The following is a 121,896-nucleotide window of genomic DNA, read 5'->3' on the forward strand; positions in this document are numbered from 1 at the left end:
ATAAGATAATTACTTCTCTCCTAAGCAAGGGATACTCTTTAGCTAACCAAGTGGCCAACACGCAGTCAGTCCTTATAAATACTTGCTGAAATGTATTAAAGAGCATGGTCTACAATTCTTCTCATCAGTTTTTCTCTTCATAATTATTAAAAAGCATCAAATAAAGTTGCGTGGCACATTTTCTCTTCCTGAAACCATTTCTCATGAACACAAAATTTGAATTAGGTAGAAATAACAAATTTTAGGCATATTCACGGAACATTTCTCAAAATCATTTGCAAGTCACAACATCATTATGTCTTTATACCATGCAATCACTCAGATGTAGTAACACAATATTACCATTAATAGTAGTATTCTTATCCTAAAACATAGGTAAAATAATATCTACAAAAAAGCTCCAAATCTTAGGTTGAAAATAAAACATGTAGAGAAATATATATTTTGTGCCTGCTTTTAACATTTGATTCCCACCATATGGAATGAAATAGTAAAGAATTCATGACTCCATCACTAAGGTGTAACTTTGGGCAGTTGATTTTTTTTTACCCTGGCTCTCTTTCTATAAAAAATGGTCATCATTCTAAAATGGCCCTCATAGTTTGGTGTGCAAAGGGTGGAAAAAGCATACAACTCCCACTTAACAACTCAACTGTTGGTGCTGATGACACAACAAGCTTGGTTCATTTGTTCCAGTTAGCTTGATGGCTCTGAGAAAGAGCTTAGGAATGGCATTCAACCACCGAAATTCATTTTGTTGTAATGGTGGTGGAGGTGGTTGTGGTTTCGGTAGTTGAGCTTGCAGAAAGTGAGCAGAGAGCTCCAAATTCACTGCAATTTATCTGACCAAGATCTGCTATAAGGTGAAAGTATGTAGATTCTCAAGTTGCAAAAGTGAAACAATTTACAGCTACCACATAGTTGGGTCAGGTCTATGCTTATAACAGTGGATCTTTCTGTTGTTTACAGAAACGTATGCCCAAAATGAGTTCACCTTCTTTGGCTGCCAGGATTAATGCTCCTGTGGAGCAGGTCTGAGCTGTTTTTAGGAGCATGGCTCCGGCAAGCTGTTGAGAAACATGGCCTAGTGCGCATTAGGTTTCCCGACATAGGTAATTAGAGCTGATGGTCCAGTTTCCAGAACTATCCAAAATTACAGAGGAGGCTCATGTGGGGTCTGGGCTTGCCCGGCTCTGTCATCATTGTTTCCTGTCTCTCCAGTAAGGGCCTGAGGAGACATTTGCCAAGAAGCTCACATGGAGAGGCCAATTTACCCTGGTAGTTGGTGGATCAGAAACAGAAACTCAGTTGCCTGAGTTTTAATCTAGTGTATTTCCCAACCACACTGGGAGAGAGTAAATAAACCATTACTATTTTAATCATTTTGCTATGAAAATAACATTTCAGCTTTCCTCCTGGATAGAGTAATGCATCGAAACAGCACCCTTTGCCATATATTCTGGTTTGTGCACAGACTGGCCATATACTTCCTTTGGAGGCTACCAATTTATCTTATTTTGATTTATAAGACACCTACATAAAGGTTCCTGAGGAAAAGTGTCAAAATATTTGAAATATACTAGACTCCTCTTCCTAATATTTAATTTGCCATCTTCAACAGAATTGATTTATATTTTTCAAAATGAAAATATAAGAACTCAATGTGGTTGTGAGTTCTGGAAACCATCTTTCCTGAAAGCACTTACTTTTTTTTTTTCTCAAGTTTTCATTTAAATTGCATTCAGTTATCACACAGTGAAATACTAGTTTGAGTGGAGAATTTAGTGATTCGTCACTTACATACAATACCCTGTGTTCATCACAAGTATTCTCATTATTCCCCGTCATCCATTTAAGCCATCCTCCACCCACCTCCCCTCCAGCAACCCTAAATTTATTCTCTATAGTTAAGAGTCTGTTTTACAGTTGCCCTTCTCCCCTTTTTTTCTCCCATGTGTTCATCTGTTTTATTTCTTAAATTCCATGTATGAGTGAAATCATATGATTATTGTCTTTCTCTGAGCTATTTTGCTTAGTGTAAACCCTCTAGTTCCATCCACGTCATTGCAAATGGCAAGAGTTCATTCTTTTTGATGGCTGGTAATATTCCATTGAACATATATACCACACCTTCTTTATCTATTCATCAGTCGATGGACATTTGGGCTCTTTCCATAACTTGGCTATTGCTGATAATGCTGCTATAAACATTGGGGTGCATATCTCCCTTCAAATCAGTGTTTTTGTATCCTTTGGGTAAACATCTAACTGCTGGATCATAAAGTAATTCTATTTTTAACTTTTTGAGGAACCTCCATACTGTTTTCCAGAGTGGCTGCTCCAGTTTGCATTCCCACCAAGAGCGTAAGAGGGTTCCCCTTCTCCACATCCTCAACCACTTTCTTACACCATACATAAAAATAAGTTCAAAATGGATGAAAGACTTAAATGTGAGACAGGAATCCATCAAAATCCTAGAGGAGAATATCGGCAGCAATCTCTTTGACCTCAGCTGTAGCAACTTCTTACTAGCCACATCTTCAGAGGCAAGGGGAACAAAAGCAAAAATAAATGATTGAGACTTCTCCAAGATAAAAAGCTTCTACACAGCAAAGCAAACAATCAATAAAACTAAAAGGCAACCTTCAGAAGGGGAGACGATATTTACAAATGACATATTTGATAAAAGGTTAGTATCCAAAATATATAAAGAATTTACAAAGCTCAACACCCCAAAAAATAATCCAGTTAAAAAATGGGCAGAAGAAATGAAAAGACATTTTTCCAAAGAAGGCTTACTGATGGCTAACAGACATATGAAAAGATGCTTAACATCACTCATCATTAGGGAAATACAAATCAAAACTATAATGAGATACCACCTTGCACCTGTCAGAATGGCTAACACTACCCTTTTTTTGAGTACCTAAAATATTCAAAAATAACAAGAAGTCATAAAATCAGCTAACAAGTAATGAGATACTGCCCTTGTTCTTCCCACAACTTATGCATTTCTCACTATTTCATACGATTTCTAATTGATTGAGGGAGGGATCCATTGATGTTCTAGTTTTTTTTATTAATAAAGCACGAAAGAATTATTGCCATTAATGATGCACCCAAATCCTTAAAGAGATGGTAATTATGGGCAGAGACATCAGAAAAATGGGAAGAAATGATACCCTCCCACCCTGTCAAGGTCACAACGACACATATGGAATGGAAACACATCATGTTAGAATAAGAAAAGACTTAGAAAATATCTACAACCTCGTCACACACACTCCTCATTTTATAGATGAGGACACAAAGGGAAGCCCTTTGTGACTGATGCAGAACCAGAAGATAGATTTCCTGGCTCTTTCCATTAAACCAGACCTCCATCGCCTCAGTCGAGGTAAATTAATGGTGTTCTAGAAGAAAATCTGCATTCCCTTTCACCTTTTTTTTTCTGAGCATCCAATCTTTGCTTCTGTTTCACAAGGTAGGAAGAATAAAGGGGAGGTCAAACAAGAGATACGCATGAAGCATCAGGAAGGGGCTCCTTCCTTACTGCGGTGGGTAGAAAAGTAAAACACAAAGTATCCCACAGTCAGGAAACAGGGTAAACTCATCTTCACCAATGTTATCATTTATATTGTCAAGTATACTCAGTCTGTATTTCTTCAACTTTCAGACCCTTTTAAAAGTATAATGATTATGCTATGTTTCCTGCACTTCCAGAATTTTTGGTCAGTAGTGTTTTACTAAGCTGTTCTTTCTCCCCCCAGATTAGCAGTTAGGCCTGTTGCTTTAAACAGCACATCCACCTCACATGATAAGCATTTTGAGCCTATTATTTGAAAATTTACCTAACATATTGTTTTAATTGAAATATATCCTGTGCTTTCTGATTTTGCAAATACATTATAGAATGGAGACTGAAAAACAGCAAGGAATTATTTGTCAAGAAATGCAGTAGATGGGGGTGCCTGGGTGGCTTAGTGGACTATATGTCTTCCTTCAGCTCAGGTTCTGCTCCCAGCTCAGAGGGAAGCCCGCTTCCCCTCTCCCTCTGCCTCCCCCTCCTCCTCTCCTTGTCAGGTTCATGCTTGCTTTACAGCTCTCTCTCAAATAAATAAAGTCTTTTTAAAAAAAAAGAAAAGAAAAGAAATGCAGTCAATGAATAATGGAAGCTGACTCAGACAAGTGCCTAAAAAGGTGCTTAATATTAGAAATCTATATTCTGATCCTTTTAAACTATTTAACCTTAACAGTTACCAAGCATATTTTTCAGAATGTGTTGTTTTAACATCTAATGCTAGAGTGTAATCTTGCCAAGAGCAGGGGTACACATCAGTTTCATTCTCTGGGAGTCCCCAACACTTGGAAATGTGTCTAGCAGTTAAAAATCATTCAATAAATATTTTTTAAAAAATAAATGCTGCCCTATATGGATAGAGGATTAACTTGATTTGGCTAGCTAAGCAATCAACAACTCATCTGAACATTGAGCAGTTGAGCAAAATCCCTAGTGTCTCTTGCTCAAGGTTGGGTTGCATAATGAGAATCTCTCTGACCATGTAAGTTATCTGGGAATGATATCAAATACGTCAGCCTAACAAAGACACCTCAGTGAGTTATCTTGGGAATTCATCATCTTCTGCACGTCTGAGGAAATACAGCACATTTTGACAGAGAGCCACAATTCATGATTCCATGATATAATTGACATAATTGCAGCACTTAAAATAAATTTTCCTTGCTTTTGGATAGATCTTGCCAACCTCTAATACACAGTGTCTTTTTTTTTTCCCCAAAAGAGAACATAGTTATGTAAAGTGTGCTAGCATAATTCTTTTTAGAGGAAAACTTCCTCATTATGTCATTATCAATATATTTGTTTTGTATAGCCCTAATTCTAAGAGACTACTCCTTTGATTGGTAAGGTGGAAGAAAGGCACTAAGGGACAGGATGATTCATGGAGAAACTGAGAAAATGGAAAATGTTGGGAATTCAGAGGAGACAGACCAATAAAGCTGCAGGTGTCAACACTATCCATAACCACTGCTCTGTACTTAGAGATGGAAACTCCACCTGCCTATCATACTTTCTGGAAAAGCTTAGGTTGAGGAGGGATGGGAAAGATATGGGCAGCATCACCATGGAAAAAAATTACAAGTATAAGGGAAAGGAGGGGAACTGAGTGGGAAAAATTAGAGAGGGAGACAAATCATGAGAGACTCCTAACTCTGGAAAACAAAGGGTTGCAGAAAGGGAGGTGGGTGGGGGGATGGGGTGAATGGGTGACAGGCATTAAGAAGGGCACTTGATGGGAAGAGCCCTGGGTGTTATACTATATGTTGACAAATTGAATTTAAATTCAAAAATATGATTGATAGATAGATAGATAGATAGATAGATAGATAGATAGAAACAATATAAGGGAAAAAATTACAAGTAAAAGAGTTGTGCTCATTTTGAAACAAAACAATGTGTAGATGGTGGAAGAGCTACAGCTAGAGGCAAATGCACAAAACCTAGGCGACCAGACTCTAACAATGCCAACCCAGCAAGTGTCAGCAAGGCAACTCACAGACTCATAAGAAAGGGAAATTTATGGTAAATCAATCTCTTTGGTTAACAATATCTTCTTTACAAACAGAAGCTGCACAATCAGAGAACCATTGGTTTCTGAGTTTCACCACTGGCCAACTGTGAGGCATTGGACAAGTAGTAACTCCCTCTAGGCCTCAACTCGACATCTCTTACGTGAAGAGCATAGTCCCATTTCTCATGTCTGCAGAGGCCTTGGCACAGGGCCTGGTGTACAGGAAAATATCAGTAAGAGGTAGCTATTATTTTTTATATTTTGTATGCAGGGATGTGAAAATTGTTTTTCATTTTCCTCTTTCTTTCTTTCTTTCTTTCTTTCTTTCTTTCTTTCTTTCTTTCTTTCAGTGGGCTTCATGCTAGGCATGGAGCCCAACATGGGACCCAATGCAGCCTCCAACCACAACCTTGAGACCAAGACTCAAGCTGAGATTAAGAGTTGGACACTTAACCAACTGAGCCATGCAGGTGCCCCTTCCCTTGGTAATTTAATAATTAACCAACCAACCAATCAATTAGTTAAAATAGAGAAATTGATGCATTTGTTTCTATGTCTCCATCTTCTGTCATCTCCTACTTCATGAACCCGCGTCAGAGCTAGGACACCCTGGTCTCTGCCTATGCTGATTCCTGCATCTTCTGGCCCAGCTCCCAGTCACAGTGATTTTGCAGCTGCAAGAGCACTGTTTCAGAGTCAGCCCAAAGAAGAGCAAAGCAGACTTTTATCAACACCAAAGTGGCCAAATGAAATCAAAAGATGAAGTCAAAGCCATGGAAGCAACTCATAGGAGAGGAGATACAGTCTAAAGTAGGAATCAGTGAACCTCAAGGGAGTGAGATCAAAGCCAGACTTCATTTCACAAAAGGAACATTGGTAAAAGGCTTCCCAAGTGTGAAAATCAAAGAGCTCTTCTCTGTCTTCTTCACATGACAGCATTCTAGGGTAGGAAAGGTAGATTTATGGGTCTGAGACTTCAGTTGAAAGCCTTGCCTTTCTCATGAAGTTACATGCCTGGCATTGTCAGCCCAATATGATGGATTATGTTATTGTTCCCCAGATTGGCTTTCTTTCCTATAAGGTGATTGTACATCCCCACCCATTTCCGGGTGACTTGTAGTATCTCTCTTTAGGTGGAGTACACTGCTCTGCCACATGATTGGGTTTGGCTGTATGACTTGCCTGAGCAAATGAAATGCAAGCAGAGGTGTAGTGTCCCAGTTCCAGCACACACTTAGAAGAATCACGTTTTTTTAGCCAATTCTCTGTTTTCTCTCTGCCACAAAAATAGCTTATCTCAACTAAGTGCTGCTTTTTTGCTGATTCCTGAAAAGAGGAGACATTTGGAGCAGAAATATAGCAAGCGATTCACAGCTACTGCCACACAATGCAAGTGGAAAATGAAAACTTGTTGGCATGAGCACCTGAGATTTGGAGACTGTGTGTAACTACAACTAAGCTGATTAATACATCTGATACCACAAAGTGGTAACACAGCTGCATTGGGATAAGTTTCCGGTCTCTAAGGCCATCCCATCGCTTAAGGGGTTTGAATTTTAATCTAAAGAGGAGCCAGAGATTACCTAGGATTGGTTCCAGATCTATGTTATCTGTGGTCAGATGTACCAGGGATAAAAGAGTAATTGTGCCATCCTAGAAGAGCTGGGCTGCTGCAAGGTAAGCCATCATTATCCTAGGGAGTCATATTGTAAAATCATTTTACAATTCTGGGAGTGCCCATAACACAGATCAGCCTTGAAGGAGTCAGGTAAACATACATTTATTATACCTGTCCCACTGCAACCCATTTCTGGGAACCCAAAGCAAGTTAGTTCATCCTCCCTCCTTGGAGTCTGTGGAATTAATACACGCAGTCGGGACTTTTAGAAACTGCTTCTTGGGCTCCCAGTTCTGCAACTGCCTTCATGGCTCTACCTCTCCCTTTTAAGTTGTTTATTTATGGGCTGTTTGACAACTCGACTGCTAAGCCATTGGCCTTGGGGTACAATTACAAATACTTTAAAACTGAAAGTTAGCATGTTTTTCAGATCAGTTAGAAGCATTTAAAAATATTTCGGGAAGAAGCCAAGAGCAACCAAAGCCCTAACCACCTGGACAGGCCCACAGGGACTTTCAGGACCTGACAAACTCAGTCTTGCCAGGACTGGCAGAGAGGAAAGAATGGTGAGATTCAGAAAATGAGTAGGATGGCAGGAAAGCAGGCTGAGCAGAGGGCATGTGTTCCTAGAATGCTGCCTCCTAATCCAGCAAGGACAGACAGGGCTGGGAAGCAGACCTCAAGCGTAGCTGTGGGAGCTACGCCCCAATTCTTGGCAAGCTTAGCTTGGTGGTGGGGCCCAGGCCTCCTGAAGACGGCCAGCAGCAAGCTGACTGGTGCAATCACAGATGATGTCTGCTGTCCCTGGAATGAATTATCCTTCAGAAGATTAGCAGCAAAGAAGATTCACTCTTTGGCAAGACCAATTTGAGGGAATGAGTCACCCTCTAGGACTTTGGAGTCTGGGAAAAAGGATGAACAGAAGGAACTCATGAAAGGCAAAGCTCAATGGGACCTGTACAATGATCATCCAAGGATGTGTTAACACAGAGCAGCCACAGCTGGAAAGGATGTCAGAGCCAGGTTCCCCTATCAGGCCAGTGTTCTTCTTTTATAGATAAGGAAACTCAGTCCAGAGAAGCTAAATGATCTACCTGAGGCCACACAACCAGTGAGCATATGGCAGAGGCAGGGCAGGGCTGGGGGCTCAATTTTCCATCTGCTGGTGAGAGCTCTTCCTCAGTCTCCACACTTGTCTGTTCCAAAATAAATATAAGGGCCTGGGAGGAACCCTTAACATCCTGTCCAGGTCAGCAGACAGAAGGTGTGACTACAACAGCAAGGCCTTCTGAAGCCTGATGCATTTAGCAAGTGATCAGCCCAGGATATTGAACTTTCTGCTCAAGATTTCCAAACAGAATAGAGGTATAAGGTACTGTTGTATAGATATTATCTGCATGTGAGGGGCTGGGGGGGGATCAAACCATGTGATCTCCCCTAACCATTGAAACTTCATCTTTGAAAATTCTACAAGTTGGTCTTATTGTCGGTGGTAAGGATCCTCCCTAACGAGAATTGCGTAAAGCATAAGTAAAATGCATCACTCTCCCTTTGGACCTGGGGATAGGAAAGGCAGGTGGGTGGAGTGGAAGGCACTCAGAAGAGGAAGGAAGATGAGGAAAGTGCTTAACAAAAATACTTACTGACAAATAATGAAAACAAAGAACTTGGCCGAGTGGGTGCAGCTAAATTAGGTTTTCATATGAGAAACAGACTAAAGGACTCATTTAAAATGCTTGTAGGTAGACTGGACATTGTTTCAAAACACTAGATTGACATGAAGATCATAGAAATATACAGAAAAGGCAAATTTCTATAGATTTCCTTCCCCCTTGCCAGTTGTCATACTTTCATTTCCTCCCAAAGCAGATCCTAAACACCCACTCAGCAAAATAGAATACATGACATCGTCAACAGACATCTTCAACTATCAGAAGAGCAACTTTCATTCTGCAAATATTATCAGGCTTCAGCGGCAGATATTCTTTCCATTATCACTCTGTTGTGCTTGGGCTTCACAAAATGGTGAACTTCTCGGGAGGAAATGTTTCTCCAGCACTTGGTAGATTTATTTCGTCTCTTCTGACAGTACCCATTTTTGCTACTTGGAGCAGACGATGGCCAGAGTTTCTCTTTGCATAAACCACACAAAACCATGATCTTGCCAGAATAGCTTTCAGGGCTGAGTGAGCTGTGACACAACTCAAACAACAGTGTGAGTTAAAGATTTCAAAGAATCATCGAGCTGAACCGAATCCTACTGAAAATGATCCTATCACCAGGTTTTCAAATCAGGATTAAAACCTGTCTGAATATCAAGAGAGAAAGAAATTAGATGGGCAATGGGATTCCATGTAACTTGGGCTCTTCCTCTGCAAAATAAGCTAAAGCAGACACAAGAGGGCACTTGAGCCCATATTCATGTTAGAAGCAAACTGTGATTCCCTCCAGACTCCTACTCCCCCACTTTGGGTCCCCACCCAAGACTATGAACCTGATCCATAAAGGAGCTAAACTCCACCCACAAAAGGGAAAAATATTAAGTGGTTTGATTTTAAACTTGATATATCAGAGCGATATTGGTATTAGGATTGATATCAGAATAGAAATTTGGTCTTTGCCTGGAGCAGTAAACTTTACAGCCAACTCGTGATCACCAAGCATGGTAAGGGTCACAGAATGAGCATGACTCACACAATCCAAAAGCCTTTCTAGTCTGTAGTTTCAAAATCACCCTCCCCCAAGAAGGGTGAGTAAAGCTGGTGTCAGAGAAACCAAATAGGCCAGTCTAAGTTTCATTTCCCTCCACTCAGAAATAACAACGAAACATCACAAAAGTAACTGCTTTAAAAACCACCTAGATTCCCCAGGTTATTTTAGATTACCTCATGGGAAATAGCAGAGAAGACAAATTTAAAACTACTCATTTTTTTCACCTGTTAAGGCCTCAGGTAGGTATATGCTGTGGGCAGAATTGTGCCCCCCGCCCCCATTCCCCAAATTCATATGCTAAGGCCCTCACTCCCAGTATGTCAGAATGTGATTGGGAGAGATAAGGCTTTTAAAAAGGTGATTAAGATAAAAAGAGATCATTAGAGTAGGCCCTAATCCAATATGACTGGTATTCTTATAAGAAGAGGAGATTAGGATACAGATATACTCAGAGGGAAAACAATGTGAAGACACAGGGAGAAGATGGCCATACATGAGCCAAAGAGAGAGACCTGAAAAAAACAACCCAACCCTTCCCATCGACACTCTAATCTTGATATCTGGTCCCCAGAACTGTGAGGACACAAATTTCTTTTCTTTTGTTTTAAGATTTTATTTATTTATTTTATTTATTTATTTATTTACAAGCAGAGGGAATAGTAGAGGGAGAGAGAGAAGCAGACTACCTGCTGAGCAGGGAGCCCAATGGGGGGCTTGATCCCAGGACCCTGTGGTCATGACCTGAGCTGAAAGCAGATGCTCAACCGTCCGAGCCACACAGGCACTCTATAAATTTCTATTATTTAAACCACCCAGTCTTTTGTACTTTTGTTATAGCAGCCATGGTAAACTAATATAATATATTAATTTTTCCATACTTTTATATAGTTATATATCCTAGTGAATATATTAGTGTATTAAAAATTTACCACCACGGGGATCCCTGGGTGGCGCAGAGGTTTGGCGCCTGCCTTTGGCCCAGGGCGCGATCCTGGAGACCCGGGATCGAATCCCACGTCGGGCTCCTGGTGCATGGAGCCTGCTTCTCCCTCTGCCTGTGTCTCTGCCTCTCTCTCTCTCTCTCTGTGACTATCATAAAATAAAATAAAATAAAAAAAATCTTTAAAAATAAAAAAAAATAAAAAAAAAAGGAAAAAAAATAAAAATTTACCACCACTAGAGAATCACTTAAAAACTAAATATAGTTTTGTTGACTGTATCCTTTGCTGTGCAAAAGCTTCTTATCTTGATGAAGTCCCAATAGTTCATTTTTGCTTTTGTTTCTTTTGCCTTCGTGGATGTATCTTGCAAGAAGTTACTGTGGCCAAGTTCAAAAAGGGTGTTGCCTGTGTTCTCCTCTAGGATTTTGATGGAATCTTGTCTCACATTTAGATCTCTCATCCATTTTGAGTTTATCTTTGTGTATGGTGAAAGAGAGTGGTCCAGTTTCATTCTTCTGCATGTGGATGTCCAATTTTCCCAGCACCATTTATTGAAGAGACTGTCTTTCTTCCAATGGATAGTCTTTCCTCCTTTATCGAATATTAGATGGCCGTACATTTCAGGGTCCACTTCTGGGTTCTCTATTCTGTTCCATTGATCTATGTGTCTGTTTTTGTGCCAGTACCACACTGTCTTGATGACCACAGCTTTGTAATACAACCTGAAATCTGGCATTGTGATGCCCCCAGCTAAGGTTTTCTTTTTTAAAATTCCCCTGGCTATTCGGGGTCTTTTCTGATTCCACACAAATCTTAAAATAATTTGTTCTAACTCTCTGAAGAAAGTCCATGGTATTTTGATAGGGATTGCATTAAACGTATAAATTGCCCTGGGTAACATTGACATTTTTACAATATTAATTCTGCCAATACTCGGGGAAACGAACTAGGGGTGGTGGAAGGGGAGGAGGGCGGGTGTTGGAGGGGAATGGGTGACGGGCACTGAGGTGGACACTTGACGGGATGAGCACTGGGTGTTTTTCTGTATGTTGGTAAATTAAACACCAATAAAAGTTAATTAAAAAAATAAAAAAATAAAAAAATAAATAAATAAATAAAAAAAAAAGAAAAAAGATGAAAACAAAACAAAAAAAAATTAATTAGTTTCTAAAAAAAAAAAAAAAACAACTAAATATAATCTGTCTCCTATGTTTATTGTTTTGTTGATATCTACATTTCCTCAGAGACATGTCTGAATAACCAAAATAATGACTTGGTAGCCTGGCAGTTTGGGCCCTTAAATCCATAATACCTGTTCCAACTATGTGGACATTAACATCCACAATTTATTCCTATCATTTCCATTTGACAAATGTGAAAAAATGAGGACTCAAAAGGTTCAACAATCAGTTCAGGTTGTGCAACTGGAAGAGGGAAGGACTTGGGTTTGAGCCTAGTTAGTCTGAATCAGAAATTGTGCTCTTCACAATCCTAGGGCACTACCTCTGCAAGCAGGGAGCGGTGAGCGTGATAAATTCTGAGGTTTAATGGCTGAGAGAAAGGTTCTGTCACTGACAGAAACAGAGAAGATCCCAAAGTATTGTTTTGAGGGAGAAACAAAAGTTATTTCAGTTGGATCTTAGATCTGTAATCCAACAGAGAGCCTAAGTAGAAGCTGGAGAGCCAGGCATGGCTGGTGGTAGGAAAAATGGGGCTCCACCGTATAAGGCATGGAAGGTGAGCCCTCAAAGTAGAAAATCCTAAAGAAACAAGACAGTGATAAGGACTTCCTTTAAGTAGAGCCATAATTAAGATGAGAATGGGGGTGAGGCCGCTGTTGAAGAAGCCAGAGAGGCAGAACAGAACCAGAAAACACAGTGCGCCAGGGATCCAAGGTAAAATAATGTTGAGAATGTGGCGGTAAATCCACTGAATAGCTGAATAGTATGCTGCTGACTTGCGTTGTTAGCAAATTGAAATTAGTGTTACACTTAACTATTTTAAGGGCAGGCAATTGGTTTGACTCAACGTTTCATTATTGGGGCATTTGGGGTCACTGTGTAATAAAAATTAGCATTTAAAAATTTTTAATGTTCATTGTTTATTTAACTATGGGAAAAAATGTAAAATACGTGAAACTGGAAACATTATTGGCTTTGCAAATAATTACAATGACCTGACTATGGAAAAAATGCTGTAAAATTACTTCTTAAATTCAGAAAAATTTAGGACTTAAAAAACCAACAGATAGCTACATTTTGACAAAATAATGGATATGAGTAATAAAATTGTCTAGTGATACCTCACCTGCAACAAATTGAAAAAATAAAACTATTGTCTAATAAAAAAGAAGTTGAAACCCTATTTCATGGCTAAATCATCAAAAAGGAAAGATCTTTGGGGCATCTGGGGGGCTCAGTCATGTGTTTGACTCTCAATTTCAGCTCAAATCATGATCTCAGGATTATGGGAGTGGGCCCTGAGTCAGGCTCTACATCAGCAGGGAGTCTGCTTGAGATACTCTCCCTCTGCCCCCTCATTCGCTCTCTCTCTCTTTCTCTCTCTAAAATAATAAATAAATCTTTAAAAATAAAAAATAAAAGGAAAGGTCTTTTAATGAAGTACTGTCACAAATAGAAAAAATGCATGTATCACACATATTTATTATCATTTTTCAAAAAATTAGACTATATTTTACTACTATTTAACTACATAAAATTTTTGAGTTAGAAAGGCCATTCAAGCTAAATCACCACACCATATACATATGTAAGAATTCCCTCTGCAATATTTCTAACAAATGCTCATCCAATAGTCCACACCACTGTCTCCATTAATTATAGAAAATTCTTCTTAATATTGAGTTTACAGTTATCTCCCCACAGGACCAATCAAATTCTTCCCTTGGGATAGGATAAAATGAGTCTGTACCAAAATAATTAGCCTGTCTCTCATTAATCATCTCTTCTGTACATTCCTAATTTTCCATTGGCTCTCCTAGAAGGTAGTTTTCAGACCCTCTCTGTTGAACCATCATTACTTATGTGCACTCCAGTTTAGCGACTGACCCTTAAAATGTGACAGTCAAATTTCAGTATAGTACAAGCTACATCTGCACTATTGTAGCTGTTATTAAATAATCATTGAGGATCTATTAAGTGCAAGACACTAGGGATATAGAAAGGCATAAAACATGGTGTTTAGAACTCATATTTTATGGATAATATCTGAGTATAAGACTCTGTTGTTTTTGGCAGCCATCTAGTATTTTGTCTCACTGCAAATTCATAATTAATTGATTTTTTTCATGTTTTATTTTTATTCTCATAAAAACTGTTGTCAAAAAGTTTGTTTATTATATCTTATCATTGTAAAATTGACCTTTTGAAGTTGACAATAGGGACTCACAAATTTCATGTCATTTCATAGCCAGTGATCCAGCCTGGTGAGATGTTCCATCTTTTACCTCCAGCTTTATAAACTATAAGTTTGTCAGTGTGATAAACATGGCTTTTATGTTTATGTCCAAGTCACTGATAAAAACTTTCACCAGGAGGGCCACCTGGGGGGCTCAGTGGGTTGAGTGTCCGACTCTTGGTCTTAGCTCAAATCTGGATCTCAGAATCATTAGTTTGAGCAAGCTAAAAAAAAAAAAAAAATCGTAGGAAAACAAGAACAAAGAATTGTGGCATGCTTGGATGCCTGGAGAAATTTCCTTCCAGGTTGACCTCCCTTAAATATACCCTGTCATGTGATTGTCCAACTACTTGAAAAGTCATCTGTTTGTAGTATTAACCATCCTGCATGCCTCTATCTTGTCCCTAAGATTCCTTAGATAGGCTTTATCCAAGGCAAGAAAATAATGAAGATTGAAGGGGGGTGGTTATTTGCGCTATTTATAGTTACTTCTATAGAAAAAAAGAAAAAGAGGAACTGCACAGATAACAAAAAAAAAAAAAAAAAAAAAAAGCCAAAGGAGGAATCAATCACAAAAACAATAGCTGAACCTGTCTGTAAAGAAACCACAGGGCTCAGATGAGGGGCACAATTGCCAAATCATGTTCCAGTGGTCATGAAAATGCAGAAATCCCTATTCCCTTAGAAAACTCACATATTTCTAGGAAATGTGGTTCTTCACTCCTCTAGGAATATTGTGGAATAATCTAGGATGTGTGAAAAGAACACACTGTATAAGTTTATTATAGGATTCAATAGACACAATGATCACAGACAGAGAGGACACCTACCTGGGTCATGGATGAAGTCTTTGCAGATTTTGACTTGAGATTTGGTAATTCTTCCACTAGGTAATATTAAGCTAGTCCTGTCTTTTTAAGATTTTATTTATTCAAAAAAAAAAAAATTCAAAAAAAAAAAAAAAAAGATTTTATTTATTCATTCATGAGAGACACAGAGAGAGGCAGAGACGTAGACAGAGGGAGAAGCAGGCTCCTCGCAGGGAGCCCAGTGTGGGACTTGGTCCCCGAACCAGGATCATGCCCTGAGCCAAAGCCATACACTCAACCGCTGAACCACCCAAGCATCCCAGGCTAGTCTTTATCAGTTATATAAGTTAGTTTTATTTTGGAGTTGTTTCTTACTTTATCTTCTCCCATGAGTATTTTCATCCAATGATGACAACTGGGGGTCCCAGAGCCAATAAGATATATGCTTTGTCTGCTATCCTATGGAGATTATACAATCTAGGAAATCTATGGCAAAAGAAAATGAGAGCTTATTTTGACCTTATCTTACTAAGTGTGTCAGTTCCCATTGATTACCATCTTCTGTTCCAAGTGTTCATCAGCCATCTATATAATAAATGACTCTAGAATTTCTTAAATCTAGTTTTTAAATATTTGTACATTGTCAGGGTTCTTTTGCTTCTCCAATTCTCTAATGTCTCTGACAACAAATCCAGAAGATATTTACGCTCTGAGAAGTAATTTATCCAATATTGAAGGCATGACCACATTCAGATCTCTTGAGGCTCTCTTACTCTCCTTTTCCAAATCCCAGGCCTGATGATACAGTGGAAAGAGAATAACTTTGGAATCAGAAATCCATTTATCAAACCTATTCACTATGTAACCGGGCAAAATACCAACACACTCAGTCCTCATTATGTTTCTCTATAAATTGGAGATACCTCTTAATTCACAGGGTTACTATAAGAATTAAATGAAAATATACAAGTAAACCAAATAAATAACAAAATATTAGCAAATATTTAGCAAAATATTAGCAAATCCAGCAATATAGAAAATAATTATACAAAATGACCAAGCAGGGTTTATCCTGGAAGTGCAAATCTGGGCCAATCAATGTAATCTGTCATATTGAGCTCCTTCAGAAGAAAAACCACATGATCATATCAACCAATGCAGAAAAGCTTTTGACAAAATTCAACAGCCATTCCTGATTGAAAACAAAAATAAAACTCTCTGAAAACTAAGAAGGGAATCAAACTTCCTAAACCCAATAAAGAGAATCAGAAAAAAATTTTCAGATATCTTCATACTTAATGGCAAAAGACTTAGTACTTTCCCCCTAAGATTAGGATCAATCCAAGAATATCCACTTGCACCATTCCCATTAAACATCATATCAGAAGTTTTAGCCAGTACAATAAGGCAAGAAACAAATAAAAGGCACACAGATTAGAAACAAATAAATGAAACTGTCCCTATTTACAGTATGATTATCTACATAGAAAGTCCCAAGGTTTCTACAAAACGAAAACAAAAAACCTCCCTATATCATAGTCACATGATACAAGGTGGCCAAACAAAAATTGATTGTATGTCCACCTGCTAGCAATAAACACTTAAAAACCAAAATTAAAGGGCACCTGGATGACTCAGTCAGTTGAGAGTATGACTTTTGATTTTGGCTCAAGTTACGATCTCAGGTTCATGGGATAGAGCCCTATGTCAGGGTCCATGCTGGGCATGGAGCCTACCTAAGATTCTCTTTCTTCTCCTTCTCTCTCACTCCCCACTCACACTCTCTCTTTCTCTCATGAAAAAAAATAAATTAAAATCATAATACCACTTGTAATAGTTCTAAAAATATAAAACACATATAGACCTAACAAAATACGTCCAGGATCTATATGCTGAAAACTATAAAATATTGATGAATGTAATCAAAGACCTAAATAAACAGGATGACATACTACATGTATTCATTGAGAGACTTAATACTGTGAGGAAGTAAATTCTTTCTAGTTGATCAATAGTTCTAATAAAGTCTCAAAGTCCAGCAAGACTTTTGAAAATATACACAAATTTTAAAATTGCTATGGAATACCAAAGGAACTAGAAGAGCCAAACAATTTTGAAAAAGAAGAATAAAGTTGGAGGAGTCACACTGTCTTTTTCAAGTATTTACTATAAAGTTGCAGTGATCAAGACAATGTGCGACTAGCGAAAGTTTAGACATAATTATAGGTGGATGTGAATAGAGTCCAAAATCAGACCTACATAAATATGTCCAATTAATTTTGACAAATTTCCATGGAAAATTAAAGGAAAAAGGTAATCTTCTCAACAAATGGTACTGGAATAATTGGACATTCACATGAAAAACAATGAATGTCAACCTAAACTTCATACCTTACACAAAAATTAACTCAAAATGAATTATAGATATAAATGTAAAACATACAGCTATGAAACTTTTATATAAAAACACAAAAAAAATCTTCAGTATCAAGAATAGACAAAGTTTCTTAGACAGGCAACAAAAGCACATCCACGAGAGAAAAAAAAATTAGACTACATCAGAATTAAAACCTTTTACTCTGTGGAAGATACCATTAAAATAATGAAAAGATAAGCTATTAACTGAGAGAAAATACTTGAAAATCATATATTAGACATAATACTTGAATCCAGAATGTGTAAGAATCTCTCAAATTCAACAGTAGAAAATCAAACAACCCAGTTCAAAAAAAGGCAAAAGCCTTACATATCTCATCAGAGGGGATAAGAGGTTGTCAAATAAATACACGAAAAGATGTTCAAAATCAATTGCCATTAGAGAAATGAAGTATTAAAACACATCAAATAGAATGGCTAAAATAAAAAAATGCTGGCGATACCAAGTCCTGGCTTAGATGTGGAACAACTGGAACTTTAACGTATCTGGTGGAATGCAAAATAAAGACACTGTGGAAAAACAGTTTTACAGGTTTTTTCTAAAATAAAATATGCATTTGCCATATGGCCTGGCAATCCTATTCCTAGGGATTAGGAATGAAAACCACAGAAATGAAAACTTATGTTCACTCAAAAATCCTTCATGGATGTTTAGAGCTGCTGTATCCATATTTACCCCAAACCAGAAAGAACCCAAATGTTCTTCAATGGGTGGATGGTTAAACAAGCTATGGTTAAACAAATACAAAAAGACTAAGCACTGAGCGATCAATATATGCAACAAATTGGATGAGTATCAAAGGCAGTATAGAGTAAAAGAAGCCAGTCCCGAAAGGTTATATAGTAGAAGATTCCATTTATCAAAAAGATTACACTATCACCCAGAGAAGGGATCATGGTTGTCAGAGATTCAGAGTGGGGGCAGGTTATGGCTACAAAAGCATAGCTCTATGAAATATTAGGGGTAAGAGAACTATTCTTTATCCTTCCTTTAGTATTGGTTACCTGAATCTAGACATGTATGAAAACTCATAGAACTGTACACCAAAAGATAAAGGTCAATTTTACCATAATCCTAATTAAAAATTTCTTGGTGCTGAAATAAAAAGACATACTTAAAGATATTTCACTTCTGCTTCTTTACCTGTAAAATAGAAACTTTAAACATACTTTATAGGATGCAGGAAAATAACTGACAGAAATGTTTAGCAATATGGTGTATGCATTGAGCAGCCCAGCGTTCTCACACATAAATTATGAGAAACAGAGATAAGGGCATGTATTTATTTTACAAATTTCATTAAAGACACAGACCTGCATGAGAACTGGCTTTGATTGAACCCCATTCTTTAAAAGGAGTCACTTTCCTGGGCTGACTACCAGAATCTTATTCCTAAATGTCTGTTGGGTCTACGCTAGGTCATTTTCTTCTGTTTATATCTAGGTTTTATGTTACCCTTTTATCCCTTCAGTATCATATACTAGGTCACAATGGTCAACCATGCACTGATTTAAAAATTTTAGAAGGTTTTTTTCCCCAATAAAATATTAGTCAATTTGCTCCCTATTGTAAATTTTACCTGAATTTCAGAGTTGTTTTTTTTTTTAATCTCTATTTGAGGGGCACGTGGGTGTCTCAGTGGTTGAGCACCTGCCTTTGGCTCAGGTCATGACCCCGGGGTCCTTGGATCGAATCCTGCATCAGGCTCCCTGCAGGGAGCTGTTTCTTCTTCTGCCTCTGCCTGTGCCTCTGCCTCTCTCTGTGTGTCTCTCATTAATAAATAAATAAAATCTTTTTTTAAAAATCCCTGTTTGAAAATAGCCCACAGTTAAGCTCTTAAAATAGAATGTGTAATATCCTCTGTCTATAGTGGCAGCAACTACACAAATATGTACCAGTGCTTGAACTTTAGAAATTACAAATCTGGCAAAGGCCATAAAAATTTGCTTTTCTCCTTTTCCCATCGCCTTTTGTGAATACAGTCTTGGAGACATCCCTGACTTTTGGAAAGAAGAGAATAACTTCTGAATTGGAAACTCTCAAAAATACTCCAGAGTATTCTTGTGTTCCTCTTCTCTCTCTCTCCTTCTCTCTCTCTCCCCCCCACACACAGATAAGCATGTTTTGTTTTGTTTTGTTTCAGAAAAAGAAATTACTGCTTAAGGGGAGAAATGAAGCTGCTTTACAATAACTTTCACCTAATAGCTAGTAAGAAATATTAACTCTTTCTGAAGCTACAAAGAAAAAGCTTACCAGCAGATTCCAAAGAAGTTAAGGGATTCAACCCAGTGTCATTAACTTTAATAAATAGAATTTTAAAAAGCAGATGTGTCTCATGGAGAAGAGTATGATGACACAGCTCCCAATTTGTTTCCTACCCTTCTCTTGGAAGCCACATTGATCCATTAACAAAATTCTGAGAATTCTCACTAACATATCGTCACTCACATTTGGAAAGAAGTATAGTATACCGCCTATCTTCTTCCAGTAAAGAAAAGCAAAAGATGGGATCCCTGGGTGGCGCAGCTGTTTAGCGCCTGCCTTTGGCCCAGGGCGCGATTCTGGAGACCTGGGATCAAGTCCCACGTCAAGCTCCCTGTGCATGGAGCCTGCTTCTCCCTCTGCCTGTGTCTCTGCCTCTCTCTCTTTCTCTCTCTCTCTCTCTGTGACTATGATAAAAAAAAAAATTTTTAAAAAAATTTAAAAAAAAAGGAAAAGCAAAAGGTGCAAACAACATAGCTCTGTGAAGGAGATAAAGTCGCTGAGATGTTGTAAATTGAGGACCACTGTGAATCCAAGGTCTACACATGGAATATATCCTGACCAGGTAGAGACAATTCAAGTGCCTAAATTAGAGAAAGCCTCAAAGTGAAAGCAGAGTCAAACCCCTCCCCCCCACACACACACACACATACGCACGCACACGCACACACACACACACACATCATACCCTTCGGCTAGTCTATACTTCTGGCAAGCTCACTTATGGTAGTGATCAATGGGGTAACATTTGTAGCTAGGCTACACACAAAGTCTTATCCAGATTTAGGTCGTGTAAATTACTAAATTACATTACTATTCAAACTTTATGTAAATTACTGCCTCTTGTTTCACAATCAAGTCAGCAAGTACAATACATCAAGGTTTCCAGTAGGTGGGAATATATCCTAATGCTCCTCAAGTCAGCTAATATTCAATGGTATCAGTATCTTAAAGAAAGAAAAGAATCTGCTGGTTAGAGGGGTAAAGAACCATGGCCAACCATAAAAGTGAATGCGATTTTTAAAAATAATAAATGGCATGAGAGCAGTGAAAAGAAACCATGGACAAATTGGAGAAGAAAATATAATATGTAATTAATAAAGAAACTAACACAGAAGAAAAAGCAAACAAGAAACAGAATGAAACTTTTCAAAAGAGCTTTGAGTAATAGGACAAGAGTCAACAACCACCATTTGATTTTGATAAAATAAGAGCACAATGATTAGAACATAAAAAACACTATAAGATGAAAAGGGAAAATACTGTTCTCAGAAAATAAAATGAGAACCAAAACAATGTCATTAAAAATAAGCAAGTTATAAACACTAAGAAACAAATAAGATTGAAAGAGCAAAAAACAAAATTGACCTATTTACATTTAGAACAAAGATTATGAACATCATAGTAATGTAAATAAATGTGACTGCTTAAAGAATCGTAGAGAAACTACTGCCAAAATAGGCCCCCAACAAATGCATAATTGAAGAAAAATAATACATGAAATAAGAAAAGCATTACAAGATATATTACAAGAAAATATCCTGAAATCGAAAAATTAAACTAAAAACTCAAATCTGCACAATGAATGAACATGAAAATTAGGTATGGAACTCTTTACATTAGTGTATGTCCATGTTAGGTTAATGAATTTCAAGAAATAAGGAAGAAACAATCATTCAAGCATCAGGACAAGTTAATCATCTCCAAGGAGAAAAACAATTATCAGATAAATCTCAGATTTCTGCATAGCAATATTCTATACTCAACTATAAATGAGAATAGTGGACAGTGTGCTGCCCAATATGACAATACTAGTTACATATGGCCTTTGGATGCTTGAAATATGGCTAATTCAAACTGAGTTGTGTTGTAAGTATAAAATGCATCCTGGGTTTTGATGACTTACTATAAAAGAAATAATTTAGGGGCACCCGGGTGGCTTAATGGTTGAGCCTCTGCCTTTGGCTCAGGTCGTGATCCCAGGATCCTGGGATCAAGTCCAGCATCAGGCTCCTGGTGGGGAGCCTGCTTCTCCCTCTGCCTATGTCTCTGCCTGTGTGTCTCAGGAATGAATGAATGAATGAATGAATGAATGAATAAATAAATAAATAAAATAGAGGCATCTGGGTGGTTCAGTCAGTTGTGTCCAACTCTTGATTTCAGCTCAGGTCATGATCTCAGTGTCAAGAGATCAAGCCCCACATTAGGTTCTACTCTGGGTATGGAGCCTGCTTAAGATTCTCTCTTCCTCTGCACCTCCCCACTTGCACTCTCTCTCTCTCTCTCTCCCTCTAAAAAATAATAATAATTTTAAAATCTAATTAATAACTTTTTTTGCTATATGTTTTTTAAAGATTTTATTTCTTTATTTGAGAGAGAGAAAGTGTGCACAAGTGGAGCGAGGAGCAGAGAGAGAGAATCTCAAGCTTACCCACACTGCAGAATCTGGTGTGTTACTGGATCACTGGACCCTGAGATCATGACCTGAGCAAACCAAGTCAGACACTCAATGGACTGAACCACCCAGGTTTCCCCCAAAAATCTCATTAATAAAGTTTTATGTTGACTACAAGTTAAAATGATATTTCAACATATTGGATTAAATAAAATATACTGTCAAAATTAATTTTAATAAATAAAATTAATTTTATCCCTCCTACACAATATTTTTAATGTGGCTACCAGAATTACAATTCTATCAGACCATTTTGATCTACATAGCTTTTTAGGAAAGAATATTATAGCTACCTTAGGTGTTTTAAACACGTATACACTTTTTTCATGTAAGAAGGGGAATTCAGCTCTTATAACCTTTAATTGAAGAAACTGCTTGATGAAATTCAGAAAAGAATCAAAATAAAAAACTCAAAATTGGAGAAGTCACGGCAAAGTGGACTACAAATGAGCACTGTATCCATTTAAATATACCAAAAAGTGGAACTATGGTTGCAAAGGAGATCATATTATATATCTTGATACTATAAAAAGTAACAGTATAACAGAGGTCAACAAACTTTTCCTAAACAGAGCAAGAGAGGAAATAGTTTAGACTTGCAGGCCCCATGGTCTCTGTCAAGATGATTTAATTTCGCTGCTATAGTTCAAGTGCAGGAATGGCCCATACATAAGCAAAAGGATGTGGTGTGGCTGTGTTAATACTAACATCATATTTACCAAAACTGAACCATATTGTTCCCATCAGGACTACTCCTTTCACTGCTGTAACTCAAATGCAATATATAAACAAATGAACATTGGCAATTGAGCAAGCTACCATAAAACTTTATTTATAAAAACAAGCACCAAGCCAGATTTGATTGTAGTTTCTTAACCCTATAAGAGAGGGGAAGGAAAAGAAATGTAATATGATAAAATCCTCATCTTCTTAGTGGGTGTTTTTTTTTAAGGTTTTATTTATTTATTCATGAGAGACACCAAGAGAGGCAGAGACATATGCAGGGGGAAAAGCAGGGGAAAAGCTCCTGTAGGGAGCCTGATACAGGACTCATCCAAGGACCCTGGGATCACAGCCTGAGCCAAAGGTAGATGCTCAACCACTGAGCCACCTAGGTGCCCTTTACTGAGTGTTTTAAAACTACTATCTAAAATTGAAATACACTGTTTTTAAAACATTTAAAAATCCCCTCTTTAAATTTGTTTAATACATTGTCCTTTAAAGAGGAGTTTTTACAGAACATAATATCTTTGGGGATTAAGAAATCAATCTAGGAATATTACTCAGTCATAAAAAAGAATGGAATCTTGCCATTCGCAACAACATGGATGGAGCTAAATAATATTATGCTAAGTGAACTAAGCCAGTCAGAGAAGGAAAAATACCATATGATTTCACTCATATGTGGAATTTAAGAAACAAATGAGCAAAAGGGGAAACAAAGAGAGAGGGAGGCAAACCAACAGACTCTTCACTATAGAGAACAAACTGATGGTCACCAGAGGGGAGGTGGAGCGGGTCAGGGAAATAAGTGATGGGGATTAAGGAGGGCACCTGCCATGATGAGTGCCAGGTGTTGTTTGGAGGTGTTGAATCACTGTATTGCACACCTGAAACTGATAGTACACTATTTGTTAACTAACTGGAATTTAAATTTAAAAATGCAATTAAAAAAATTTAAAAATCCGTCTAAAATTCAGGGATTTTTTTAAAGATTTTTATTCACTTATTGATTCATGAGAGACACACACAGAGAGAGGCAGAGACATAGGCAGAGGGAGAAGCAGACTCCAGGCAGGGAGCCTGATGCAGAACTCGATATCAGGACCCCGGGATCACGACCTGAGCCAAAAGCAGATACTCAACCACTGAACCACCAGGCATCCCTAAAATTCAGTTATTTTGTTTTATCTGTTTATTTTCAATTCAAATTACATTGAAAAAAGGTTTTGACTTTACTTTTTTTGAATTTTTTTTTTTACTTTAACTAATTACTCAATTATTTTCTATGCTACGGGATTAATATATTCCTTCCCTGTTGCTTTTTAACTCTTTTATAACCACATACCAAAAAAATGGGTATGAGTGCATTTCTTTAAAATGGCCACTGGAAAATATTTTTGTTCATCGATGTCACTTGGAACTGAAAACTTCAGAGTACAAACTAAGCAATTACTTTATCATTACGATCTGTCACGTTCAGTTCAATAGTCTCTAGATTCGACCTATCGGGCCTCTCTGCTTTTTCCCTGAGTTACCCACTATTTTTCGGTATAGTGTCAGCTACACTTTAAAATAGGCCACTGTTTTTGTTTCTTCAGCTTACTCTCTTTGGTCAACTCAGGTCAACTGTCCTGATACTGCGTGATCCCCTCTCATATCATCTGACCCTAAAAATACATCCTTGCAAAATCAAAGAATGTGTTTTTCTTTCTGAGCCATCTTGACAGGTATCCAGTTCCCAAACTAAATAATTATAACAAATTTCAGGCATGGAGAGCACTGGGGTGGGAAAATCCTTTCATCGAGGCCCCTGTGTCCAATCATCATATATGCTCCAGTTTTTGTCCTTTCCTGAGAAACGAGATCATCAGTCTCTGTGGATGGAGGGCTGTCTACCAAACACAACTAAAGTCAAAAGGGACTTCCCAGTTCTCCGAGAAAAGCAACAACTGGAGCTTTATAAGAAAGTGCCAGTAACTCATAAACAACTCAGATATCTTTTACAGGGAGATTATTTCTAAAACAATAAATCTTTTGCCTGATACTTGTTCAAACATGAACTCAAGCCGCCTGAACCCTTTATCAGATATTGTCTTTCAGTATGAATTTCTTTCTTAATTCTTGAAAAATCTTACTACAATTCTACATGCGGCCAGAACACCTTAAATGCAGTTGCCGATCATTAATTAAATGCCAGTCATTTACATTTTAATACTTGTGATCACTTCTACCACCTATTTGAACATTAATCTAAATATGATAGTTCAGGCCTAAAAAGAAGACAAGAGAAACCTTGCCCCTGGTTAATCCACATTACCCCTCATGAGAAATCTCTCAATAATCATCCATTTTCTGAAAATCACTGTTACTGTAATAGAGCCAGTGTTTTGAAGAAAAAGAGAAATGAAGTTCTTTGTACTGTACTGATTAGACCTATTTTTCTGATCTCGTCATGGCTCTTAGGCTGTGTCATCTTGGTGGCAATGTAACTTGTTGGATAATTTTTATGATAGGTATATTTTACTCAGGGGCCATTCAAATATTTAAAAATAAATTTCTCTTGAAGAGAAAAATCTATTCTGGACTTCAGATAGGATAATTCTCCCGCACTCCTTAAATAGTAAGGTGCGTCATCAGAAGCAAAGCGCCAAACAGTCAGGGTCCCTACAGAAATAGTCATTTTGTTTGTTCAGCTGCACATAACCTCACATATCTCAGCCCCATGCATGCTGGGTATATTTAGTAACCGCTCAAGTTGCTTATCTCTCTTTAGCTTATTCTTTCATAACCCGAAGAAACTTCTGCCCTCTAAAAATTTATTCCCGTTTTGCTTATAGCAAGAGAGGAAGTCATCGCTTCTCCACAGATTTCTATTAAAGGAGTTTAGATAAGAGGATGAGATCATATTAGCAATGCAAGAATCACTGCTGTCTGCATGCACAAGGGTAAGCGTGGTGGTAACTACGCAAAGCCAACATGGGAGTCGGAAAGGCTGGGCCAGTGGGGCATGTTGCTCTTCTGCAGAATGTCTTGATTCTTACGTTGTGATCAGTGATAAGGACAAGAGTGAGTAAGGGTCATGGTGAATTTGTATCAGCATATCCAAAATATTTAGGTGCTTTCTGGATTCAAAAAAAAATGGTTGTACTACTAAATAAATTTTCATCAAGCCTTCACGTTCATTCCGGGGATACAAGAAGAAGGTTGCTACATTTATTCTTTTTTTTTTTTCCTCTCTCACCTATGAATAAGGAAGGCAGGTGTTTAAACAGCAGCATCTGATCTAAATTCAATTCTGGAAGGATTTTTAGACTGATCGGTTAAATATAGAGATAGTTTACTGGATGAGGTTGTTAACTTCCCACAGAGCATGGTTTTCCTAAGCAGCTATTAGAAAACAACTATTTACTTTGGACTTAAAAGTAATTGATTCAAAAAAATTGGGGGCACAGAAACTTCGAAACGTCTTCTTCATTGGTATTAAAAGTCTGTCTAATGTTACAGTTACAAGCGTGGTCTCTGGAGCCAGAGCACCTGAGTGGAAATCCTAAGCCTGCCATTTATGAGCTTGGTCAAGTTATTTATGAGCTTGGCCAAGTTATTTATGAGCTTGGTCAAGTTAACCTTTTTGGTGACTCAGTTTCCTTATCTGTAAAAGTATCTTCTTCAAAAAATTGCTGTAAAAATTAGATGTGTTAACTTAGTGCACCTGGCACATGGTGAACACTACCTGTCATTGCTGCTATTGGTCTCATTGCACATCTGACATTTTGCTTCTTATCAGGATAAAATGCTGCGTTTAAATTTGACTTTCTTAATGTCTTTATAGAAATAACCTACTATGGAAACCTGGCACAAAAGCAAAGACAGACACATTAGTAAGTGTTATTATTCCTTACCCACTCACATTATGTATCCATTCATTTATTCATCCATTCATCTGTCACGTACTGAACACATTTTATGGACTCTATAAAGTGCAAGACCCTGAGGACAATCTTCAGGGAAGAAGAGAGAGTCATAGATGCTAGTAGGCTCATTATTGTCTCATATCTATGGTAGAAGAATGAAGTGCACAATGGTGGTATCAGTGAGGGAAAGACAAACTTCCCCTTGGAGAAGGGTTAGGAAAATCTCCACGGAGGAAAGGGTCCCTGAGCTGGGTACTGAAAGATGAGCAAAGTTCACCTGGGGTCTGAGTTAATTTGAGGGCAGAACATTACACGTAAAGAAGGACATGATGACAGCTTCATTGAGTAAAGCAGAACCCCTCCAGCAACCTCCTGTACAAAATTGACACAAATTCTTCCACATGCTGGATAAAACAGCATAAGAAAAAATAGACAAGTTTGAAAGAAGGAAACAGAAAACAACCCATAGTTTCAAGAAATAAAGGGGATGATCAAATGCAGAGTAGTAAATCAAACTGATGTAGCAACCTCCCAGGGGTTGTCAGCCCTCCTTAGAGAGAAGGCTGAGTGTTAATATTCAGGCAGGAAAAAACAAAAGAACACAGCCCATTTGAGGTAGAGAGCTGGAACTGAGATCTCTGCACTTAGCAAGGCCCATCTAGGAAAAGGGAACTAGAAATACTCCTCCCACCACCCAGAGAAGTTGCAAGGAAACTTGCCATCTGCCTGGAACTTAGGATAGGGAAAAATTGAAAACCCCACACCGAAGACATTTGCATATGAGGGTCCAACTTATATTTTCCCCATCAAAATCCCAACCTAAGACATTAACATAAAGCTGGTCTGAGATCCATGAAACCACTACAAAACTAGTGACACTGGTATTTCCACTACTGAGGGCACTACTCTCATGGGGAAAAATCAACCCCTACTGAAGATGATCTCACAATGAAATAAATTTAAAAATCACACACACACAGAGGCTCTTGGAAATAATCCACCATCATGACACAGAGTCAGTATTACAAATGGAAAATTCACTTTACAAAAAATGGATTTAATAGATCTGAAAAAGACTATAAAATAAATAAAATTTAAATAATCAAGGAGATAAAAGTGGAGCTAGAGACAACAATGAAAGAACAGGATGATGATGAATAAAGACAAAAAGCAGAAAGTATGCAGCATCCTCCACTTAGATAATTACTTACAGCTCAGCGTCTCCACAGTGGCAGGTGGGGTGGGGGGGTGGAGGGATGGGGGAAATGTGGGGAGAGAATGGAGAAGATGCATCAAGAGATAAGTGCTAGGGCACCTGGTGGTACAGTCAGTTAAGCATCAGACAATTTTCAGCTCTGTTCATGATCTCAGGATTGTGAGACACAGTCCCATGTTGGGCTCTGCCCTCAGTGCAGAGACTGCTTAAAACTCCCTCTGTCTCTGCTCCTCCACCCCGCTATCTCTCTTTCTCCTTCTCTCTCTCAAACAAATAAATAAATCTTTTGAAAAAGAGAGATAAGTCCTGAGAGGTAGACAGGATCAAGTTATGTAGAGTCCTGTGCCACCCTAAAGAGTTTAACTTTATCCCCCAGCAAGGAAAAGACTTTAAAGACTTTTAATCAAGAAAATGATGAAGAGATTTGTTTTAAGATGTTCTCTTTGGCAGTACTTGGAAAATGAGTGGAAGGAGACAAGAATGGAAAATGGAGACCACTCAAGATTTTTTACAGTAGACCAGATGTCTTTAGTTCCAAGCTGCATTTATAGGCTAACAAACATTCAACGGGGTTTGTTTGTTTTTTTAAGATGTTATTTATTTATTCATGAGAGACACGCATAGAGAGGCAGAGACATAGGCAGAGGGAGAACTAGATTCCCCATAAGGAACCTGATACAAGACTTAATCCCAAGACCCTGGGATCACAACCTGAGCCAAAGGCAGACGCTCAACCACTGAGCCACCCAGGGATCCCAACATTCAACTGGTCTTATCAGAGTTTCTAACTTTGGTTGTCCTACAAACATCAGCAGAGATCCAGAAGCTGCAGGACTGCATGGAGCATGTACGCTATCAGACAATGCAAATGTTCAGGATACAGAGATGAACAAAACAGGGGCTCTTTTTTTTCTCTCCTCCAAGTGCTCAAAAACTAGCAGAAGAATCAGACATGTAAATAAATAATTACACAATGTATTGTATATAAGAGAGGAATGAATAGAGCGGAGGAGGCTGGGGCAGAGGAGTGTTGACAAAGGGATTACAGAGAAAGGGACATTTGAGTTGAAGTGTAAAGGAAGAGTGAGAACATTCAATGCTGGAGGAATTTTGTAACCTCAATGACTCATGAATATAAGACCAAAATGATGAAAATTCAGGAACCACTTTCCATAAACTTCATATCTTGATGAAATCCTCACATATGAGTCATCATGTGGTATAAGAAAAGAATAAAACTTGATCTTCAGAGAGCTTTTAATGTAATACTAATTCTTTATTTTGGTATAGCAGATTAATTTCACAAGCCTTAAACACATTCTTTTATCCTTACAATAACTGGTTGGTCTTATTCTACCCATTTTGAGATGGAGAAATTTATTAATAGGAAAGTAATTAGGGGCACCTGGGTGGGTCAGTCCAGTAAGCATCTGCCCTCAGCTCAGGTCGTGATCTCAGGGTCCTGGGATGGAGCCCCACATTGGGCTCTCTGCTCAGTGGGGAGCCTGCCTCTCCCTTCCCCTCTACAGCTCCCCCTGTTTGTGCCTACTTGCTGGTTCGCTCTCTCTCTCTCTGTGTGTCAAATGAATAAATAAATAAAATATTTTTAAAAAAACTTTTTTTAAAAGAAAAGTAATTAAAGACAAGACTAACTCACAAGAAATAAATGTTAGCAGCCGAGCAGAGTGTGTAATGATAAGAATGGGTCACATTTGTTCCATTTCACAGGGAAATTCCCAACTGTTCTGATCCATCTAGGCCAGGACACCATGGTTTTCTTTCCCACCTCCTACTTTGACAAGGCGACTATATGGTAGCACAATATGCCACCCCCAAATATGTCACCTTGGCATAATAAGTATTTTGAGTTAAAAGCACATGAGAGGAAGCAAATGTTAAGAAAAGCCCTCTGCCCTCTCCTATTTGCCTAAAAGCATGAGATAAACTTACAAAGGACCCCCTCCTCCAAGAAGTAGAACTAATCACCAAGATGACTTTAGATCCTTGTCAGCCTGGAGATGGCACCAGAGGAAACTACATCACAAACCTTGCTTGAACAAGCATTATCTACCAATAGTTTCCTATTTATCTGTGTTCCTGCAATTTCCTGCCACAAAAACTCAAGAGTCCTTTTTCTTTTCCTTGTCACTTTTCTAAAAATATATTGTTCCTTTGCTAAGATGCTATATAAGCCCAAGTTCTAACCAACCCTATGAGTTACTCACCTCTGAATGCTACAATGCATATGTTAATAAATTTCTGGTGTTTTTCTTGTGTGTTTTTTTTTTTTTTACATATATCAGGCATGTTTTAATCAGACAGGTAAAAGAAAGTCTTCTCTTTTGAATTAAATAAACTATTAATTTATTAATAATAAATTAATTTAATAAATTAAATAAATGATTTAATAGCTAATTAAATAAACTATTCAACTGCTAGATGACTTTAACAGGCTTAAATTTTAAAACAAAAACAAACAAAAAAACAGGCTAAATTTTACATATTTTGAGTTTTGCTCATTCAAAAAACAAGGATTTATAGGGGTACCTCAGTGGCTTAGTTTGTTAAGCAGCAGACTCTTGATTTTGGCTCAGGTCTTGATCTCTGGGTGGGCTTAGAGCCCCACCTCTGACTTTGTGCTGGGCTTGGAGCCTGCTTAAGATTTTCTCTCCCCAGAACATAAAGACTCCTAACTCGGGGAAACGAACTAGGGGTGGTGGAAGGGGAGGAGGGCGGGTGTTGGAGGGGAATGGGTGACGGGCACTGAGGTGGACACTTGACGGGATGAGCACTGGGTGTTTTTCTGTATGTTGGTAAATTGAACACCAATAAAAGTTAATTAAAAAAAAAAAAAAAAAAAAAAAAAAAAAAAAAGATTTTCTCTCCCTCTGCGCCTCCCCCCTTGTGATCTCTCATTCTCTAAAAAGCAAAACAAAATAAAACAACCTAGGATTTATTTAAAGTTTTAAAATGCACTAGTAATATGAGGCTGTTATATTATGTGCAAATATTCTAATATACAACTATAGTATTTTCTTGAAATGCTTTGCATACATACTCAATAGCAACCCAGCCCACCATAACCAGTTTTTAAGGTATGAATGGCCACCTTGACCTGCTCTCATGGATCCTTTCCTGGAAAGGCACAAAAGACCCTTTTTTTCCCTCCAAAATGAAAATCCCTTTAATGAAAATACTGGAGCTTACAGCCAATCCCAGACCAATGAAAAAGTCATATTTTCCACACCCCTAGATCATTTCATTTGTTACTGACGAAGTTCTTGTGAATTGTGAAACAGAGAAACCACTGGTGCTGGAGGCAGGATTATACAGTCTTTGTTTAACATGGTCTCTCTTATTTTAAAAAGGCTAGGAGAGGTTAGAGATGACTTATTCACTCTCATTTCCTCATAAGTAACACTCAGTATTCTGATTTAAAGTTTTAAACCTTGGCAGAGTAGCTCAGGCCCCAGTTGGAGGCCAGCCATGTGGCTGTCCCTCCACTATCCGGCCCTGGTCACCTCCACTCACAGGCTCTCGCAGCCTACATGCGCTGCCCCCTCTTGGGCTCATATGGCCATCGCCTTCATCACTGGGCAGTAAGAGGTAAGAGCAATCTAGGGCTGCTCCGTGCTCTCTCCCTCCTCCATGGGGGAGCACCCCAGAGTTAACCTAACCCAGAAGACCTGAGACTCCCACCATCACCACAATAAGGCTGCCCCCAAGCTACTTTTCTCTTACTAATGTGTCTTTCATCTACCCAATTTATAGGGCCTCAGCCAGAGAACCTAGGAAAGTAGTAGGAAAAAATATTTTCTCTTCCCTGCAAATATTCTACATCTGTCCAGAGCACAAATAAGGACCCAGTACTTTTAGACTGTGGGCTGTCCATGAGCATAACCATTAGTTCCTGAGGGCAAGTGGTTCCTGAGGGCAAGTGGATCTCAAGCACAGTGTGGTGCTGACCCCCTCTGCATCCCGGTCCTTCCTTTCCCTCCCTGGCTCCATTCAGCTGGGCCCATCCCTCCACATCTTCTTCTCATAGTCCCATTGCCCTTCTGCCACCCTTCTCACAGTCTTGGCCCCAAACGTATGAAGTGTTCATAAGTAAGCAACTGAAAATGCTTGCGATGGTGTTTGATTAAAGTCTGGGGATTCCCCAGGGTTCAAGTGAAGGTAAGACAGAAGGAAGGGGAAAGACACAGAAATCAGAGTAATATTCAAGCTAACTCACCTAAAGAGGCAATTGGAGTTCAGAGAAGGAACAGATTGTTTAAATGTAGGATATGTGCCAAGGCCAGAGCTGGGAGGGGATGGAAAAGAGGCATTTAGAGAAGAGAAAGAAATTTATAAATTTGGGGACTGAATGGGATCCTAGAGATCTTGGAGTCTGTCCGCCTGCCACTCCCACAGCTTAGTCCTGGCGGAGAGCCATAGAAGCTAAGATCTAGCTTGGACCACGTGGAGCCCTGTGAGAGACAGGCCTACCAGAGAACATCATTAATGTCAAGAAACGGTGGGAGGACAGGAGGAGGCAGAGAAACATAATTTGTGAATAATGAGCTTCCTCTGACAGGCAGAGCCAGTATTACAATTTTATTAAGTACATAATTCCTGCCCATTAAAGAGCCCATTGTCTTGATGACCTGGGAGACACTAGGGGAACAGATCATTCTTTAAAATGTACTATTTATTTGAACAGCTGATATTGTTTCTTCCCACTCACACGTACATTAGACCTAGTGGGACTTAAATTGCTTTCTCTTAGCGAGGAAGCTACCTCTTGGTTGTAAATTATATGTCTTTGCTCGGACATTAAATCTTTAGGCCACTAGCAAACTACTGAGATTACTATTCCCCCATAATACACTCTCATTCAAATATGTAAAAATACTTTGAGTTCTGGGGAAGAACAGTCCTGTACAAATAAACTCTAAGTGTAGTCAGTCAGAACCCACTCTTGGGTTTAGTGGGAGAGCTGGCATTCTAGATTCCTGAGGCCAAATCTATGTGCCACCTGTCTTGGCAAATAAAATTGCTTTAGTGCACAGCCACACCCAATCATTTAGGTATTATCTATGACTATTTTCCTGCTATAATGGCAGACTTGAGGAGTTGTGAAAGAGACTGGATGGTGTGCAAAGCATAAAATATTTACTATCTGGCCTTCTACCAAGAGTTTGCCAACTCCTGGTTAGTCTCAGTCCTGTTACTACAAAATGTGATTAAGAATACATTCCAGTCCTACCTCATTCCCTCTAATAAACATTTATTGAGCACCTACTGTGTGGTAGTCACGGAAGTAGACACTGAGGGGGCGGGGTGGTGGGGGAGGAGAGTTCAGAGATAAATAAGGCTTCTGCCAAGAAAGAGGTAACATGAGTAATTTCAAGGTGTGTTAAATACTGAGATTAAAGTGGGCTCTGACACTAGGAAGCCAAAATAGGAGAACTTACCAGAAAGGGATAACGCCTTTTGGAGACATCAGACTGCAGCCAAGTGACAAAGACCAAGTAGCAGCTAGCCAATGGGAAGGGCTGAAGGGAAATAGGAGGACTCAAGAGCCCGGGCTGGTAGTCAAAAGCCAACATTTGGCTCCTTCTCTTTGCACGTCCGCCATAACAATCTTTGTGGAGATAATGCACACAGCAGGCAGGGAGACAGGAGTGTCTGGAACTGTTACAGAGTTCCCATAGTTCACTGCACAACAACTTGCTACTTAAAGACTAATGAAGGAAAAAATGAAAACCTTTCTTTTTTTTTTTTTGAAATCTTTCATATCAAACCTGTGCCAAATGAAGCTTCTGTCTCCATGAAATTCTAATAATAATTTTTAAAGCCACCTAGAACTTACTGATAAATAATTCTACTAAAAAAAAAAAAACCATAAACATTTTTTTAATGTACAAAAATCAGGGGATACCCACTATGCAACAGGTGATGACATAAAGCTTTTCCTGTCTCATTTTTGGGCTGCACCCCCAAAACCAAATCAATGAGTGACAAATAGACCCCTAGAAGAACTTCTTTGTAAACCTGTCTAGATGGTGTGAGTTGAAGAGAACAGAAAAGGTCCTACACTCCAGCAGTATCTCTCTCTTCCACCAGCCCCCGTCATGCCTTAAATTGCAGCCCTTTGAGGCACTCCTGAGGGTTAGCACAGTTAATTTTCAAAGGCCATGCACTCTTCAGGAGTATATATTTGGTACCTGAAAGGCATCACATATTAATGTCTTTCCTTTTACCCAGAACACCAGCAGGAATTATTTTTTCTGACTGCTTACTAAAATGTAAAGCCTAAGGGTTTTACTAGGACAAAAAGACCGCAAATCCTGTCAGGGTTTAGGAGGTTAGGAAAGAGCCTGAGCATGAGACATTGCACTGGAAGACTTAAGTGGATATGTTCTAAAAAGAGGGCCAGAGGGAGGCATGAGTGGCTTAGTCCATTAAGCATTGGACTCTTGATTTTGGCTCAGGTCATGATCTCAGGGTTGTGCGATGGAGCCCTGCATCAGGCTCTGCACTCAGCAGGGAGTCTGCTTGAAAGATTCTCTCCCCTTGTCCCTCCTCTCCACTCTGGTCAAGTGCATGCACACACCCTTTCTCTCTGTCAAACAAATAAAACTTAAAAAAAAAAAAAAAAGGCCAGCAAACAGATAAGAAGCATAAAGATTGAGGATTTGTTTTTCCATATGTAGGATCTGTGAATGTGTGTTGGTGTATTTGTGTCTCTATGTTTGACAGGGCCAGGGTTTTCAGAGGGAAGAGAGGTGGGATAGAACCAAAAAGAGGGAGGAACAGGTGGGCAGAGTTTATCAGAGATAAACTTGCCCACATTCCAAATTTTGCTTAGCCATTTTAAAAAAATCATCTTAATTCTGTAGTTAAAGTGTAAATATATGCTAAGCCTGGTGGAGGTATTTCCACGTATTAGCATATACAATGTGAACTATTTGGAGGTGATTTGTGGTCAACAGGAGATGAATATTGGTATTTTTCCATTTTAAGCATCATCCCCTTAGGGTTAGAAAAGGTCTTTTTTTAATGTATTTATATTCCTTGCTTTTTATAAATCTCGTGCCTCCTACCTGATATTGCTTCCACTAGATGCCAATTAATTCTCAGCTCAGTGAGGTTATCACAGTACACTATATCTCAAGTCCTGAAGGGAAGCAATAGAATACCTGTGCATGATCCTCTAAGGGGGACTAAAAACTTCTCTACACCAACTCCCTACAGCTTTTATACAATTGGAGTAAGATTATTAAGGATTCCTTTGTATGTTCATCCTGCCTCCCCAGGGGAGAGTGGGAGGAGGGATCCTCTCCCTTTCTCAAGCTGTCTTAGCTTAGTCTGCTATAACAAAAATATCATAGACTGGGTGGTTTAAACAACAGACATTGACTTCTCACAGCTTTGGAGGCTGTGAAGTCCAAGATCAAGTTGCCAGCCAATTCAGCTCCTGATGAGAGCCCTCTTCCTGGGTTTGTTATCACAGGCGAGTTCTCGCCTATCTCTTCTTCTTCTTTTTTTTTTTTTTTAAGATTTTATTTATTTATTCATGAGAGAGAGAGAGAGAGGCAGAGACACAGGCAGAGGGAGAAGCAGGCTCCATGCAGAGAGCCCGATGCGGGACTCGATCCCAGGACTCCAGGATCATGCCCTGGACCAAAGGCAGGGGCTAAACTGCTGAGCCACCCAGGGATCCCCTCGCCTATCTATTCTTATAAAGACACTAGTCCCACCATGAGGGCTCCATCCTCATGATGTAGTCACCACCCAAAGGCCCTGCCTCCTAATACCATCACACTGGGGATTGGGGCTTCATATAATTTGGGGGAAGACACATTTAGCACATATCACTTTCCAAATGGTTCTTCAAAAGAACCACTGTAGGGACTGGGGTGTCTGGCAGGAGGGGGTATGACATCTCTCCACCCTTACTCCCTCCCCACCAACCCTCATCCCTAGACAGCTGGATGCCAGCTAAGTCAGACCAATACCATTGCCCCACAATGGCATGGGCCCTGAGTGGTGGTTCTTGGGAAAATCAGGCTGGAGTTTCTTGGATTTGTCAGGAGGGACATGGGCAAGGTACCTGACTCTCTGATCTAGCTAAGTCTGATGAGAGCCTGGCTAGAGTTCCTCCTAAGCAAAGTGAAGAGAGGCCCACATCTTCAGACTGTCTGGAGCCCGGTGCTGGGTGTTCTACGGGTTAAATGAGAACTATGCAAGGTAACCATCTTTAGAAGTCTTGAAAGGACCCTATGGATGGGGTCTACTTGACAGGGCAAGAGCATCCTTGGAGAAGAAGCTGTGCGAGGTGTTCCATCAGAGGAAGTTGCTAAGCAGGGCTCATACTCAGTCATCTAGGCACATGGCTTACTTCATAACTAGAAGGACTTTGATAGTCAAAGTCAGGGAATGAGGCAGCATGAGGGCCTTTCGGGTATTCTCACAATCACTCCATGAGAGAAAGTATTGAGTGTACCTTGGGCATCTCTCCTCAGAGGGCCCAAAACACAAAATTGCAACAGTTCCAGCCAACTAAGACTATGCCACTCCTCTCACACTTCCCACCCTCCTACATCCTACCCTGGAGGCATGAGAAACATGCTGATGGAAGAGAAAGGAGTGCAGGAAAGAGCAAAGAAGCTGACCAGATACCCCTTCCCCACTGTGGACTTCCAGGCCCCCCCAGACCCCACAGACCCAAGCTATGGCAGATGGGAGAAGGTTTCTGTTGACCAAAGTACTCTGATAGTACTCCAGGCTGAACTTTCTAGTACTGGAAAACAAAATCTATGTGACAGATATTATCTAGAGGCAAGAAAGGAGAGCTGACAGAGGGCTTGAAAGAGGATTGTCTTCTACTTTGCTCCCTAATATGCCTGGCCTATTCAAAAAATGATTTTTTTATCTAAAGCATACTTTTTCAGCAATGAAATTGGTTTGTCTATTAATCCAACCCTGAAGGAAAGACCCAACAAAAAGATGATGTTTCAAGAAACACCATTAGCATTATATTTAAAATAAGGAAAGAGCTCACAGGGGGCTTCTTTGTGGGCCACCACTCATGCTAGTTTATCACCTGTAGTCTTTCCTGGTGGTGGTGGCAGGTAAGCAGTATGCACATCTAAAAACTGAGTCCTTCATTTAGACTAGCCTCAAGTTTCAAATGCCATTCAGAAAAGGATAAAATAAATCAAATGACTTGATAAATTCACTCAGAATTAGTAGAAATAGGGATGCCTGGTGGCTCAGTTGGTTATGCTAACTCTTGGTTTTGGCTCAGATCATCATCTCATGGGTCCTGAGATCAAGTCCAGCTTGGGCTCAGCACTCAGGGGGAGTCTACTTGAAGATTCTCTCCCTCTGCCCCTCCCCTGACTTGTACACGCAAACACACACACTCTCTCTCAGTCTCTCACTTTCAAATAAATAAATAATTCTTTTTTAAAAAATATTAGAAATAAAAAGAGAAAATGACAGACCCACAGAATGACAGACAGTGTGGGCAGTAATTTCTCTTCACTGTGCTCAGGTTTTCCTGGGTCCTTTTTCTATAAACCAGTCAAGCCTTCCCCATAGACTACAGATGTGAGGGATTCTTGGACTTTACGTCAAGCACTTCTATCACTTATACCACATTGTCTAGGGGACATTTGCATCATTATTTCCAAGAAAATATCTATAAGAAATAGCACTACAAATATTATAAAACTTGTTTCCATCTGAGGCACAAAACATTTTTCCCTAAATCTATAAACTAGAAAATAACATTAAGAAATAAAATTATTTAAAAAAAAAAAAAGAAATAAAATTATTCATATAAATTTTAAATTCACAAGGGAAAGAAAACATTCCTAAAGCTGAATTGTCTAACACAGTGGTCACTGACCACTGTAGCTATTTGGGTTTTTTTTTTTTTTTTAAGATTTATTTATTTATTTTAGAGAGAGAGAGAGAGCAAGAGCGTCTGCATTGGTGGGGGGGGCAGGCAGGGAGCAGTGGCAGAAGAAGAGGAAGAGAGAATCTCAAGTAGACTCCCCACTGAGTGTAGAGCCCGATGGAAGGCTCAATCTCAAGACCCGGAGACCTGAGCCAAATTCAAGACTAAAGCTTAATTGACTGAGCCACCCAGGAGCTCACCCACCTCACTGTAGCTATTGACATTTAAATCAAAGTAAAAATAAATAAATATCCAGTTTCTCCATCACATTAGCCATGTTTCAAGTGTTCAACAGCTACATGTGGCTAGTGGCTACCATATTGGACCTGTAATACGGAACACTGTCATCATTACAGAAAGCAATATTGGACAACGCTGTTCTAGAGTTTCAGAGCCAATCATTTTGACACTGGGAAAACAACTCCTGTTTTCTCTGCATGACTAGATTCTTAATATTTTAATCCTCAGTGAATTTGAGCTTTTGTAAAGTATGAAGGTATATCAGAGGCTTGTAAAAACAGAGTATTATTCTCCATATTAGAGACAGATCAAGTTCCCTTGATAACTTTATTTTTTAAACAGCCTTACAAGGGTCAAAGACGGGCAAAAATCCAGAGTTGCAACACTTTTTCCTAGAAGCTTAATGCCTTTCAGATTGCTTGCAAACCATAAAAATTCAGCACTGGGGAATTTAAAATGTTAAGTTAGTGACCTCATACAATTAGCTGGTTCTCCGAAGCTTTCATGGTTTTTCTGCTAAACACAGAATGCACTTCTTTGTATCACATTCTTTTCCCATATTTGTAATTCTCACTTCCTTTTTACATGATACATGAATTTTAAAATATTAAGGCTACATTACTTACTGACATGAATAGATATATGAGTGCAAGGGTTGAAGAAAAGAGAACTTTCAAGGAAAATTTTTGGAATTCTGTGATCTTACAGACTAATAAACCTAGAGACCTAGTATTTACTTGGAACAAGAACAATTATGAGTTTCAAATGTTTTATATTTTGCTATACAGCTCTTCTTCCCCACAAAAATCAAACTGAATAAATCTTTGTCAGAATTTAAATTTTCCTCTCATTGCTTTCTCTGGAAATACTTGGTAGACTGGGTCATCAAGACCTTACATTCATTGTCTAATGAAAACATGATCAAATCTCAGACATTTTAGCTAATGTCTAGTCCAAATATGTTAATTTGCCTACAGTGGAAAAAAATAGATATTTAACCTGTAGATTCCCATTGTAGTTTTTTAATTTTTTTTTTTTTGAAGGAGAGAAAGAGAACGTGCATGCAGGGCAGGAGGGGCTGAGGAGAGGGAGAGAGAAACTCAAGCAGACTCTGTGCTGACTGGGGATCCCTACATGGGGCTCATCCCAGGATCCCAAGAACATGACTTGAGCTGAAATCAAGAGTCCACCACTTAACTGACTGAGCCACCCAAGCACCCCTTGTATAATGTTTATTGTGGCTACCATTGCATGGTTGTGACAGTCAAACATCTGAAAATAAATTATTATGATAAAGAATGTTATTTTTAAATATATGCAAAATTTATATTTTTAACAAGGCACTTTTTTAAATGGAAGGAGATCATTAATATATTCCTCTATCCTTTCCTACAATTAAAGAAAGACTTAGAGAGACCAACTCTAGAAAATGAATCAATAGTGTTCAACAATTTAGGCAATGCTATTAATTTTCAAAAGTTTACTATGATCCTCATAGGATATTCCAAGACCTAGTCATAATATTGGTATAAAACAAACCACATAGGATATTAGAATTCAGAGAAGGGAAAGAGAAACAAAAGTTTGGGTAAAAATGATGGTAATGGTAAAGACTTTGAATTTCCAGGATAGGAAGCATCCCAAGAAATTCCAGATGAAGTAGGCAGTGAGAAAAGGAAATAACAGGGAAAATGCTGTAATCAGGACTTTTCAGACTTTAAAGTGCAGGGGAGTTACATCTCACCCAAATGAAGCTTTTGACAAAATAAATCTAGATTAGGAACTGAGACTTTGCATTTCTAACAAGCTCCCAGGTTTTGAGTAACAAAGTCAAGGTAGACTCAACTATTATCATCAGTACATAACCCACATTTACACTGATGCTTTGTTATTGAAGACTGACCCTCAGATAGTTTCCCTCATTTGATCATAAATGAATGAAATAGGATTCTGTGAAATATCTTGTCTTATACATCAACTCAAATCTACACCTGTCTCTCCCAAGCTGGATGGCATTAGATATGCCAGTAGTACAAACATTCCATGCTCAAAGAAGTTCGGAAAATGTTAAGTCAAACACAGATAAGTTTCTTTACTATAAGACTCTCAGAGTCTTTAACACAGTGTATATTATGAATCTTCAAGAGGGAGAATTGACCACACATAATGCTTTCTTCCTGGTTAACCTATGAATACTTCCTGGAGAAACTTCCCTACGTGGTGAAGAGCGATGTAATGACAAGTTCTGACGTCTCAGTGGTTCTTAGATTCATAGATACTACTTTGGTCAGTGTAATTAGTGACACATTTTTAAGAGTAAGTCACTGATAAAGGAGTTTTCAAAGATGGTCAAGACACCAGGTTAGAAATAATGATGGTCTTTGTACCAATCAGATGGAGCTCAGCAGAGAATGCTAGTGTAGAAAACCCCAGAAAGAACATGATGCTGACAAAGTACAGAAGGCATGTTATAGAATTAGGATGTGGAAAACCACCTTTTCACATGGCACAGTGTAGCCGTATCCTCTAAGGAAATGATAGTAGCAAACAGGATAGACTAGTCCTCTGCGTACCAAACAGAAAGAGAATGGCTCATCACAAGTAAGAGCAGAAGTGCCCCACCCAGGGACATGGTTTAAATAGAAGATTTTCAGTCGTGCCATACAGTGCCTTGTGATCATTGCCTTTCCATGTGAGGAGCAAGAGGAAATGTTTTCCAGCACAATATGTGGGAAGATTGATCTCATCTCTGCCCAATATGACAACCAGGAGAGATCTTCTAACTATACAAAACACATGAAACCTAACGCTTCAAGAAATACTTCTTGACCTCTCTTTAAACTGGTTTTGTTGAAATAAATAGTAGATTGAAGTTTTGCCTAGGGCAAAGAAGCCTCAACCAAACTGACTTTCCCTTTTACACAAGTGTAGAATTATACGTTTTCCAATTTCACAAGGAAGTAGCAAATATACGCTTATGATAACTGAGTCTACCTGACATCAAAGAACCATCTCATCAAACTGGGATGTAATGGTTCCCAAAATGTAACTGTAACTGAATCACCTGGAGAGCTTGTTAAAACACAGATTCTTGGGACCCACCATGGAGTTCCTGATCCAGTTAGACTAGGATGGAACCTTAGGATTCTCATTTCTAACAAGTTTTCCGTTGATGCTGCCACTGCTGGTTCAAGATCCTTACTTTAAAGAACTCTGCTGGAATGAAAGGAGCCTTAGTGATCACTTGGGCCATCCCCTTTCCCTCACAGATGAAGAGTCTGGGGTATATAAAAGATATTATCCCCTAAGATGGGACCACAAACAGCTCCCCTGACCACAAGTCTGTGTTCCATCTCCACTCCTGTATCGAGAAAAATTGTGAAAGACTTTGATGTGGGCAAAAGATGACCATGTGTCCTGTCCATCTACTCTTCTAATGTATCTTTGCTTCCACTGCCTTTCAGCTGTTTTACAACCCTGAAAGTTGTAGAGAACTGATCGTAATGCAAATGATTATTTTGTGAAGAAACGCAAGTGACTTGAGATCTGTGAAATACAATTGGCTGTTGGGCTGTCAGTACTCACCAACCATGCATCATATGTAATACGAGACAGCATTCTCAATCACCTGTGTGTGTGCGTGTGTGTGCGTGTGTGGAGGTACTTTCAACACCCTCTTGAATTTGTAACAGTTTAGTGCTTTTTGAATGGCAAAATAAGGATCTCCAAAAATCTGCAATAAAATCTCTGGCAAAAGTCAAAACCAACTTTTTCCATATTCTGGAAATTAACCAAAGAATTACAAAATTCCAAGTCATGTTTATCAAGAAAAAATGGCTGAATCTTGGTAAGAACCCTCTTTCCCTCCCCAGCTACATGGTAGCCTAGTGGGCCAAATATTTCATACCTGTGAGAGCTGGGCAAACCAGCAACCTAACTGAAGAGGACAGAATGGGTTTGGAACTTCCCAAAAGCCCCATAATTGCCAACATTTGACCAGCTTATGGCAAGCTTATTGAAAATCCCCATTCTGAGGATGTGTCTTTATTTCACCTGACTCAGATCAGGCTCTGTACCAACATCCCTGATTCTAGGGAATTTGAAAGAAAAAAAAAAAAAATCGGTAGCAATTGTTTAACATTGCAGCTGTCTGAGATGATGTTACTGAATGAAGCTAGTCAAAACACCTGAAAAGAACAACAGGGGAATTTGAGGTCCATAAGGGACTTTGAAAAGCTCACATGCTTTCTTGGAAGTCTAGAACACCATGTGCAGGGGTGTGCATACACAGAAAAGACCTTAAAAGGTCCTAATCTCTCATCTCTACCTTGCCTTGAGGCTCTGCACAAGCTGAGGCAGAGTTGTGAACTGCCAGCAAGATAACTGAAGATCTAGCCCAACACACACAGGCTGGGAGAGTTATTAGTTCAAAGTGTTTATGGAAATCTCTGTCTAATCATTAGCTGACCACCAAGCTAACCAGGCAGAGACTTCAATGGCCACATACGACAAAGAACACAGGCTTTACAGAAAGAGTGCAGGAAAGTCACTAAGCACATGAATAAGCAAACAGCAACCACATAACAAAAACAAAAAACATCAATGACAACAAACCCTGGGGAAAGCATCTGATTTCCAGAGCTGCGACAATATATTGCTTAAAACGGAAAAATATGAGACACACAAAGAAATAGGAATGTATAGCCCACACAAAAGAAAACAACCAGTCAATTCTCCCTAACATAGTCCAGACTTTGGACTTCTTAAACAAAGACTTTAAATCACCTAATGAACCAAAGGAAACTATGTTTAAAGCACTAAAGGAAAGTATGGGAACAATTCAAAAATACAATCAAGACATCAATTCCATTTACAAAAGAAAAAAATAGAAATAAATTTTTTGAAGCACAAAATTTGTATACTGAAACTCTACAAAATGTCAGTGAAAGAAAGAATATCTCAATAAATGAGAAAACATCCCATATTTATGAATCAGAAGGCACTGTTGTTGTTAAGATGGCAATATTCCACAAATTGATCTATGCATTCAACTCAATCCCTCTCAAAGTACCAGCTGCTATTTTTTTGCGGAATTTGGCATGCTGATCTTAAAATTTATATGGAAAAAGAATATTCAAAGCAATTAAAAAGATTAAGAAACAAACAAACAAAAAAAAAAGATTAAGAAACATGTAGGATTTTTTTTTTTTTTGAGAGAGAGAGAGAGTGTGTAAGCATAAGCACACCAGCAGAGGTGGGGAGGTGCAAGGGAGGGGCAGAGGGAGAGAGAAAATCTTAAGCAGGCTGGACACCCAGTGTGGAGTCCAACACACCACTCCATCTCATGACCTGAGCCAAAATCAAGAATCAGATGCTTAACCAACTGAGCCACCCGGGCATCCAAAAACTTGTAGGATTTAGACTTCTCAGTTTCAAAAGTATTTACTACAAAGCTACAATAATAAAGTAGTAAAGACAATTTGGTACTGGCATAATTCAATGGATAAACAATAATCTTTCACTCTCTTGGATCCTTGCTTCCAAGATAACGAAGAAAAGAAGGAATAATGGTCATGCCAGAAAGGGCTCTGGCCAAGTGCAGCCTGTTTGTTGCACCAACTGCACCCATTGTATGCCCAAGGCAAGGCCATTAAGAAGTTTATTTGGGCAGCCCAGGTGGCTCAGTGGTTTAGCGCCACCTTCAGCCCAGGGCCTGATCCTGGAGACCGAGGATCGAGTCCCACGTTGGGCTCCCTGCATGGAGCCTGCTTCTCCCTCTGCCTTTGTCTCTGCTTCTCTCTCTGTGTCTCTCATGAATAAATAAATAAAATCTTAAAAAAAAAAAAAAGAGTTTGTTATTCAAAACATAGCAGAGGCTGCTGCCATCAGGGACATTTCCAAAGCAAGTGTCTTTGATGTTATATGCTTCCCAATGTGAAACTACTTCCCTGTATGAGCTGCGCCGTTCACAGCAAGGTAGTCAGGAATTGCTCTCCTGAAACATGGAAGGACCAAACACTCCTACGCCGATTGAGACCCAAGGGTGCTACCCCAAGACTTCCAACAAAGCCCATGTGAGGAGCTAAGTCCTTAAGGACTGAGGAAACACTGTTCTCTGGGGGAAAAAAACATAAAATGGAGAGTATACTTTAAATACATACACACATAACAACAACAACAACAATCTTTTCAACAAAAAGTATTGGAACAACTGATGCAAAGGAATAACAATTGAACCCCCTACCTCACACTCTATATAAAATTAGCTATATATTTACAAATATTGTCTCCCATTCTACAGGCTGTCTTTTCATTTTGCCGAACATGTCCCTGGTAATTAAACTGCAAGGCCAAATGTGTCTTCTCCACAAAAGCAACACTATTTGTATATCAGCCACTTGGGGGTAGAATTCACTTGGGTAAGCTAATCTAGGAGCAATTTTGGAAGATATGTAAGAAATGGCAACTGCATTCCTACTTCCAAAGGACGAGTTTATACACAAACTTAGATCAGACCCATTCTTCTGTTCTTCAAAGATTGTTTTACGTGTGTCCTTCTTTCCACTGCGGTGTTTAATCAGATCTATGCTGCTTTCCTACAGAAAACTCCTGAACATATGTTCTGCAAATTTACCTCCTATCACCCAGGGTAGAGAGGAAGATGGAGCAGGGGTTTTCCTGAATGTGTAGCAATTGTAATGACTCATACTACTTCCTTATTCTAACCCTTTCTATCAGTGAGGTGGAGAAAGCTCACAGGCCTGGGGGAAACCATCTTTACTTAGAGGGTCCTCTTGGTGTAGTGATTGCTTTTTGTTTTCCTTTTGCCACAAGACAAAGCAAGGAAATAAAAAATGCAGACCAAAGTAGAGAGAGCTTAAAACTATAGGACAACAAGAGTCATCTGTAAAATAAATGTAACATATATTGAAATGAATTCCTTAGTATATACCATTGAGAAAGTCAAACTCAGCATATTTCTTTTTTTGTGTGGTCAGGTACTAAATGGTTCTTTCATTATACAAGGCCAATAAAGAGAACAGCGGTGAAGAAAAGAGGAGGGAGGAGTGCAAAGAAGGGTAAGTGTGAACATAGTTTTCCAGCATGGGTAGTCCAGATAGTATCTCAGTTCCCCAAACACTGTTTGCTTTGTAATTTCTTTGCATTACTCTTTCAGATGTTTTCTCTCTGAATGGCTAGAAGTCAACAGCTCCAGACTGTAAATCTGTCTGTTAAAGCAAAGCACTCAAGTCCTTTCCTATTCTCACTACTCATAAAAAAGAGAAATAATTGAGGGTTTTATACCTTAAGAGATTTCTCGAAGCTTTGCACAGAGATTAAACATCAGCAATTATGTAAAGCTATTCATAACTTAAAACTTAGGGGAAAGAAGCCAAGCCGTTGAGGAAACCAGAGCCAAAAAAGGATTGCTGTTTAGTTCACTGAACCATGCTGTTTTGAAATACTATAATTCAGATCAGTCAATGAAATTTGTTTGCTTAAAATTTCCTTTTCTTTATTAAAAAAGGACCTAGGGTAGGGAAGGCATGAGCTGCCATCCCATAAAATAGGCGTAATTATACCACACTGTATGTGGTGTTATGATAATTAAACTTAAAAATTTATAGGTAAAAGACCTAACACAGTGTCTGGCACATGTTAAGGGATTGGTAAGACTTGGCTGCCATAGTTTTTATTATTGCTGGTATTATCATTACTATTATTATGGAGGTAGATCTGTGAGTGACAGTTGCTGGTAGTTAGAGAACTGATCCAAATCATTCAGAATGCTTATGTTGGATTTCACGGACATGTACAGAAAATAGAATATTTCAGATTTTGTGTCATAATATAATTAGTGCCAGATTCTCAAAAGAATTCTTAATTTTTACATTATTATCCAAAATGAATTTCAGTGCCAAATTCCTGTATGTGAGTCTCTGACCCCAACAACTAATTTATTACCAGTTAATTTCTAAATCCTGAGTTATTTATCATTATAAATATGTCATATGCCCCAAAAGCACCTTTAAAAAAAAAAAAGGTTTTATTTATTTATTTGAAAGAGAGCACAACACAGGGGGAGGGGCAGAGGGAGAGAGAGAAGTAGACTCTGATGAGCAGGGAGCCCTACAGGGGGCTCCATCCCAGGACCCAGGGATCATGACCAGAGCCTAAGGCAGATGCTTAACTAACATCTGGGTGCTACCCAGACACCCCCCAAAATCACCCTTTAAAGAAAGACTACATGAGAAAAAAATGGGACAGACTTTGATTTACTAAGCATCCTCTAGCTCAACCATCTGGGTTATCTATGCCTTTGTTTGCCTCCAATGAGATCATTTCACAACCTAGATACAGAAGTTAACTTGTGGAAAATTTATTGTAACGCAAACAATTCCCGTCCATAAAAAATGCAAATTGTTTTCCTGTGACTATAGACCAGTCTTATCAGTTGTGCATGTATTTGAGAATTCATGTCACATTCTTTTTCTGACTATAAACATGTGATTCTCTTTTCAACTGGCTGCAACATCTATTGGCCCCTCATTAATTCCTGAGTTAAATAATATCTGATACATGTTTATTTTATATTGTATGGAAGTCATCATTTTATCTTCATTGAAAATTTCTCCTTCAATAAGTATAAGCATCACGTTTATATGACTCCCTGAGGAACACATCTGAAATTCAAACAAAGAACTTTGCCCACACATATGCTAGTCAAGGCCAGAATTATGCCCTTCTTCCTGCTGCATCTGGACAGTCATTGTAGAAAGTCAGTCAAAGATGTCTGTCGAAGCTTACCAAGTGAAGAACAGTGTCCTGGGCATTTTTAAATAGCATTTTCCATACAAGAAAAGACTGCAAAGTTTCTAGGGCAATGTACAATGAGTTGCTGAGGGAACATAAGTATTAACCCCAGGAAGTAAGATCCCTCTAGAGGGCTTCTTGGAAAAAAAAATATGGAAGCTAGATTTGGGTTCAAAGAGGATTCAGCTCACAAGAATGTAAAACTAACACTCTTTGAGGTTTTAAACTAAAATTTGGTTAATGTCTTTCAGGAAAGCAAAGTATTGAAAAGTATTTTGTTTTCATATTTTATCATTATAGTTGTTCAAAATACAGGAACAGAGGGACACTGGCTGGCTCAGTCAGAAGGGCATGGTCTTGACGTCACTAGTTCAAGTCCCACATTGGCTGTAGAGATTACTTAAATAAACTTTAAAAAATGAAATATAGGAATAGAACCATTCAGATTTTCTCTAGGAAGTATGTTGCTAAAATTTCAGGGCTTTCTTCTTACTTTAATCTTACATAATTACAGAATTGAATATTTTACAACTATAATACCATTCCATTACGTAAGTAACTTTTTATATAATTGAAATAATTATGTGGGAGGATTTTAGTCAACCCAACTGTGTTACCATTCACATAAGGTTATAGAATTACTAAGACATTTAAAACATATTTCTATGTGAATGTGTATGTTCTAACAAAAGTGGTATCAAACTATAATCATATAAGTATCTAGAGATTACAAATAATGACCATCTAATGAATATGACTAATTATTACAAAAAATTAAGAATCTCAAGATGCCAATGATAGAGCACTTAAAGTCAGTGCAGGGCCTTTCTGAGTGTGGATCTTGGGCAACTGCCCACGTGGTGCATCTATGAAGCCAACCCTTCTTAGCATTGTATGATTAAACACTTTGATGTCCTTGAAGTCTCCACAAGGCTCTCACTTTATGCCCTTCCTCCATGCCCTCAAATCTTCTCTTTTTATATATATTTTTAAAAGATTTTATTTATTTATTCATGAGAGACACGGAAACAGAGGCAGAGACATAGGCAGAGGGAAAAGCAGGCTCCCTGTGGGGAGCCCGATGCAGAACTCGATCCCAGGACCCCAGGATCACAACCTGAGCTGAAGACAGATGCTAAACGACTGAGCCACCTAGGTACCCCTGAATCTTCTCTTTCTTTCAAAATCTTTAGTTTGTATAACAATATAGGAAATGAGAGAGCCTAAAGAGAAAACATTAGTTGGTTTTAGATATTTTCCCCCTTTCCTGAATATCAGGGTTCACAGACATTTCCCTGACTTTTGACTGCCTCTAATATGAAGCAGTATCCGGAGTTGCTTCCTTGCCATGTATATACACATGGAAAACACTCATGGGGCTGTTTGTATGTAGGGAATTGATTCCTATCAAATAAACTAGGAATATTTGTCAAAGGCCCTTGACATTTAATATGGAAAAATGACCTGTAAGAATCACATCATCCACATATAGTATAGAGTGAACTAATTTCTCAGGAAGATGGGATATATCTGGATCATGAAAGATTTATAAGGCAAATTAAAGGCACATAGTCTAATCAAAATAGCTTCTGATTGTTTTATTTCCTGTGCTACTGCATTTTTCAGGGCTCTCCAGAGAAACAAAACCAGTACAAGGAACTGGCTCATGCAATAATGAAGGCAGGCAAGTTCCCAAATCTCTAGGGTGAATCAGTAAGTTGGAGACTCAGGAGAGCGGACAGTGTATTTCCAGTTGGAGTCTGAAAGCCTGAGGACCAGGAGAGCCAGCGGTGTGGTTCCTGTCTGAAGGCAGGCCCACTGGAGACCTAGGAGGAGCTGGCTTTCAGGCAGGAAGAAATTCTCTTTTGTTTGGAAGAGGGTCAGCCTTTTTGTCCCATTCAGGCCTTCGGTGCAGTGTAAGGCCCACCCACGCTGGAAAGAGCGATCTGGGTCATTCAGTCTATCACTTTAAAAGTTACTCTCATCTCCAAACACCCCGATGGAAGCACCTAAGCTAATGTTTGACCGAATAGCTGGGCATCCTGGGGCCCAGGCAAGTTGACACATAAAGTGAACCATCACGGACACCCTGTTGTCACAAACCCTATAAAGCCCTTAAAATTCCTGGCTTCCCACTCAGGACAGAAAACTAGCTACTGTTCATCATATCTGCTCAATTCTACCATCTGGCCATAACTGAAGAGTTAATTAGAACAAAAGGTAAATTCTTACAGCAACAGTTTGCTGAGTGCGAGCCATAAGCCCAGGAGGAGAAAAATCACCCAAAATAGCTGATTAATACAAAGAATATTGGGGAAGAAGCAGCTTTATTTAAGTGGGTTTTACCTAGGAACTTCCTTCTTTCACTTTTTAGCCCTCTTGCTAGGGATGTGATTTTATTTTCTCTCGTGGTCGTCCATCTAGGGTTGGAACTGTGCGAGGATCATCACTGCTGCCGAATGGAACAGGTTGGGTTGGGTAGGATACAGAATGAGGGTGAACCATTGCAAGTGGATGGGAAAGCAGCTGTGGGCACAGGCATCCGCGGCCTTGGGGCAACAGGAGTGGAGGAGAAAACCAAGGGGAAGGTAGAAAAGAACATTGGAAGGAGAAGCGAGGGAGAGACTGGAGGGGCAAAATTGGGGTGAGCCAGGTGGGCTGGTTATGGTAAGCTCTACATTCCTGAAGAAGATGCTCCGATTCCACCAAGGCGAGAGAAGCCAACCTGGAGCTTGGAGAAGGCTCAGGTGATAAGAGAGGGAAAAAAAAAAACTGTCATCACTGAATTCCTTGAGAAAAAAACTATTAAGAAGAAGCTTAGGGCTTAAAAGACAGTGGCATTGATGGGTCAAACAAGCTGGAACTAAAAGGCAGATTTGATTAAATAGTTAACCACGACGAATGCCAGGGTCTCTCTTACCTTAGGGTTTTGTTCCCGCTCCTCTCTCTGTCTGGAATGCCTTCACTGTCTGCCGTCACCTGGCTCACACCTGTTAATTATTAGGTCTCCACCTGGCTGCTTTTCCTCCCAGAAGACACCTCTGACCCCAGGAGACAGGGTTTGGTGCCTTCCCCCATGTTCTCAACTCACCCTATCTTAGAACTTATTGTACTGATTGGGATTGCTTTCTGCTGTGCCTGTTTTCCAGCAGGGGCTGGGAGCTCTTTTATGGCAAGGGTTGTGCTTTGTGTAAAGTTGTATCTCCAGAATATCCTTCAGTGCCTGGCACCATATGCCACTTTACCAGTTATTTGCTAATTGAAAGAATAGAAGAATGTGCAAGGACCCTACTCAGGCTCTCTCAATAGCACTTAAGGTGCTGTGCTGGGCCTTTGGTGGTGGAGCATTGGGAAGAGTGGGGTAGAAGTAGGGGTGAGTCAAAGCAAATGGACACTCGGCCTGGCCTCAGAGAGCCTGGTAACAGCTGTGACTCAGGGTATGACACAAGGCAGGTGAAATAATACCATACTGTAGCACAAGACGGGAGAGCTGGAGTGACAGATTTAGTCAATAAAAATATAGGGTCCCCAGTTAAATTTGAATCTCAGATAAGCAACTAATAGTACATATACGTCTCGTGGACTATTGGGGGCATACTAAGGCTGATAGTTACGCATCGTCTATTAAAATAAAGGTTTGACTTGGCCTCTTGTAATTTATCGGCCCTGAGGGAGAGGAACATGGTTTATAAGAGATGATATTCCCTCTGTCTGTTAGGGGGTGATACGGGGACATAAGAGATGATTCAGAAAAGATTTTCTAGGCAAAATGGGAATCGAATTGGGTTGCAAAGGATGCAAGCCGAAACGTGAAGCAATACAGTTGAGGCAGGAGATATCTTGGGTGGAAAGTCAGTGCAGAGTCAGAGACTGGCTGCAATCTGGCTTGGCCAGTGTGAGGAGGTGTGACATGGGTGGTGAAAAACCCAGCTAGATGGTTGGGCTGAGTCTGGTGACTCTGCATGTGTCAGAGCCTCAGCAACCCCCGTGCCCCCACCCCTTGCCTTGGCTGGACTTTGTGTACAGGCTGGGCAGGATCTTGCTACCCGGGCCAATGCTTCATCTTTGCCCAGCTGAGCAGTGCTGGACATTAGTCTCTCCCTGTCAATAATGAAGAAGAAGCACCAGGGACATTTTGCAAAGGTTGTACATTGCTCAATTGTTTGCATTTTTTCCAATGCTGGTGTCAAAACAGCATCTTTAGCCAAGTCAAGGAGAAAGTGAATATTAACAATGACTTATGAAAACAAGATGGGGAATACTAGCAACTTCAAAGATATTTATAATTTAGTCTTTTCTGCTTTGCTCTTACAACTTTATTTAGCATTATGTGGTAAATATATAATGAAATTGGTAAAAAAAAAAAAAAAAAAAAAAAAAAAAAAAAGCTTATTTAGCGTCTAGGTAAGAGTTGGAAATGTTTATATAACCTTTATTGAGCACCTACTATGTTCCAGGTGGCAGTATATACAATTTCCCATAGTCTTTTTTTTTTTTTTTAAGATTTTATTTTTTTAAGTAATCTCTACACCCAGTGTGGGGCTTGAACTTACAACCCCGAGATCAAGAGTTGCCTGCTCCACTGCCCAAGCCAGCCAGATGCCCCGACAATTTCCCTTACTCTTAAATACAACACTACTATAATGTTATTACATCTATAAACATATACAATAATATTATGACACTATTGTGTATGCATAATAATTGTTATGTGTATCTTGCTGAGGTTCATGTTTATTTGCTCATCTGTGGTCACTCAACCAGCAATTTAGTTATTTTGGAATTCAAATCTGATTCGACTCTAACATCTGTATTGTTTCCGTTATATCACACCTATAGATACAGACCCATGGGTAAATAACAACTCTTGAGCCTTAAGGCATACCCCCTGTAGGAGCAGAAAGGAAAGAACATCTAATTCTGTGTTATGGGCATCGGGAATGGCTTTGTAGGGGATGCTTGAGTAGTGATTGACAATATTATCTCATCTCCTAATCAGATTAATAATGAGCAACGTATGGAGAATACTCACAATAACAGAAGTATCAGTAGTTTTAAAAACATATTGTATTAATTCTAAAATGCTCTCATTAGGTTTTTGTAATCTTTTATTAACCCTTACTTGCATTTCAGGCATTAAAACACACCTAATACCCTATTTCCATGTTTTATACACACATTTTCATATCAATACAGACGTGCATCGCTGCACAAGGTGACAGAGCTTTCTATTTGTAGAGATATTTGTATTTAATAATTAACATACTCTGGATAGATATTTAAAATGAAAGAATTTGGATATGATTAACATTTTCCAAGAACTTTCAACTGCTAGGACAGAGGAAAGCGCTGCTGCCCAAACTGATTAATGGAGAGCCTGACCTGCTGATGTGGGCATGTTCTGGGTCAGCTCCCCAAATAAAAGATTGCACCCCCATCACTGCTGACTCACACGTCCCCTGGAGGGTTGGCATTTCCTTCCTGTGGCAGGATCTTCTGCTTTCACCCCCGCACATTTCACTCCATATACTTGCTCTTTTTCTTCCATACTAAGTTCCAGACAATAGGATTTTATTAGAGTTCCCAGAGAAAGTGAACCAACAAGAGCTAGAAAGGGGGGGTGGGGGGTATTATGAGGAATTGGCTCATGTGCTTATGGAAGCTGACACATCCAAGTTTTGGCATCTGTAAGCTAGAGTCCCAGGAAACCCAATGGCGCAATTCTCCTCTGAAGGCCAGCAGGCTTAAGAGTCAGAAAGAGCCAATGTTTCTGTCTGGTCTGAAAGCAGGAAAGAGCCAACATCCTGACTCAAGGCAGGCAGGCAGGCAGGCAGGAGAAGGAATTCCCTCTTATTCATAGCCTTCTTGTTCTATTCAACTGACCGGATGAGGTCCACCCACATTAGGGAGGACAATCTGCTTTACTCAGTTTATTAATTTAAAAGGAAATCTCATGCAAAAACACTCTCATAGACACACCCAGAATAATGTTTGACCAAATACCTGGGCACCCCATGGCCCAGAAGCATCTTGTGGCAACCTCCAGGATAGCCAGCCCATCCTGGTGGCCCCTCCTCTTCTGTGTCCCTTCCTCACTGTAACCATCTTGAACCATAACAATGAGCTGCTGTCGTCTTGGACCATAATAATAAGGGACATCCCTCCGTCACAGCAGAGAAATTGGAGGCTCTGAAGATTTTATGGAGCAGGATCTCTAAATCAACCCAGGACTCTACATCCCCAGTTTTTCACATCATAGAAGAAAAAAATCTCCCCGTTGTTATTTGGTGGTGGTGGCTGGGAGTGGGGGACAAACATGAAATCTGCCCTTGGCAGCTGATTTTTTTTAATCAGTTAATGAACATATAGTGTATTATTAGTTTCAGAGGTAGAGTTTAGTGATTCATCGGTTGCATATAACACCCAGTGCTCATTCCATCACATTCCCTCCTTAATGCCCACCACCCAGTTACCACATCCCCCCACCCACCTCTCCTCCAGGAACCCTGTTTATTTCCTAGAGTTAAGAGTCTCTGGTGGTTTGCTTCCCTCTCAATTTTCACCTTATTTTGTTTTTCCTTCCCTTCCCCTCTGTTCATCTGTTTTGTTCTTAAATTCCATATATGAGCGACATCATATGGTATTTGTCTTTTGCTGCCTGACTTACATCACAGCTGATTCTAATCCTAAATGATGCGCCTCCCTTTTTTCTCCTGTTGCACATTACAGAATAGGATTACAGATTGGACAAAAAATTAGCTAAAATACAGCTAGAAAGAAAGAAAACCATAAGAGCTGTGTAGCTCACCACCTGTACAGTGAGGATACTCATAAAACTTCATTCAGCACAGTAATCTTTTGTGTGCCTTTCACATTTCATTTCTTTCCAAAAATAACCTTGTGAAGCAGAGAAAGCTGATGTTTTTATCCTCATTTTTCTCTCTGAAAAATCCAGGATTGCCCCTGCTTGGATGATAATTTGGTTTTAATTGATTCCTCATTTCAAACTAGGCAAAACCATGCAGTATCAAGTGGACCATCGAATATCTTGTTAAACAGAATGCTATCACTCTGCAAACATTTACAAGGAGCTTTAACACCTCTTATAAATGCAAATTAAGCCTTAAAGCAAGATTCTGAAATACCAGTAAAATTCTGTTTTAACATGATGGGCGTCCAAATGTTAAATTTAAACTGCATTTCAGTGAAAACTTCTGGTCACTGTGGAAAAAAAGGATTTGGGCCTGTCATTTGTTTGTGGTACTGGGTTTTCAATAAAGCTAGGAAACACTACAATTGGTGTCACAATGCATGTTAGCATTAAAGGTCACGAGAGGGGTGGCCGGCTGGCTCAGTCAACAGGACACGCGACTCTTGATGTTGGGGTCGTTGGTTCGAGGCCCATGTTGGGTGTAGAGATTACTTAAAAATAAAATCTATAAACAAATAAAGGCCAGAAGAAAACCTAAAGCTGCAAGAACTTAACTTTATCCCAGCCCACTGTTACTCTAACTTACTCGACCAATAAACAGTGTTTTCTTCTCCTTTTTTTTTTTTTTTAATGCTTAACATTTCAAACAGTGATGTTGCAAGAGCGTGGTTTCAGAAATCCTATACCACATTCTACTTCCAGAACACTTTCTTCTAAACACACAGCAGTTAAGGATGCGGTTGGGAGGGGCAGGGTAGGCTTGCTGAGCCATCTCCACACCACCTTCCCTAATTAGGATTGCCAGATTTATCCAATAAAAATACAGAGTTCTGAGTTAAAATTGAACTTCAGATAAACAGCTTTTTTTTTAAAATTTTTATTTATTTATGATAGTCACAGAGAGATAGAGAGAGAGGCAGAGACACAGGCAGAGGGAGAAGCAGGCTCCATGCACTGGGAGCCCGACGTGGGATTCGATCTGGAGTCTCCAGGATCATGCCCCGGGCCAAAGGCAGGCGCTAAACCGCTGCGCCACCCAGGGATCCCTAAACAGCTTTTTTAATGCAATGTTTGTAACATACTTATGCTACATATATATTTATATACACAGTCATTGTTTATCTGATTTTTTGAAATTCAGTTTTAACTGGGCATCTCGTATTTTGTCTGGCAAACCTGTCCCTGATCCACCCTCAGGGTGGAGGAGCTGATAGCCCTCCATGTTCACATTTCTAGACATTTAATGGGGCTTTACAAACTAGAAAGGACGTGGGGTTAAAATCACAAGCTTGACCATCCTGCTTTGTTTATGAGCTTCTGAGGTTTTTCTACCTTTTTAGCTTGTTGGTCGTCTGTGCTAATGACCCTCCATGTGGCCCTGCAGACCCCCTGTCCCTGCTTTTCCACCCTGCTATGTTCCCCCAGGAGCCTGGCTGTATATGGACCACAGCACAAAGCTCCCTTTGCCCTCTGACTTGTGATTGGGTTTGCCCAGTGGGAGCCACCAGCAGAAGAGGAAAGTACAAGAATTTATCCTCCAGGCCTCTCCCTGCTGAGCCCTGAGTAGGCTGTGGCCTCACATCCCCACCCAAGCACAAGGGCTTTCAGAGGTGATGGGGAGAAGACTCTCCTCCAGGCAGTTTCTACAGATCCTGGTCCTTCTCCCCTTCATCTTCAAGGAGAGACTTTCCCAAGGTTGCCAGGCCCCAGGGCTTCATCAGCTTTCCCGATTTCCCGTAACTGCCCTAACTTTGTAAATATTCCCTTCATTAGGTCTCTCTCTCTCTCTTTTTTTAAGATTTTATTTATTTATTCATGAGACACACAGAGAGAGACACACATGCAGGCAGAGAGAGAAACAGGCTCCCTGCAGGGAGCCTGATGCAGGACTGGATCCCGGGACCCTGGGATCACGACCTGAGCCAAAGGCAGATGCTCAACCACTGAGCCACCCAGGAACCACCCCCCCCCCCCATTAGGTCTCTTTAATTGGCCCCTTCTGAACACGCTCTTGTTCCCTACCAGGACACTGATTATAAAAGGCAAAACTGAAATCTGGGGGATACAGAAATTCTTCACTTGTACCTTAATCCTAAATCTCAGGCTAAAACTAGGTTTGCAGAAAGTTTTGCTTTGGGGGTTTTAACAGCAATAATTAAGAGGTTCCTTGCTTCCCTTTTCTGGATCAGCTAGCTAAAAATCAGTGAATGCCACTCAGTAGGCTCTTACAGTCACCTCTTATTATATATAATTAGCACCCTAAATATCTGTATTTATAATATTGCAATGGTTGTGTAACAGTTTGGGGGTGGGGGTCAGTGTATTCAGATGCCACCTACACTCCTCTCCCTCTGTGAAGAGAAGAACATGTACCCAACAGAGATTCGCATGTAGACCGCAGTGACACGTGGTAAATCTTGAGTCTTTGTTTCTCACCTGGGACCTGAGATCTGACCCCCGTGCTCGCCGTGTTAGTTCCCAGAAATCAGAACACCCTAAAATTTGGTTGGGAAATCAGATGTTGTCAGAATACTCAGGATTCGCCACGATTACAAGTTAAATGAAAAACAAAAACGAAAAAAAGAGTGGGAAAAAAAAAAAAAAAAGAAAAAAACCATCCCAACTTACCCGTGGCTGATTTCTTGCTTTTTCCCAGCTATTTTTAAATTATCAAATCACCATAGTATCTATGGCATTCTGCAGATTGCAGGGCTTGTGAGTCATATCCTTATTTACAGGAATGATGGGGAAAGTCAGCATGTTCAGTATTTACTCCATTTTTGAGAAGTGAGCAGACAATTAAGAAGCTGGGGGAGGGGGGCAGGTGGTGGCAGGGACAACCTATTTCACACATACTTTTACCGTGTCCTGCTCTCTCTTTATCTTTCCCTTTCCAAGACTCAGATCTGAGAGAACAGCCACTGCCCAGACATGTTCACTGACAGACAGAATTGGTTGAGAGCAGCTGATTGTAAATGCAAATTCTTCCTCTCATTCAGCAGTTGAAAAACTTGGTTCCTCCTTTATTCACACTGGCTTGGTCCTTCTGCTCAGGATTCTTGTCCTGAACACCTCAGTCCAAAAGCCACCAATAAAAAGTTTTTAAAAGCTAAACTCCGTAGGGAACAACTCTTGTTTCCTGGCTTGTGTGACTCAGGCCATCACCTCGCCGTCATTATCATGTTATCTACACTCGCAAAAGCCACCCACACACAAGGACTGAATAGGAAGGAACATTTTAAGGTTTCAGAGAGCAAAACCAAACAGAGATGCTTTTAACACTGCAACTTAAAACCCTTTTTATGAGGCATTTCTCTTTTAGGGAACATTTGCTGATAACCATGAGAAATAGCATATTCCCGGTTAATTGAACATAGACAGTTAGAACTGGAAAGGTATTCAAAGAATCCAAAGGTCCATGCTATCAGCTTCATGGTTATTTAATCTTGGCCCATGAGCATTTCGAGACTCCGTGTTCACATGTGATACGACTTCCCGCTCAGCTCTGATTATTCTCGTTCTTTAAAATAACAAGATGGGTGAAAACTACTGTCTTAGAAATTCTACTTGCTTAAGAATATTCTCTTGCCAATTCTAGGTTTGGCAACTTTGAAACATGAGATAAACATATTAAAACAGGTGGATGAAATATTCATCAAAAAAGAAATATTCATTAAAAAGCAGGATTATTAGTGTCACCCAGTTAAATTTATTAGTGGTGACTGTGGAGGTCGACTCAGTTTGTCTTTTCTTTTGCCAGGCCACATGATCCTACTAAAGGTTTGTTATTCTCGAAGGAGAAAAATATTCGTTAAAATGACCCATCAAAAAAAAAAAAAGATAAAAATAAAATAATTCATCAAGTAAAATGTGTGTAATAATCCCATATAACTAACCCTATCATCAGTCTATTGAGCCAGTTAGCTAAATATATACAATATAAATAACCCTATAAGGCACTCTCAGCAACTTAAAGTGAGGTGACATAAAAAAGAAAACACTTAAAACGTGTCACACTAGAAGATAATGTGTTCATGCGGTACCTCCTTTGCTTAAAATTCAATGGTTCCCTGTTGCTTTTGGGATTAAGGCCAAAATGCTTCATGTGATCTTCAAGTTTCTGCCTTATTCTACAGCCTCATCTCATATCACACTCTTTGTACATCTTCATGCTTAGCCACATTGGTCTTCCTTCAAGTCTTTGAACATGCCACAGGGCCTTTGCACATGTTTTCATTCTGTCTAGATGCCTTCCTCCACCTGCCTTCTTTGCCTCTTTAGCTCTTACCCATCCTCCAGATCTAAGCTCAATAGTCACCCCCTTAAGGAAACCATCTCAGACTCCCTATCTCTTGGATTCTCTTTCTTATGTATATTCATAAACTATGTTTCTTTTCTGCTTGGCACTTACCTCATTTATATGGTATTTGTTATCTATTGCTGCATAACAAATCACCTTGAGATTTAGTGGCTTAAAACAACAAACCTTTATTATCTCTTGATTCCTGCTAATTAGGAAACAGGAACAACATGGTTGGGTGGTTCTGGCTCAGTTTCATGATGTTGCATCAAGATGTTGGCCAGGGGGCGCCTGAGTGGCTCAGTCGGTTAAGCATCCAGCATCCGATTCTTGATTGCGGCCCAGATCATGATCTCAGGGTTGTGAGACGGAGCCCCTCATCAGGGTCCACATTGAGAGGCTGCTTAAGATTCTCTCTCTCCCTCTGTCTCTGCCCCTCCCCACCTCCCTCTCTTAAAAAAAAAAAAAAAAAGAAAAAAGAAAAAAAGATGATGTCAGCCAGGCTGCTGCCATTTAAGGTCTTGCCTGGTGCTGGAGGGTCTGCTTCCAAGTTCACTGGTGTGGCCTCAGTTCCTTACCATGCGGGGCTCTCCATGGCCTGCTTGGGTCTCCAGACATGGCAGGCAGCTCACCCCCAGCAGGTGATCCAAGAGAACGGATGAAACGGAAGCTCCTATGTCTTTTATGACCTAATCTTAGAAGTCACATACTGCCACTCCTCTATTCTATTTGTTAGAAACGAGTCTTTAAGTGTAGCCCACCCTAAAGGGCAGAGAAATTAGACTCTCCCTTTGGAAGGGATTTTTGGATGTGTTTTAAGACTTAACCCAACACTACATTTGTGTAAATGTTTACCTGCCTTCCTGGACTAACAGTGCCTTGAGAATAAGACCCATGTTTCTATTGTTTGCTGCCATGTCCCTGGCATCTTCCGGAATGCCTAGCAAAGAACAAGCATGCAGGAAATAGCAAAAAGGATGAATGAAGTGATAAATGAACAAAATTTGTATTTCCATCCCAGTGCTAGAGAACTTGGGACAAACCATGTAACATTAGCCACTGGTTTTGGAGAAGGGGAATGATTCTTTACCTCTCAGGTTGTTATAAGAATTAAACAATACAGCCTATGTAAAGCACCTAACATCACCCGGCACAAAAGGGGGCTCATTAAATGTTACCTCTCATTTTCTTTGCCTCCACTACAAATGCAATCCCTCCCAAGCGACATGGGGTCTACTTCTCATGCCCCTCCATCCCTCCTAGCCTGTCACTCCGGTTCAATTGCTACCTCTCTCCTTCTGGCTCACTCCTTTCTACTGCCCTCCTGACAATCCCTCGTGCCTCTGGTCCCTGTCTCGTGTGATCCATTCCATGCACGGCAACCATACGAATTATCTTCAAGCCCTGCCCTGATCATTCCCTCCTCATTTCAAAACATTTTTGTCCAAACTCCCCCAACAACCAGAGCCCAGTGGAACTTGCCAACTTAATTTTTCACTCTCCCCCCGTATATGTTGTACAGGAAGACTATTTACTGCCCCCACATGTGTGGCCCTCAGGCTGTGTTTCCCAACCACTGTCCTTCTGCTCATGCCATTCTTTCTTTCTCTGAGCTCCTACTGTAAACTCCATTTATCTTATTGCATTTATGTTTATCCATGTCTTCCAAGAACTAGAATGTGTAGGCTATTTCTGTTACTAAATTGGAAGCATCTCGAAGGCTGGGACTATGTCACTCATTCTTATAGCCTCTACTATTGTTCCTCTGGCCTGCACTAAGAAAGTATATGATAAACTCTGTTGAATTGAATTTGAATTCTAGATGGCTTTTATTTCCTTATTTGTGCTGACTTAATGATACATCCAAGCCCAGGTACCAGAACAAGATAGAGCAACATGCTCTGCCCATACCAATGATTAGAAATTTGACTTCTGGGATCCCTGGGTGGCGCAGCGGTTTGGCACCTGCCTTTGGCCCAGGGCGCGATCCTGGAGACCCGGGATCGAGTCCCACGTTGGGCTCCCGGTGCATGGAGCCTGCTTCTCCCTCTGCCTGTGTCTCTGCCTTTCTCTCTCTCTCTCTCTCTCTCTCTCTCTGTGTGACTATCATAAATAAAAATTTAAAAAAAAAAGAAATTTGACTTCTAGCCACATATAATCACATTCTTTTCATGTCTACATAAACTAAATGACCCACAAATAGCAAATCTTTAGTAGAGCAATTGCAGGATATAATATGGGTTACATTTTCCTTTAATTTTGGCTTTAATGCAAGTATCTTCACCTTAATATTAGTAGGACCTCTGTGCTCATTTTTAATGCTCTGTAACATTTTCATTATTGCTAATAGCAAGAATACCATAAATATATTTGAAGGTAGAAAATTTTTAAATGATTCTGTGTTATCTAAGTAATATGCAGCGGTAAGTAAGATTGGGGAAAATTTGTCAAATGAATGAAAAGAAGAGACTGGCAAGGTAAGACATTTTGCCTTTAGATTTCCGTGATAATGCTTCAAAAGTAGATGATGTTTTCATATTTTCAATGAATAAAGAGCCTACTTAAACCACACACACCTAGGGAAATTCTTGCTCTTGAGTCATGAAGAGATACCTTTTGGAAACACATAGTAAAATTGCAGGCTGAGACTGGCATAGACATGAAAACTATTCAGTGTCTCCTCAATATATTACCAATGGTGTTCAAACATTTTGACCCGGCAAAATGATTTTCATTCTGGTAGAGCAAAGATATTTTGGAACTATATTTCCCTGCCCACCCCCCTCTATATCTAAGGGGCCATGACTGCTTGAGCTCTGTAAACACATGTAACCCTCTTCAGACGAGCGATGATCAAAAACTAATTCTTGTATATAAACATTGGTCATGTACTCTTCATCCTCCCCATCCATTAACCCTGGGTTGATAGAAATTTAGTGGACAATCTCTCCTTTATATTAGTATTTATAAGCCTTCAATTACTAAAGAAGAAGGTTCCACCAGAATAATAGGGACTTTCATCTTTGGTCAAATGTTAAAAGCAGCTTCAGGGCGAAGAGGCACATGTAACATTAAAACTTTGAGATCTATCAAAAAGCTTTATTTTACAAATGAGGAAACTGAGGGCCAGGAGATTTAAGGACCTCATGGACTCTGCACCACATGGCAAGAAACTTGTGACCCTGCAACATGCTTCCACTTGGCATTTTCCCACCTGCCCAGTGACTAGTCTAGTCCTGGGTGTACCAAACTTGTCACCATTGGCACATTGGGCCAGACAATTCTTTGTAGTTGGGTGTGTTCTGTGCATTGCAGGATGTCTAGCAGACCTCTAGTCTCTAACGACTGGTCTATCCAAAGCCATCTTACTGTTTTAATCAACTCTTCTATGTTTCCTGGGAAAATACCTTAAGCCACTAATGCATCATATTGAGCATTAGAACTCTAGATAATTTACGTGAGAAACCACAGTCTTTCAAGAAAAGGGACTTCACTGCTTATTTCACACTCACAGATCAATACAATAAGAACACAGATACAATACAATAAGAACACAGTCTGACTCAGGTTAGCCAATCCCAATTAATTTTAGCATAAGAGAAGTTCAAAAAGGGACAAAACACACACTGACAGTTTTGATTCATGTTTAATGAAAAAGAAGTTACATGAATAGAAATGGACATAAAACAAAGAGATCAATTTGGGGAAATATGGTGATAGGTAGAACAAGGGAAAAAATCATCTCATTCCTGAATTTATTCATATATTCCTATTAATTATTACCTATCCAAAATATCTCCTTAAGTCCAAAACAGAGTCATAGTTAATAGTCTTACTGATGTTTTCACGGGAACTCACCAAAGTAATGTCCAAACAATACTTTTGCATTCCCCCCATGCCCCCAGAACACACACAAGCAAAGGCAGAGATGTTTACTGGCTGGTAACGTGGCGTGAAAAAAAAAAATGCAGCCTTATCAGCTTTTTATTACAACAGCAAGTCAGCACTGGCAGATGTGCTTTTGGCACAAACATGCTTTCTGCTAATATTTTCATGAGAAAGCTTTTATGATATGCAACCATTTATTCTTAGTACAATCCATCGTTGAGGGATTAAACCTAACTCTGGTGAACATAAATATGTGCTCAGACATTTCTGACTTCAGGTTCGGGCACAGTTGAAATATTCAAGATGTGAAATTTAAAAATACACAGATAGGAAACTGCAGTGAGCATCTTACTAGTTTGTTTCATGGCTCAATTCTGTTCGTGATTCTCAGCCGAGTCAGCCAGGACTCTATTTTTATCATTTTCTACCCTGATGTACAGTCTGAGCGCATCTTCCTAAAGAAGAAAAAAATATCTTTGGAAATGAATCATGATCTCTGAAAACATATATTGGCAATAGGTTTGCTTTCATCATCTTATTTAGAATAAAATATGCCCTCTCTCAAACTCGATCTGGCAAGCGTCAAATTCATGATAGACATTTGTCACGTGGGTAATTTTTATTACAATAAAGAAACAATAAAGTTTTACACACTATCCCTTTCAAATAAAAATCTTTGGCCAGCACACAGCAGTCACCGACCTTTGATGCTCACATTGAATCGTTTAAAGTTAGGACGAGCCCTGTCTCTTCTGATACTGTATTCTAAGTTTTTCCAGCTGTTCTACACATTGGGACTGAGCCAACTTCAACGTCCGGTTCTCCTCCATCAGAGCCTCGAATTCCCGGGCCAGCTGAGCAGCATCCACCTTCTCCCTTTCTGCTTGATCCAGCTTGGCAATGAGCTCCTTTCTGAAGATCCAGGGGGCAGGTGAGGGGGAAAAGCACACAATTTAAACAAATAAAAGGATGCAGTAACAGCATAGTGAAAACAGAAGGTTTCATTCTGCTTTTCTGAATTTCACTATCTCTACTTGCTTCCAATGACTTACTTTTAGCTTTTCCAAGCTTCACAGGTTTTAGCCACTAGGATTTATTCTAATATCTCAACCAGACACGTCCAAAATACTAACTATAGACCGAAAGAGTTCAGTGAGTCCTCCGCAAAAAAAAAAAAAAAAAAAAAAAAAAAAAGTAATTTTTTTGGTATATTTTTTTGTTGGAGTTTGATTTGCCAACCTATAGTATGATACCCAGTGCTCATCCCATCAAGTGCCCCACTCAGTGCCCATCACCCAGTCACCCCATCCCCCTGTCCACCTCCCCTTCCACTATCCCTTGTTCGTTTCCCAGAGTTAGGAGTCTCTCATGCTTTGTCACCCTCTCTGATTTTTCCCACTCATTTTCTCTCCTTTCCCCTATTGCCCATGGTGGCCAAACAGTGGGAGGAGCTTCAGTGTCCATCGAAAGATGAATGAATAAAGAAGATGTGGTCTATGTATACAATGGAATATTCCTCAGCCATTAGAAATGACGAATACCCATTTGCTTTGACATGGATGGAACTGGAGGGTATTATGCTGAGTGAAGTAAGTCAATCGGAAAAGGACAATCATTATATGGCTTCACTCATATGGGGAATATTAAAAAGGTGATTTTTTTAAGAGCATAACAAATTGTAAAAGTTACAATTAGTTCAGGGACAATAAAACCCAGAAAGTCAGCTTATAATTTAAGGTGTGATCTATTACCCTATGTGTAGGACTATAGTTTGTCCCTTACCTTGGCTTTGCCTTCCAAATTCAGTTCCTATCTTCCTTTATTTTCTACTCAGAGCTTAATAAATCTTTATTAGGCTTCTTTGAACTAAAGAATCCAACTCCTTCCTGCAAATATTACTTTCCATGGGCCTTCTCTGCTGTTTATATATATCTTGCAGCCCTATTTAACAAAAGCAATATATCTACATTTTATGCTAGCCTGACTCTAGAATTTAGGAAGTAGGCTAAGGTTATTGGAGGGAACTTGTAGTAATACGGTCTCAAACAAATTCAGGTCTCAGTAACTACATATAAATAATTCATTGAAATAAATACATATAACAAGGAGGTCAAGATTCCCAGCCCATATTTAGATTTACTAAACATGACCACCCAAAGCAGGTCCACTCCCTTCACATGGAGCAGTTAATCCTAAACTAGATCTAACCAAATTCTCTGTATATATGCATGTATCACATTTCATTCTCTGTAGGCAAAAGCACAAGGAACTTGGAAGAATGCTTTAACCAAGTGATCAACCTTGACATCACCAGTAAGGAGATAAATAGATATCGCCAGCACCAAGGACACATCCTTTTTCTGGTATTCCTGCCAAAAATGCATACACTAGACAACCTCAAATTGAGGGAAATTCTACAAAATTGCTAGCCTGTACTTTTCAAATTGCTAGCCTGAACTGTTCCATATTTAACGAAACTAAAGAAAAATGACAACTAAGTGCAATGTGCAATTCTGGACCGGAAAAAATTTGCTGTGAAGGACATTGTTTAGAAATTGATGCTATTTAAACGTGGATTGTGAAACAATAGTACTGCATCAATGCTAAAATTCTTAATTTGTAATTACTGTATTGTGGTTAAATGAGAGAATGTCCTTCTTGGAAAATACTGAAGTACTAAGGTATTTAGAGCAATGGGGCATGATTAGAGGATAGAGAGATAGAGAAAGAGAGGTAGAAAGACAATAAATAGAGAGATACCTCATCTCACTGAGGGAGGGAGAGAGAACCCCAGTACCATGCAGTGATGAAGGAGGGATGAAAAAGCACAAGTAGGAAAGCTTTCAATAATTACTGAATCCAGGAAAGAATATATGGGAGTTCTTTATACCATTTTTGCAACTTTTCTGTAAGTTTGAAACTATAAAAATCAAAAGTTACCACAGGAAAAGGACAAAACACAAATGAGAATTCAAGTTCTAGCATATTCTTCCTTCACCCAACGGACTGCCTTGTGCACCTACTTTGATGACCACTGAGCAAAACCAGTCATTGGAAAGAAAGTGCCCAAAAGGGACAAAGGGAAGATAAGCTGGAACACCAATATACATAAACACAAGGTACTTTGGGGATCTTATTGATCTTTGAATCTTCCATGGTACTTGGAATATAAAGGCTCCCATTAAATACTTGCTGAATGAATAATTAAAGAGTAAGATACCTCAGAGACAAATCACATGTATTTTAAAGATGAGGAACTAGGAATGCAAAATGCCTAATTGAGAAAGTCACCCACTAATAACCTATTCTTCTGATTAAATGTTTATGGCTCTTTGCCTCTAAGCATAGTTTAAGCAATAAATGTCAATAATTAAGTATTAGTAAAGTTCCTTATGTGACTGTCTTAAAGAAATTGATTAGTAAAACTTAATAGAAATGAAAAAGAGATGTCTCTAAATCCCCCACCCATCAGATCATCTATTCTTATTCTTTTTTTTTTTTTCCTTTCAAGTGAACTGTGTCACACAAATAATTCACATGGAATTAGAGTTTTGCTTTCAAATCATGGTCTGGGAATTGGCAGTACTGGATATAACAATAGCTATTGTCCTGGTTCCATATCTGACCTCATTTTAAACTCCTAGGGAAATCTGTTATCAGTTTTGACTGGTAGAAAAGATAAACCACAGAATCATAGATTTTACAACTAAAAGTAATGGTCATGACTGTCTAGTCCAGTTTTCTTGTGTTGGAGAAAATCAAGAATAATTTCTTCCTTACTGGAATCACAAGTACTTAACTCAATAAGTTTCTTAATTAGTCTGATGATTCTGATAAGCAATTATACATATATTCAATGAATACTGTCAAAATGCATGTTGTCTCCTGTCCAAGACCTACTTATATAAATGCATTTATGTCCACCCATTAGCAATTCATAATTAAACCTGCCAAATCAAGCTTTGGAGACAATCTTATAAATAGATGATCTGAGGAAAAATCAATATCTATAATTGGCTAAAATGTGGTCCTGCCTTTGGTTTCGTGTTTATCATTTCTATCATGGCCTTCAGTGTAATGTGATAAGGGGTAGAAGACCATCATTATAGGAATCCTATTTCTAAAATCAAGAGCCTACAATGTAGTTTCCAACATGATCTACTTCAACAGTGAAAAGGCCATAACCTTGGGTCCATCGCAGACCACCTGCCATCCCCATCCTAAGCCATATGCCTTGAAAAGTTTTTATTCACCACAACAAATTGGGGAAGGGAAAGTCTAAGTTAAAGAGAACTTTGAAACTCTGTGGAAACTAATTCCAAGATTAAGGAGGTTGGGACATGAATTCATCATTAGGACAAATATTTCTGTTTCTGGAAAAACCACTACCATGGTTCTTGGGACTTTCAAAGTTGACTAAGACTTTTATTTGGAAAAGATAAAATCCTAGATGGTTTGGCCATAATGAGCTAGCGAATTTGGAATAATAATGTAATAAAATATTATCTTCATCATGGGGATAGTTTTATTTAAATTGTGATTCAGACTGCACTATCAGTGGTTCTTAAAAGATGTGTGTTCTAGTACAAGCATTGATACACAGGAGAGAAGAAGCAGATGTCTCAGGATGGCAAAAAGGATGTGAAAGTCTACCTTCATTTCACGTGGGTGGGGGAACAATCAATGGTATTGAAATGCAATTGCAAAGCAGTCTAGACTGTGGCAATTGAAGCCCTACAAATGAATAATGAATAAGGAATAAATGTATTATATCATTTGGGAGCCAAAGGGCAACACTTCTTGCAGGAAGAAGTGAGAAGTGAGAAGAAGTGAGAAGAAGCTCTAGAGTTTCTCTTGGCACAATTGATCTTTTGAGCCAGATGACTCTGCTATTGGAGGCTGCCCTATGCACTGGCATTGTAGGTTTAGCAACATCCTTGACCTTGATTCACTAAACGCCAGTAGCATCTTCCCCTACTCCATCATTACAACCAAAAATGTCTCCAGATATTGCCAGTAACTGGGGGTTAGGGACTGAGGAATTGGCCCAGTTAAGAACCGCTACTCCAAAGGAAATGGAGATTTTCATATAGATTACCCCACAAAGGGTTAATCCTGTAATAGAAATAGATGAAAGGCAAAATGTTTCCTCTTTCTGTTTCCCTAAAGTTTGTAGTCTCTTTCCTCAGTAAGGGAGACTTACTTAAAGGACTCTCATTGAGGAGTGGAAAATATGGTTTTTAATATGTCCCTTTTAATATGGTTCCAGGCAGAGGTTAGATGGAGAGATATTGAGGAATGAGATTCCAGTTAGAAGGCTGAACAGCAGGTAATTAGGTGACATAAAAGGCCCAAATCATTATGACTGGGGCATGAATGGAAAGTATAATCTCAAAGCCTGAAGAAGTTTGGAACGTTGGGATTTCACACAAAGCTAAATCCTAAAATGGAAATATTTCCTCAGCTATATCTCTGGAGCAAAGTAAAGAGCCAAGACAGTTCTTTGGTTCTTCCATTCATCCACTCAAGTCTTTCTTGAAATCCAATTGCAAACCAGGCACTTTCCTTGATTCCTGCTAGCTAAGTTGGTCTCAGGAAGCATATCTCTACTGTTGGAAAATGAATGCAAGTCCTATACCCTACACAGAGGCATCTTACCCATATCAGGATGTCTTAGGGAGGAGGATAGGCCTCCCTCCCCATATTACTGCCTATGCTGCAAACACTTAAGGAGATGTATCTCCTCCATTTGTTATTGCTTTATGTCAAATTTGCTAATTTCTGGGGGCTGTGTAAATTTTTTTTAAATGCTTGGAATATAAAAGTGCAGTTTGGTTTTCAGTGTTTTCTAGCTGTGATACCATTTTTCAAGGAAAATCTCACCCTGATGTGAAGCAAATAAAACCAACCAATTAGGACTTTTTCTGATTGGCCTTCAGTCCCCTGCCTGACATCCCCTCCATCCCCAATCTTTGAAAGGTTCCCCAGAACACAGCTTAAAAATCTCTGCCATCAGGATTGTCCTAAAGAAATAAATATTTTTGGTTAAACCTACAAAGCTATTGTTATTGGAAAATCCAGAACAAATTAAATGCCACGATTGAAACAAATCAGAATAGGGCTATTTTTAGACTATGCTGTTACAAATTAATATGCTCCCTTTCCCCCATCCTAATATTTCCCCTCAATGAGTTATTGCTCCTTCAATCATCATTTTATGTATTTTTAAAAGATCCGAAGATAAGGGTGCCTGGGTGGCTCAGTCAGTTAAGCGTCAGACTCTTGGTTTCAGCTCAGGTCATGATCTCAGGGTCCTAGGATCAAGCCCTTCATTGGGCTCCCCACTAAGCAGGTAGTCTGCTTGTTTCCCTCTCCCTCTGCATCACTCTCCCCCTCTCCTCAGGTGTTCTTTCTCTCTGAAATAGATAAATAAATATTTTGAAAAAAAACAAAAAAGATCTGAAGATATAGGTCTGACACTTTTGTGTTATCCCCATATGAAAATCCTTTTCGAATGTTTTGCCTGAACCTACAAAAATTATATAACATCTTCTCAATTCCATAATCAAAAGAGAAATAACCCAACTAAAAAATGGGCAAAGAATCCGAATGTCTCTGAGAAGACATAAAAATGCCAAATGCCAATGTGAGAAGATGTTCAACATTTTCAGCTGTCAGGGAAGTATCAATCAAAACCACAGTAAGACATTTGCATGACTATAACCAAAAAAACATAATAAGAGCTGGCAAAGACATGGAGAAATCAGAACATTTATACATTTCTAGTGGAACTATAAAATGGTGCAGCCATTTCAGAAACAGTCTGGCAGTTCCTCCAAAGGTTACACATTGAGTTATCACCTGATCCAGCAGTTCTGCTCTCAGGTACATACCCAAGAGAATGGAAAATATACGTCCACGCCAAAACTTGCATTCAAATGTTCATAACAGCCCAAAGGGCAAACAACCCAAATGTCCATCAACTGATGAATGGATAAATAAAATATAGACTATCCATACAATGGGATATTATTCAGCCATGAAAAAGGAATGAAGTATTGACACACACTACAATGTGGATGAACCTTAAAAACATCGTGCCAAGTGACAGAAGCCAGTCACAGAAGGCCACATACTCTATGATTCCATTTATACGACATATCCAGAATAGGTAAATCCATAAACAGAGGGTACATGAGTGGGGGCCAGTGGCTGGTGCGGAGAGGGGGGAAGGGGCTCTACGTTTGGTTCCTGGGTGATAAAAATGCTCTAAAACTGTGATGATGTTGGCACAACTCTGTGAACATGCCAAAAACCAGAGTTATTTTTTTCATTATGTAACATTTTTCATCCTGCCTTTTCTAAGAGTTTATCTTTCTTCCTGACATTCTAAGTCAATCTTCTAAACACCAGAGCATCTGGCACAATGTTTCACATATGCAGAAGATAAATGGTTCCCCCTTTGAACAAGATAAAATACCCAATCTGGAGCAAAGCAACTTTTACTAATTGTAAATCTAATTGTAGATCTAATTATAGCTTAATCGTATATTTTAACTTGCTGTCAAAATATTGGCGATAAATTTCAGAAGTCATAAAATATCTGCCTCTCACTTTTTCCCATTACATCTATAAAATACTGTTATATTTTGAAAGGTTACAGTATTTATTGAGAAAAGTATGTACACATTTCATTTTATTATATATGCAATTCTATAAAAATATTGGTTCACATTCAAAAGGCCTAGAAAGAGGCAGAAATAATGGTAGGAATTTTGGAAGGATGTCAGAATTCTTGGTAAGTTTTTAAAGCTTTCAATAAAATTGTCATTTTTTTCAACTGAGAAGAAAAAAAAAATCCAATAAAAGTAAGAACAAGCTTTTCATACATCAAATAAGCCAGAAGTGATTCTTTAAATTAAATTCACTGCATGCTGAGTTTATAGTCCCAGAAAATGTCTGACTCTCTTTATCTATCTAATAGACATGATTTAAAATAATAGTTATAATCAACTCTTCTCTCTCCTCTGCAAAGTCTCCCAAACTTGATCCAGGGTGACCCCCTCTGGAGATGAGAGAGAAGTTCAGCTTAACTTGTGCCCACATGACTCTACTAAAGAACTCTTTTAAAACGTCTGAGTTAGCATCTCTCTTTGGGTCTAGCTTACACTAGCCAATCAGAGATAAAGTAATTGCCCATACTTTATGAAATGATGGGAAAGAAATTCTTTTCCAATTAATCAAAAAACAGAAAACTAATGACTTGGGTCAGATCCATTTGACCTAATTTATCTTGCTTGAACACAAAGAATGTTCAGGAAAATATCTGTTATGTAATGAATTCCCACTTCAGGAAAATGTTAATGAAAACGATGATCATCAATCACCCCTGGAGGACTAGTATCACTTATTTGTAAATATAAGATATACCATACTTCCTATTTTTGCAATTTATATTAGCAATTCCTTATTGCTGATATACACTCTATTTTAAATATGGACCTACAAATTACAAATGACACATCTGTTACATTGTATACACAGAGGGTATTACCATGTTTTGTAAACCAGTCATTCGAAATCACCCTCACTTATGTTTGACCCTATGCACATGTCCCTATTCAGTGATAGGGACACAAAGAGATGTTAAAAGGTGTCCACATTTGTAGGGAATTATGCATAGTCAGAAAGTCAGGACATAAACAGATAACTATTGATAACAGCAGCCAACAAATGTGCCAAAAGAATCATTCCAGGAGCCCCTGGGTGGCTCAGTCAGTTAAGCTTCTGGCTTTTGATTTTGGCTCAGGTCATGATCTCAGGATCATGAGATCCAGCCCCACTGAGGGTTCTGTGCTCAGCTCAGAGTCGACCAGAGATTCTCTCCCTCCTGCTCCCTCTGCCCCATCCTTGATCACTCACTCATGCTCTCTCTCTCTCTCTCTCAAATATATAAATAAATCTTAAAAAAAAAAAAAAAAGAATCATTCTGGTAAAATTTCTTTTACCCAGGAAGAGAGATGAACCCCGTGGAGTGGTTGGGCAGGGCTATTGGCTAAGCTCTCCTTGAGGGTAGCATTTGGTAGGCAGAGAAGAAGGAACCAGCGCTCTAGACCTAGAGCTCGGTATAAGTAAGTAAGGGCACAGAGCAGGAAGGGTGAATAGGCCAATGTAGATAAAGACGATAGATGAGGAAGAATTTTCTGCAGGGGTTCTAAGGCCATGGTGAGCTAGAGCTTGCAATCCAGGCCAAGAACTTGGTGTCGTTTTCCAGCGATGTGAAGCCATAAGCAGGGACACCAGTTATAATATTAACATTGATCAAGATTCGAAGCAGTAAGTCCTGATCCCAAATAGTAGAAGCAGGAATGGAGGAAAAAAAAGAATTTGAGAGACTTTATAAAAAAGAAAGGAAAAAAGATAACAAAAGAATTTGGTCTTTGCCCTGCATCTAGCCAATTATTTAAGAAGAAAGTGGGGGGAGGGGCAGGAGATAACATCAAGAAAAGTCCAAAGTTCAAACAGGCCTAGGGAAAAAATAAGATTAGTTATGCAGAAGCAGCAAGGATGTGTTTCAATAAAAGTCCAGAGGAGTCACTGTTACATCGTCATTCTATTTCTTAATGAAACATACAAAAATATAAACTTACAAAACATACAGTTTAGTGGATGAGATTCATAATTGCCAAAAAAAAAAAAAAAAAGGCCACCCATGGGTTAATTGAAATAAGCAAAGTCCTCTAATACTTTCCATCTGAAGAATTTACAAATAAATACATAATTACTTGTTTTTTTCTGTCTCAACAGCACAGTTCACACACACACACACACACACACACACACACACACACACACATGGAAATACGTTTATAGGTTACTGACTATACAAGACCTCCTTTAACTTCCCCATGGATCACATTATTAATAAGTTTTTTCAGCTCCTTTAAGAAACTTTTTTAGGACTCAGATTATGTGCAAATGTTCTGAAAACTCTCAGACCAAAAAGGAAGTCTCAAATGTATGAGGAGGAAGTTGTGTTTTTCTGATCTCCTCATAATCATCTTTTAATCTCCTTTAGTCATAAGTCTAGGTGTGATTTTATGTTTGAAACACAACACAGCAAGGAAGTAAGAAAAGGTTTGTTAACCAAGGTCTTGCAGTAAGTACAAAGTCTGACCCTACAACCCATACCAATCCCACCATGTTCTCCATCAATGATGTCCAACCATCATTTGGGGTGCAGAGGGTTGGGGGGGTGCAGTCTTCAAAGAGTCCTAAGGACTTTATAAATTTCTCAAAACATATTTCACTTGCTTTGGTTTGAAAACTAAGTAATAAATATCCATGTATCACTTCAGGAAGAGGGGAAAAAAAAGCAGAAAGTTAAAGAATCAAAACATGTTTTGATTATGTGTCACTCAACCTGATTCAGTATCTACATCCTGTGTACCGTGCTCAGCTTCAGAAATACGATGGTGAGCAACACCTGACTCTACTTGCTCTTGGGGATTAAAAGCACTTAGTAGTTACCACATAGTAGGCGATGCAAATATGAATCAAAAGATCTCACTAATAAATATGTGAGCACAGACTAACCAATGCGAGGGTGGAAAGGTGCCTGAGGCTTTGAAAGTATGAAAAGGTGGGGATCGCTGGGGCAGACACTAGTAGAACTGAGTGCAGTGAAAAAGGAGGAGAATTCTGAAAGAAAAAGCTAGATGTGAGTAAAATTAGAATGCTTTAATTAATTAATTGAATTAATAGAACTCTATAATTCCCTACAGCAGAACTCGAATGGTAATGAAGCTTTCAAGACAAAAAATTTCCTCAGGCTCTTAGACGATAAAATGCAGTTAGTCAACTGATACATTTACATTATTCCAGAGATTTGTCCCAGCAGCTTCTTTACAGGACACAGGAACTCCCCCACGTAAGCCTTAATCAAAATTCACCCCAAGCCAAAGTGCTCTTGGGTTTTTGGGTGCATCCACAGACACTCTGAGTGGCTCCGGGTGCTATTTTGGCATTTTTAATTTCCTGAGCTAAAAAATGTTTATTAAAAAATTAAGTTTCAGGTAGGAAGTACTCCTCCTGCTCATCTTCTCAGTACCCCATAAAGGAAAGCATTTTGTCTTCAGCAGTTGGGTTTGGATCTTTTCTAGAATCCAACATAGTATACACAAAAGTGGCCTAGTAACCTCTGAACTACAGAATGTCACTCGCCCCCATCCCTCCCTCTCCCCCTCACATTCGGCCCATTCCTTCCCTGCCTTCCCCAGTCCAGGACCAGTAGACAGTACTCAGAGGTGAGAGTGTTCAGGGGGATGGTACTTACTTCCTTTCCTCAAGCAAAGCGATTTCCTTTTTGACCTCATTGTATTCTTCTGCTATTTGGCAGTGCTGTTTGAACACCTGCATGGATTCCAGGGAGTCATGACAAGGCGGCAGAGGCTTCATAAACAACAACAATAACAACCAATCAGTCCGTTTCTTCACATCAGAATACGTTATCAACAATTTCCCTAAACCAATATTCTTCAGAGAGAGATTTTTGGCATGAGGATAGCATCATCGGTCAACATTGGACAGAGTTTGGCTGATTCTACTTGACCGCAAACAGGGAGGTGGGCTGACGTTCCCCACATTCATCTCCCAGTGTCAGTCATTTGTGAGCATTCTCCAGCCTGAGGCTCAAGACATGCCTATTAGGGGCCATGCATTAGAGTAAAAATAGGGCTTCCCATAATTCTGTACTTCTCCCCAGAAACTTAAACTCTGCTTTAGAGAAGGGTAATGATGGGGAAATATTTCAGTTATCTGCTTTATATACCCCTTGCTTTCAGTGCCTGTAGCCCAAGAGGCATAATCTCATCTTGGAGAATGGATAGCCCTACAAGAAAACCTCTCTTTTGAGAAATGTTTCCAAACTGAAGAAATGATGCTGGGCTGGAAACAAAGCTGGCAAGGATTAACAAACCTCAAGAAAGATGAAACCCCAAGTAAAATGATGCTTAGCAAATGTGAGGCCAAAGAGAGTGTGGATTCATGTCTTTGTTTCTCTCCCATACACAAGGAGAACAAATGCCAGCAGGGCAAGCCTTTAGATCCATAACATGTTGAGAATTCTGCTCCTTTCTAGAAATTATTTTTTAAAGAACCAGTCTTCCTTGAGTTTATAATTTTAATTTCTAGTTAGCAACACATTGAAAACATTACTTTAAGAAACACTAGCTAATAGTCTTTTAAAGAGTTTTTTTAACTACCTTATTCAATTATTTATAGAAAATGGTATACAACATATGAGAAATCCAATTCCATTGTTAGGTAGGCTCTTTGATCTAATCCTTTTCTCACTATAGTCTATATATGTAAGTATGTGTATGGCTAGGTCATATTTTCACTGATTTTATATTAGGAAATTAGGAAATAATGCATTCCTTGCTGCTTGTTCCTCTATACTCTTCTAGAACAAAGATTTCTTTGGGTGTTGTATTCAGTAACCCCACCTAGGATGTAATAGAAGTTCTATAAAATCCTATAAAGTCTGATTGGTAGATAAAACGACCCCTCTTATTTATCATGCAGCCTCTGATTAGAGGTTTTCTAAAGGAAATAAAATTCAAAAATAGATTTGCATGGAATTTGCTTTCATGTGGAACATCTCATGTCCAAATTCATGGAAAATTTAATAGTAATTGCATTATGGAACATCTTTCCCTACTGTCCCATGAACACATTCATAGCAGAAACAGCCTGTTGGAATAATTACCATCTTTCTTTATAGAAATAAATTGAAAAGTACTGCCCAGAAGGATTACAGTATAACACACCCCATGAGACAAAGCTCTTGCCAAAGGAATTCAGAACTCCTGGCTCCTGTGGTCTATGTCCTAGAAATCACCACCCCCCTCATCAATTTTCACCTGTTACCCTGGCAAATTACCAGGTATAACAGTAAAGAGAATGAAAACAATTTACTCCAGGCACCCTAGCCAAGTTGCTATTAAATCATCTGTGCCCTGTGTCCTCACTGGAAGGTCCTAAGACTTTAAGCATCTTATTTCCTGTCCTTATGAACATCACATAAATTAAATTCAGTTAATTCCATAAGTTGCCATCACCGGTAGGTCTCTGAGTCACAAAATCAGCATAGTCATCTATGTGATAGCTAAAAATTCTAGGATTCGATGCAAGAGGGTTTATGTCCTTAAGAGGGAATAAATGAACATAGCCATGTAAAGGAAGAAATATCCTTTGCAGCTAGGATCAAAAAAGGAAAACTCAAAATTACATATATAATTTTCTTAAGAAGAGAGGGGTCTCTCTCCCCACTTAGCTTGTTACCTTGCAATCCTTTTATTAAGTGGGAAGTTTTTTCATCTGTTCTTTTTTTTTTTTGGCACTTAATTGTGGGAAATTTGAAGATATTATGTAGAGGTAGTGTGATCACGCTGCTAAGGGTATATGAGGATAGGGAGTATTTCAGGATATATTCAGTATCCTCATATGCTCTTAGCAGGATGATCATGCTACTTACACATAGCACTATTTTCAAGATTTCTCACAATTAAAAAGTAGTGCCAATTAAAAAAGGAAAAGCCAAAAATACTTAGTGTTCAGCATCTCAGGGAATAAAAGGATGCCAGGTGTCACTTCAGCTGCTAATTCCTACAAGCTCTGTCTTCACCCAACTTGGCATATAACTCGGCACCACTTCCAATTCTCCCAATTTGTATGAGAGCATTAAAAAGCAAAAGAGCAGATTTTTTTTAAGCAAGGAGGGAAGTTATATTGCATAATCCACCACAACACTATAAAATCATTTCATTAGTTGCCAGGGACCGAGGGGGAGAGGGGGAAATGAGGAGTTGTTTAATGGGTATAGAGTTTCAGTTTTGCAAGATGAAAGAGTTCTGGAGATTAGTTGTGCAATAATGTGAACAGACTTTACTGAACTGTACATTTAAAAATGATCAAGATAAAAAAAAAATAAATAAATATAAATAAAAATGATCAAGATAGTAAAATTTATGTTATGTGTTTTCACCACAATTTTTTAAAAAGTTAACGCAAAAAAAGGGGGGGTGGAGGACTTCCATTTGAGCTTTCTGCTGCCCCAAGCCATCTTCTAAGAATTGGGCCAAGAATTCACTACCTAAGTCTCACTTCATATGCACCCAAACACTCTCTCCTTCACAAATTTCATTCTCCAGGGAATCTAAAATTTCTCACCTCTTTATATCTAGGGCCATTCACCACAAACCCTAATTGTCGCTACACAAAACAAAGCGTCCCCTGACAGCAAGATGGCACTGTCCTTAGAAGGCATTTGACATTTATGCCAGCCAAAGAAACTCATCAAAGAATTTTTTTAAATGCATATGGTTCTCATCCCAAAGGGAATTCTGATGGATAAGAGTACTAAGATATGTAGGTTTATATCCCCCAAAAAAGTAGAACTGTAGGTAATGAGATGTTATTCTGTACAACATAGAACATGGTCACTGCTTTATGATACAATGTGTATGTTTGTGTGTGTGGTATCATAAGATATTCACTGAGAGTGACTCTCTTACCTTCTTATAATCCTGCAAAATAAGAGATACATATGACCAATAGCATTTATTGAATAAAATGAAAGTGTTTGCCTGAGGAAATAGATTCCTAAAATTTAAGCACAATAATCAAGTTTCCCGTGTAAAAATGGAGCTATCAAATAGGTTTATATCATGTGACATTTGAAATATTGGCACTCATGAACTAATCAGTCATGCATGGGTTAAAGATAGTGTTTAACATATGTTCACATTGAAAACTAAAAAATAATGTAAAAGCATACCAGTAGTAACCAAATGGGGGAAAAAAAAACTATTAGTTTCTTGGAATAAAAAATAACACATATTTTTGCTTTAATTCTCTTTGCTTTGTGTTGACTATTCTCGCCCGAGAGGTTTTCGTAGCCATGCTTCCCTGCTGGGAATGGTCAAGTGATAAATAAACTTTGTGTTGACAGTGAATTTCTCCTCACATCAGGAGGGGAAAAAAGTTTCCTTATTTTCTCCATAATTAGGCTGTATCTTCCCACACTCTGGATACACTTCTTCCATACTCTTGCCTAAGGAATCAAATACGGCATTCCAAAGACAAGGAATCCAAATGCCTAAGGAATCAAATATCACATTCCAAAGACAAGGAATCCAAATATGCTTGATTTCAAAGTGAAGAGGTAAAGGTGTTCTTCGTGTACTAGAGTACAGATTGCACAGGACCACAGAAACTCTTCAGACTCACTTGGTATCTAGCCTACTCACAAAACAGCCAGTTCCAAGAAGGTTAAATTAAGATACTCTCCTAACAGCGACTCAACCCAACTTTGAAACACATTTTTCCAAGACCCAGATTGGGATTGGGATTGGGATGAGGTCAGAGCCCAGGAGGGAGCACTTCTTCCTCACCATCTTTCCTCATCTCCTCCCAGTCCTATCCTGCTGCTGCCTGAGGATGGAGCTGGTAAGGGCTTCAAGTTACACACCGTGTGAGTAACTCACTACTACCCCTGGTATCCTAATCGTCAGGACAGATTTAACAAGATGAAGTAAGAGAGAAACCGCAGGATTCTGTTCCAAGAATGCTGGCTTGAGCCACACCATCCCATATCCACTCTCTGCCCAGGTTTATAGCAAGCTCCTCCTGAAACGGACTCCAGTCCTCTGGAAAGCGCCCCGTGGGAAAGAATCCAGCCAAAAGCATCTCTCTGCAAGGGGCAAAGCCAGCTTAAGTGCTTCCGTTTTCTACTTGGCTTCCTCAAATACTACTGGCCCCATCCACTTCAAAAAATGGAAGAATTTAATTTTCCTCTCCCAGCTTCCCACACAGAAGATTATATTTAGGAAGATAAATATTCCACAGTTGCTGAGCAGACTTTTTATTTATTCCTTGAATCTCAGCATTATCTTTATTTGGGGAGGGGGAGAGGGGATGGATGTATCTGGTCTAAATTTATGCTGTATTTCAATGTCCCCAAATTAACAGGCATAATTTGTTAAAACTAAATGTAAAAAACACAGTCAGGACTAATTGCAATATTTGAAAACTCTATCATCTTAGAATTTAAAACACTTTTGAAAATATTTTAAGAATTGGCATTTCTATAGTATCTACATGATGGCCAAAGTCAACACTAGTCATTGTACTGCGTATCTTCTATAACATTGAAATGCTGGATATTTAAGTCATCTTTGCTAATGTAAGCAATATTAAAGGGAGAGATTACTCAAGAGTGTCTCAAACTTTTCCAACAAGGGTGTCTTGTTGGATGGCTACTGGTTTTCTAAAAAAAAAAAAAAAAAAAAAATTAAAGGTAGCACTGTGAAGCTCCAAGGTATCTATGTATATTTTCCATGTGGTCACAGCAGCCAATGAATGATAAGATACTTTTCAGCATGCATATGAGGGAGAAAATGCAGACATTTTCAATGTTTTCTATGGGATTATTTCCTAATTGCATCTTCAGATGGATTCCAGTGTAGCAGAATCCTGGAATGCTAAGACTTTTCTATTTTCTATCATTTTCCTTTCCAAGACATCAAGCAATACACTGATGTAAGACCTGAAAGAAATTTCTGGAGAGACTGCTTGGATAACAAGATTCTATGGCACACAACTGAAGCTAAGAAACTGTTTATTTGTGGAGGTGACATCAGTTGCTGGACTTACTAGACTCTGTCTGAGAAAAGACAAGTTCAATGTGTACCACAAAGACACCTGTCACTATCTTGTCAGATCAGAGGGGAGGACTTTAGGATTAAGCGATTGCTCAATTTGGCTTAAAAAAAAAAAAAAGTCATATTGTTTTCCAAGTACCTTAGCTTAATGAAAAAAAAGGGAGCATCAGAACCTCTGTCCTAACTTAGATATCCAAAGAGATGCTTCTCTTATCATTTTACACATATAAAGATAAATGACTGATTCTTAAGTGCTTCAGTCAAAAAAATGATTTCACTAGAGAAGGAAATTAACATTAAGTGAGCAATTATTTTGCCAAGCAGTGTGCTAGATCTACTCATTATCACATTTAATTCCCACAACAATGTAAGATCAATATTATTGTCTCCGTTTTGCAGTTCAGAAAAGTGAGGTTTAAAGAAAGTAAATAATATGCCCCAAATCATGAAACTGGTAGGTATGGAGCTGAGATCTAAATTCAGGCCAATCTAATGCCAATGTCCATGCTCCAGCCATTGTAATTCCCATTAAAAAGTTTGTTACAATTTACTCATTAACATGTTCCCTGCCTGATTACAGAAGCATATTCTTCGCTGCAATGCAATTAAGACCAGATTACAGTTTAGCTTTGGATCATCCATAGGTCAAATGACAATCTCCAAAACATAACAACATGGTTAAATTTTAAGACAAATGTGGGGGGCAGCCCGGGTGGCTTAGTGGTTTAGCACCGCCTTCAGCCCAGGGCCTGATCCTGGAGACCCGGGATCGAGTCCCACGTCGGGCTCCCTGCATGGAGCCTCCTTCTCCCTCTGTGTGTGTCTCTACCTCTCTTTCTCCCTGTGTCTCTCATGAATAAATAAATAAATAAGATCTTAAAAAAAAAAATAAGACAAATGTGGTACTGACTCAGATCATCCTTCAGAGCAAGGGGGCTTGACCTCGTTTTCAAATGGAAGGAAGCCGAAGCCTAAAGACAAATAGTGATTTTTCAAATCATTCTTAGAAGCGGACGTAAAGCTGAGCTTCCTTTCTTTGGACTGCGTGTGCTAAACCAGCTCTACCCAAATACTTCCTCTAATAGGCAGAGAGAATTTAGAAACCAAGTTCTAGGAAAGGAATCTGCATAAAATAGAATCAACCTACCCACTGCCCCTGGGCTGAGACCTAAGGCCCACAAATGAACGTTATAAAGAGATGCTCATTTTAACACCTACCTTACCCCCAAAGTCTCTTGCCCAACATTTTGCATTAATAGAGACATCAAGAGAAATGTTTGTCATGGCTATTCTTGCCCAGGGCTTTTTTTGGCTTCTGTGAAAATAGAAGCATCACGAATTACATGCTCAAACATGTCCACATTCTTGGCAAAGCAACAGAAAAATCTAGGGGGTCAAATTGGTGGTAGAGTATCTACCAAATAGATATTTTATAGCTCCATTTTATAAACAACACAAGAATGTGTAATGGATATCAGAAAGTCACAACAGATTTTACAAGGTTGTTCTATTATCACATTATGGCAACCCTGCAAACCAGAAATAAAACGTCTCTACCTATCAGAGTAATTTAAGCAGTCCATAGGTTTCACAAAAGCTATATGGGAGAGAAAGCTACAAAGATTCAGATCCTGAGATCTAGTAGGAAATAGCAAATTTATTTAGACCAAAATATGACCTCAGGTTTCTCATCTCTAAAGTGGAGACATAATAGTTTGCTTACACAACTACGGCAAGGCTCAAATGAGATTATTTGCAGGGAAGTGTCACTTGCCTAGCGATTCTCAATGTGCATGGTGGGATTTAAATCTGAGGCTATGCAGAGAGTAGGGCTGGCAATAATCACCTGGCATCATTTATTTTTCATTTGGCAAGTTTTTAAGGCTCCTGTAGAGATAATCAAGAGTCAGTTTATCCTCAAGCAAACAGTGACAACCAAAAGGCACTTCATGTGCCTTTGTAACCTAACTTTTATTCTTCTGTAGAGGATTATGATGGTCGGTAAAATTCCAAGAGCCATTACTATGTGATGAAAGCACATGACACTGACTGTGAAGATGGCCTGCTCCACAGAATGGATTGTTTCTTTCTTACATAAAGCATTTTCATTGCTTTCAATAAAGAGACTTCCTGCTGCAGAATGGTTTAAATTTATATGCTTACGCTAAGCATAGAAAGAAGAGTCTGCTTTTAGATGTAATATTCTGTATTAGCTTTTCCTTCTCAATTCCCACTGTTTCATTTTTTAGTCATTCATGCCCTGGAGTATAGAATAAAGGCAGTAAGCTACAGCCCCAGACAGAGGCGATCCTAACCAAATGGCTTGACAACTGGCAAATGTTTATCACAAATTCAATAATATCCTTCACCAAACAAACAAGCACTTACTTAAATGATTTTAGGTGTGAAGCTGGAAATGTTCCCTCCATTCATGAAGACATAAAGCAATATCATATTCTAAGGGTAAGAGCTGGGGGGATCAAAGCCCATGAGCCAGAAAGCAGCCTCTCAACTGCTTATCTTGTTAAGAATCAATGAAGATGAAATAGCCTCCTGGATTAAAATAATTATATAAACTTAATTTGTAATATATGTCAAAGGGAATTAACACCATAAAATCCAAATGGGTCTTGGGATGCTTTAACAGAAAAATTGTCTGGAGAATTGCCAGGGGTGCTATGCAGCCTGTGAAGAACGATCCATGAGCCAGGGAAGGAAGGCCATTAATGTTCCCAAAGGAAAAAAAAAATTGCCAATACAAAAGAGTAGAATTAATGATCCATAGTTTGATGGAGGAACCAGAACCTGAATATACTTTTACTGTTTTATTTCCAAAACATGTATGTATACTCCTTATTTTCACCTAACTCCCATGACGATAAAATAGCTTTGAGGTGACAGTAAAATAAAGGAGAGAAAAAAAAGAAACTAGGACTGGGAGAGAAATCTAGTTTTTATCTTATAATCCCAACTATACCACCAGCAGCACATACACAGTCCTTCTATGAGGACAGGATATAAGTGAGGAAAGTCGTATGTGTCATGGAGCATGCCAGACTGAAAAGCAGATGGAGCGGAGTCGTCATCCATGGTGAAAAAGGGTGATTTGGGGGTTATGGTTATATATCAGGAACTGGGTTGAAGACCCTGCATGGGGGCAAGAGAAGGAGGAGATAAGATGGCTGATAACTGAAGAGGAAATTTTAGAGGAGAGCAGAGCAGAGCTGTCCTTTGACAGCTGTGTGGTGATCAGTATAACCCTCCCACCTGCTGGCCAATCTTTAGTAAATCTCTGCATAACTGATCCGGTTCTGTTGAGTGAGCTGTGACAATGCCAAGAACTGTGGCAGAGGTAAGAATGAGGACTCCTAGTCAAGAAGCCTAGTCACACCTGAGTCATACAGGGTTGATTTTTTTAGAGTCCACTCCAGGACTATTACACTAGCTCTTCAGATCTGACCTGACTACTTCCAGGTTTTTAACTCAGCGCACTGAGTACTGAGATAAGAACTGGAATCAACCAAAAAGAACATTGTGTTGGGTTGCACAAGGGCTCATTCTTGGTTCTTCCCACCTCTGTTGAGAGCCGTTCAGGACCAGAGGTCCCAAATGTGAATGACTTCTGAATACCAGTCACACTGGCAAATGGGAAAAGCTGGTGGGTGTAAGACAATGGGAGAACATCAGGCCTGACAGGAAGTAGGGGTTACAAACCCCTCCTAAAAGCTTTCAAAATCAATACCTAGAGAAAAAAAAAAAAAAAAGTAGTGACTATGTAAGTGTCTGTGTGCAGGATTCAAGACCCCTGTTAGATTTTTCTAAATGCGACTGCAGATTGAATGCATCTGACCCAACTCAGATGGGGGTCTGGAGTGGATCAAACCAGACAGCATTCAGGATGTTTAACTTAAAATAATTATATTATATTAAAAATTGTCAAAAAAAAAAACCACAAAAAACAAAAAACAAAAAAACAAATAAATAAAATAAAATAAAATAAATAAATAATAAAAATAAAAATTGTCAGAAAACTGGGGAGGGGTTGGGATGAGGGAGAGGAAGAAAGATTATTCTGAAGCCTGCTCCGCCACACACCCCCTACCCACAACTAGTCACTACCGCACAGTTTACCAATAAATCACTAATTCAAAATGGGCCACCAGTGCAATGTCACAGAGACATTTCCAGTGAAGGAGGGCAGGGACCAGCCCTGTTCCAGGCTCCAGAACTCCTTAAAAGTAGGAGCTTGCTTATACTATAACTTATTGATATTCTGGTGCTATAGCCAGATACTCATACAGGGATGTTACATGTGAGTGGCATGACTTTGGAGCTCTAGACATGCAAGCCTTGATGACTTGAAACGTCCCCACTCTGTCGCCTAGTCAGTCTTTTCTCAGTGAGGCCTCTTGTGCATTCCCTATATCTTGTGAAACTAAGGAGGACAAAAGGAAAGACTCTGAATAGATCCTTACCTGTAGCTGCTGGTCTAATTCTGGAAAGGCCAGAGGAATGGCATCTTCAGGAGGTGTATCATCTAAAAGGTGAAAATAAAAGGATTCTTCACTACAGAGTTCTTTTTCTCTTGGGAGGTGTCCTGCCCTCACCATCTTTGGACTGACACAATTAAATCATCAGTATACACTCTTCAATTATTCCCATCACTTCAGGTGGGGACACAGAGAACACAGAAGGTGATCTTGTTCATTTCCAGTACAAACAGAAGCTTGGAGAGCATAGTTGGCCTGCCCCAAATTTTGCAAATAAATACCAGAATCCTCAACTGTTGAGTCTGGTAGCTCTACAATTAAGAAGTATTGCTTGTCTTTCAATATTCTCATGGAAGCCAGAACCAGATTCCCTGGTATGCAGGAAAGTGCTTTAACAAGGCGCTAATGGGGTGACCAGAACAACCTCAATGGAACAGAAGAATGTGTTAGTGAAAAGTAGAAGTTCAACTCTGAGTGACTCTAACGGTGGCAAAGCTTTAATGCTCTCACCACAAACCACCACCGCCAGGCAGTCACCCAGAGCCTCATTCCGGGTGACAGTGGGTAACAGGCAGCAACCCAATCAGAGCGGTTCTTCCCCACACGCCAGGCAGCAGTCCCCACCTGAGGCCTTGATGTGGGAAAGCCCGAGTGACGAGAGTCATGGCCATTCTGTCCTCAACCGCCTTCAGCTGACTGGCAATAGGCAGGTGTTTCTGGATCAAAAGATATTCTCAGAAGCATAGGAGGAAACCTGAGAGGAGCTTGACCTAAAATATTCAAATCACCTCCCAAATGTCTTGGAGAACATTCGGTGACCCCGCCTTGCTACTAGAGGACAGCCCCTTGTTGGCAGAACCTTGTATGTCCAGGCTCTGCAGGGCCATTCATTTCCTATCCCCTCTAGGCCAACAGCACCTACCCCAGGATACATGACTACTGGGAACAAGGCAAAGGACTAGCTAAAGAATGGTTTAAAACCCAAATCTGTTTTAAACTGTAGCAAAGAGGAGCACCTGGGTTGCTCAGTGGTGGAGCATGATCCCAGGGTCCAGGATCGCGTCCTGGATGGACTCCCCGCAGGGAGCCTATTTCTCCCTCTGCCTCTGCCTCTGTCTCTGCCTCTCTCTCTCCGTGTCTCTCATGAATAAATAAATAAAATCTTTAAAAATAAAATAAACTGTAGCAAAGAAAGGCAAGTTCACGGCTTTTATGTCCTCACCATCATAACCAAATCTGTTCATAAAAATGTTCTGTTCTATTTGAACAAGAGCAAGTGATATGGGCCATACCCAATGATAGCACAGTCCAGAATTAACCACATCACCCAAAAAGCAGGATCCCGGCTTCTGAGGCATTACAATTCTTTGAAGGCATCAAAGATAATTACCAGAAAGATAATCCAAACAAGGACAATATTGGCCACTGCCAAACACCTCTAAGGGTCACAGCAGTTAATAGCCTCTGGTATATTTTAGTCAAGGCCAATGTAATAATACTCCCACTTAAAAGTGGCTTTGTGACAATGATAACGCATCACCAAATTCGAATCCACTTGTTCCTGTACTTCTGCCAGACAACAGATGCCTACAGGTTCACTAACACTACTCAGCTTCACAGAGTAAGTGGAAATGGGGAAATCTTCCCAAGACCCTTGCTGCGGCCTGGAGGGCTGAATCAAGAGGACACAAGGAGATCAGATTCCCAAGCCCTCTGAGTGCTCTCTTCCTACTCAGAATAACTTCCGCCAGACACTGTGGGTCTTTAAATCCACCTCTTCATCTGCAAAGAGTTGGACAAAAGACAGAAATATTCACTTGTTGCTACTGACCCTTTACAGGGAGCCTTTCATTATGAAACTCGCGGTTTGTAAAACTGATTTTGGTCTAGGGCGCATTTAAATTTCTTTCAATAAAATATCAGTAACCCAGACCCCATGATTATGTCACTTCATTGAGTTCATGGCCAGAATAATTTGGCACGGGTAAATGGGAACACATTATACTTTGGCATCCCAACCCTAATAATCATAGATGAACAAGCACTCGTTAGAAGGAGAAACCACTTCTGTAAAGTACCAGAACAGATAGTGCCTTCTAGAATTCTAAAAGACAGCCAGGAATGGAGCTCAAGGCTTCCTGGGATTTAATCCACTTTTGCCTGTCAAGTCATCAAGTCACACTCCTTCCTGCTAAATTACAAAAAAAAAAAAAAAAGGAAGAAGAAGAAGAAAGTTATCCAATTACTTTACCACAATAAATAGCCAATACCAGTATGACCCGGAATTCATAAAGTGCAATATAGAAATCTGTGTCATTATCCATAGTCAAACCTTGGCACTTATAGGTAGGTATGCTGGTAATTTTGCAGGTAAGGTTTAAGATTGGATTTCTTGTGTTAAAAAAAAAAAAAAAAAAAGCTCCTAACTAACTGACATAGAAACATGTAATGGATGTTGTAACGACAAGCAAAATAAAGATAAGACTTTCACGAAAGAATGGTTACGTTGGATTAATCCAAGCGGGAAATGGCAGCGGAAATAAGAAAACCAAAGACAGATGTCAGGAGACTACTGAGTCTGAAAGCCAGTCCTGCATTTCACTGCCTGATGCCATCTGGTTCAGCTGGCATCCCTGCCAGCCAGAAATTTCAGGGCTTACGAAGCTGCTTACAAAGCTGCCCTGAGTTGATGTGCGGTGTGTTTACTTTTAAACAGTGGCTGCCTTCTTTGACTGGTTTTAAAAATAGGCAAGTATTCTAAAAGCAGAATGATGAATCACAGGATTGGGCCAAAAGGAAAGAAGGAAAATGATTCAGGCAGACTAGTAGCACAGCTGTTCCGCCAACATTTGGCCAAATCGTTGTAAAACATTTTGACAGTGACATTGGATCGGAGTTCCTGGGAGCAGTTAAGTTTGTTTTGACAATTCAGAAGCACAAAGTGGACTGTACAGTAGCTATGCAAGAGACCCTCTCTCTGGCAAATTCAGCTTTTATTTTTAAGGAGAGCAGTTACTAGATATGCTTGTAATATGACAAAATCAGAATGCAAGTACGTTTTTATAAAAACATATTTATTTACCAAATAAATAATGCCTATGATGTGCAAGGCAGGAACTGAGGCTCTTGCAAAATTGGCAAATGACTTTATCATGTTTTTTTTAATGTAGTATTATTTTAAAAAAATAATTCATCCGCTTCATTTTCAAAATGCCACTGTGGGCTTTAATGGACCAAGTAAAATGTATCCTAAGGAATTTTTAAGGAAAGAATTTAAAGGGTGTTTTTGTTTTTTGTGTTTTTTTGGATAAGCAGATGTTCACTGCCTGTTTTGCAAAACACAACACGACTAAGTCAATGGTACTTAAGATAGAACTTTCTTATTGGTATCCCAACCATTATGACATGCCATAGTACATTTTATGATGGGCTCGTCTCAGCATCTTTGGAGCAGCTGCCAAATTGCTCTTGTGGTTGTTCTGTTGCATATTTCCTTAAATTGTTGTCTCCGTGAATCAGATAAGTGGGACCCACTGGGTATGTAATCCAAAATCTTCACTGTTCTTAAGCAATGAGAGCTATGTGGTCGGAGTCTTCTAAGAATGCTTGCAGCTGGAAGGGGCTGAGCCATCTTCTGGTCCAGGACTCAGTGTAAAGCCAAGGACACGGGTCCCAACAAAGGAAAGGAGGCTCATAAGACTAAAGGGATGTTTCCCAGCCCAGGGCTCTTCACTATACTACTCTGCTCCTCTTCATTTCTGACCCATGGGCTCCCAGATTTTGTATTTCATAAGACAGTGAAATTCTCCTCAAAACATTGGGAACCATGCCTTAGAGTGTCTGACTTTTTATTCAGCTAGTGAAGATGACTCAAAACAACTATCATGTATCATTAGTATCTCTTGATGACAGAGAACACTTTAGTCCCCAAATCTCAAGACAAACATAATCAGAAAAGAGTCCATTATAATGGATTCATTTCGCTTTAGAGACAAAAGCAAACACACATCAAGAAAACCTCACTGCTGTGCCCTTATTTCTTGTTTTATATCAGAGAAGTGAAAACTTCATCAAAGCCACACCAGGTCTGCAAAGCCTGGACTTTGGAATCAGTTCTCTCCCCCTCCCACTGTGGTCTCCAAGCCAGGCATAACTGGGGGCAAATCCTTGGTAGGCAGAGTTTAGGTTTCCACACAGAGAAGCCCTCAGGACACACTCAGAGGACATTCCCAGGCCCCACCCCACTCTCCAACCAGAAACTCAAGAGGCAGCCCTGCCCAGAATCCATTCCATTTGACTGCATTTTCTGCAGTCAGAGCATGGGCATGTGTCCACACAGTCACACAGAGTCCTCCCCCGCAGGGGGACCCTGCTCCTGGTCGAATGCTCTAGCTAGAGTACTTGAAATTCTTGGACAAGTAGCCCTGTAGTTTTTGTACTGTGCCTTCACAAATTACGCAGCTATCCTGCCTGCTGATGTTCTGGAGATCATCCTTCGGGGCACCAGGGACCAATTCACACTTAGGAGGCAGATGGGATGGGGCAATGGCTACCGTGCCAAGCCTCATGCAAAAATTTTCCTGGAACTGTTTGCCTGTGAAGGCTCCTAACCACTAAGGATAGTGGGTCAGTCAATATCTGTAGGGCTCAGGTCAGCCACTTTTTAATATGGACAATCAACATAATCTCTTTGAGACTTGGTTTCTGCTCTCTTGTCTCAAAAATGTGTTATTTGTAAAAGAATGCACATGTCCATTCATTTCACCCAAAGCCTGGCACCTAGGAAATAATCAGTAATAATAATGGATGCTTAATATAACTGAGATTACTTTGCGTTCCTTTTCTGCACAAACCCAGCCAAAGGAGTAATGGGGAGCAAGTCACCTGTGTGTGAATGTGTGCATATGAGATTAGGTGAATGATGGGGGTGGGGGGGTTGAAGGTATTATTCCTCATCTGATAATACAGACAGTAGGTAGGGTGAGAATCACTGCTTCTGATTGCTTAGTTCCCTTCATTCTGGTTAAGAGAGATTTCCCTGGTACAACCACAACCTCAGGTCTCGTGGAGGTTTTTTCTCTTCCTTAATTTTTTTTAAGATTTTATTTATTTATTGGACAGAATGAGAGAACACTAGCAGAGGGAATAGCAGAGAGAAAGGGAGAGGCAGACGTCCCGCTGAGCAGGGAGCCCAATGTGGGGCTCGATCCCGGGACCCTGGGATCCTGACCTGAGCTGAAGGCAGACACTTCACTGACTGAGCCACCCAGGCCCCCCTTCTCTTCATTTAAATCTGAATTTAAGAAGGGTTTCCCTTTTACCTCCCTATCAAAGCAAACACTTTCTATATGAAATATTGTAAAAAAATTATTTTTTAACTTATGCAGGAAAGGTCTTTGAGTACTTTCATTTTAAATCTAAATCAAGGGACGCCTGGGTGGCTCAGCGCTGAGGTGCCTGCCTTTGGCCCAGGGCGTGATCCCGCGATCCTGGGATCAAGTCCTACATCAGGCTTCCTGCATAGAGCCTGCTTCTCTCTCTGCCTGTGTCTCTACCTCTGTGTGTGTGTGTGTGTGTGTGTGTATGTCTTTCATGAATAAATAAATAAAATCTTTAAAAAAATAAATCTAAATCAAGATTCATATTTTATTTTTAGAAAGTGATACGAGGCTGCCAACTCACATTACTAATATATCAAAAAAACTTCTTTAAAAAGCCTGTATACCTGGGTTCTTGTTAGACCATCATATTGTTTGGAGTCACATCAAAAGCTTTTTGAAACTTTGCCTTCTGCTGGCTAAACATTGGACATGTGAACTTTTAATACACATTGGATTTTCAGGGCCCATAAAATTAAAAGTATAGATATGGATACAGATCCAGGCAGCAATTTAGCATGACACCTAGCAGATTGCCAGTTCTTTGTAATCAATAGTAATCATCATGTCGCCTCAGCCAGTACCTACAAACAAGATCATTCATCAAACAGACTGAATGATATTTCTTCACACAGAGAGATCTGACTCCGTTAAAAGACAGGTTTTATGTTTCTTAGAAATATTCATCTAGCCACTATTATTGTAGCTATCAGTTTGTGAATCCTATCAATTTATTCTTTTGTAAGAATATTTTTACTTATTTAGCTTGTAACATATTTGTCCAGAAACAGTTGCTTCAAAAAGAGCCAGCTGGAGGCATATTTATTCCTCAGCACATCACCAAATAAAACTTACCGCTACTTTCCCTCTTTCCTGCCCTATGAAAACATATCAGAACTAACCTTTCTCCACTATTTCCCCTGACTGTTGAGGAAGCTCTTTGCTGTCAGAAACAATCATGCTCCCCTCTCATGACATAGCCCCTACCTTCAAATGGGTGATCAAGCAAAACCAGCCCCCAAGGGCCTGGCTTTGAATCCATTCCTACTTATTATTAACTGCTTGATCTGAGGCAAGTTGCTTAACCTCCCTCAGCCAATGGTCAACATCTGTAAAATGGGTATAATGACATCTTCCTACAGAGTTGTTGCCAGTCTAAATTAATGAAATGATACAAGTAAAAGCATCTAGGTACTCAACAAACAGTGACTTCCCTTCCAGTCTTTGTGGCCCTAAGCAATAGATACCAACCAATAGATCCAGCTGTATCTCAAAGAACCTTCATCTGATACCAGAATGACAAACTCAAAGTGGTTACAGATACTGTATTGTTGATTTTATAGTATGTGATGTTTATGTTTCTACTATGTTCTCAATTCAGTGCTTTGTAAAAATATAGGCAACCCCTCCACTCTCCACTCCCACCAGACCTCTAAGGGATTTTGATCATTTATTACCACAGGGTGCTAAGACAGCTTTGGAGGTAGGGTCAGAATTAGGAAAGGTGACCTGAAAAAGCTCAAAAAGTTCCCCTAGACCGTATTCTCCCAAAGGCCATCCTCACCCCTGACTAGCTGGCAAAATTCTAGGGGGAACTTTAACCGTTGACTTCCTATCAATTCCGCGGTAGGTATGCAAAAAAAGAAACCACCCAGAGAGATTTTTTAAAAAGTAAATCTCAAAATAAATAAATAAATAAATAAATAAATAAATAAATAAATAAATAAATCTCAGTACTCATTCATTTAATGCTTAGTGTGAAAGAGGTTTTTCAGAGTCTTTCTAGAGAACAAGGATTGAGAGCATGGAGCAAAGAGAAGACAGGAAACATAAGGGCCCTGAAGAGGGAGAGGGAAATAATACCCAAAGGTACCAAGGGTAGAAAAAGCTGAAGGAAAGCAACAATGACAAGAGACACTTCACCTGCATCACAACTGGTTTTGCTGAAAACCAGTTTTGCATGTGCAGACTAGACGTTCACACAATGCCCAGTGAAATTAGACTCAAAGGGTGCTATCTCAGTTGCTCCACATGATTCCCACCACCATACAAACACCCTGATAGGTGAGGAGAATAATATTACTTAAAAGAGATACCAACAGAACAGGTCTTGGGTTTTTTTTTTTCAACTAAATGTCATATGGTTAATCCATGCCCAGATATGAAAAAAATCTAATAGCCTGAAAGAATTTTTTAAAAAGAAAATGTTGAAAGCTACTGATACTAGTATCTTTGACTCTTTCTAAAAAAAAAAAAAAGGAAAAACTTAACAACAACAAAAGAACCCCAAAGCCAAGATCTAAATTCACAGTTGAGTGTAGCAGATTTTATAGCTTGACTGAAATAAAGAAACCACTCAAGTAATGAACATGAAATCCTCATGGCAGTCCAACCCTAAATTCTCTCCAACTGGAGAAGAGCCATTGATTCTCTAATAACCCAAGAGATGGGATTCATGTTTCTCTTCTGCATATTTTCTATTGGGAAAACTAACTCCATGAAAGTCCCAATTTAGAAAGTTAACTCTTTGGAATTCCTAGTTTAGAAGTAATGTCAATCATACCATTAGTTTATTAAAAATAGTCATTGCTGCCTCCAGGAATTGTGGTTAGCTAAGTGTCACTTAATGACAGATTTTGATGATAGGCTGGAAGTGGTGATATGTTCTCATTCATTTGGGGAATATAAAGAATAGTGAAAGGGAATATAAAGGAAGGGAAAAGAAATGTTGGGAAATATCAGGAAGGGAGACAGAACATAAAGACTCCTAACTCGGGGAAATGAACTAGGGGTGGTGGAAGGGGAGGAGGGCGGGTGTTGGAGGGGAATGGGTGACGGGCACTGAGGTGGACACTTGATGGGATGAGCACTGGGTGTTTTTCTGTATGTTGGTAAATTGAACACCAATAAAAATTAATTAAAAAAAATAAAATAAAGGGGTTTTTTTCCCCCTAAAAATTTGCTCCCTGTATTTAAGCTCCTGGAGGTCCATAGTCCATTTGGAATCTTGTGGCACATTCTGCTATCAATAAGCTCCCCATCCAGGGCCAGGAGGTCACCAAGTCCTTTCAGCCCCTCCTTCATAATGTACTCTGAATTCAGTCATCCCATACCATCATCTGATCCAGGCACTGCGTACTTTGTCTCTGTACCATTACTCAAAGCCTCTTCCATTCTCCCATCTCTACATATTCCAGACTGTTCCACCTATCAAACATTTACCATTTTCATCCTATCACTCACTCCCTTGCTCAAGAACTTTTGACACTCGATTATTCCTGATCAAATCCAAACTCTGTTGTTGAACTTTTAGGATTATATTGTTAACTCTAGTCTATGGGCAGATATTCAAGGTCAAGCTTAAAGCAGGGCTCTCTTCCACCATTCAGACTTCTGCTCCAGTTGACAAGAATTCTACTATTTCTTGAATATATCATGCTCTTCCTGACTCTTAGTTTTTGCTCAGCCTTTCTGTTTGGAAGGAAAAGGAAGAATTGTTAGTTGTATGGCCCCATTCTTTGTACCTGCAACCCAGATATGGCACCTTTCCTACAATCCCTTTCAATACTATCCCTGTCTTCAAGAGCAGGTTGTCCATCACATCTCCCAAGAAGCCGTTCCCATCTGCTTGAGGGACCCAGATTTCTCCCCAAATCCCTTTGCCTTATGAAACCCGTAGGATGGATCATGCCATATTTTGCATTTGCAAATTTTACCCAGCTTTGGAGTGCTAAAGCATAGAAACTAAATTCAGCTAATTGATAAGAGGAGAGGCAGGGAATCCTAAAATCTACCAATTAGATAACTAGTCTCTAAATAATCTCAGATCAGTTATAATATAAATATAATATAAATTCTACTTTGATATTAAGTACATGTGAAAGATGTAGGTGGGACTTAAAACTGCTTATGTGGTTTATAGTTTCCTTAATACTCCAGCATCAATTATCATGGATAATTGATATCCATGATATCCAGGGACTTGTTGAGTACTTAATTTGTGTCAAGCACTATGCTAAATGCTTTACCTATGTAGTATTCTTCAATCCTTACAACCACTATGTGAATTATCACTATTTATGTCTTGTAGGAAACTGAAGTTTAGCAAAATTAAGTGACTTACCCAAGATCATACAAATAGTGATGGAATGGATCTGGAAACCACATCTTGAGGACTCCAAAGCCCTAACTCCTTAACCTCTACACCAAATCATCTCAGAAAAAAAAAAAGCCTAAAGAAACAAGCCCTGTATTAGGTTCATAAGAAATAAATTAATTAATAGGCAAAGATGTGTCTTTTTTCATAGACTCTGCTTACCTCTCAACAATAAATCCGTAAGTGTAGATTTACTTCCCAAAATTCCATGTTAGTTTCCCCATTTGCTATGGAAATCTAGGATGTTTGCCTTTGTTTTCCCCCCTAAATGTGTGGTCTAGAATGCACTGGAATTCAAAAGGCATGCATAGTGTGCATGATGGCAAGTGTTGCTCCGTGTGACACTCAACAGGCTCCTTATTCAAGAATTCACAGGGAGTGTCTCCAAATATCTGCAAAGCATCTTCCTACACACTCACAACTTCATGTACGTGCAAAAATATGGATTTTTGGACCTCCATCTGTACCTATTGCATCAGAATATACAGGAGTAGTGCCCTGGAACACATATTTTTGATGAGTGCTCTCAGGTGATTATTTTAAGAAAGGTTGAAAAACACAGAAACCCCTCCTGCCTTGATTCTTTAGTTCAATGCCTTTTTAGAGATATAAGGACACACATGGGAATTTTTTTTTTTAATTTTAGCAGTTTCTTTAGAAATCTTCCCAAGCATCTGTTTGTGGAATTAGAGAGTAGGAATTACATGAAATAAATGACAACCGTTTTTTGAAACTACCATATCAAAAAACCATGAATTTCAAAAAAAAATGGGCATTTTTAGGACATTTGAAAGATTGAAACAAATCAATCTAAACTGCCTGATAAAAAACATGCAACAGGGCAGCCCGGGTGGCTCAGCGGTTTGGCACTGCCTCCAGCCTGGGGTGTGATCCAGTCCCGCATCAGACTTCCTGCATGGAGCCTGTTTCTCCCTCTGCCTGTGTCTCTGCCTCTCTCTGTGTGTGTCTCTCATGAATAAATAAATAAAATCTTTAAAAAAAATAAAAAACATGCAACAACTCCTAGTCAGGGGCCAGTATCACTCAAAAGATGGTGGCAAATTAATTACAAGTTGTATCTCTTGGACTTGAAGAAAGAGTATTTGCAGCCCAAAGATCAAGATCCCCCTCTCCATGGCTCTTCTCTGTACATGAATTTTGTTAAAATAAAGATGAGGAAACAGTATATTTATTTGTGTCATCCAAAATTATGATACAATAATATTGCTTGGAATAAATAAGCTTTATATTCTGAAATTTTCTTTGTAAGATTGTTGATTGTAACAAGACTTCAAGACTTGTTCTGCTCTCATGGGACATGATCATAAGGAAGAAAATGATACTTTTCTTTTTTAAAATATTTTATCTATTTATTCACGAGAGACACACACACACAGAGGCAGAGACACAGGCAGATGGAGAAGCAGGCTCCATGCAGGGAGCCCGACATGGGACTTGATCCCGGGACTCCAGGATCACACCCTGGGCTGAAGGCAGGTGCTAAACTGCTGAGCCACCAAGGGATCCCGAAAATTATACTTTTCTCCCTGGATTTTGGGGCTTACATGTATCTGTCTTGAAAGCTAGCCACTTAAGCATCAACCATATCCTCAAAATCTTACATTTATGAAATGCATAAAAGCAGGAAGGGCTTTTCTTTTTCTTTTTAGAGAAGTGATATAGAATAATAGAGACAATTCAGATTCATATGCCTAGAGACCTGAATTTAAATCATAACTCTGTTACCTACTGACAAGATAGTCTCAAGCTCTGTGTCTGCAAATTGGCAATTATAATGTCTACATTGCATGGTCATTTTTTAAAAGTATTTACCTATTTATTAAGGTAATCTCTACACCTATTGTAGGGTTTGAACTTAGGACCTCGAGATCAAGCGTCGCATGCTCTACCGACTGCACCAGCCGAGTGCCCCCTACGTTGCATGGTTATTTTAAAGATTTCAAATAATACATGTGAATTCCTAATACAAAAGAGGAATGCAATTAATGTTGGCTGTCATTTCTTGTTAGGATAAATTGGTTTGCCTTTTGGAAGGATTTCCCTTCGCCACTGTGTTTCAAGGCAACCCCTGAGTGAAGATATAAAACAGCAGGCCAATGAAAGAGTGTTGAAAGAACAGATGAGAAAGAGCTAAGGCTTCACTCTTCTTACTCTAGAACAAATCCTCCCCTGGGGGCTGCACAGTCCAGGACAATGGGGCCAGATGTATCCCACCATAATCACTTGGTATAGGAAAGCCTGAATTGGCTGTGTAATGACTTCGCAGAGCCCAGATCCTTACTTTGCATTATTTTAGGGATAAACTTGCTTCTTTTCAATTACCCCTACATGGACAGTTGTAGGAAGAAAAAGAGATGATTGATTGACTGATAGATAAATAGAATCAGCCCTCTAAAGACTCAAGGTTGAAAAGGTAATGTTATTTGAGCATGTGATTATGGATTTTAACAGATGACAGACTGAGAGCCAAGGCTGATGCCAGTGAAAGAGATCCAAGCATTCCCTTCCTCATGTCTGTGACCTCACACCACCTGAGGTCCCCGTCATAGGTGGTGTAATTCAATATGTGTGTTAAGAGGTCACAGAAGGGAGTCATGACAAAGGGCTCTAAGTATGGCAGCCTCACCTCAGACCTTACTATTTCAAGACAGCCTGCCTCACCTGTCCCATTCATCACTCTGGCTAAAGTCTGTTTGTTCAGCCAGAAGTGTGGAAGCACCAGTAAGAAACCAGCATTTGCAACTTGGGCTCCAGGAAATGCTGTTGGAACCGGGACAGTGATATTTTTATATGACCTAACCAACTGCCAGCACTTTAATAAACGTCTCTTCACACAGTTTCAATGATGACATACATTGGAATCGTTAGATATTGTTACAGCTCTGTGAATTTTATAATAAAAGAAAGTTAAATGGGGAAAGTAAAAAGGAAGGAGAAATGTGCTAAAACAACTAGAGGATTGGAGATGGAGGAAGCATCACCAGAGGCATTTCTGGAAGCCACGCTTGAACAATGCTTGATGAAAAATCACACACCCCATCATTCGGTCATGCCAGGCATGCATTTTTAACACACCCTCAGGAAAAGATGACAGTAAAGTGGTGACAGGCAGGGAGGTGGCCTTCTCCCTGGGTGCAGAGTGTACCTGAGGCATTATCGAGGCTGAAGGCAATGCGTACTGGCTTATCCGCAGGTACCCTGGCTGTGCTGATCATGTGGGCACCTGAGTCTTGGCCTTCCCCTGGGTCTTCCAGCTGTGTGGACAAGAGAGAGCCATTGTCACTTACCCGAGTCATCCCTCAAATACTCAGAGGATCTTGGAAATTAGAGGGAAAGTTAGTATGCATTGCTTTCTTATTTTGAAGAAACTCCCAGTCCCTGGCTTTCTTTCCCTACATGGAAAACATTCACCTGCCCCATTTAAAATTCTTTTTCTGGCTCATAAAAAAATTGTTTTGGAAAATACAATATCTAGAATAAAATATACAAGATGGAGCAAAATCTCCACCCACCTCACTTTTTTAATATCCCTTCACACTGACTAATCCAATCCTGGCCCTTCAAGGTCTTCTATAGTGTTTTATTTTTAATCGAGGAGGATAAAGAAGTCCTAATAGGGCATCAGACAACTTCATATTAGATTAGCTTGTCACACTCAAAAGCCAAAATTGGACCTGAATTATTGATCTCAATTATCGAGTGATAAAGGATGAATATCATAGGACCACTTCAAGAATACCAAGGACTATTTTTAAATATCCCACAGTTATATTATGAATATTATATGCTTTAAATATCTAACTAACTACCTGTAAATCTATCAAACATTTATCAGATTATACATGTTAACAACGTATGATACAAGCAAAAGACAAAACTTGAAAACATCCTACTGCTGTTCTACTGCGCCTGTTAAATTATCATTAATAAGCCAAGATCGAATGAATGGGAAAACCTCCTACAGATAGTTGAGACAGATAAAAACACATGCATATTTCCTTGCCATAAGAATAGAATTTAGCTCAAATACATTTTAACCAAGATATTTGATCATTTTTATTCAATGGGACTAAGGAAAAGAGATTGTTATAAATACACAATATCTTCATTATTTAGATACATATGTGCAACTTTTCCATTTTTAATCATGCTTCCCTAAACTCTCTACTTTCCTCCTCATGTAAACAGTAAAACCAAAACCTCTGAGTGATATTTTTAGAAAAACGTGCCTAAAAATGGCAAAATATAAATCATCTCTTTAACCATCCTCAGCAAGATTCTGGGAACTGTTTAGCAGGACATTTTCTCATAGCAAGGTTTCTGACTCTTTCCCATAACTTTTTTGTATCTAAAAATAGTGTCTAGAACACTGAATTTTGTTTTTACACTTATTTATAGAGCAAACTCAAATGCATATATATGCACACATACACACACACATTTAGACATATATACATATGGAATCATCCTACCCAATATATGGAAAGAGAACAGGCTTATATTAAACACCTAGTATAGCTTTGGAGAAAAACCAGCAGCTGTTTATCACCCAGTTAGAATCATATTTGGCCCATTCATTTAAAACCACAAATAGCAATGAACCATAAAGCACTCTGAGGCATGTCCTTCTAAGTTAGAAAAAAATAACATGAAACATTCAACTTAAGAAAAGGGTAATATAAAATTGCTGTTACTTGACTCAGGATTTGTTTTATCTTAGCTCTGACATACATTTCTGTGTAGTCTCCTCTGCTTAGAATCAACCATCTTGTTAGCCACCTGTTCCTAGGGAATAGAACAGACTGTCTCAAATTTAACAAAACAAACAATTTAAGCAAAAAAAAAAAAAAAAAAAAAAAAACCCTTAAAGTCGTAGCTAAGAGAAAAAGTCTTGCTGCTATGCCCTGCACCATCACCAACCCATTTTATCCTAACATCTGAGGCTGAAAAGCGCTCCTCCTTTGGCTCAGTCTCCCAGCACTTTCCTGCACCTAGAAATAAAGCTCCAGAGGTGGAAATTTGCCTCGAGGTTCCCAGCGCAGGGCAACGAAATTGATAGACACAGCTCATTTAGAGCCCCTCCCCTCCACACAACTGGGAACATCTGTCGGCCTGGACGACAGCAGCCAAGTGGGGTGGCTTTGGAGTTCCGCACGGCGTGGGCCAGGAGAGCCCCTAACCCCCCTTGCCTTTTCATCACACCGCCTGGGGAAAGGGACCACTGATCCCTCCTCCGGGCCGCCACAGAGCTTCGGTGAAGTTGCTGGTGCCCCGAGCGTTTGGGTCGGTGTTGACACCTGTTGCCTTACCTCACTGAGTTGAGTGTCTGCACTTGTGTAATCCAGGGCCAGCCACTGCCTTGGCCAGTCGTTGCCTTTGTGGAGTGGAGACCTAGGAAGAGCGCAGGCCGCACCTGCTACATAGCAGCCCCTGACAATCTGAGGAGCAGTGACAGCTGTCAGGGCAGTCCACTGCTACCTGCTGCCCCCCAGACCCCCGCGTCCCACGGGCCTCCCCTGTTCCGCTTCCCTCCACAACCCCTCTCTCCTTTCCTTGCCTCTCCGACAGCCAGGATGTTGTCATGCTTCTAGAAAAAGCAAGTGCAAAAGAAAACCCTCCTCCTGTCAGAGGCATGGATAAACAGCAAGTTGTGGAGAGTCCAAATGTTTTAATTCATTAGTCCTGGCAAACCTAAAATACAAACAGACTTGCTTCACAAGACAGGAATGTCTTCAGCGTGACCCAATCGGTGTCTGTGTCTATTCCAGCAAACTGGCAAAGATAGCATGACTCCGGTCAGCAAAAATGTCGGCAGCTCCAATCAGCTCAGCAAGACCCGGCCAACTTGGACAGACGGCAGGGGCCGACTCTCGGATGAGAGCTGCAGCGATCCCGGCTACGAACGTGAGGTCTGAGATGGAGCCACTGATGGGCTTGGTGACTTGATCCCATCTACAAACGCACCCGACTGCAAAACCAGGCGATGGTGAAAAGGAAAGGAGCGTTAGAATTGTCCATCCTTTCGAAGAGCTATAAACCCGCAGGTCAGGAGGACTTTAAAAGAGGTGGATGCTGCTGCTGAGATTAAATAATTAAAGATAAGCAAGTATTAAGAGGATGCAAAGACAAGCCACAGATGGGAAGAACAGTCTCTGCAGATAAAGTATCAGAAAAAGAGCTAGTACACCAAAAGTAGGAAAACAAACAAGCCAACTTAAAAAACGGGCAAAAGATCTGCAACAGACACCTCACCAAGGAGGCATAGATGGCAAATAAGTGCATAAGAAGCTGCTAAATACTATATAAGAGAATTACAAATCACCACCACACACATATTAGAATGGTCAAAAACAAAACACTGACAACACCTAATACTGATGAGGATGCAAAATGGCACGGCCACTTTGGTTTCTTTCTTTTTTTTTTTTTTTTAATTTTTATTTATTTATGATAGTCACACAGAGAGAGAGAGAGAGAGAGAGAGGCAGAGACACAGGCAGAGGGAGAAGCAGGCTCCATGCACCGGGAGCCCGACGTGGGATTCGATCCTGGGTCTCCAGGATTGCGCCCTGGGCCAAAAGCAGGCGCCAAACCGCCACGCCACCCAGGGATCCCCAGCATGGCCACTTTGGAAGACACTAAGTCAACTCTTCCGTATGATCCAGCAGTCCCGCTCCTTGGTATTTACCCAAAGGTCCACACAAAAAACCATAGCCAGATGTTTAGAGCTGCTTTATTCACAATTGCCAAAACCTAAAGGCAAACAAGATGTCCTTTGGAAGGTGAATGGATGAACAGTGGGACATCCAGGTAGTAGAATATTATTCAGTGACAAAAAGAATTGAGCACTCAAGCCACAAGAAGACACGGAGGAAACTTACGTGTATGTTATTAAGTGAAAGAAGCCCATCTGCAAAGGCTACGGGCTGTGTGATTCCAACTACATGACAGTTTGGAAAATGCAAAATTAAGACCAGTAGTAAAAAGATCAGTAGTTGCCAGAGGTTCAGTGGAGAAGAGAGGGTTAAACAGGAGAGACTTTTAGGACAGTGAAACTATTCTGAATGATACCGTAATGGTGAGTACGTGTCATTATACATTTGTCAAAACCCACAAAATGTGCAACACCGAGAGTGAACCCTAACCCAAGGTGTGGACTTTAGTTAATAATAATGTATCTGTCTAATGTACCTATCTCAATTGTAACCAATGTACAGCACTAATGTCAGATGTGAATACAAAGGGAAATAAGCCTGAAGAAGCATTTTGAGGACCTAAGGGAAACCTGCTTTTCATTCATTCTTTTCTGTAAACCTAAAATTGATCAAAAAAGATTTTAAAAAATAAGTAAAATGACTTAGCAGGTTCTCTTGATCTAATAAATAAAAGGTTAATTTGTTCGGGTACCTGGGTGGCTCGGTCAGTTGATCCGTTGGTTGATCTCAGCTCGGGTCTTGATCTCGGGGTCGTGAGTTCAAGCCCTGCATTGGGCCCCATGCTGGGTATGAAGCCTACATTTTTTTTAAAAAAAAGGCTAATTTGGTGTGATAGCCACAGCAATAAACTGCACAGATTCGGGCAGAGCATTCACAGATAAACCTATTTGCATTTCTAACTGCAAATTTTTTCAGGAATCGTTATTACTCTTCTAACGTTATTTTGTTTTATTTTACCTTATATAATGCATTATAATTTATCAAAAGTCTTATCCACTATCATCTTCATCTTCCCTGTAATCTTGTAACACAACCATGGTCAATATTGTCATCCCTATCTGACAGATGAGCAAACTGAGACTCAGACAAAAGAAGTAACACGCATAAGTTAAATGATCACTACGGAATAAAAAACACAAGTAGGATTCAGGTTTTCTAATTTGGGGTTCATGCTATTTCCACTACACCAGGATGCACCCTGTATGAAATATCCAACTGAATTGTTTCGCTCATGATGTCTGACTTTTAACTTTTGGCTTGGAGGAGACAAATATATAACTTTCTTCAATCGTCTGGCATCCAGGTTCATCTGACACCAGCCATACTTATCATGACACCCCAAGGAAATCAAAGCTGTGCATCTTATCTATGCTGATGGCAAAGTGGATACCACAACCACACTGGCTCCCAAATCAACCCCTGAGAAAAGCTGGCAGTCACATCATCATTGCCAAGGGAATCAGCAGTTGGGAGCGTCTAGATTCATGTGAAGCTGACACTTCAGAATGGAAAGATCCAGAATGAGGCAGCACCTTCCCTCTTCCCTTATCATCAAAACTCTGGAGGAACCACGTTGGAGATAGAAAGGGAAAGTTACGCATTAAATACAGTAGAACTATCATCCTTTATAACATTGTCAGAAGCACCTGACAGATGCAGCATAGATCTTTATGCAGAGAATTCTCCAGCATCAGTTAGAGCAATCCTGGGTTCTGTGTAGTTTGTGGGCTTTGGTGTCAATGCCTCCATCCTCATAACATCAAAAATTACATCAACGGTGATGGCGGAGGGGGAGCGGTGCCTGGGTTGGCTCAGTTGGTTAAGAGTCTGCCTTCAGCTCAGGTCATGATCCTGGAGTCCCAGGATGGAGCCCCACATTGAGCTCCCTGCTTGGCAGGGGAGCCTACTTTTCCCTCTGCTCCTCATCCTGTTCATGCTCACTCTCTCTCTCCCTCTGTCTCAAATAAATAAATAAAATTTAAAAAAAAAAAAAACATAGTGATGTCGATGCCCAATTGGTAAAGAGCTATAAGAGAAAGATTTCATGAAAGGATAATTTGACAGCAACTAGAAAAGAACAAAAAGAATACATCCAAATACTCTAAATGTGCTCTGTCCAAATCTCATCATATAAATTCAAGGTTTTAAACAGTAATTTATATTCACTGGCTCTTCCATTCCCATAGGAGCAACAGTGTATTTCTTGGCTCTTTATCTAAACACTTCCAAGACAGTAACAACTCTGAAACCCAAGTGAAATCCCTTCCCACAACTGTAACCCAAAATAACTACATGGTATTTTAAGAATTCAATAGAATTGTACTAATTCAATCAAAAAAGGATTATAAGGATACATCAAAATAATAACAGATTAGGGCACCTGGGTGGCTCAGTGGTTGAGCGCCTGCCTTGGGCTCAGGTCGTGACCCCAGGGTCCTGGGATGGAGTCCCATATCAGCGTCCCTGCAGGGAGCCTCCTTCTCCCTCTGCCTATGTCTCTGCCTCTCTCTGTCTCTCTTAAGAATAAATAAATAAAATCTTAATAATAATAATAATAACAGATTAACAGTATGTCTCTGGGTAAAAGTACTATGTATAATTTTTATTTTCTTCTTTTCGTCAATAAATGTATTTTATTGTGAGGTGATAAGTTAGTTTTTTTTTTTTTTTTGATAAGTTAGTTTTAATAGTATTCAAGGAGCTTTTCAAAAAGTGAAATCTAGACTTGCTTCTGAATTGTGGTCTATAATAGGCACAGAGGCTCATGGGATAGGTCATTGTTGCAATTAATGTGGTCTGAATGTCTTGATACAATTTAATAAGCATTTGAAGAAGATTGATTGATTGATTTTTAGTAATCTTTACACCCAAGAGGGGGCTCAAACTCACAACCCTGAGATCAAGAGTTGCATGCTCTTCCAACTGAGCCAGCCAGGTGCCCCTCATGATTTAATATGCTCCTGGTTCCTGTTTCCCAAACTTGCCTCATTACTAGGTTCATGACTTTTAAAAATACCTGTTCCCAGGCCCTGCCCATGGCAGTGAGGGCTGGGACTGGCCCTGGGGTTTTGCAAATTTAAACAAGAAATACTAATGCCTATGCACAGTGTTTAGAGAATGGTTTATAAAACACTCCTGACCAAAGGTTCTAGGGGAAGACTAATTATTTCACTGTCCTGAAATGGCTGACCCTTGAACTACATAGGGGTTAGGGTTGCTGAAACCCCTACTTAGAGTCAACCATCCACATGTAGCTTTTGATTCCCCAAAAACTCAACTACTAATAGCCTCCTGTTGCCAAGAAACTTTTTTGTTAATATAAACAGTGTGTAACACATACTTTTTATGTTATATGTATTATATACTCTATTCTTACAATGGAGTAAACTAGGGCAAAGAAAACATGAAAAGGATCATAAGGAAGAGGAAATATACATATATGGTACAGAACTGTATCAAAAAAGATCTGCATTTGGGACACCTGGGTGGTTCAGCAGTTGAGCATCTGCCTTTGGCTCAGGGTGTGATCCTAGGGTCCCAGGATAGAGTCCTGCATTGGGCTCCCCACAGGGAGCCTGCTTCTCCCTCTGCCTATGTCTCTGCCCCTCTCTCTGTCTCTCATAAATAAATAAATAAATCTTAAAAAAAAAAAAAAAAAAAGATCTGCATCTATGTGGACCTGCGTAGTCCAAACTTGTGTTGTTTAAGGGTCAACCGTATTTTGTCAGGGGGAGAATTCAGGCTTAAGATAGCAGAATGATCAACTTTACATCACTAAGCTCAAGAGAAGGGTGTGGGGATGAGAAACTTGAAACCATTCAGTGGGTCCTTCCTGAGCCTTGTGGCTTCCTCATTGCAAGAGACAGAACACTGTATAGTGTTTTAGAGCCAAGCTGTCTGGGTGCCCAGTCTGGTTCTGGCTCTTGCTGGTGTGGGGCTTCAGTGAAGTTACTTAACTAATCCGTGCCTCAGTTTCCCCAAGTATAGTATAGATATCACAGGCTGTTTGATTATTAAAAGACTTGATATAAGTACTTACAAGAATGCCAGGAAGACAATAACACTGTGTAAGTAAAAATTATTCTCTTGAGGGGGAAGAAAATAGGGAAAATCATATCCAAAGATTATCTAGAGTTAGAAGGCCTAGGTTTGAGTTGTGATTCTGTGCAAGTTTACATTAGACACTTTACACACTCATCCTCAGTTTTATCATCTATAGCAAGGGTTGACACACTTTTTCTGTAAATGGCCAGAGGGTAAATATTTTAGGCTTTGCAGCCTATACCATCTCTGTTGCAATGACTCATCTCTCCCACTTCCTTTGTCAAAAGCAGTAGTATGTACTATGTAATAGTTGGATGGACTCCAATAAAACTTTATTTACAAAATAGTAAACAAGGGACGCCTGGGTGGCTCAGTGGCTTAGCACCTGCCTTCAGCCCAGGGTGTGACCCCAGGGTCCCAGGATCAAGTCCCACATCGGGCTCCCTGCATGGAGCCTGCTTCTCCCTCTGCCTGTGTCTCTGCCTCTGTGTGTGTGTGTCTCATGAATAAATAAATAAAATATTTTTAAAAATAGTAAATAAATAAGCACAGCTGTATTCCAGTGAAATTGTACTTCTAGACAATGAAATTGTTATTTCATATAATTTCCAAATGTCACCAAATGTTATTCCTTTTTGGATATTTAAGTTTTTTTGAGATATAATTGACATATAACACGATATTAGTTTCAGGTATACAGCATAATGATTCAATATTTGTATATATTGTGAAGTGATCACTACAGGAAATCCTGTTAGTGTCCGCACCACACATAGTTACTGATTCTTTTTCTTGTAGTGAGAACCTTTTTTTTACATTTTTTAATTTAAATTCAATTTGCCAACATATAGTAAAACACCGAGTGCCCATCCCATCAAGTGCCCTCCTCAGTGCCTGTCACCCAGTTACCCCATCCCTCTCCCCTTCTGCAACCCTTTGCAACCCTCCCCTTCTGCAACCCTTTGTTTCCCAGAGTTAGGAGAACTTTTAAGATCTACTCTCTTCCCAACTTTCAGATATACAATACAGTTAACTATAGTCACTGTTATATCCCTAGGACTACTTCATAGGCAGTGAATACTATTCTTTAAAAAGAAAAAAAATATTCTTCAATATTGACTTAGATCACTTTTGATAATAGTGTTACCTAAGTACAAGCATAAAACCATGTGTAAGCTTCTTATCAAACTCTTATTAAAAACAAATTGGTAAAGCACTTACAAAAACAAATTTACAAATTAAATGCAAATAAGAAAAATAAAGCACTACTTAACCACGTTAACTTAATGTAACAGAATGCTTTCCTGAAAATAAGCAAGTGCGTGCAACTTGAAAATAGCACTCATTTTGTAGGATATGATTCATTAAGGGTTCCTCCTGTCCACACTGCTACATGCATGATGACTGGTTGCTTCTGGGGCTTTTCCTCTGTGACCTGCTTTGAAACTCATGCTTGACTGGTGCCCGTGACATCCTTGCCCTGCACACACAAGCATGCATGATGAAGAAAGTGCTCAGCACCTGGCGTCTGCAGACTTTGGTCTCCTCTTTTTCTAACCACAACTATTTCTTTTGTACCATATCAACCCATGAACACAGCCTGTTAAAATTGAAAGGCCTAAACAGATATATCCTGAATACCTTTCTGACATTTCTCAAATGAGCTTTAGCTTTAAAGTCACATCTTTACTGAAATTATTAGAGAAACTCAGCGAACTATTGCTAAAACTCTCAAACACTGAGCTGAACAGTCCATAAATTACCATGGTTGTCTGTCCTCTTGGTGTGTGTCTTTACTTTGGAAGTCTCCAATTGTGAGAGCAGACTAAATGCCAGTCAAACCTCCCATGTGATTGAGGGGAAAATAAAAAGAAATTTTAGCTTTAAATTAGGATTTAAATTAAGATTCTTTTGGGGATGACAGTCAAAAATCAACTTAATATTGGTGTAAATCACAAAAGGTATCTATTGGCTCACATAACTAGGAACCCCAAGGACCTTCTCATTTCAGTAGTGGATTTATCCAAAGGCACAGAGACATCAGGAATCTCTCTTCACTTCATGGGTCATCTTTCTCTTGTGTTAACTCCACTCTCAAATGGAGTCTCCCCATGAGGGGGCCATCAGCTATCTAAACTCACATCCGATCAGCTTTATTTTTTTCATCTTTTATTTTATTTAAAATCAATTAATTACATAACATAATTAGTAACATAACATATTGTGTATTATTAGTTTCAAAGATAGGGTTCAGTGATATATCAGTTGTATAAAATACTCAGTGCTCATTACATCAAGTGCCCTCGTTAATTCCCATCACCCAGTTACCCCATCCTCCACCCCCACTCACCCACTACCCCTCCAGCAACCCTCAGTTTGTTTCCTACAGTTGAGAGTTTCTTATGGCTATCAGCTTTAAAAGCCCAATGAAAAGAGAATATCTTTTCCCCAGAATACTTTGGTACAATAGTCATTTGCCAAATTATTGGCAAAAAACATCACTGTGGTCAGACAGACAAGGAATAAAGTACTTGTACAATTAAGGCCTGCTTCACAGCCCTACCCAGAAAATTGGGCAGGGAATTATTCCCCAAACTGATAATTGATGTTGGTATACCAAAAAAAAAAAAAAAAAAAGGAAGAAAAGAAAGAACAAATGAAGGAAAGAAGGAAGGAGGGAAGGAAAAAAAGAAAATAAGAGGCCACTTAAAAATCTTATGCTAAAAAAAAAAGAAAAAAAAAAATCTTATGCTAATACCTCTGGAATTAGGATATATCAGTATCCCATGAGGCACCCAGATTTCCAGATGGTGGTGAAAAGGAGCTTGATGGGGCAAAACTATATTCCAGACATTTGGCTAAGTTCTTTTCATACAATTGACATCATTTAATGCTCAAAAAAACTTTTAAGTTAGTTACTGTCATTTCTGTCTTAAGGAGGAACCAAGACTCCGAAAATTTTAGTAATTTGCTCAGAGTTCCAGAGCTAATGAAGTACTAGGCCAATTTTTTTTTTGCCAAAATAAATTTCTTCTTCTACAAACTAAAATCCTGTTGAAGCCCTATAGCTAAAGATGCCTTTTCCCATTGCCAGAGTGAGAGTCTCAAAAAGTCATTTCTTTATGAAGGAGAAATGCAAAGACTCAAAAAATGCAAAGTTTGTTCACTTTAACAATCGATTACCAACAGATGCAAATCTGGTCACCTCATTCAGTGAATGAAAATGAGTTGTTCCTTGTGCAAGGAATCAATATGAAGACTCCATAGTCAGCAGTCAGAGAAACAGGATATTAGACAGGACTAGGATCTTAATCCAACTCCTTCTTGGAGAAACTGAGGCCCATAAAAAGATGGGTATGCCTTTGGACTGGAGAACAAAAAAGGAGATGAGTGCTAAAAGTCCACAACTGTTCCAACATCATCATTCTCTTCTAGAGCTTTAACTTATAGAGAAGTACAGTTATACCAACCAAATATTACCTTTGAAAGCACAATAGGACTCTTGGAAGATAGGGATTTATCACATTTAAATTTTGAAAGAAAGGCAGAAGTGAGGTTGGAGAAATTCCTAATCTCACTGATCCTTCTCACACAAGACATCCTTTCCCTCACCTCTTCGTGCAGAACTGATCACCAAATTGGGTGACATCTTCCGAGATACATTTCACAACATCCAGGAGGTGACATCATCAGCAAAACTCCTACCTTGACTCTCCTCTAGTTCATCTGCGCACAGCCATCATTGTTTACCTTCCTTTAAAAAGAAAGATATAAATCACTATCATACTCTGGTGAAAAGCAACTGTTAGAGGCAGCTTTTGGGGACCCTGACTCCCACAGACCCCTTCCAAGAGCCTGGGTGGGACCCTTGCAATGGGTTCACAAGGTCATATGTCTTTATAAAATCTGCAAAAGTGAAATACTTTAACCACATTGGTTAAGATTTCCATCTCTTACCAATCCAACTGCCCCTCTGTCACATCTCGTGTTGAGTGGAAATGGAGTTGTGGGGGCACCTGAGTGGCTCAGTTGGTTAAGCATTTGCCTTCAGCTCAAGTCATGACCCTGGGGTCCTAGGACTGAGCCCTATATCAGTTTCCCTCCTCAGTGAGGAGCCTGCTTCTCCCTCTCCCTCTCTGCCCCAACCCCCTGCTCATGCATTCTCTCTCTCTCAAGTAAATAAATAAAATCTTTTAAAAAAAAAGAAAGAAAAGAAATGGAGTCTCAGTGGGAATTTGGTTAAAGGGAAGCTGAGTTGGGGATACGTTGACTATCCACATACGTATGTGGTTCTCTGTCTCAGTACAGAGTATGTGTCTGGCTGAGCCGGTGTAAGAATGGCTTCCAATGTTACCCCACTGCCCACTGTGCCAACTCACAGCATGACAACACACCAAGGTGCAGAGCCATTGGTCATCTCATGGTATTAGTGTGGTCTAGAGGGTATGCATGATTTTCTAGACTTCCTCTCCAACAATATTTCATGAGCTTCGAGCACTAATAACTCAAGATTCACACCTCCATCTCTAAAGGGACTTCTAGGTAAAGATGGCAGCTTAAATATTTTCTATTTTTAAGGTCCTATTAAAATGATAGTAAAGTTTTGTTGTTGTAATTGGTTTTTGTTTTTATTGGTTTTGTTTTTGCTTTTAGGCATAAATCCACAAGGATGGGGAAAACAGGAAAGGAGTCAATAAGAACAAAGTTTTGCAAGCTAGAAAGCAGGTGGAAGGATCCTAAGAAGTTATTACTAGCCTGGGGATGCCTGAATCCGATTTTAGCAAAGAAGGTTGAGCATCAAAATAGATTATAATATTTGTAACAGGAAAATAAAAGACTCAGTGGTCAGAAATGTTTTTGGGGCTCTCTATCACAATGCTGGAAGCCACAGGGAAATGGAGTTGGTCTTGAATATTCTAAAGAGAAAATCATTTCTAACTTAGAATTTCATATCTGACCAAACTTTCCATCAAGACCAAGGATCAACATATTAAAACAATAATTTATATCCCGTGCACTTTTCTCAGAAAGCAACCCATGTAAAAATCAGGAAATAGGAGGCCTGGGACACAAGAGACACAAAGAGAGTAGAATACTTTCAAGATGACAGTAAAGGAAATTAGATTGACCCTTTGTGGGGATCCCTAGGTGGCTCAGAGGTTTAGCACCTGCCTTCGGCCCAGGGCGTGATCCTGAAGACCCTGGATCGAGTCCCACTTCGGGCTTCCTGCATGGAGCCTGCTCCTCCCTCTGCCTGTGTCTCTGCTCCTCTGTGTGTGTGTGTGTGTGTGTGTGTGTGTGTGTTTGTGTGTGTGATGAATAAATAAAATCTTTAAAAAAAAAAAAAAAAGAGTGACCCTTTGTGCCAGAAGCAGAGGGCAGCCTATGTCCAGTCCCCACAGAGACAGGTCTAAAGGCCACAGGAACAGCTCCTTAAGAATAAGAAATGGTTAGACTTTATTGGCACCATATGAGAAGAGATTTATACTGTTGGCAGAAGGGCAAGACATTAAGGTTGCATGAGTGACAATACACGAACTGAAAAAGCAAACAAACAAGAATATGAACTAGAGGGGCCGCCTGTAGCAAAGTAGACGGAACTGTGTTTGACCATTTGCCTCAGCTGTGAATAGCACTGACATGACCTTAATAAGGTAAATACTGTATATTGATCTAACTACACTCACACTGTTGAAAAGAGGTGGTGTAAGAAGGACACTTGTATGTTAGATGGCACCAGGGTGCAGGGGGAAGAGAGCCAAATCTTCGCCCTCCGTGAGGGGAAGCCAGCAAATAATGGCACAGATAGATAAAAGCAAGAAATTGTAAGGCAGACACATCGTGTAGGAGTGGGAGGTAAAGACCAATGTCATTCTAGAAAATGGGTACTCTGAAATGAAGAGGATGGGAAGGAGGTGCTGAGCATTGTTGGGATTTTTCAACAAAGCTTACAGAACTACTTGGCTCTTCAGTATAAGAGCATGTCAAACTCTGATAAAAATTAAGATGTCCAAGTTTCCATTATGGGCTGAGTCTTGCCTAGAAGATACCATTCGGCATTTGAAGCCGCGCTCAACTTGGCCTCTTCTCCTCTGGGCTCAGCTTATGACCCACTCTCCCTGCAAGGTGGCCACACTGAGCCCTCAGGGCCTTCAAACACTCCAACCTTGGTGCCAGGTTTGTGTCATCAAGGTCATCTTTGCTGTCACCTCTTCTATGTAGCCATTCAAGCTTTCTCTTCCCAAAGCCCCTTGAGCATCTGCACATTAAAGCACTCAGCCACAACTCATGTTGCTTCCATCTCTTCACAGATTGGGCCCCTTTCCCCCATGAAACTGCTAGAGCAAAGACACATACATAGTGCCTGGTCTATAGCAGAAGCTCAATAAATATTTCTGGAATTGAATTGAATCTGGGGTCCAAGTGTCTAGTGGAGAAGGCACTCAGAGAAGTCAGGGATCTCAGGAGAGAAGTTAAGAGATACCCATTTACTCTGCCAGTATCTCTAATTTTATCTACTGCCAGACCTGAATCTAAGTCAACCTCTTAACTTTAGACCTGTTTTTGTGAAGAATCAGTAGTCAAAAAGCCACAGGTATGAGCAAATGAATGGAGACACCCCTGCCCTAAAAGTCATGCTTGAAGAACATACTAGGTGATTGTTTACCAGGGGCCTTTGTTTTGCCAAGGGGCACACAGTAGTTCCCCACCCCCCCCACCTCCCATCCCCCAACCCCCCCACCACCACCACCACTTATCTGCAGTGCTGCTTTCCATGGTTTCAGTTACCCCCAGGCAACCATGGTCCAGAAGCAGATGATCCTCCTTTTGACATATCATCAGGAGGTCAGTCAGTAGTAGCCTAACGCTGGGTCACAATGCCTGCATCATTCCCCTCACTTCATCTCATCATGGGCATTTATCATATCATATCATCACAAGAAGGGTAAGTACAATACAATAAGACATTTTGAGAGAGGGAGAGAGAGAGAGAGAGAGAGAGAGAGAGAGAGAGAGAGAGAGAGACCATACTCACATAACTTTTATTACAGTATATTTTCAAAATTGTGTATTTTATTCTCAATTATTGTTGCTCATCTCTTACTGTGCCTAAGTTATAAATTTAGCTGTATCCTAGGTACATATGCATAGTTGAAAAAAAATATAGCATACATAGGGTTTGATGCTATCCATGGCTTCAGGCATCCACAAGGGTCTTGGAATATAAGGCGGCGGGACTACCATACACTCTTCAGGCCAGAGCTAAATGGAAAGCAAAAGGAATTGAAAAAGCTGTGTGAGAAAGAAGAAGTGAGCAAAGAGACCAGAAAATAGGATGCCAAGAAGAAAAATATGAGATTCCAAAGGGACAGTCTACGTTTTTCGGGGAAGTATGATCTGTCTCCCTAGGAAACATACAGTAAAATCCACCTCATCCCCCAGTGCTTTTGGACATGTGTACTTTGAGGATGTAAAAAAGTAGTGAGACTGGGGATGCCTGGGTGGGTCAGTCGGTTAAGCAGTTAAGTGTCTGCCTTTGACTCAGGTCATGATCTCAGGGTCCTGGGATCTAGGCCCATGCCAGGCTCCCTGCTGAGGGGGGGGGAGTCTGTTTCTCCCTCTCCCTCTGCCCCTTCCTCTGCTCATTGTGTACGCATGCACGCTCTCTCTCTCACTCCCTTTCAAATAAATAAATAAAATCTTAAAAAAAAAAAAGTAGTGAGTCTGAACTCTAAGTTGCTTGTGGGGAGACAACAGAGATTATCCAAAAGGCTCAGCCACTTTGGAGTATGACACTATTCCTGAATGATATCACAAAGGCCGATGACACAGAATTGCAGGACTCATCTAAATGGGAAGCTGCTGGTATTGGAAAAAACATTGTTGGTGATGGTGGAGATATTTAATTAATCAGATCACCAACCCAAACGTCTCCATTTCATTAACAGCTTACATCAACTCAATGTTTTCAGAGGTGGGAGAAAAGTAAAATGACTTAGAAGTGAAGTAAAGAAGAGAGCAGGATATGGCTTACCAATTAGTCCTTTCTGTGTCTCTCATTCACTGAACCGCATTGAAATTGTTACTTTACATCTCAGGGCCAGAGTTTCTCTGCTCTGGAGGGGAGAGATTTAAAATTTAGGCTCTCTAAAATTCTTATAACTCCAAATTCTTTCATTTTGGGAGGTAGAGCAGCCCCAAAAGTGAAAAAAAAAACATCCTCAAGATTCCTTCCCCACTTTTAATTCAGTAAAGGGTCAACTGGTTTGTAATAAACCAAAAATACATTTTACAGCAACTGTCAAGAAAAGAACAGAATGAAGATAATCCCTCTTCTTTTTCCTGTTGAAGCCAGTTACCAACACCACCCCCAATTTTACTGCCAAACCCATTTAGTCATCAGATATTTCATACCCCAGCAAAACCCATTCAGTCCTTGATTATACTGTGAAACCGGAGGAAAGTGACAAGGAAGAGATCATGTTTTGTTCATCAAAACATTTTTCAAATTAAGCCATCACATCCTAAAATAGTGGATTAGAATCACCCAGCGGGACTTCTTCCTGAAAGCATGCAAATGCACAATCCTTGTTTAGAAGTGGAGTGTCAATTACTTGTGCAGATAAAAAATGACTAATAGCTAAAGCCTAATAAGACACCTGTCAATTTCCCTTTTTTTAGCTTAGCTACTTTCAATTCATAGAAGTTGCCCAACACAAACAGCATTTTGCTGACAGTTCTGTGTGTGCTTAAGCAGTGATAGCATTCAAACGAAAATGGAGTGTCAGATATTTCCATCCTCTCCTTTAAAAATACATTTTAAGAATTACAGTATTAACCACAAATGAATGGCTGCCTAGCCTCTCCAATAAGATACAGAAATAGCATTGCCAAGTCCATCAGAGAAGGGACAGCTTCCCATCACTGCTCTAGCTGAGAATGAGGAAAATTTCCTAGAAGAGTCTACAAATAGAAACTGACATTTTCCTGGGACAGAAAAATCCCAGTGAAGGATAGAAGATGATCTCCTTTTGAGATCTGAGAATATATTAAATACGAGAAACCTATCAATAGTGAGGCCAGCTTTCACAAATGCTTCTGTGTTTGAGGTGAGAGCATGCATCATTAACAAAAAGCCTTACTCAAGGTTAGCAGGACCAAGATAAGAATCTAAGTGATACTTCACAGGTTGCCAAATTAATCCAAATAATTCAAATTAGACAGGGTCCTTTATGGCCTGTGTTCCATGAAAATGGAAGCCATTTATCAGGAAAACATTCCTGAACATGAAAAACGTTCATTGCTTTAAAATGTCCTCTGGACTAACTGTAGCTACTTCATACTTGGATGCTAAAATTATATATATTAAAACCTTTAATGTATTATTGAAATATAATTGACATACAATGTTCTATTAGTTTCAGATATACAGCAGAGCGATTCAACAATTCTATACATTACTCAGTGCTCACCAAATAGATGCAGTCGAATTTTTAAAGAACTCTCTGCAGAGCCTTATTAGCATGCTTTTAGAATTCCCTTTCAAATTTAGATTCTGAAATTCACATGAACGTGAATTATGTTCCCTTTTACCAAGAAAAAGAGTAAATGAAGATTAATGAGAATATAGAATGAAAAGTATTTTGTATTCCACTTACATTTTTAAACAAGGATTTAAAAAAATTATTTGCCATTGATCTGAGGTGTTTTTAATAATTTCCTTTAAGAACACATTACCAGTAAAAAATAGAGTAACTTTAACTAGGTTTTTCCAATTGTGTCTCCGTGAACATTAACAAAGAATTGGAGCACATGTGATTATATTACTAATGCTAGAACTAGATTTCTTTTAAATAACCTAAGTCACCTCCTGGTTTAACCCATGAAGAGACTCGTCCATCATTTATATTTGCATTTATCTTTTTAAAATAATTTGAATGTACAAGTTCTATTCATATTTGAGGACAAGATCCCAATGTCATTTACCTGACTTTTCTAAATTCATATAGCTTAATTAGGTGAGAATCCCAAGGCTCATCCGATGACAGAGTCAGTAAGTACCACTTGAGGTCTATTCTAGAGTCCTATAGCACTGTAAGTAAAAAACAAAACTCATGAACTGCATATTGCCACGGTCTACTGCTGTGCATAGAATATTAAAAGCATTCAAAAATGCTGATTGAATGAATGACCTTTGCTGAGAAAAGCATAGAGCATATGTAAATAAACCTTGTAGGAAGCAATTAAACAGGAAGAGCCTAAGCCTCGATTTACCATCAACTCACCGAGTAGTGACAACCTCTTCAATTCTCAGATTACCCAACTGTCATTTTTTAGATCTAACTACCATTTACAGAGGTTGCATATATGCTAAATGCTGCTTTAAGAGCTTTAAATAAAAAAATAAATAAATAAAAATGAATAAATAAAATAAAATTTAAAAATGAAAATAAAAGAAATAAGAGCTTTAAATACAGGGGTTCCTGGGTGACTCAGCTGGCTAAATATCTGAATCATGGTTTCAGCTCAGGTCATGATCTCAGGGTCCTGAGATCGAGTCCCACTTTGGGCTCCCCTGGTTGTGGAGCCTACTTGGGATTCTCCTTCTTCCTCTCCTCTCCCCCACCCCTTGCTCCTGTGTTCATTCACTCTCTCTAAAATAATATTTTTTAAAAAGAGTTTTAATTTAAGATAATTCATTACAATAGTCCTATAATGAGACCAGCTTCCTGGGAAGTGACAGAGAGCTGCCTCAGAAGGACCCCACACTTGGTTTAATGTTCTGCTGTTGCCATCTTGAACTTGGAATAAGGAGCCCAGCATTTTCATTTCACTGAAATTTGAGCAAAGGGCTCTGTAAATTATGTAACTAATGCTGTCTATGAAGTGCTAGAACTATTATCACTTCCATTTTACAGATGCAGGAACTGAGGCAAAGAGAGATTAGGCAATGGGCCCAAGGTCAAAAAGCTGGTCCTTACTGGAAGCAAGGTTCATACGCTGCATATCTCTGAACTCCCTGGGGAGATGCTGGAAGCCCTTATGCTTGGGTCCTTATGCTGGTTCTTCAATTCTAATTTAGGTCCTTTACTAAAAAGAATGTGGCTTTCACTCTTCTCTCCTCCAATCAAGGCTTTTTATAGTTACAGAATTGTGATGGATAAAGAAAAAGAGATGTTGCGTTCACAAACAAGCCGAAATTGAAAAAAGAACTGCTTAGCTAAATGAAAGGTGAGAGGGTTTGAAAGGGTCATGGCAGGGGCTTAGCTATTTAAATGACAGGCTAAACAAGATACCTTTTGGGCTATTTCAGGCTCCGATCCCCAAATTAGAGCTTTTAGGAGTGGGATCCAGAGCCCTACATGGGAAAGACCAAGTTAGCTGGGAATGGCAATGCCGCAGCAGAGGCGGAACACATCAAAGGGAGCACTCTGTGCTGCCTTTTATAGAAGTGAAAACAGCCCAACTGCCCTGTTGCCCCATGGGCAAACATAAATAAAAGGTTTGCATCAGCTGAGGATCAAATACTAAAGAAAAGGGTCAAGATATCCTGGGGACTCTGAGGCAAAGGTCAAGTCTCCTGTGGAGAGAAGCATCTGGCCTCCTTGGCTCTCTGAGTTTCCTGCCAACCCTCTTCCATCCCCATCTTCTATCTAAGGTAACTGTGGGTATTTCATTTTGCCTCAAATCTATGAGCTCAAGGGGATGGACTGCAGACATTCTCCATTAATCCCAGGCCTGGTCCAGACCAATTAACTCTGAGAGTTATTATTGTTATTATCATTATTATTTTTGGCTGTTGTTTAGTTTTCTGTCTGTGTTCTATGTTTGATTTTTTTAAAATCAGAATAAAACTCTTTTATTTTACAAATTTCAAAACTAACTTCCGAAATTGGTCAATAAAAAGGTGACCCAGATTTGGGTAGAAGTGATATCTCCAAAGAGAACACTGGAAACCGCTACTTAGAACCCAGCACACTCCTTATTGCCAACTGCCCATGCCGAGTACAGACCAGAGCCATGCGAGCAACACTGAAGAAATCCAGTAATTGATAGTGTAGTTTTACATAAAATGAATGGTTTTCAAGAAGCTTGGAATTCTCTGATAAAGCTGCATGTTTTCTCATTGGAGTATGTAAAACCAGTACAGGATCCCATAGTTATTAGACTATTGTGATTTTCTGGTTGAAGGTGAAGGTCTCTTCACCTTCTAATATTTAGTCAATTAGCCAGCAACAGTCTTGTTAGGAGGTCCCCAACTTCTGTCTCCCTGCTCAGAACTACCAAGGACCACACAGGGATTCCCAAAGATGCTTCTCTGTCCCCACATCCATTTTACATTGGGCTGGTGTCAGATAACCTGTCCCTCCTGGAATTCCTTTCAGTGACGTCATTGTTTCATGTACAACCAAAAGTCAGAAGCAATGACTCTAAAAAAAGCAAAGGTGAGGATGCACCTGTGAAGGCCATAGTTGGCAGCAGGGAAGCTTAGAAAGATGGTGTCTGACCTGGATCCCTGAACATGAAAACCATCTGCAACCACACAGGTCATAGTCTTCATTAACATCACATCATTATTCCAGGGAACTTGGAAGAGGAGGTTGTAAATAACTTGAGCATTTCAGGAACTTCCCTAAAAATTCATTCATTCAAACGCTAAACCATTCACTGGTCCTCATTACAATGAATAACCACCTCTTGGAATAATAGAGCCCTCAACCAGACTCATCAGATGATTCTTTATGTTTCACAACAGGTGTCATTCTCAGCTTTTCTGCCAATTCTGAATTATCATCTAACAAACTTTGCCCAATCCCAATCAATCTCTGCCACAATGAAAGACTCCCCTTCAACCAGACCCCATAAATATCTGTCCTTTACCCTCTCACTTCCAGGAAGCTACTTTATCAACATTTTGATATTTGAAGTATCTTTTCATGGGGTTGGTAATCAAAACTCCTCTCCCCTCCACAACCAATTCCAACCTATTTGTCTCTCCTGATGGCACAAATACCACATAATCAACAAATGTAACAAGGAAAGCCTCTGGCTCTGTGAGAATTGCAGAGCAGAGAACTAGTGCAGGCTTTCTTCTCAATGGGTTGGGAGACGATGTGGGAATGAGCATTGGAGGACCCACCTAAACCTGCAGGGAGCTATGGATCCCCAGTAAACAGTCTCCTGGTCCTTCAAGTAATGAGCTAAGTCCTCCTTGACCTGGAAGCTGGGAAAGCCTAAGAGAAAAGGAAGAGAGATTTTCCCTCCAGGTGTCTCAGCAATGGGTGAGAAGCCTGCCTATGTCTATTCTACTTTCCCAGCAGACTTGGCTGCCACCATTTGGAGACCCCAATGAGCAAAACTGCCACAGTGAATGGACAAAGAAAAACAGACACACACATAAGGAAGTTCAGGAGAGAGAGAGAGAGAGAGAGAGAGAGAGAGAGAGAGAGAAAGCAATCAGAATGTTCCAATTTAGCACATGCCAAGAAAAATAGAGGTGGAGGAGAATGCCAAGGGGGGAAAATTTAAGTCCTGATTTGGGTCCAAAAACAGACTGGAGGGCAGCCCGGGTGGCTCAGTGATTGAGCATCTGGCTTCAGCCCAGGGCATGACCCTGGAGACCTGGGATCGAGTCCCACATCGGGCTTCCTGCATGGAGCTTGCTTCTCCCTCTGCTTGTGTCTCTGCCTCTCTTTCTCTCTGGATCTCCCATGAATAAATAAATAAAATATTTTTAAAAAAACAGATTGGAGGTGAAAATTATAATTTTCCAGCTAACATTCCACAAAATGAGTTGAAGGAAAGAAAGACCATGTTGATATCCAAAACAGTGGTATAAAATATCTAAAGGAATAAATATCCTTTTTGCACAAAGCAAAAATATAAATAGAATCATGAAAGAAAAGAATTTTGAGAGAAAATGGTTATAATCCAAGAATCCTATATCCAATTCACCTGTCAGTACAAATCACAACAGAGGTTCCAAGGCACAGAGAGAAAAGAGGAAAAAGAAATGATCAATAAATCTTGAATGTATACACACATTCCTACAGACAGACATAAGCACTCAAACATGCATACACACATGTACAGATACATTCATGTACATCTTGATGATATATATGTAAATGAATAATGGTATAATATCTAGGAACATTCATAAATGTATTAATAAGTTAACATTTATTAAACTATGAAAGAGGCAAAGAGGACCCGGATAGCTCAGCCAATTAAGTGTCCCACTCAATTTCAGCTCAGGTTGTGATCTCAGAGTCTTGAGATTGAGTCCTGAGTTGGGCTTGTGCTCAGTGGCAAGCCTGCTTAAGATTCTCTCTCCCTCTCCCTCTGCCCCTCCCTCCATCTCTAAAATAAATAATTTTTTTTTTTTTAAGACTATGGGGCAGCCCGGGTGACTCAGCGGTTTAGTGCTGCCTCCAGCCCAGGGCGTGATCCTGGAGATCTGGGATCGAGTCCCACATCGGGCTCCCTGCATGGAGCCTGCTTCTCCCTCTGCCTGTGCCTCTGCCTTTCTCTTTCTCTGTCTCTCTCTGTGTCTCTCATGAATAAATAAATAAAATCTTAAAAAAAAAAAAAGACTATGAAAAAAAAAAAAAGACTATGAAAGAGGCAGTGTTTCAAGTACTTGTCGTGCAGTAACTAACTTAACCCTCACAAAATCTTAATGAGGATGGTACTAGCATTAACCCCATTTCACCAAGGAGGACAGTGAGGCACAGAGTGATTAAGTAACTGAACTATAGACACAAAACAAGAAAGAAGCAAAGCCAGTATCAAAGCCCAGGGAATCTGGTGCCAGATCCTAAGTTCTTAAATGAAATAAAACTTGAACTGAACCATCCTCAGGGACTTTTGAAGAAGAAACATACTGCAAGGGGAAATTCTAACAAAAGCATACAATCAAAAGTTAACTGTTCCATGAAAAAAATATTGGCATTGAGAGTTGAATCTAGGGGGAGGAGGGTAGAGAAATTTTAGTGTAAAAGTTCCAAAGGTCTCATTTGCTGGGAGTAAAGGCGGAAGGAAGAGTAAAAATATTCTAGAGTCAGCTAATCAAGATGGCAGGGACATATGGTGAAGTATAAAGAGCATCTTGATAAGGGAAATCATTGATGTCTTGTTTTCAACAATGGTAGAGAAATAGGTATATAATTATGAGAACCAAAAATGGAAGATAGATTGGAAAAGCATAGTAATTATCAGGGGAAAAAGAATGAATTACAATTTAATCAGACCTACTAAAGAAAGAAAAAGAGAAAATAGCCATCTAAAAAAAAGATAGCTATAAAATCAGTTATAAGAAATAAAATCTAATGCAGCAATCCTTAAACTACAAAGCAGAGAATGTCAGATTGGGTCAAAAAAGAAATCCTAACTGTATGGACTAAGTACAAGACACATAAAAGAAAGATTTGCATTCATAAGGATAGAGTATTGTATTTAATTTCAATTCTTCCAGAACTACAGCAAAATATTTTGTCATGAATGAGCACGGAACCTTAAGGAGACAGAAAAGGAGGGGAGGCAACACAAAGTTTGGGTCTGGAAATATCCAGATGGGAGAATGACAGAGAGCTTAGCACACCAGAAGGTATAAGCCATCAACAGGGAAAGTCAAAAACCAACTCGATTTACAAAACAGAATCCTCCAAAGGTTCACAAATTGGTGGCCCCAGGGACCTCCAAAACAGAGGAATAAGTAGAAATGATAAGTAGAAATGATAAAGTGAAAATAAAATAAGGAGGATGGTTTGAAATTTGTTTGAGACATAGACCCTTAAATTTCCTGTTCTACTCCATACTACCAGTAGAACAGTAGTGTCTTATTCTCTAGAGAAAGAAGAGGACTTGGAATATCTGCCTGGAAGTGGGGCAGAGCAGGGGTGAGTGGGGTTGAGGGGGGTGTGGGTGTGAATTAAGTGAAAGTACAGGTCTTTCTATCCTCCCTTCCACAGTGCAGGCAGGAAGGAGACTAGAAGATTCTACTTAGGAAAATCTGCCAGGCCCAAGAAGACAGGTCTAAAGATTCTGATACCAGGAGGAGGAGGAGCTCCCAACAAGCATAATAGCCAGGTCAGCCTTCAGTGTAAGGCAGGCCTGTGCATTCAGAGCTTCCAGCCAGTATTTACCTTCTTATTTTTAAATGAGAGCGGAGAACCAGAGATCACAAGACACCTTAGGAACATCTCTATATGGAAAATAAAGACCAAAAAAAACCAAAATAAAACAAACAAGGCCCAAAGCAATTTGGAAGATGCAGAGACTACTGAAAGAGGAAAAAATATGTCTTAAAATATATGTAGATCGAGGGTGGGAGGGGATAGATGGAAGAGATAAAGACGATTAAGAGTACACTTATTTAAAAAAAAAAGAGTACACTTATTGTGATGAGCACTGAGTGATGTATAGAATTGCTGAATCATTATGTTGTACACCTGATACAACTAAAATAACATTGTATGTTACTTATGCTTTAATTAATATATATATATATGTTCAGATTTGATATATATATTCAGAATATATATATTTATATTCAGATTTAAAAGAAGATGAAACATCCATGAAAGAAAAATAAGATAGTATAAAACAAAGAAGCATTCAGAGAAGGAAAAGAAGTTCTTTGAAATTAAGAACACGAGGGGGGCCTGGCTGGCTCAGTCAATAGAGCGACTCTTGATCTCAGGGTCATGAGTTCAAAGCCCCAGGGGGGTGTAAAACTCACTTAAAAAAATTAAGAACATGAAAGTAGAAATGAAAAACTCAATAGAAAAGGTGGAAAAGAAAATTAAGGGCCTACTAGCAAGTAGAACAAAAAGGCACAGAGATGGAAATTGGAACATGGTGAAGGATAAGAAAATTAGAGCACCAATCCCACCATCGTTTGACTATAGGAGTTCCAGAAAGTGAAAAAGTAGAAAATGTACCTCAAAGATAAGGGCTTTAGTTAAGATGTACAACTAATTAATTATGGGTGATCAAAGTACATAATGGCAAAGAAATATGAATGTGTGTTTGTATAATGAAAGTGAGGGGATTTTTTTTATGAGGGAAAAAGATGAATTTTGTGTTTAAAGTAAAAATGTTTCTGGCCCCAAGACGTAATTGAAGATAGTAAAAGAAAAAAACCTTGAATGGGTACAAGTCGTAGAAGTTTTGAGGAAAAGTGAAAGTGTGCTCAAATTTGCTGACTCAGGAAATGCAAATTAAATACACAATATGATATCACTTTATACATCACCGGATTGATAACCTCCTAAAAACAGATAATGTCTCCTGTTGACAGGGTTGCAGGGAAAACATACAGCTGTGCATTGCTAGATTAATGTCTTCTTGGCGAGCAAACTGACAATATCAACTAAAATTAAAGATTCTGTACACCCTTTCATCCAAACATCCCACTCCTGGGAGTCGACCCTACAAAAAATGAAAACTACAGTCCAGAGAGTACATGGACAAGATCGTTTACTGGAGCATGGTACATAATGGCAAAAATGGAAACAAAGCGAGTGCCCATCAGCAGGAGAAAGCTGATTGAATCACAGTATTGTCATACAAAGGATTGTCATATAGCCACTCGAAAGAATGAATTAGAGCCATTGAAGTTAGCTTGGAGGGATTAGTCCAGAGGTTGTTGAGTGGAAAAGCAAGACGCAGAAAAGCATGTATAATACAATATCTTTGAATAAAACATATACATAGTCATAAATAGGCTTATGCATAGCTCTGTTTGAATATGATTACATGGGCATGGAAAGAAATATGAAAAGACACTTTCGTTAACATGGGTTGGGAGGAGGAGCAGTGGGGACTCTAGGGATGGGGGAAGGAGAAACCAAGCCAGAAAGAAAAGAAATGTACTTAAATAAGGAGGCAAGATTTGATCACACTTATTCATTTATACATAGATGTATGGATGTATAGATGTATGGAGTGGTTTTTTTTAATTCATAGGGAAAATACTGTTTTATTTTCCAAAAAGGGAGGGCATTATTTGATACATTTAATTAATTGTCACTTTGTGAAACACAGTCTGAAGAGGATCTGAGTAGACGTCTATCCAAAGAAGAGGTACAGATGGCCAGCAGGTGCATGAAAGAGAAGGGATGAACACCTCCAGGAAGGCCGAGG

The 121,896-nt window shown here is 39.5% G+C and overlaps 1 protein-coding gene and 1 pseudogene across 2 annotated transcripts; one reads left to right on the forward strand and one right to left on the reverse strand.

The window, feature by feature from the left end:
* Positions 1-31,578: 31,578 nt before the first annotated feature.
* On the forward strand, positions 31,579-44,529 carry LOC121479349 (annotated as a pseudogene).
* A 17,433-nt stretch (positions 44,530-61,962) lies between these two features.
* Positions 61,963-98,528, reverse strand: MAP3K7CL (MAP3K7 C-terminal like). Of its 2 annotated transcripts, XM_041735040.1 has the most exons (6): positions 98,296-98,528; positions 97,718-97,771; positions 96,132-96,240; positions 83,417-83,478; positions 73,553-73,668; positions 61,963-63,129 (listed from the first exon to the last, which is right to left on the reverse strand). In XM_041735040.1, the coding sequence occupies exons 2-6, from the start codon at positions 97,751-97,753 to the stop codon at positions 62,949-62,951; spliced, it is 504 nt and encodes a 167-aa protein (XP_041590974.1). In that variant the 5' UTR covers positions 97,754-97,771; positions 98,296-98,528; the 3' UTR covers positions 61,963-62,948. The 2 variants fall into 2 exon arrangements, with proteins under 2 accessions (XP_041590974.1, XP_041590975.1); XM_041735041.1 differs by lacking the exon at positions 97,718-97,771 and having other exon boundaries at positions 98,296-98,527.
* Between the last annotated feature and the right edge of the window lie 23,368 nt (positions 98,529-121,896).

Source organism: Vulpes lagopus, chromosome 20 (assembly GCF_018345385.1).
Source record: "Vulpes lagopus strain Blue_001 chromosome 20, ASM1834538v1, whole genome shotgun sequence".
NCBI lineage: Eukaryota > Metazoa > Chordata > Mammalia > Carnivora > Canidae > Vulpes > Vulpes lagopus.

Excerpts from the sequence above, each read along its gene's own strand:
- MAP3K7CL (XM_041735040.1), bottom strand. The coding sequence starts at position 97,753 with ATGGTTGATTCTAAGCAGAGGAGACTACACAGAAAT. Across the intron at positions 96,241-97,717 it reads AGAGGAGACTACACAGAAAT|CTGGAAGACCCAGGGGAAGG; the intron begins GTATGTCAGAGC and ends TTGTCCACACAG. Across the intron at positions 83,479-96,131 it reads CAGCCTCGATAATGCCTCAG|ATGATACACCTCCTGAAGAT; the intron begins GTACACTCTGCA and ends TTCACCTTTTAG.